Genomic DNA, 144,179 nt, shown 5'->3' with positions numbered 1-144,179 from the left:
GACGTGGTCAAAACTGGGGCACCAGAGTTCGTATGAAAGTCAGACAAAGGGGCATTTCTAAGGGCTGCAATTCAAGTCTTACATTGACAACACATAGGATCTCTTCTCCCTGTAAACTAGAACTACATTTTGAATGTGTCCTTACAGATGCTATAAACTTGTTTCATGTCATTTCTACAGTATGCTGGCATTCTTCCCCTATTGTCTTTCTTTCATTGCAGAAACAACTTCTACAACCACAGACTTCCCTAAAACTCTAGGGGCAATAGACTCCAGTTAGTCCTATAATAATAGAGTTGGCATATATCGGAAAAATATAGTTAAGTAAGAATCTTAGTTGAAAACGAAGAGTTTTAAAGCACGTGTATCCTATCATCAAATATTTGAGACAACTAATGCAAAACGGTAGTTTTAAATTCCAATTTCACTAGGTAGCCTTTATTTGATCTACTAACTCTAGTCTTTTAGAGCTCTCCTCTTGATGAAATACAACCCTGAATGTTTTGGGCAAGTAAAAACATGAGGCATTATCACAAAACTTGCTGTGTTTGTACAAAAAGGATGTCTAAAGACTACAATTAAAAAGACTCCCTTTCCTCCTCCAGGAACCTTTTCTTTTATTCCTGGTGCCAAATAATTTTGCCGAGGGGAATGCCAAGGAAGCAACCACTGTTACATAAGTAGAGAATCCACATCTTGTCCAAGGAAGGGTACCCTCATGGAAGTAATGTGACCCAAGCTCTCTTAGATATATAAAATCCCAATGGGAAGTCACTTTCTTCTTCCACATCCAACTCCTTATCCTTTCCCACACAACTGCATCTTTGCCAGAGATCTGGAGACATCAGCTTGATGAAGGCAACCAAATCACTTCCCAGTAGCTATCAGGAACCACCCCTCACCCTAGGGCAGGGTTCATTGTCCTTTTTTCTAAGCATAGAATAGGTAAATATTAAGAGAAGGCAACTAGGGTCCTTAAATTCCCTACTGGTGCTGTCTCCAAATACCTGCCACTTGGTTGACAGTGAGGCTGTTTAGTTACTCAAGTTAGCATGCCACTTGATGCAATCTATTTAAAACTTTATTAGGAGCTTAGATCTTTTCACTCCCCTATAATTTAGAAGGCAGAACAGAGAGGCAGATTGTTCTTAAAACAATGCAACTCTGAGCTCCTGCAATGTTGACAAACCAACTTCCCTTGTATGGAATAAAGTAACTCATTTGACGTATGCAAGCAATCTGCAACCCCAGATTAATGAGTGAGAGTCATATAGCCTGTGCTTAGTTCCAGACCTTTCAGAACCGGTAGAGGAAGAAACAGAAAAGGCAGGCAGGAGAGTCAGGTCCGCTTCCAGGTTTTCTGTCCTGCTAGCCGTGCTGGAGTGGCCTTTTGTCTAACTCCGTTACCATCTTAGAACTGTGAGGCCCTTTGCTATGACGTGCTGAGGCTTGGCTAGATTGCTGTAAAAGATCTCTTTTGAAAGCAGAAGTCTACGGCATTTTACATTAGCTTTTGGTTTCCCTTGGGATGCCCGTGTTTTGTTCAATTCTTCCAGCTAAGCTGCTGCCTGAGCAGTAGTCATAAATCACAGGGCTCACTGACTCGCTAACAACTCTTTTAGAAATCTTTATGCAACAAACCAGTCTAAGAAGTATCAACGGCTCCAGCCATAAGAGGCCTCTGGGAAGAAAGGTAGAAATGCATAATTCTTAAAAATACAAAAAGAAACAACAAAAGGCCCTGGGGTATAAGAGAGAAAGGAGAGAAGGGGGCACTTTATCAAAATGAACTGTGCAACGAATGAACAGGAGAAAATGTAGAGAAATGTCATGGCAGGACAAGGTGAGATTGAGGTGCTACCATGCTGAGCCAGGTAAAGACGTGATGGGGCAGGAGAGGGCAGGAGGATCTCAGCACCAGGCACAAGCAGACTGAGGTGGCAGCAGGGAAGCTTAGTCCACACCTTTCGCAAGCAGGGGCTATGAGCTTCCCTCAACATTTTTTGAGGAATAAATAAAGCACAGATTCTCATATACAACTGCTTTCTATCCACAGATTATTGAGCTATATGACAGACAAGAAATAGAGAGGTAAGGTAATGAGTGGGGTAGAATAATTGGGTAGTGGTTCCTATGATGGGATGGGAAAAATTAGCCATCTGGAAGTGAGGATGCAGAGGAAATTGTGGGGAAGGAGAGCAGTGATGTGTGTTGATCCTTCCTGGGAAGAGTGAGAAACAGCAATGATGCAAGGATTCTCAGCAGAGCTGGGGAGAACTCGGGCTGTTGACTGCATGAGCGATGGAGCTTTCTCTCTCTCTCTCTCTCTCTCTCTCTCTCTCTCTCTCTCTCTCTCTCTCTCTCTCTCTCTCTCTCCATTGACAGAAACAAAGAATATACAACTTGACTGACAGTTGGACTTAGATGTCATTGATTAACCCCACCCCTACCCCTCCAAACACATATTAGTCATTGAATAAGTAGCCACTTCCTCAAATTCTATGGAGGCACAGGCTTATTCTGAGCTTCAGTAATAGTTGGCAATATAACAAGGAGATTCTTCTTGATACAATGCAAGCATGACCACATGACCTGGTCATAAAAATGACAGCTTACACTTCCTTCCACTATTACTATCAGCCAGTAAAAATATTTATTATTTTCCTGAGCATAAACATGAGTCTTCTCATCAGATCAAGAGGAAAGGAAATAGATTAAAGTTTAAATTCTGCCAATTTTATGATTTAGACATCCTTTGTAAAAAGAAAAGCATTCTTTGATCTAATATGGCCTTTCTAATTATAGGTGACTTTGACTCTTGAATATGTACAACCCTGGGAGCTAAGGATGCTGGGTATTCAACAATGTATTCCATAAGAGAACTTGAACTCAGACAGGCTGTGGTCTACCCTAACCCTCACAGTGGGCAGTGCTGAAGTTTATGAAGCCTAGCTCCCTTTCAGTGTAGTTCCTCTGATAACAATATGTCCAAAGATCTTTTGTAGATATCTCATAACATATGAGAATAATCAAAACTGTTTTATGAAAATACAGTCTAGGAATAGATTGTGAAATTTGTAATTGAACTGGTCACATATCAAGAATATCTGTTTTGTATAAATTCAGATGATTACACACAAGGTACATTTGCCCCTCCTTTCATGGCCAGTAAGGACAGCTGTTGATACTATAGTTGTCTTAAGACTGTAATAGTGTTTATAGCGTCATCATTCTGCCATATATTGCTTCATTTATTATAGTCTCATCCCATTTTGTTCCTGTTGAATGCAGGAAGAATATACTATTCCTCATTCTGGGTGTATATAATAGAATAATGTATATGAATTTTCAGTACATTTTTCTCCAAATGTAACCATCTCAAAAACACAAAACATTACCATATTTAAGAAAGTAGTCATTGCATGTACTGAAATTAAGGTGGTTTGCATAATAATTGACTTTCCCTTAAAATTGTTTCTAGATGTGTCTTAAAGCACTTAATAGGATCTGTTTGTGTCTGGTGAGGCTAGAGGCCAGGGCTTCCCACATGCTGGACAAAGCCAGGCTGCACTTCCTCAGTATACGATATATGGTGAGGAGAAATCATGCAATGCCTGCAGTCTATACCATTTGTATTATTGTGAACATGCTTTTAAAAAGATACTCATGTGATTTTAAATGAGCTTGTTGCATCTTTTTCAGGGGGGGGAATGGGAGGGATGAATGAATTTCTACACACTCCAGATAGAGCACCAGTAACAGACTGAAAAGAAAATCATCCCTGCCAAGATTAGTTTAATGAGTCAGTGAGTTCACTGGGAATCCTTTCATGAACATGGCCGAGGAGTTACTTAAGGAACATGGGTGAATAGACAGTCGCACTGCGTAAAAGCCCACCCCTACATAAGGAGCAGTCTTGAAAGGCACACTACTGGAACTCTGCCCAGCTTTCAGGCAGCTCCACTGAGGGGGTTTCCTTGCTCCAGAAACTGGTTTCTATTTATATGACACTGGGCAGGAATATTGTAAATCTATACTATGAGATTCCAGAGTCTTAGGAATCTCCCATCTCCTTCCAAGAAGATATTTACATTTGTAGTCATTTTTTTTCCAGTAAGTATATAAAGCAACGCATTTCACTATAGTATTTTTCATGTACCCAGTGTTCTTATTCTCTTTCTTTTCCTCCTCTCCTGTTCCTCCATTCTCTTGTCCCTTGGTTCTCTTCTTCCTGGTTACTTTTCCCCAGTAGCTCTCTTCTGCTTTGTGTCATTTTGGAGGAAGTAGCTACACCGTGACATGTATGCCATAGTGAGGGAAGAGCAGGGAGAGGCAGGAAAATCCTTTAAAAAGGTTTGCAAAGGTGTCAGACTGAGCAAAACAAAGGCTGATCCATATCAGTGTCAGGAAAGGGTTTTGTCTGGTGGATGCAGAGTCTGAGTCAGTTCCACTGGCTCAGACAATCCGACCACTCACAGACATATGCTTGCACTGGTCCCTTAGCCATGACAGAGAGCTGTCTAGAGGAAACAGGAACTCCATGGGACCTAGCTCAGGTGACCACTCAACGGTGCTCAACCTAGTATATAATCTCAGACATGCAACTTTATAGAGTATTATGATCATGGTATTGCTCACTACCTGAAAAAAAACAACCACTTCTTTAAAATATTTTGCATATGAATATCATTAATCACTCTCGGTTTCATTGGCCACGATACTGAAGTAAGCAAAGAATACATTTAGTGTAGGTTTAAAAAGCAAATTTGTTATTCATTAGAAGTTAAATGTCTCTTTTTTGATTATACACAGATTCATAAAGACAAATCTCTATAAAATGTACTTTTAGAGCAGTAAATATCTTGCGTATATCTTCTCTTGAAATTCAGGCATTACATGAGAAATTATATTGGCAAGTCACATTGACATCTCTGTAGTAATAGAACCAATCAAGTGACTCTCAAAGGGAAGATTTCTTGATACCTGGGTACAGTGATTACTCTTTCCTGCAGTGTTTATTAAGAGCTTCACAGATGAATCTTAAAAGCAATAGCTTCTGTTTATTAAGATTTCTACTCCTTTCAACACCACGGAGAAACTTCTGAGTCCTAATCAAAGAGAGTTTTCTTGTCTCTTAATTAAAGAAACCAAGTCTTAAATGATACTGAGCAGTTCAGAAATCTCTTTGCAAAAAAATAATAGTTATATGAATTTAGAATGCAGTTATTAGAAGCTGAGGTTGTTTTTGGTGAATGAAAGAGCACAAACACAACCATAATGACAGGAGGAACTGAGCTTGTGTGTGCATTCTGCCATGTTAAGATAAGTACCCTCAGAGGAGTCATATTAACTGCACAATATTCAGCTTCCTTATTTAGGAAATAAAGAATGTCTTATATGACTTCTTTATATTGTTTCTAAGAGAGCCAATTGAGCTATGATATAAAAAACAGAGGGACTCTGAGTATCTATGAGATCACATACACACACAAAAAATGAGAAATTGAGATTGCAAAATAAATTATTCATAGAGCTTATTCTTGGTATGCTAGAATTCCTTATTCAAAGGAGTTGAATATCCTCTGAAAACTTCTCTGTATTGTCTTCAAGTAAAAATATGTAGAATTATTCCATGTCCATAATTAACTTGTAGGAGAGCTGTCTACCCTCTTTTTCATTTACCTGTTCAACAAATGTTAATTGAACACCTTCCAGGCATCATTTTAGACTTCATACATTTAATAGTGCATAAGAGTGGATCAATTATATAAAGTCTCTATCCTCTGAGCTTTACACTTCACCTAAATCTCAGCATGTGCCATTCCATGTACTCTCCAGGATGGAGAGTATGTAGTCAAGATTTGTGTCTGTGTAGTTTCCTTTAGCACCGATATGTGAGACAGAGAAAGGGTAAAGCAGGTTTGGGAGAGGGAGAAGTTAAACTAAAACTGTGCATCAGCAGAGCCTCAGCAAACCCCAAAGGTAATTCAGGAGCTGGGCAACCTTTCCACTTACCATGTGAAGTGGGGTGAGGAGTCCCCTACCCTGGAGCAGATTCCAGTGGAGTAGTGTTTATGAGCTGTGAGCTAAAGGCAGGCAGCACCCCATACAGCTCAGGGCATGAAGGTCTAGATCTCAAAGTTGTTATGAGTGGTGTCCCCTGTCTTCTAGGATAACACATAGATATCCACTGTTTCTTTTTCAGATGCAAGGAAGAACAACAAAACAGAGCAAGGCATTGTGACACTTTTGGGAAACATGGATACTTTCATGAAAGAAAGTTTATCTTGAGAAAACCCCCCAAACGAATGAGGAAGTGAAGCATACAGAAGGAAAGAGAAACTTTCCTGGAGGCAGGAAAGTTTAAGAGACATGAATGGAGCAAAGACATACCAGAAGGGAGGCCAGAGATCTGATGGGTCACGGAAGTAGTCTTTTTAGAGCCACACATTTCTAATATTTTCTGAATTCTTCTTGTGCCCGGTCCCTGTTGGGCGAGAAACCAGTAAGGAGGAATGAATAAATGCCTGTACTCTGCAACAGTTTATATTCTAACAAGGGTAGAAGATGAATCAATAAATAGTAGACACAAACACACACACAATAAATAAATGAATAAGTAAATAGTAAACACCCAAGTAAAGAATTATTTTAATAGTAACTAGCACTAAAAGAAGGGCCACACGATAGAAATTGAGTGGAGTGAGCAGCTAATTTTAGAATGAACAATCAGAGAAGTCTTTCCAAAGGACTGGTAAATGGGCAGAGTCTGTCTAGTGATGCCTTAGTATGCACAAAGCACTGAGATCCACCTCTTAACCCTGAGCAGGTTGGCATATGCCTGTCAACTCAGCATTCAGAAGATGGAGGCAAGATCAGAAGATGGAGGTGGTCCTCAGCTTTGTAGTAATTTTGAGGCCAGTCTGTGGTACATGAGCCTCCCAATTTCAAAACAGGAAAGGTAAAGGTATAACCTTGACAGTGAAATTGACATCAGAATATACACGGAAGTTACTGAAAAATGGATAAAGTATGTTTTTCTTATGTATAATCACACTCCTCTCAATCTATTTAACAGCATGTGACTTTGGGGGACATATGACCAGAGACTATTAACTGTAATTGTGCTATTCCAGTTATCTGAGTATAAGATGCTATCTATCCGACTCTTGAAGTAAGCTGAATCACCAAATCTGTGCATTCATTTTACAGGGATTAAATCAGAGCCTTAGACCATCCCAGCTCATTATATCACTTGGTCAATGCAAGGCCAATGAATGTCCAGAGAAGAAGATAGATGAAATGGGCCTAATTAAGCTACATTTTGTCAATTTTTCATTAGTTTACTTAATTAGAGCTTGGTGAATGAGACTAGGGCAATCTCCTATGTGAGCCAATTAACTCTACACAGTTCTAAAGACACTGAAGAATTGTGTAGTTCCAACTAGACTTTCAATGCAATTCGCCTCAAAATATTCTCTTTAATGATAGATCATGTACATACACAATGTTGTACATAAAGGATACTAAGATAATTAATATACAGCTTGAGTTTGCAAGAATATTACAAGAAAATTGGAGGAGAAGAAAAATTAAAACACTGGCTCATTCTGGAAAGTTTTGTAGAAATGCAGTAGCTAGTCATCAATTATTAAACGTTGCCTTTGAAGACAAGGAGGGTAAGGCGAGTGAATTTAAGGCAATCCATCAATAATACTGAATCCTATGTTTTTAGAGTATGCTGCTGATCAGTCTTGATGGTAGGTGCAAAATATCATATTTATTAGTGTATTTCTGTGTTGCTTTGTACAGATGTTTCCTCCATCCTAAATCATATACCAAAGTTATAGCACCCGGTATCTTTAGAATGTTGAGTTTTTGGAGGAAGTGTGTTTGTGAACTGCAAAAGAAAACATTAAGGTGGCCAGTAGTCCATCATGACTGACAAAATGCAAACAGTACAGATTTTTGGGGAAAGTATCTACTACAGAGAGAATGCCATGAAAACAAAACAAAACAAAAACAAAAACAAAAACAAAAATCCACTTGCCTACATACCCAGGAGACATGCCAAGAATAAGTCATTTTCTCATATCTTGGAAGGAACTAAATCTGCCAACCTTTTGCTCTTGGTGTTCTCCAGTTTTTAAGAACTTGAGGCTATGTCCCTGATCTTCAGGATGCCTAGTTTGTGGGACCATGTTACAGGAGCCATAGCAAAGCAACACACTTAGTCTAAATGTGCTTCCAGATAACATCTTCTGGCACAAATGGTTACTAGCTAATGCCATGGTTGGTTTATGCTCGTGTAGTTATCAAGCTCACATGGAAATGAGAGGTTCAAAGATTTTCATTTTAAGGAAGGCTGGAGTTGACAACCTTAACAAATTAATGTTAAATGTGTATGTTAAAAAAGGGAGCTTACACTAGTCAATCTCAGACGTATTGAAACAACTGAAATGTAGAAAAAGCTTGAAGGGACTACAAGTGAAGAAAGGCTATGTATTGTTCTGACCTGAGATGGCCCTGCTTCTTGGATCTCTAGGTAGTCCTTATTGTCATTATTTTTCAACACTCTTGCCAAGACTATAGTCAACTATCCACACTTAGTTATATGTTTGTCTCTTTTCAACAGTTCCTTAGTTCTTATTAGGTGAACCTGCCCTATTGATTAGAAATCGGATAAAAAAAAGTCTAGAAGGTGCTATGTAAAATAATATGAATTAATATTTACAATTGCCTGATGAATTAACATAAAACATGGCTATTTTCTTTCTTAACATACTGTCTTTTTATCATATTGTCTTTTTAGCTTATTGTCTTTATAACATAGATTTGAAGTATAGAAGATAACTATTTTTTTGTTTTGTTTTGTTTTTCGAGACAGGGTTTCTCTGTGTAGCCTTGGCCATCCTGGGCTCACTTTGTAGACCAGGCTGGCCTCGAACTCACAACGATCCGCCTGCCTCTGCCTCCCGAGTGCTGGGATTAAAGGCGTGTGCCACCATGCCCGGCTGAAGATAACTATTTGCTGGTCTTCTTTTCTTGGTAGGAATATATCAACTATCAGGATGGACCTGACAGTTTGGCTTTTGACTAAGTAGGTTATTATGACCTTAGCACTGCCCTAAAATTAATGTGTTGTATCTGTTCACACTTCAAGCTTGAATTGTGTGATAGAATGAATCTTGTGTGTCTGTGTATTTTGCCTTCATGTGTATGTGTGTATCACATACATGCAGTGCCTTGGATGCCAGAAGAGGACATCAGATCCCTTGGGATGGTTGTGAGCCACCTTATGGCTATTGAGGATCAAATCCTAGTCCTATTTAAGAGATTTCAGTATTTTTTTTTAACCAGTGAGACATATTTCTAGTCCCAATGGAATAAATTCTTGACCTAAAAACACTCACTAACCTGTAGGTAAAAGAAAAGTATCCATATTGGGAAAAGAACACTAGTTTTTACCCTTTAATGCAGATAAGCTGAAACACTAATTAACAGAGTAAAGTCTGTTTAGATATCTTGTGTCCTAGGGTACACACTCTTTAACAACTATGGCGGGACAAAACCAGAATCTATAGCTCGTGTCTTGATCTTGATTAGACTGGACTCCCAACCTGCACCTGCTGTGCCCTCCATGTTTGTCCTGTTGATCTTGTGTTATACTCTGTCTTCCTGTTCATTGCTCCTCCTTTGCAATGCTTGTTCTGTAGGCAGCCTCAGCCTTGCCCACGGCTTCAATTACCACCTAGGAGCAAATGACTCACAAGGTTATATATCTAGCTTAGACCTTTATTTTGAATTCCAGATCTGTATTTTCAACTGTCTCCGTCTTAGCCCTTCTTGTTTGTCTTAGAGTCTCTTTCCCATTCAATGCATTCAACGCGATGCCTCCTCCCGAGTGCTTTGTTCCCTCACAGTGTTTCTGGTTTTTGTGAGGGGCAACAACATTGTAGGATATCATCTTTAGAATCTCTTTGACCAATCATATCTGGTCTTCACAGATTTCATAAAACACTCTCCATTACTTCTGTTGGAATCGCCATCTAGTTTTCACCTTCACACCCACAGGCAGAGTAGTCCCAATTTATTATCTGACTTTTGCTTTAGCCATGTTCATGTCTCCTCTCTGTGTCAAAAACACAGTGTTTGAAATATACTTTATTACAGTCCTTCATGAGTCCCCACTGCTTTCATCGACTGTCTTCATTCATTCCTGCTTGATGCCCCGTTTCATGATGATTGTGAGTCTCTTATATTTTTGGTTGTGAGCCTAGCCTTTAATGGCTGAGCCATCTCTCCAGCCCACCGTGAGTCTCTTTACTTCACTTGCATTGCTTTTTCTATTACTTGTGCTCTTTCTGACCACAGACCATTTGATTGGCCATTCACCTTTTTCTAACAAACCTCTTCTTTTAATGTTCACTTGATTAATTTATACTCATTGTTTAATGTTTACTCAAACTTCATTCCTCCAGTAAACCCAGACTTGAATTTGAAGGCAGATTTAAGTACCCCTATTTTATAATTTCACTGCAAGCTGACTTTTATTCCATTCTGCTACCATGGTTATAGTTTTCCAATAAAATTACTTAGTGCTTATTTAGTATTATAATTTATTCTACTTAATATTTTATTTTAGGTATCTTCTCTATGATAAGGAATATTGTGGTTGCGTAATAAATTTTTGCCATATCAAGGAAAGAAGAACTGACAAGTATTCATGTTCTCTTAATGTAAAATTACGATAGCTCTGCCTGGGGGAGATAGGTCAATGAGTAATAAGTTTGCCATATTTGTTTGAGTACACAGAATCGATGAGCACATATGTGTTGTATTACAGTACTTAATGGAGAGATAAGAGGCAGAAACAAGGCAATTCTCAAAAGTTCAAGGGCCAGCTAGACTGGTGTATGCAGTGGCAAACACCAAGGAGTATCTCAGACAAGAAAGAATGTGAGGACCACTAACCATGTTTGTCTCTTTATCTTCATACATACAATATGAAAAGCACATATGTTCACATTTGTACATAAATCTGAGCATGCACACAATGCTCATAACATCACAGATGCAAACATACACAAATGATAACTGTGATTACAGCATAAATATGATGGCAAACGGCTAGCACACCTAAAAGTTAATTTTAGAGTAAGAGATAACTTAGACCTTGATCTGCACGTCAAAGTAAGAGTTTTGGATACTGGCTATAACATTCATCATATTTTAAACCATCATCATATAAAGAAATGGAAAATATTAGGTAAGAATTAAGAGTATAAATCATCACCATTGTCCTGAGATATGATCTACATCCAAGTTGGTTCAGAGTTTCTTAGCACTATCTTGGTGCATGCTTGCTGCCAGCTAAGAAACTTTCCCTTTCCCTTTCCTCTATCAGAAATATTTTTCCACCATAACTTTCCATTGCTCATTCATTATATCATTTAATTCTGCAACACCTTCAGATTCTGAGTATCATGTTTCCTGATTATCTTTTTACATCAGAAGAATATACTGTGTAAAAAACAATTTCCAGCACAAACAAAAGTTTTGTCCCTTCCTCTGGCTACATATCTATGGTAGTGAGCAGAAATCACCTAGTGATCTACAGTTCGACTGCTGGCATCCCAAACGTTATTGTAAAATTAGAAGAAAGGCACCTAGAATGTTCTCAAACTGGTAATGAAATACTTAGTACTGTATTGTACCGTACAGTAATGAAATACATCAGTACTACTCATGGCTCAGAAACAGACCTAATCATATGATCCTATCCCATTGCACCAATGAGTGAACTATGAATATTTGACGAACAGCATAATACATCATCTTTACTGATTTCTTCGTTTGCCTGTGAGTTTTATGTTAGTTGGTATGATTTGGTTAGTTTCTATCTTATTCCATACTTGTGTGTCTAGCATATATGCCATGCATGGCATAGAAGAGGCACTAAATAAACACACTTTGCCAAGTAATGAATTAATAACTCATGGTGGTGAACTTGACCTCACCTTCTGCTGTGTGATCTCAGTTTGTATGTTAAGTCAGTGCTATTGCTGGTCTGCAAAGGCAGGCCATAAGGAAGGATGGCATTGGCCAAGGCAAAGTCAGCAGGCAGAGAGACCTGGAAAAGGCAGCTTGAAGAGTTTACAGAAGCTGCATGCCATATGCATCATCAGGTCAAAGATAACCCAGCACTGTGGCTCCTATGGCTCTTATGGGGTTTAGCAAAGCTCAGATGAGGGAACTCAGTCATGTACAAAGACCTAATTCATACCAAATGCTTTAAGCAAAATCTATTTCTTTCTCAGTTTACAATTGGAAAAATCACACCCTACACCTTTTTAAAAATTAATTTATTCATATTACATCTCAATTGTTAGCCCATCCCTTGTATCCTCCCATTTCTCCCTCCCTCCCACTTCCCCCCTTACTCCCCTCCCCTATGTCTGTGACTGAGGGGGCCCTCCTCCCCCTGTATATGCTCATAGGGTATGGAGTCTCTTCTTGGTGGCCTGTTATCCTTCCTCTGAGTGCCACCAGGCCTCCCCATCAAGGGGACTTGGTCAGAAATGGGGCCCCAGAGTTTGTATAAAAAATCAGACCTCACTCACCACTCAAAGGTGGAGAATGTCCTGTCCATCAGTCTTTAAAAGCGGCTGAATCCACCCCCTGGCCTTAGCCACCCTGGGTGTCCTCTCTCCAAGGTACTGACTCAAAACTTGAAATAATATCTGCACTGTCCCTAGTGCTGAATGTTTAGTGGCAATAAACCACTTTCCCAAAGTTCTTTTCACCTCTTCCTCTCCCAGAACAGTTATTGTCATCTCTATGGTTGGCTGGGACATCTGAGAGTAATACCTGGCACAGCCATGCTCCCAGTAAGGTAAGACATCTACCCGGAAACCAGGATGAAAGTTTTTAATATCAATAAATCCCCATTTCTATGGGGAGTCTAAACTTTACAAGTTTATAATCTTTTTAAAAATATTTATTTATCTTCTCATTTTGGAAGCTGTTAACATGTGCTTCCTGTATATCCAGGTAATTAATTTTATTCCTTCTCAAGTCTCTGATGGAGTTGAAGACCAGATAGCTTAGCTTTACAATTAAGCTTAGTTATTTAGGGGTTAACATGTTTTTAGATCTAGATAGATGTTTTAAGTTGATAATGACAAGATATGATAGAAATTGGTTTATATTCAGAAGTTTAGACTCACCAAGATAGGAAAGATATTTTCTTCAAGGCTACCAAATACATGTAGCCAAAACACTATGAATGTAACATTAATATGTAATTCCTGTTTGCTTTGTGTTTCTTCTTTCTGTAGGTAGTTTATTGCATAAAATATAAATAAATATACATGTAAAACATATTTAATAAATTTTTTAAAATTTTTTGAATTATAGTTAGAAGATTGCTTACATAAACTGCTTGAGTGATATGATTCAAGTAATTTCTTTTCTTTCTTGTTTTCTCTTTTCCAATAACATTTGTATATATTATATCTGTTATTATGAACATAATATATATTCATAATGTTAAAAAATAAAAATTTATTATAGAGAAAATAAATTTATTTATTATTATGCAAACAGTGCTGAAAAGGGCATCAGATCACATTATAGATGGTTGTGAGCCACCATGTGGTTGCTGGGAATTGAACTCATGACCTCTGGAAGAGCAGCCAGTGCTCTTAACCGCTGAGCCATCTCTCCAGCCCCCACAAGTTTATAACCTAAAACTCATAATCAATGAGTAAGAAATGACCCTCATTGGGATAAATTCAATTTTGCAAAACTAACTATTATTATTATTTTTTCTGCAGGCCCTGAGAGAGCGTTTAATTTCTTATATTCCCAGCTAGAAGAGTTATGTGCTGCTCTCGGCTGACAGCCTTTTCTGCACTGTCAATGTCCTGTCTTCTTGTCTCACGTCACTCAAACTCTGACATTAGGCTGATCACCCAATTTTAATGACCCCTTTGATTGCCTTGAGCTCATACAAATAATTTGTCTGCTTTAAAGTTAACTGTTTAAAAACATTTATTTGTCATATAACTTTTTTGGGTGTCCTCATGATAACATTATCATAGGTTCCAGGGATTAAACGTGTAGAGGCCTTTGAGGGGACACCATTTTGCCTACCAGAATTAGTAAATGGAATCATTTCAGAAAATAAAACAATGATAAGTCTGAAAACAAGAACATAATGGACAGTTTCTGCCTTTAAAATATGCATTTATGCTTCTCTCAGCCAAGGAATGTAACAAAATATCTCAGTTATCTGAAATTTCTTATAATACAAAGATGGCCACATTGTCTTTTGGAGATAAGGAAAATGAAACATGGGTGAATTAAAGTGGTTTATCCAAGGGCATGTCCTATGGAAGATTTCAAATTGTGATTCGGGTCATTTTCTGTTTTACATACCTAGGGCACTTTGTTTTGGAAAACAAGTAGAGAATATTAATAAGTGGCTAAACTTCCTTAATTCATAAAGGCTAAAATCACAAGTCTGAACCACTGACATAAGTTGAAAGTATAGGATATGTATTGTGTGTGTGTCTGTGTGTGTGTGTGTGTGCGCGCGCGAGCGCGCACCCGCAAAGGTAGCATTACTATAAATATGGTATTTGAGGAATACTCCAGTGTTCTATGTGACCTAGTTACAAGAAACTGGCATCCCTGGGTGTGGCCGGGTCCATACTTTTGTAACAAGAGAAGACTATGTATAAAATTGAGCCTTTCTGTGAGATGCTGAAGTTCACCATTTAAAGCTCACCTCACTTCCAAGATATGTACACATAATAGGCATGTTTGGTGCGCCACGATCGTCAGTGTTGAGGTAAAACATAAGCATTTGTGATGGGCATTAGATTAGGAGGTGAGTGGTGACTACCCCTAAATAAACTCTCTTCTAATCTACGCTGCTTGGAAGTGTATTGTGATGAATTATCTATGTCAGGGAACCATTTGCCTTTACACCTAACTGAAAGCTAAACAAATATTCTTCACATTTATACACAGTCACATAGAAGGTCTTAATCTACGCTGTCTCCCTGGTAGTGCCATGCTTTGTAAAGCAGACATGGAGGATGCTATTTATATCTTTAATGAATCACTTAGATTAATTTTTATGGTTCACCATGGATCCCTTTGGAGAGAAACTGGGCACAGTGGTTTAGGGTATTAGATTCTGACCCTTATCCTCAGTGACTAACCTGCCAGGCATTTCAATTCTCTCCTCCACCCTGTCACAACACACCCAGACTATTTTGAGTACATTCTTTCCCTCTGTGGCATCAGGTTTCTAAAGAAGTAGAAGTGCCACTACACAGGGGAGAAAGTGAGCAAAGGGAAAGACATAGGCACATTTTCACAACTATTTTGCTTTCAGTACCTACTTTTCCTAAGAGCTAAATGCGGTGGGCTTACGAGGTGCATTTGAGCAGATTAGAATTTTCAGTTATGAGAGCTATGTGGTAGTTTCAGAGTCTTAACAAAGGAGCACAAAACAGCAATGGCTCATTGTCTTTCCCTGACAGCTCTTATTTTCTTTGCTTGTACCTTCTGTGGGTGTACTTTAAGGTTGACACAGAGGATGTATCTCCGTGGTCTTTTATGGATCAGCAACAAAAGCTCCACTGGTGTACCTACTAAGGTGTCCTTTCCACAGTTTTTTCCCCAAACACACTATATGCCATCTGTCTTTCTGTCTGTCTGCCTGCCCGTCTGTCTGTCTATCATCTATCTTTGTCTTTGAGCATGTATGTCTTTCTCTTCTATTCTCTTTCTTTCTGACGAAATGATACAATAATTTAAATTCTTTTCTATTTTATCATTTCTGTTCATCTTTTAATTCAATGATTTTCTTATCATTCATAAGTTACATTTATAAGGTCCAGCTTATAAGCAAAATATCAATTATAAATTCTATTAGGAATAAAGAATAAAATAAGAAATTTTGTTGACTCTCACATTTGAAACAGACCCATGTCCTAGTAAACAGAAAATGTAACAACATGAGATTTAAAAAATATTTGTGAGTAATCTAGGGTCAGAGAAGTGATTAAATAGTTAAAAGCACTTGCTGCCCTTCTAAAAGATCTAGGTTCAGTTTCAAGCACCCATAAGATATAACTATTTGTAACTCCAGTTCCAGAAGATCTGATGACCTCTTCTGGCCTTAGGCTACAACTCATGTGCATGGTGCACAGACATACATGGAGGCAAACACCAACACTCATAAATTAAGATGAGTAAACCATTGAAAACTTATAAAACATTTATGTTTTCATATATAGTAATTTATAGGCCCAAATGTTAAACTCAGTAACCAGTACCACTTTTAGCCTAGTCCAAATTTTAGAAGTCTCCCATAGAGTCATCATATTTTCTACTGGGATTTTGAAAATATTTCCTACCTGAAAATTGTCACATTGTAAGCAACTACATCACACACACAGAGTTGAAGCTCAATAAACAGACAAAACTGGATTGGCCGTTGGAGAAAGAGCCCTTTGTGCTTACAGCCTGGGTGTAGTGACTATGCCTGAAATTAAAGCACAATTGGGGTCAAGAGTCTGCTCAGTAATAACTTAAGAAGGGACAATCTAATTGTCAACAACAACCACAAGGTCAGAACTTATGGATGACATTGTCTGGTGACTGTATATTACCTCCTAGAATTGAGAAAACAGTTGAGTAATTGGGCATGAGCCCTGGGAAACATTTTCAAATTAAGTGATGAGAAAGAAAAACTGCATTCCTCCTATGAATACATAGATTATAGTGTCTTAGTTTATGCTTTTTTGTGTCATCTGGGTTTAGCCATTGTTCCAGTTTTTAAAAAGTAATAGGTCCCATCGTTGATAGTTTTAGGACCCATGGACAAAAAAAAAATTGTTGACGTACTTTCTGTGACAAGAGCCAAGATAGTCCTGAGCTTCAGAGTAAAATTTCATTCTTAGTCACTGATGGTTGGTCAAGAATAAGGGATGCTTAGAATTCATAGTTTATACAAAAGCTATTGAGATCATAAAAGTAAAGAAAGGCACAATATTTGTGGCATGACTTGGAATATAGTATCTATTTTCTGCCTGAGTAGAATTTCTCTGTCTCCAGCTACATAGTTCTTGATAGTCTAATAATGGATATTATTTTTAATTAGGAAGTAATCTGAATAGAAACAGTGAGAATTTGAAAAGGAAAATTGCAGTTCAGCCCTAAAAGCAAGCATACTTCTTACATTTTAGTAGCCTTCTTTCCTTATTTCCTCTGACAATGTCGAGCAGACACTGATGTGGCACAGAATAGTGTCCCCAGCACCACTGTCCTTAGAACCTGAGTGGCTGATCTACCACTTTCATCTTAAATTTCTAGTCCTTCTCCATTTTCATTTTCTCATGCATGACTGATGGTCAACTCTGGGACCAAATGCGTAGAAACAATATTGATATTCTCAGGGTTAATTAGGCAAAGTGAAAGTATAGACCAGATTTCAAGATGGACTTCCAGCTTTTTAGTTATTGTGTGAGAGAGGACTCCAGTTCTTCGTTATCTTGTCCCCATCATTGCTGCCATTATGTAATTAGAATAAATTATAACAGCCATACCCAAGTGTCCTTTCCTCAAGAAATTACAGAAGTTCTCATGTGCCAGAAATACTCATTACTAAATAAGTAGTCAGCTTATTACTTCTAAAACACAAAAATTTAAAGATTAAGAAACAAGAGTCATATAGAGGACCAAACATACATCCTAAAGCATAGCACCTGGGTAGAGGACACAGAAGTGCCTATCCTATCCTTGACTTCCTTGGTAAGAAACTGGAAATACAGATGTAGCTGATGGGCAGCTCAGGCTTCATGTGGGTCCCCTAGTAAAGGGAGCTGAGGCTGGGGGTTGGAGGCTGTCTCTGATGTAGACTCTGTTGCCTGCTTTTTGATCCCTCCCTCTGGGGGGCTGTGTCACCAGGCCACTTGATGACTTGCAGTGAGTGGGTTTGAGGGGAGAGGGAGGGAGGATAGGCAGGAGAAGAGGAGGGAGAGGGATATGATTGGGATGTAAAGTGAGTAAATAAGCAAAGTTTTTAAGAAGATACTGGAGTACCATAGTACTCAATGAATGGTGTTTTACTTGTCTTTTCTGACTGCTTTTAAATATGGGCCCCGAGATGTTGCTTCATGACCACTGACAATGTCTCTAAATTTTGCCACATCTCTCCTATAGCACTGTTGACTAATTTGAATATTTAAATGTTCTTTCAACATCCATAAGATCACACTTATCCCGAGCTTCCATAGTGTGTGTGTGTGTGTGTGTGTGTGTGTGTGTGTGTGTGTGTGCGTGTTATGTGTGCTAAATGTTATCCCTAGAATCAGCTACCTGAAGTACAAGTGACATGGTCTCTTTCTGAAACCTCTCTATATAACTTCAAATAGTTTATCTATGGTTCCTACATTTCTTTCATTTCTCTTCAGTTAGATCTAAAAGCTCTTGGTGGTTTCATATCATTGATACGTAAGAAATCATTGAATGTTATTCAATATCTTGTTGCACTAATGTCAATACCTTAAATCCAGGTTGTGGCAAGCTTCTGAGAAGCTCTTCTTCCCAGAGATTCCATCTGATTGACATTCTCAGACCAGCTCTTCGTACTTCGTAGCACTCACTGTTGAAGCAAAGCATAGCAATGGCAGCTTGTTTAGATAAAACTTGGTCAGTGAGAAATATTTTCCACCAAGCCATAGACATTGTGTATCCCATATCTGGCATCAATAACACAAGAGCGCATGGTGTCTGCTATGAAGTTCTCATGGTAGCTCTTGAGTGGTGATCATTGAAGACATTCAATGATGATAAATGCATGTTTCTTCAGCATCCTTTTAAAGTTAACTCTTCTCCTAAGGCAGTGTTTATCATGAAGGAAATTAGTAGAGATAGAGCACATCCATTCTTCTAGGGTAGCCTCACTCCCTGCTCTAGAAATTTATAAAAGCTGCGCTTGAAACCTCTTATGCATGAGGTCCTTAAGCTACAGATTCAGTCACGTTGTGGGTTAAATGAGAAAGAAAGCACATGTTCAGCCTGTATCCTTTTGGTGAAATAAGGCAGGGGATGCTTTAGTGATTGTCTCCTTAGGCACGCTACTTGGAGAAAGAGTGTTTCTAGAGTGAAAAGATCTTCATGCAGTTGTATTACTGGTCACACTCATTTGAGCCTAACTTTGCAAAATGTTATTTTCTGCATGATAGCTATCTCAGTCACTCTGGAGACTGGAGGGGAAATTCAGTTGCGTGAAGAAGACTTGGAGGGCTGCTATGGTTCAGAAATATGCGTCCTTCTCATAGGGTACCATCTCATGCTTTCTTCTGATGACCCATGGCTAGCTTCGAAAACGTGTCTGCTATACGAGCTGAGCTGAGAAAATACATGAACTCCCAAGAGGAAGAGATTAGTTCCCTGGAAATTCTCCAGAAAGCAGGGCTCCTTATAGGCTAAGTTGGTGTTAAGTATTCTTGAAAGGCTCTTTTTTGTTCAGTTACTGATTCAAGTCACCAGGGGACCTTGTGCATAACACAAGAGCAGGAATCTTCCCTTTGAACTCGATAGAATCTTAGCTTCACCTGAAATTCCAGCATCCAATTTAGACTTTAGGAAGAGAAATTTAAATTGTCAAAAACTGTGTGTGGAAATGGATGCATCTAGAGCTTCTAACCCCCTGATTTACAGTTTTTCTTTCTTTCTTTCAACAATTATTTTATTAAATATTTTTACATGTACATTTATCTTATTACACATATATACAATAAACTATCTACAGCAAGAAGAACCACAAAACAATCAGGAATTATATAAGTGTTACAGTCATAGTGTTTTGGCTATTTGTATTTGGCAGCCTTGAAGAAAACATCTTTCCTATCTTGGTGAGTCTAAAATTCTGAATGTAAATCAATATCTATCATATTCCATCATTATCAACTTAGAACATCTATCTAGACCCAAAAACACCTTAACCCCTAAACAACTAAACTTAATTATAAAACTGAACTATCTGGTCTTCAACCCCGTCAGAGACTTGAGAAGGAATAAAATTAATTACCTGCATATGCAGGGAGTTCAGGTTAGCAGCTTCCCAAATGAGAGATGACAGAGATAGTCTGCTGCCTGAACAGTTACCCAAAATTCTCTATAATGTTGGAGCATCATCATTGTCAGCCTACCTCTCTAAGTGGGTCTTCAGCTTTGCCTTCTGATGGGGAGGATTCATCCAGACTAAATGCTCTTCTGAGCACCTGTCTGTTTCCATCTGTGTATTTTAACACTGACTTATTAGCAGTTGCTTAACATTTTGCAGCCGGGTACCCCTCCTCCCCCACTATTTCCTTCCTCTTAATATTCCCACTTTGCAACAGAGCTCTGTGTTTTAAATATTTTAGACTCAGCAGCAGTAAACGTTTTCAGGCTTTTGGATAACACTATCAAGGCTAAGACAGGATGAGTTTAAAACATCTGTGATGCCAAACTTCAAGGAAAAGGAAAAAAAAAATAACAGAGCATTGTTTGTCAGACCGGCACTAAACATTGTCACTCAGTATCAGTCCCATTTGTATATGAAAACTTCTGTCGCACGGTATGCAAAAGGATGAGAAAAGGACATCATCTTTTCTAGCTGAAGAATAGAAGCTTTTAAATTACTCTCTGGGAGGCCTTGCAGGGAAAATAAGTAACTCTAAGCAGAATGCCATGTCTATTGTGGGACTGTTATTAAGATTTTTAAACAACAGAGTTACTGCAAAGCCCATTTCAAGCACTGGCCATCACTGGAAGACCCATTCTGAACCCGAGAATGTAAAAATTCAAAACGAACCATGGAAAAGGAAAAATTCCTTAGGTGTACATCAGGGAAATCAGGATGTTTTTTCTGCATCTCGCTGCTAAGCCCAATGGCCCCCTGTTCACCTCTTGGAATAGCTTTATGAGTGAGAGATTGAAGGCAACAAGATCTATCTGCTCTGGTTTATTTTCCTCCCAGAAGCCAAGTCTTCCCTTGTAAGTTTTTAGGTCATCGAATACAGAAAAAGTGGGAGGGGGTCAGACAGTATGGCTGCCATATACCTAGTGGGAAGCCACCAGAGTTCAACTCTTCATCTACTTACAAAGAGAGGGTGCTGATTTGTGCAACAAATGAGTGAATTACTCTTGCCCTGAAATCAACTTGGTGCAGTAAAAGGACTAAGACCCAATCAGACCTCTTCTTCTGTTACTGGTGACCTTATTTATAGTCACATTCAAAAGTGAACTTTGTCAAAGATTCAAAGTCATACCCTCCAGGCACTGGTGCTCTTCATCGCATGCCTAAAACTGCCGTTATAAGGAGGTAGGTAATGAAGTTTGGCTTCACAAGTGGAAATTACTAATTTATTAGAGTGCTTTGAGGTGGAAAATAGTCATGCAGATAAAGGAAAACCCACAGATGCATTCTACAAAGTCTTTAAAAAGCACTTTTGAAAATGTTCCACACCAAGAGTTACTAATAAATGCAAACGCTATATTCCTGGGGTGAAGGAACACTCTTTTATCTCAGAAAGTGAACTTGCTTAAGAGATGAAAATAAAATGCTCAGAAAACACATGATCATTTCCTGTACAGAAGGAAGCTGGAAGGAGGAAAGAATAAGGCTCCCTGGGGCCAGTGTGATGATGGGTTATGTTTAACATGCGCCTTGCATCACTCTGGTGGATAGCATCGTTGCTTCTGCTGACAATGCTCCTGATAGACACTTTCAAGGAGGTCACAAGCATGACCCAGGAATCAGAATCCTTAAAGCGTAGCTGACACCTCACAGCCACAGCTAACTTGTTATTTGCCAAAAGATCTGCTGAGACCTTTGCAGCGATTAGTTCTACTGTTCTATTTAACAAATCTAAAAGATATCACTGAACCCATTTTATTGACCAAAAAACTGACAACTAGAGTAGTTAACTAATTTCTCCACATCACACACTGAGTGGCAGAGATACAAATATGCATAAAAAAGTAATGACTTAAGACAAGAGAATGGGCGTCCTCGAGGTTTGTTTACTGAGAGTGCTATTTCTGTTTGCAGCTCCTCACACAAGCCCGAAATGAGTGTGAGCCTTTGCTTGCTATTTATTTCCCTTTTTTGGAATAGGTAGACCCTTTTAGGAAAAAAGCATTTGTAATGGGAAACAAAAACAGATGCAGAGTAGAGATGAAGATATGACTGGGCTTTCTTCCTTGTTGCTGGCCAGGAATTTAGTATTCTTTTTTTTTTTTCCGTGTGGTGTGTGTGTGTGTGTGTGTGTGTGTGTGTGTGTGTGTGTGGTGTGTGCGCAAACATACACACATGTGCATCCAAAATAAAAAACTGAGGCACATTATGACAGCATGCATTTCTAAAGGCTTTTAAGATATAATAGCAAATGGAATGATTGTGAACTTATTTTTAAGAGAAAATAATTTTTTAAAAATCAGAAAATTACTACCAGAAACCCAGTTCTAGGGTAGGCTGAGGGCAACAGTGTACAGAAGTGCCTTCCTCAAACAATGCTCCTGATGGAATGCCTGTGTGGACATTGAAGGCAGAGACAGACATTGCCATCCTTTATACTAGGATAGCTTTAATCAAGCAAAGTTGAATTTGTGTCAATCCTGCTTAGAGACAGCTATAGGCTTTTCATTTGTCAATGAATTTATATTGGTGTATAATCTATCATCTTGATGGCCAACCTTTGTGCAATAGCTTTTATGTGGGTGTCTCATCTCAAGGATGAGAAACTTAGTAAGTAAAGGAACAGTAGCTTTATTATGCTGTGTGCTCTCTAGCACCCAGCAAAGGGCAGGGTGACAAGAATTGGGCATAATAAATAGCAATTTCTCTGCCTCTGTGATCAAAAAGGAGCTATGCCCCATTCTTTGTTATTTAGTTTAAGATTTCGACTATTTTTTCTTTAATTGTATTTGGAAATGAAAGCTACATCATTTTTATGCCATCATATACAATATACCTTATCAAAAGTAAGTGTTGTCCTCAAGCACACTTTAGAACAATCACAACATAATATTATCGAGCAGGGTCCATACTTTAAAATAATGGGTAAAATTTTGGGAAGGAGCTTTTTATTAAAATAAATAATATTAAGAGTAGTCCACACTCCGAACACAGGGAAGTTCACATCTTTCCCCCCATAGACGTCTAAATCCTCCCCCCTCCCCAAAGCATCACTCTCTGCATATTACTATTTCCCACTAATTGATGGAAAACACAGGCATTGGCGCATTGGCCAATGTGTGGTTTTTTTTTTTTTTTTTAAGCAAAGACAGATAAATAAAAATTTGGTTTTTCCTAACCTAATATATTAGTCAACATCAAAGAAATAATCTGAACACTTCACCATGACTATATATTTAGCACAAAGTATACTGCATTCATTCTAACATTTTCCCCACCTGGAAACACAGGGCTTAAGTGTCCTCAGCAATCAACAAACCTTCTTCCCAATGTGCCCTGTCAGCTTTGTAGCAACTCGGCACTTGCTGGCATGAGACTTATGGGTGGTGGTGGTGGTGGTGGTGGTGGTGATTGCAAAGGTTGTGGTGTAGAAACTGCAGATGGAGAGCTGGGCTCTGGGGATGGACATGGAGAGATGCAGAAAGGAGCTGGAAGAGAAAGCTGTCATATTTGCACGGAAGAACCGCCAAATCAGAGCGCAGAGAAGATTTCATTGGAGGAGCCCCTTCAATGGCAACTAATCCTGTCAGATCGAAAGAAAATTGTAAATGCTCTCTCCTGAAACTGTCCGCCCATTGCAGCTAATCGAACTCAAACGCACAAATAGAGACACCACTCTTGCTCGCCTGCTACACACAGCGGGTGAGGGCGCGGAGACCCGTTCCTGGGAGCAGGCACGCGGGGGCACAGACACACAGACACACACACACATACACACACACTCGCACACACGCACACGCCAGCCTGCGGGCTTGGCCAGAGCCCTGAAGTCGCAGATCCCACTAGGAAATCGCCTGAGGCTCTGGGAGAAGTGGTGGAGCGCCGCTCCCAGACACTAATTACTACTTCCCCGGCCCAGGCGCAAGGGTGAAGAAATGAAGCCCGCCCAGCTCTTCGCCATATCCAGGTCTCCTTTCTATTTCGGTGTCCACAGTCATCTCCCTGAAAGCCAGGTTTGAAAGTCTTCTTTGCCTGTCTTTTGGGGGTATGATTTTCAGGGTGGCGGGCAGAGTCAATTTAACTCCAGTCTGAACAGCTTAGCCAAGTGAGAGCCTCGCTAGCCTTCTCAGAGCCGTGGGGTCCGCAGTCTCCCACCCCCCAACACCCGCCGCCCCACCCGTCTAAGTGCAAGTGCGGCAGCGACAACTAATCTTTCCCTTTTCTCTCGCAAGATCCAGGGGGAAGGCCAGCGGGCGGCCAGCTGAGGACTCTAAGCTGTATAGCTCGCGCCGGAGCGGGTTCAACCTGAGCCCGCCAAAGGCTCCGCGCTCCGGCCAGACTCCACCAGATCACCCACCCGGGCGACTGTGCCAGCGACAGGTAAAGACACTGCTATACCTCCTTGTTCTCCGAGATTGTCCACGCCAAGGACCCTTGTACCTTGCAGCTCCTCCCAATCGCCCAACCTTGGCCGCAGAGAGTCTGGGTTTGGAGGAATTATTTGGTGGTCCCTGACACGTGCAGGTTTTCCAATGGAAACTTTAGCATCTGGGGCTTGCAGAAGGGGACACGTACCTTGGCGGGTCTGAAAGGGGGGTGCTTCACAGCTGGGGCAGGGGAACCATTGGGGTCGCTAAGTCCAGGGGAATGTGATCAAAGCAGCCTGTGAGCGGCGCTACCCAGCAAGGCTCTGTCTTTGAGCTTGACATCCCCTCCACTGTCACGGACCCTCCTCTTCATCTCCCCCTACCCCGACTCCAGAAGCTGCTATGGGAAAGGCAAGTAGAGCTCCGTGCCCTAGGGTCTGAGCACAAGGCTTTAGGGTGGAGGCCTCCTTTGCCCCCACTTCACGCTGTCCTCTGAGTCTGCCTTAGGAGAGAGCCTTCCTGTGCGGGAGACAGGTTTGGTGCTGAGGTCCCCGGACCTTGGGCAAGGGCCGGAGTGGGGATGGAGGTGGGAGAAAATGGTTCAGGAAGGTTCCCAGGAAGAAAGAGAAGGGAGCCCTCTGGAAGCCTATTTTCCTCCACCGGCTGCGCGGGAGGTTGATTGTCCACTGTGGCTGAGGAAAGAGGTTCCAGCCCAGAGGTGGTGAGGTCTCAGATGCTGCTGGAGCTTGCTTGGCCTCCCAACTCATGGTGGGTATTGGACCACACACTGCAGGTCATAGATAGGGGATAGATATGCCGCAAATGACCTTTATTACTGGTACCTGCGGAGCTAGGCAATCGCCACTAACTTGTGGCTCTCGGAGCCTGCGAGGTGCGATCCAAACCCGGTTGCAGATACAAAACACAGAATTTCCACCTGTGCGCTCCACCCTTCCGAGTCTCTGGAATGCCACACGCCTAGCAGGCAGCTAAGCTTGCTTTGCAGAGTGCTCTAGGGGGTAAGAATTTGCCCAAATTATTGACAAACTATGGGGTACACTCTCCCTCTGTCCTTCTCCGACATATATGTCTCCCTGTGGTTCTTCAGTGCATGCAAGGTTCTTCTGAGGCACAAAATAGTCCAAGGGAGGGTCGACTGGTCTTTCAGTCCTTTTCTGTGATGCAGACTCAGGAGCTTGTGTGCAAATACCCGCGGAGAGAGGCACTCGCTGCCAAGAGGCGGGAGGAGGGCAGAGAGATGGAACTAAATGCTTAAGGCAAGTGGAATTGCCCGCTGACACATCACCCAAGCTGCCCTCTCATGTCCTTGTGTTACTTCACAGTCCCTGCGGGTCTGTTCCTGCAACCCCACTGCTCCAAAGCTTCCCACGGCGAGAAGCCCCTTGCTCCTGTGTGCCAGGTCCAGGAGGAATCTCCCAAGCTGGCCTTACATTCCTCTCTACTCCTTTTCTTTTCTTTTTGTCTAGTTTTGCTCTTCTTGCTCCTTCTTTTGCGCTGGGTGGCAGTGGGTATAATATGGAAATCTTTATGATGTTCAGTCCCTCTAGCACAAGCAGTCAGAAACACAAACCCACATTCCAAAGCTCTATCATACAGGCATTAGCGCTCCAGTGCCCAGCCACCTTTAGGCATTCTCCCAGCATCTACAGCCTTGGCTATCTTAGGGATTTGAAGTAGGAGGGTGGTGGTGAGGACGTGCAGGGGCAGTTCAGAGAGGCGAACACTCCTGAGGTGCAGTGGGAGGCGATTTTCCTGTCTCAACACTGTGTATCTTGTCCTAAGCACAACTTGTAGCAGCTTTTTCCCAACCTGCACAGAGTAGTCCGAAGGTTGAGTGCCAGAGTGAGCCTGGATTCAGAAGGCTCCGCTCAGAGAATCAGTTGAGCTCATAAACTCCATGTTAACCAACTCTGGACTGTGGAGCAAAGGCTTTCCCATGTTTCCTGAAGGCAATCAGATGCATACGTATAAGCTGTCTTGATAAGCATAGGGTGGGTATTTTCTTTTCATTGCTAAGCAATAACAGAGATTGTGATACACTTACATAGAAATCTCTCATAATCAGGTGTTCCTGGGTCATCTCAAGAATGTTGCGAAAACTGTAATTACTGTAGAGATAAACCAGTTGTTTTAGCCAACGCACAGTTTCCTGCCGAGAACTGTATTGGGCTGCAATTGAGAAAGGGCATTTTGAGACTGTGGCCAAAGGTTTGAAGAACTTTGTGCCAACAGTGTTATAGCTTTTCCCGAGGAAAGTGACTAAGGAAGACACGTTAAAGCCACAGCAGCTCTGATTGTCACCCTGTTGTTAATAATGTGTTGAAGTTTTGGCAATATAATTGAAAACAACTTCTCATGCAGACTTTGTGAGTTGAAATAATATTGGCAAATAAGTTTAAAAAATACGAAATAGACCCCTGAAAGGCTGGAAATCTCTCCTCAGGTTTGTCAATTGTTTGAAGGTCCTGTGAATACGGTGGAGTGGACGTAGAAGAAAGTTGAACCGTAAGACCTGAAAGTTAGAATAGGCTGCCTAACAGATGTTTTGTCATCCTGTAAAGGGAGGAATGATGTGTGCTTATGTAAGTGTGCCTGAGGGTGCCTGGAGGGGAACTGGAGGGAGAAAATAGTTGGACTGCAATATCCTTATCATAGTTCAAGTGCGAGGGAACCCAGAAAACATGTTTGACATTCTCAACTTACTTCAGAGACAACCATGGAAGAGAGAAGAGATTAGCAGTTAAAACATATGTGAAGGCCTTCTTGCAATGAGCTCCCATGGGGCAGCCGTGGTGTGTGTGTGTGTGTGTGTGTGTGTGTGTGTGTGTGTGTGTGTGTGTGTGTGTGTGTGTGTGTGTGAACTGCTGTCTTTAAAAACAAAAAATGACAAATTGCTCTAAAAGTGACATCCCTTTCTTTGTCCAGTCTGTTGCCCCCATTCCCAAGCCAGGCTTGGTGACATACTTAGAGGACAATTTCCCAACTCCAGTCTATAACATCCCACTCCCAAGACCAAGGGTAGTGGGAGGTCTTGAGCATCTTGAGAGATTGCTACTCTGATGGCTGGCAAGGAGGGAATTGAACATGTGAGTGTCTAGTGGTCAATGTAGACTAAGCTGGATGATGAGAAAGCATGTGTCTTCAAGACTTACAGCAATGGAAAAAGTGGAAGGAGGTGGATGATGGTGATGATGATGATGATGATGATGGTGATGATGATAATAGGAGGAAGGGGAAGGGGAGAGGAGGAGAAAGAGGAGGAGAAGGATAATTAAGAGCAGAATGCAGGAAAAGAAAACAGGAAATGGAGAAAAGAAAACTCTAAGGGTAGGATTCTGTGGAAATAGCCTTAATAGAGCATTGGTTCAGCCTCAACTATTGATGCTGGTCTTGATATGTCACTATACAGAACAATGTTCCTAAGTATCTTCCCGTGTAACTACCCAGGGACCCTTTTTCATCTCAGCTTAAAATTTGTTCCTTTTACTGGATATGACAGAGACTGACAAACAACATGTCAGTGGTTCCCTAGAAGGACTGTTTTTCTTCGTAAGAATTATATTTGCACTAGGACATTGCTTTTGATGTCCACGCTGTGTTCCCACCAGGACTCCTATGTATTGAACCCTGTTGAAATCTTCACTGTGGCTATTAACAGCTGCCCAGTATCCTTATCATCTGTGCTCTGCTTCCTTTGGTTCCCTGAGCAAATACTCCAACCTGTTTCATTAGGGAGAAGTCAGCAATACAAGTGTACTATCTGTATATCCCGGGCTCTGGTTTGTCTTGTGGTGTAATGATATGTGCATGTGTACATGCATACTCCTCTGTCTGTGTGTATGTGTTTGAGTCGGGTTGGGGGGCAGATCATGGGAAGCAGGTCATCTTTCCTTGGGCACTTTCAAACTTTTTGCTAAATCCCTGATACTTTTCCTAAGCAGCTTACATGCGCCATTATTATCTGTCTTGCTACAAATCCTTAACGATTCTAAATACTGTCAAGCACATCCCAGGAACTTAATAAATCTTTGCTGAATGAGTAAATATATGAGTCCAATTTCTCATTACAACAACATAGGAGGGAGATGTGATTGTCTTGATCTTACAGGAAAAAAAGCCTACAGTCACAGAGACCCAGTGACCCCAAATCACATAGCTTGTATACTGTGGACCTAAGATGCAAACACAGCCTGTCGGACTCCTGAGGCTTCACTCTGGGCTAATTGATCATGTACAGAGGCATATCCTACATTTTGCCTGTTCTCTCTGTCCATTTAATTCAGCTCTGCCTTTTCTGATTAGAATCCCTATGACCCAGCAAAGAAGAATCAGTGCCAACTAGATTTTTAGTTGGCACAACATGCTTACTCTGCTTAGTTAGTTATTATCCTGGGTGGAGGAAATCAAAGGCATTAGGATTACCAGGCATTTTGCCAGGGAGCACATCTACCTCTCAGCTGGAAGGCAAGGGAACAAAGTAGAGGTTTGATGTCTTCCAGTTGAACCCATGATAAGTAGATAAATAGAATTCCCCAACGTGCATCATCTGTGTGCTTCGTGAGAAAGTTCACAAGCCAAAGCCCATTCTAGCTGTCTCTTCATTGTATTACCATGGTGATTGAGTTGCTCTCTGTTTTGTTGGTTTGCTTGTTTTCATTCTAACATTCAGGTTCTGAGTTTTGGTGGCTTCTTTTAGTTTTAATGCAACTTTGTGGTTGACCTCTGCTTTGTAAGGCACATGTGACTTTGTGACCTGCTATCAGCTAAAGTGGAGGAGGAAAAGTTACAGCTTCTATGCTATCTATTCTTGTCTTCATCTCATTTTCTACTTTCTTCTCACATGCTCAAGTTCCTTTTATACTATGACCTAAATCTACAATCATCTTAGATGCTGCTGTTACCATGGTAATGTTTCATGGTAGATAAGGGTATACTATAAGAATCAGTTTCTGTCATTAGTAGTGGGATTCTTTCCCCCTCAACCTTCTCCCTCTAGCCAAGCTTACTACGCCTAATGATGCCCTCTGGTGTTCAAAGGTAGAAAGTGCACTGGTTTGGTTATGAGGAGCTAGCTCATCCTTGTTTAAAGCTTAGAAGACACTTTGATTCTAATTTGAAAATAAAATTAAGTAAGGTAAAGGTGAATTCAAATAGCTTGAACAACTACATTATAAGAAAATTTTCTATCCCTAAATATTTTAAGTGCTGTTTACTGTGCGGAGATATAGAAAGTTCTATATTCCTATATAAGTAGTTAGACCTATATACCTTCTATGTTTAATATGGTTGTGAAATGTCCTTACAGGAGTCAGAGGGCTTGCACTGAGGTGCTTCCAGGAGAAGGGCCTAGAATATTCTCTATGATTTGGTTTGGGGACCTTAACAAAATGAAGTCTTTGTTCTTCAGAATTGAAGAGTTTCTTGCTGGAAATGGCTAGCCATCTTACTGTTTGCCTACATTAATGAGCACACTTTTATTAATCACTCATGACTCAGCAAACTGACATGAGAGTGATATGCCAAGCACACACACATTTTCTTCCTTTCTCACTCCAATTTCTACAGCGTCTTCTACTTTTGCGGCAAGGCAGACAGACCAATGCTTTCTCTGGGGCTTCTCTGAAAGGTCTCCCCAAGTGTCCAATCGCAGAGGGTTTTCAGACCTTTATCATAATGTTTCGAACCGGCCCACCACTCCTCATTCTCTCTGTACTACCCCTCCCTCTCGCACTGCCAGAGTACCCTTTCTACAGTGCAAACCAGAGCATATCATTCTCCGGTGTTTTTCATGTGGTTGGGATGAGCCCTCCCATCAGTGATACAGTGAGGCTGTCCATTACTGATAAAAGCTCTCTCCCCAGCTGCATCTTTACTCACCACTTCTTCATTTTTCGTCTGCAAAGATAGAACTCACAGTTGCCTAGTACCTTGACCCAGTGAGAGGAAAGGCTAAACAAATATTAACTAATGTGCTCTCTCTCATAATTTTCTACCTCCTCTCCTTTTCTTCCCTTCCGTTTATATCATTTCTCAGTGGTGTTGTTATTATTACAATGAACAGTGACAAGTAACCAAATTTTATTTATAATTGGAATCAATATAATAATCATAGGACACTGTTGGTGTTTAAGAGTCATGGTGATGTGTTTTAGGGGGGGGGGGAAATCATTATTTTAAAGCATTCCATGGGTCTCAATAAATTGTTTTTCTGGATATTAGACTAAAGTATTTGAAAAGTGAAAGCACTTGTTAATTGTAGCTGGCTTAATCTAACGCTGATCACAAAATAACAATTAGAACTTAAAATTTCAAATTAAGGAAAATAGAAGAATAATGGATGTATTGTTTTAATGATAAAAGCACACATTTACAATGTATTGGTAATAAGATTTGGTTTGTATACTCAATCTTAAGCAAAACGCTGAGAAGAGATGAGATATGGTTTTTAAAATAGCTAACTGACTTTCTAACAAAATTTTTGCATAGATGTTTATAACTCCATAAATATTCATAGTCCCTTTCTATTTTATTGTATAAAAATCTTCCTAGGCTACACACTAGCTTAGGTTCAGATGCCTAGTGCATGGAACAATGAAACAGTAAAGCTGAACATCTGTATTTCAAGATAAATGAAAATGAATAATTGAAGTGTGGTAGGGGGTGGTGTTCCGAAGTGCTCTGTTTTCATTTGGCTCAGGAAGGCAGGGCATCTGTTTTGGAGACTAAGAATCCATTTGCCCTTGGGTGGTGACCTCTAGGCACACAGGAACACAGGTTTTTGACAGTTGGCGTGCATAGCCAGTGCTTTGAGTGACAGGATTCCGAGACCTGGCTAAATCACTACTACCTTCTGAGGCTCTTTCAAGAGAGAGTAATTTATAGGCTGAAAACCTAGAATATTCTGTTCTTCTTAAAGAGATTATGAGTCAGCAAGAAAACTCCCGGGCATCTAGACTTTTAGCAGGTAGCTGATATGATCCCAAGGTGGGAAATAATGGAGCACGTGGTAAGTGATAGCAAAGGGTGCTGTAGAACTTACTAGACATTGATGAGGAAAACCAGACAGGATGATCAGCCCTGAAGTGCTTCTACAGACCTTTATCATGAAAGCTCTGTCTCCCCGTGTAGACTGGCAAGATCCAGACAGTGATTAGTATGGCCCAAAACCTTTTGATTTCCTGGGCAGATTCCAGTGTGAGCAATGAATAGCACTCCAGAAGAGCCATGGGTAGAGGTGTCTACATACAGCTTGTTTCCACGAAGCCCATCTACGTCACTATATTACATCCTTCTAGTTAGCCTGGGCTGGGAAGGACTGAGTACTTGGTTTCCTTTTTATGTCTTAATCCAGTTTCTTCACCTTCTGTGATTCCTCATTTTCTTTCTCACTGATGTCTGCCCAGACCACAACAACATTTTGATTCCAAAGCACCCCTGTGTAGGCTTTGACCTTTTCCAAACCTACTTTATTGGATATTCTGTAATGCTTATACCTCCCTTCCAACCCACCTAGCCTAGATAGGAGAGAAAAGAGGTTAATGGGAACCGGAGAAGTAGACCTTTTTGGACTCAGTTCCTGGGAGCAATTCCCCAGGCATAGTTGGTAGGATTTCAGCATACCAGCAACTCAACCAGTTGCTGCTGGAACTTGAGGCAGCAGCCAGAACCCTGAGCCCCAAAGCGTTCTCTGGAGTGGTCTCTCTAGGAGCTTCTCAAAGTGGAGCGATGGACAGCCAAACAATACCAAGACCCAAAAAGCCCTGCCCCCTCCCTCCTCTTTTGTGTGTGTGTGTGTGTGTGTGTGTGTGTGTGTGTGTGTGTGTGTGTGTGTGTGTATATATATATATATATATATATACATACATACATACATACATACATACATTTACATACACACACACACACACACACACACACACACACACACATATCGTCTCTGAGTCTGTACTAAGATGTGTTTCAGCTGGCAAAAGCCAAGCCCCAGCATGAGGTGGTTCATCTTCTAGTCAATAAACATCAACCGGTCTCTCACAAGTCTGTTCCCCATTCCACACTTGGGATCAAAACAAAACAAAAACATGTTTATATCCACTACACCCCTGTGCTGTATGGTGCCCTGTCTGTCTGCGTTTACACTGGGAAGCAAATGCACAGGCACCTGTTCCTCTTCCTCTTCCTTTTCCCAGGGAGGATTCAGTAAGAGCGATGGAATTGTCTTTGGTTCTGAAAGGGTAGGTTTAGTTATAGTTGCTGTAAATGTTCACACATTATGAAGATCCCAAGAGACAGACTTATTTAGTAAGCAGGAGGAACAGGGATGCTCTGATAGTCATCCCTGATGCTATTGATCGCTCTTAGTCAACAAGATGATTCCTCTGTTTTAATAAAGCAGATATGACTTTTCTTATCAAACCAATAAACTAGAGGGAGATGGGCCTTTTGTTTCTTGACTAGTTAACTACTCAAGGCTTCTGCACTAGGGGTGAGTTAGGTATCTGAAGAATGACCTGAAGACTAGTTTTTCTACATTTCATAAATGCTAAGTACAGAACAATCTGATCGGTAGTGATAATCCAGTCCATTGTACATACAAATGTGCGTTGTTGAACTAGATGCTGGCTTCTATACCATCCTTGAAGTTGGCTTGCAGGCAAGAGGTTTCTGCTCAACTCACAGGAAATCCGCAGAATTTCCCTCTCATTTCCTACTTGAATTCTTTGGACTCCCACATTTCGCCCCATTTTAGGGAGAAGAAAGGAAGTGGCCATAAGGCCAAAGTATAGTTTCCAGATAGATCCTTTGTTTTCTTGCTTTGTCCTCAAAATTACTTTCCCCTAAAATGTTATCAAGGAAGTGGGCAGCTATATATTTATATGTAGACCTAGGTAGCATAAATCTCTTTTCCTTTGTACTGAGGAGGGATACAGTGGTTGACAAAGGCTTAAATCTTGTCTTTGACAAGTAGATAAGTCCCAGTCTGGTTTTATTTTTAAATGACTATGATAGGATGTTTTCTGTGACTAAACACTCATATATTTGTGGAAATTTCTGACTTGGAAGTAAGATACTTCTCTGTGGCAATAGTGATCACCCCGTCACACACACAGCAAAGCAAAAACAAAGCACAAAGTGAGAGTTTCTGTGCTATGTTTCTATGCAACTTTATAACTTTTATCAATTATTTCAGTACATTGTTTCTATGTGGTATGCTCTTCTTACATTTTCTCTATAAGCTTAAGAGAAATTGGGTTTTATTTAATTTTTGACACTGAATAACTTGGTCTAAGTCTGCATCTGAGGCTATTTGCATCAGGACCACAACATCTAAGATGAAACATCAATTCTGAAGCCTTGCTTGCTTTGCTTTGCTGTACAACAGACACATTTTAAAGAGGGCTTCCCATTGAGAATTTGGCACTTGGAGTTTGACAAAAACAAGAACCAATAGAAAAGGAAAAGCAATACGGAGGTAAGCCTCACTTGTAATCATAGTTCAGAATATTAACTTGTGGAAAAGACAGAGTTCTCGTGAGAAGGATGAGTCTGAGGTGTTGGCCAGCAGCCTGGAGGTGGTCAATTTGTCCACTTCATATCTGGAAGCCATGGAGCATGAAAAGTCCCTCGGGAGCTTCTTTGAGGCATAGAGGTGGCAGGAATTTCAGCAAAGGCTTCTGGGTATAGAATTCCCTGGGCATGAAATCCTTCACAAATATTTATCAAAGGTGTATGGCATGTCTTTTGATTAGGAAAAATCAAGAAGTGTGATGGCACTGTTCTTTAGTCTCTGTCTATTTTATACAGCACCTCCCATAGTCTTTCTTATAAAGCAAATGCTCTTAGTGAATGTTGACTTCTGCATTGCAAATACACAAATAAAAGGCCAAAGGACCTAATTGTTGGAGTAAAACACCAGTAGACTAATTCTCTTCCTGTTTATGTGTCCATTGTCAATTCTTAACTGTTTATACACCGAAAGACTCCTGGGAACCATTACTGCCTATTGGCGAATGTTAATACCAGGTAATTTTTGCTTCAATTAATTGAAATTTCACACTCTTGTGTTTCCATATAAGTCAATATTTTTACATACTGACACCTTTAATCAAGGATTATCTTTCACAAGGGACTGGCAACAAGGGCCCTAATTAATTAAAGTGATAATTGTTCTTCTCTCTCTTGCAGTTTGAGTTACATAACACATTCTGCAGGAAATTCACAACCTCAGCATTCCTCTCTAGATGCTCCCATTTACAGGAAGATCCCTCAGCTTCTATCTCTGCAAGGGTTTCCACCATTTTTAATTAATATTTTTTTTTTAGCAGTAAAGGAGGTCATATTTGTTCCTGAGTGAGTTTTCTTATTTTAACAAATAAATGCCATCTTTTAATTATTGAAGTCTCTAGATTAAGTCCCAGGGCTTGTTTCCATAAAAGAGTAAAAAGCTGTCAGATACCTCTCCTTTGATGTCCATTAGCTTGGCTTATTTACTTTCTTCATCACAATGGATATGCCCACAGTCTCTCAGATCTGTCTCCTGCTCCCCAACCCCCGGCTAGTAAATTGCTTGTGCATCAATGGGTGAGGGGTGAGAGGGTGTCAGGCTTGGTGTGGTACCATTTCAGTAGACATTGGATCTAGATTGTACTTGGTAATTGGCAGCCCTGCTGTCCTAGACCTTAGCAAATGTTGCTCTTCCATCTTTGTGTTGGCATTTCTTAGTATCTGGGATCCTCTTTCAGAAATAACTGGTAGTTACTCCATATCCATGATGCAATTTCCCTACATCCTCAGATTCCACATAATCACTGTACCATATACTGATTAGATTTTCTAAAGGTGATAGGATCCAATTTGCTTCTTTTAATTAAATTATTTTGATTTATTTCTTTCACCTGCAAAAAACACTTCATTACATTTATGAATTACTATTTATCCCAAACCCAAGTTCTCTTACTTTATATTTATAATGTAACTGAAATGAGACCGAATATCCACAGGTCAGCCATCTAAGACTCAAATTAATTTTCTCCCTTTACAATGTATGATTTTTCTTGCTACCTTATGTTTTCAAACCGGACTTTTTGTTTGGAACAATTTGAATTCACAAAACTAGAGTGAAAGATATGGAGCATTTTCAAGGATTGCCGTCCCTCTACACTCGAGGGCTCTTCACAAGGCAAACATCCCCTAGGGCGTGACCGTGTCATCATCTGATCTTGTCGTGTGCCTCAGACTTCCTTCCTGGTATGGTGTACTATGTGCACTTGAACATGCAGGTAATGATGTACATGCACCGAGATGATAGGATAAAGTATGCGTCTATTCCTACGGAAGTCTCCTATGTCCCACCTACTGACCTAACTCCCTTCCTCGCTGCTGTCCATCACATCTCTGCTCTTCCTTCTGTCTTCAGTTTTACTTTCCTAGGTCCTTGTATCAGTGGGATGATTTAATAGTCTCCTTTTGCCTAGCAGGAGGCATTGACCTTGCACTATTTTTCACCATTAGGCAGTCATTTCCTTTCGGATCAGAATAATACTGTGTTGTGCCAGTTTACTCTGGAATTTAAAACTTTTCCCCCTTCCCTTCAATAATTTGTAAGCTATACATTATACAAATAGTCTCCTCTCAACACATATTATTTTTTTCTCTTACCTCAGATTTTTCTCTAACCTTTCCTTTCTATACTCTTAAAGTCTGTAACTTTCTAATAATAACCAGTGATCTCGTGCTCTAATTTTTAAAAATTCTTTCTGTGTTAGTCTTTCTGTAAGTAGCTTACCCCTATCACAGTGCTTACATAAGAATAGGGCACTGATACTCATCATTATGTAGATTTTGTTAACTATTTCTCCCCTATACGATATATTTTAATAATTCAGACAAAAATTATTTGCCCAGTTATTGGTGACTCTTCTGCTCCCTGGTGTCTAGCTAAAGAGTGGTGAGGCAAGGACTCACATAGCTGTATCTTTTCCAGTTCTCTTTATCAGCTGATTTCCCAAGACTCGGCAGTCATGGTAATGCCACAGTTCAGTAAAAAGGCTAAACACTTCAACGAGAGTTTCAATTATGAAAGACATATGACCCCGGGATGAAAGGCCACTAATCTGCACTTGTCTTACTAGTATCCCCGTTTGTTGTTCAGCAGTAACAGGAGTCCTGAGGGGTCATTTAGCATTTCTCAGGACTGCGCCCTTTTCTTTATTCTCAGTCCACAGGCAGATTGACGCAGCTTGTTATCTTCATGCAGCCGTTCTGGTTATTAGACATGGGATTTTTCACTAGATAACTAATGTTAGCCACTAACTTTAACTTGACTTTTAGCACCTCACTGGGTCCTACCCTTATCTTCCTTGAATATATATTCAAATCCATGATGATAGTAAAATTCCTATAGATAAAGTCTGTTTTCATTAGAAGAAACCCACTGCATAAGGAAATGAGTAATATTTTTCTTTCTTTTGAAAATGACTTTATTTTTCCTTCTTTTCAGCACTGAATCGGCTATCTATTTCTAATCTTAGCACAAAGAATAACTCAATAAATATCATCTAATGATGATTTTTGTATCTTAGTCAGCCAGAAGTTCCAAGTCTCCTACTACCCCAGCATACTTCGGTTGCTTCTATAACATTAAAATAATTATCTTCTGAAATAGTATAAGATTCTCTGTAAAAATTTCCCTTTGGGAAACTGTATTCCCTTAGGATACATTTTCCCACACTGAAAACCAACACTCCATTCGAACTTTAGCAAACATGTTCCTCAGCAGCCCTTGTATGTATACAAGAGCATTTTTTGTTTAAGTTTAATCTATTCTATCTCAAGCAAAAGAACTTGCAACAGGACAAAAGTTCTCAGTGTCTAATCCTGCATTGGATGATCACATGTGTTTGAAAGAGCACACATTTCTCCCCAGTACTAGGGATGACAGAAGAAAACATCAGTTTTGATCCTGAAACTATGTTCTCTGCTGGGTAATGATAAAGTTGGAGCATTCATTTGTTTGTGCTTCTATTCACTCATTTAATAAATACCTGCTCAACATGTATTTTGTTTATAAAACTGGACTTATTTCATAGCTCTCTGATGCAACCTCTACTCGGTCATATATCCATAGGAGAAGAAAAATTAATTATCTTAAACCCCAACTTCCACTCTCTGTGGTCGGGAAACCTTGCTATGATCGTCCATAGCTGTGGAAGGACTGAACAACATGACGGGGGCCTTCAACACAGCTTTCTTTGACTTATGATCTAAGTATGATTCAGACAGACTAAATTGGTGCTTAAATATACCAATTTTATATGTTTTTGTTCAAACTTTACTTTTAGCTCCATCCACATACAGTCAGGAGATCAGTGGACTGCCCATTAGGATGCTCTCTGGTACCTCCATTTCACAGGTAAACCTGTTATGACGACGGAACGGTTGTGGGTTTAAAACATGTGTTCACAGTATTGGGGTCAGGTTTGGAGTCTGGACATCCTGGCATCCCACCCATAATCAATGTTGTCATCATTCTAAATGCCTCTTGGGATATACCCTAAGAAAGCTCTGGTTCCATAAAAAACCCTTGTTTTATTTCCTTATTTGTGCAGATCTTAGTAGTACTTTTCTAATTATTGTCCCTCTCTCCCTGAGGGCTTAGCAAGGCATCCCATGATTTAACAGTGCTCTTTTTATGGGCAATACATGAGGTTACCAGTGATTTTAAAGTTTTAATGGCAGGTAAGACAGATGCCAGTCCATCAGAGCCTATGTTGGCTGATACATTGTTGACTGCAGTGCTACTGAATATCAACCTTGGGTTAACGAGTTATTCTAATCTTTTTTTTAAAAAAGGATTTATTTATTTATTATATATACAGTATTCTGCTTGCATGTACACCAAAAGAGGACACCAACTCTCATTATAGATAGTTGTTAGGCACCACATGGTTACTGGGAATTGAACTCAGGATCTTTGTAAGAGCAGCTGAGCCATCTCTCCATCCCAAGGTTATTCTAATCTTGATAGCAGCTACTTTCCAATTTTTAGACATGTTGGGGACATTATTCATATTTTTATTCTTGACATTCCTGTCAATAACTAAGAATATTATTAAGTGTTTGAAGTATACATTTTCGCTTGCTCATAATGCTTTGTGTCAGTTCATGTTTATACCAAGGAACAAACGTAACCCTTTAACATTATATAATAAAAAGTAATTGAAGATGAGTTAGACATTGTATTGGTGTTTGTTCCCTAAAAATATGTAACAACTTCAAAAGGTAGGTGACAGCATGATAAGTGAACGTTTTTTGATTTGTTTTTATTTTTTTGGTACAGGGTTTCTCTGTGTAGCCTTGGCTGTCCTGGAATTTGCTCTGTAGACAAGGTTGGCCTCGAACTCAGAGATCTACCTGCCCCTGCCTCATTATTGATAAGACTAAAGGAATGTGTAGTCAGCCATTAAAGGCTAGGCTCACAATCAAAAAGGTAAATGAACTTACTTACTTACTTACTTAATTATTTACTTTCTTTCTTTCTTCCTTCTTTTCTTCCTTTCTTTCTTTTTGTTTTTTCAAGACAGGGTTCCTTTGTGTAGCCTTGGCTATTCTGGACTCCCTCTGTAGACCACGCTAGTCTTCAGTGCACAGAGATCCGCCTACCTCTGCCTCCCTGAGTGCTGGGATTACAGGCCATGTGCCACCATCCCCAGCTGGTAAATGAACTTTTTAATGAAACCATTTCAAATTCCACTTTTTTTTTCTTTTGCTTTCTTATTTCATAAGGTCATTGGGAGACTCTGTTCTCATATCTATTGCAAAAATTGTCCATCCAGAATCTTTAGAGTAAACAAGGGACAAAGTAGGAAGCCACATTTTGATGTCATCTCTCCTAATTATGTCAATGGATTTTCCTTTCAAATGCCATTACTTCACCCTGAAGCCCTAATACCTGGACTTTTCATAAATCGTTTTTAGATGACAAACCAACCAAGCTTTTATTATTTTGGGTTTTTTTTTGTAGTCTTTTTTTTTAATAGGGGAAGGAGAGAAAAGACATAATTGGTGGTGAGTTGTGGAGCTGGTGTTGTCTGAGACACTGAATGTCTCATGGACTTGAGAAATTCAAAGGGAGGTGCCAGAACGCAGTAGTCTCAGACCACTGTCACTCTCACTGGGAACGTGATGTGCTCCTGGAGAATGCTGGGAAGGAAGGCACTTGCAAAGCTATTTTAAGAGGTGTTCGGAACAGTCAGAGGACAGGGAAATATAGGAGAACATGCCAGAAGCCTAGTTTGTAAATACTGTATTCTCTTCAGGGGTTACTCGGTGGCAAAATCAAAGAGGATGTCTTGCCAAGGAATGGAGCTGCTTATCTCTGCCTGACGAAAATTCCACTCCAAACAGAGTGTGCAAATTAAAATTGAAATGTTTCACTGAATGACAGGAAGTCTGCTTTTGTTCACTTGCTTTGTGTCCTTTTTATATGACTTCTCCCAACTTAAAGGCTGGTGCCATTAGCTGATACCAGGACCTAAACCAGGTAATACTTTGTTTTTAGAGAAGCCGTATTGGAAGATCCTGAAAGCCATTTTGCCTCCACGTCTATAAGAAAACAGTTCATTCATCTTCATATGGGCCCAGAGGGAAAGGGATTTGGACAAGGACGAATGTTTTTTCTTGTCAAGTGTTGCCTCCATGGCAATGGATCAGAGAAGTAAGGCTCCAGACTTCTCTGAATTCTTGGTAGTGAAAACCTCAAGGCTTCTAGAAATTGGGACAGGCTGCTTGCAAGTAGGTCTTAGAAGCTCCCTTCTACTCCACCTCTACCTCAAAAATAGCCTAAATCTCTGAGGCAGCAAATGTATCCACACACAAAGAGAACACTCTCCACACCCCATCCACCCATACCCTGAAAAAAATACCCACCTTCAAGTCAGTTTTACTTTTTTTTTTTTTTTTTTGATCCCATGTTTGAAGGTTCTCTTTTTTGACTCCTTCCAGCTTTCACCCATCTAGTACCCAGATGACAGATGCAGGTGCAATGTGAGGGATAGCTATTCTTACACTAGAAATACTGGTGACTCATTTGCTCTTCAACATATACTGCTCAAAAATTATGTGCCTCTAGATTCTCGGCTAGACATCTAGCATGTATAGAAGATCCATTATAATTCCAATCCTTGTAGTCTGTCATAGGAGGTAAGGTAAGAAAAGAGAAAGCACCAAATACAGGTGCTATACTGAAGGCTTTCGGATTCCCGAAGCCACAAGGGGGACGGAGTGCTGAAGTCACCTGAGCTTGGTTTGATGAAAGCTCTAAAGGGCCAATAGGGCTTCGGTGGATTGAACGGGGGAAATAAGAACCTCTCAAAGAATGTAGAGCCTGTGTCAAATAATGAAAACAGAACAACATGTCAAGTCCTGCACATACATGGAAAGGAAGGTAGAGGATACATCTTAGGCCAGATTGTGAAGAGTCAGCCAGCCATTCCAAAGCTCAGCTTATTCATTACCACATGCAAAATGTATCACCAGTAGCAAGCATTTTCTGCTGGTCACATCTCTCCCCTATTCTGCTTTATTTGAAAGTCACCTAGTAGGATCAAAGAAGAGTGGATGGGGACCGTTGTGGAGGAGGTTAGATTAGTCAAATGGCATCTTCTAGCTTATACCCACTACAGTGTCCTGTGCTCGGGATGAGTGGCGTCATGTAATTATGAAATAGCAGTTCTCTATTCTTCTTGAATTTCCCCCCTTCACACCCTCAAATAACCTAGGCTTCAGATAGAACAGGAAGACTATTCCATTGTGTATCTTAGAGCACGTCACTGAAGGAAACAGAAAACTATCTCATTGCTTTCGTTTTGTCTCTGTTGTCTCATGGATGCTTTTCACCTTATAACAATTTCTTATTAGATAAAACATGATGAGGGAAACACAATAAGCCTAAATCGTGTTGCCCTAAAGAATGAATTTTGTATCTTTTCTTTCTCTCAACTGTGAATTGGGTAGTACAGGTTGGGTGATATAACAAGTCTACCATTTTCTTTTGTGCTAGATACATTCTCTTTAAATATTCTATTTATGGGTTAATTATGACTTAAATGCATTTCCTAAAAGAACCCTTTATAATCTGAAATGGATTAATATATTAGCCATCTTGGTTTGCCTTTGCTTATTTCTAAGGGTGTTAATAACAAATTGATGATATAAAATTACTAATGTAGGGTTATTTGTCCTATTTGGGATGACTTGCCTAAGTATGTATTTAACTCCTATTCTATCATGTTTTCCTCTAGAAGTTGCACTGTGTCATTGCCAGAAATGACTTGAGCTAGTTCATCTCCAGTAAATCACCTTCCTGAGTTATGGAGAAGTAAATTAGTAATGATGAGTTTGAAATTTTATCTTGACTCATCTAAACCTCATGAAGGATAAAGCTTTATTGGTAATCTGAAGTTCTCCTAGACGAAGGCTTATAATAATTATTTTACTTCTCCTGAGAAAACTAAATGTCCAATTGAAAAAAGAGACCAAGTTTCTACTGTCTGATCTTTGTAAAGTCATTCTCCTTCTGAGGGTACTTGGAACTTTTGCTATCACTTATTAGTACTAATACAATTATTATAATTATTATTATTGTTGTTGATTATTTTATTTGGAAACATCTTAAGTTTAAATTTTCATCTGCATGAGCCAATTTAGAGAAGACACATTCTCTGTCTAGACGATGTCCTTCTTTCATGAAGTAGCACCAGCTTGCATATATTTGGGAAGGTGAAGGTGAGGGGGGGGTTACCCATATTATTTTAATTAAACTTCACGGTTGTACAACAAATTTTTCTTATCAGCCATAAGATGATTTCTCAGGAACTTCAAGTAGGGTTGACTCAGCTCAAGGCCATTCTTGTTTTCTTCTTGGTCCTGGATCTACTGTGTTTAGCCAAAGGTCTCTAGTAAGAAGCCCAAGAAAGGTTGTCTCGGGGTAGGTAGGAGCTCAGGTCTCTTCTTCTGCATGTCTACAGAAAACACACATTTCATTCCCATCTCTGCACGGTGTAAAGGCAGCAACTCCAGCCTTCCAGATTAACTATTCAGTCTTCCTGATGTGGACCAGTTGATAGTTGATATGAGGTGTTAGAAGCTATGGGGATTTGGTAAGAAATATTTTAAGCCAGGGGTTACTTACTTTAGTAGAATTAATATTTTTTAAGTTACACTAAAACTCAGCCTCAACCATCTAAGGACAAAATTTCTGGGGTAGGACATATATTTTATGAAATGAGGTATTACTGTTTCCTCCTCAGACTTTGACAAGACCTGTGTTTCAGTTTTTCTTTCTTTAACGTAAGATATGACCTGTTTTGTTTTATGTTCCTCTCTTGTTAATAAAATGATTCAGAAACTTCCAAATAAATATTAACAAATAATATCAATTAGAAGTAATTATGCTTAGTACTTACTTAGCAAATATTCTTTATTTTGCTACCGTCCAGGGCCCAACTCCAGGCAATGGTGCCCTCCCCATTCCTGCTAGCTCTTACCATATCAGTTAAGAGAGTCAAAACATCTCCCTGAGACATGTCAATGGGCCAACTTGATCTAGCCAATTCCCCATTGAGACTCTCTTCATAGGTAAGTCAGGGTGTGTCAAGTTGATGATGAGAATTGGCCATCACAGGAGGTTATTCATGATCAGAAACATCATCAACACTGTGATGCTGTGCTCATGGAGTGCCCTGAAATGCAACCAGTGTTTACAATGACATAGATTCAGACAAAGCCTCTTGCTATGTCCATCTGGTTGATTTGGCTATTTTGGCTACTACAGGAATATGTTTTCTTGCACACTTAAAATTATTCACGTATGGGATTTATTTCTTATTCCATTTAGAGCTAGAGAAATTTTACAAAAGCAACATTGGGACTGTTCATCATAGATGCCTGGAACATAAGTTAGCTAGGAGTCTTCCATGTAGAATAAAATCTGTGCAGAAGATGTGACCATATATGGCTGGTCCACGTTGTGTTCTATCCTGCAATTACTTTTCCTGTGAATATTGTTTTAAGTTATTACTAAATTATCAAAGGAATATCTTTAAGACTGAGACAATATGTTTTTAAATTTTAATAGTGTTAAAAGATGTCTAAAATCTAATTGTATTTACGTATTTACTTATGTCTTAGACTGATGTGGAAGGAGAAAACTGAAATGTACTCTAAGGAGAGGAGTGGGCACATGTTATGAGAAACATAATGTGACCTTGACACACTTTTTTGGTGTGTGTGTGTGTGTGTGTGTGTGTGTGTGTGTGTGTGTGTGTAAAAATGACTGATATATTGAGCATATTTTCTTTGGAGAAAAGTATTTGAAGAGGGAGTATTTTGTGGCTATTGGCTAGCTTTCAAATTAAGTACTTTTCCTTTGCAGAATCCCCAAAGAATGTCAGTACTCACAAGAAAGCCACCATGTTCTGCAATAGTGAGAACTTGTGACTCAGAGGCAGCAAGAGCATGAATAGAAACAGTCTGTTTACCAGGGGTATTCTAGGGAGAAGCCCCAGAAGACTGCCTCCACCCCAGGGCCAAAAAACTGTGAGCTATGCTTGAGTGAATAATAAGGCGGACTTCTGGATAGAAGAGGATGCAGGCTGGCTCCTTAGGCTTTACTCAGGGCTGATGGTTCTATGCAGAGGCACACTTTGTAAGAATTAAACACTCCTTTGTCAAGTACATATAAACTACACACACATACATACACACAAACTTACACACACACACACACACACACACACACGCACCCATGCATCCCTATTCTGTCTTTGTCTTTCTTGTCTTGGGAATTGGCACTGCCATCTACTAAGTAGCTGTGTTAAGTAACTTAGCACTTATTTCTTTTAGGATTATCTTTTCATTTTAGGATAGTTTTAGAGATACAGTAAAGACTGGACGGCTTTCGTCCTGTGAATACTTGGTTGTGCTGCATTGAGCACTAAATAACCATCATTGAAACATAAGAAACTGAAGGCTTGCTTCATTAGACTCAGAGTTGTTTTTCAAAGTTCTTTTTTTGGATTAGGAATCCTATACAGGTACCAAAACAAATGTAGTTGTCATTACTTTCTCCTGGATACTGCAGTAGTTTTTTTATGACAGACATTTTGGATGACATTGACAGCTTTGAGTTTTACTGGCCAGATATTTCACAGCAAGCCTTTCAGCCTTGGTTGGTCTGCTAGTTTTGCTGTGGTTATAGTTAGTCTGTGGCTATAGGAGGAAAGACACAGGAGAGTGATATCCATGCGGGTCATTACGAGTGATGTTGGACTGATCACGGCTTGTATGCTGTGACTCATATGGGGCTCTTCTCTGCCTTGTATTATCACATCCTGTCCCATGGCCCTCTGAAAACAACAGTGAGCTTCTCACATCCCATGCTGGCCATCTTGAGTTGCTGCTGTTTCAGTGTGTGATTTCAGCCACACTTATTCGCTTTAAACTTTCTTGGACATGATACACCTTTCCTGCTGTCTTCTGCTTTGAGGTTTTCTTAGTGTATGTCTTGTATTCTTTTTCATGCGGAGCATTGGTTCTCAACCTTGCTAATGCTTCAACTCTTGAATACAGTTCTTCATGCTATGGTGACGCCCTCCCCAACCATAAATTATTTTTGTGCTGCTTCATAACTGTAATTTTACTATTGCTATGAGTCTTAATGTAAGTAGCCATGTTTCCCAATGGTCTTAGGTGATCCCCGTGAAAGGGTCACGACCCATAGATTGAGAACTGCTGATGTGGAGCACTCCACAGTGAAAGCACTCCTATTGCTAAGCTGGATTATCTGCCACTTGTCAAATGCCTTTGTGTGAATCTAAGTAAAATGGGCCTGGCTTAGTCAACAGACTAGCATGTAGTAGGAAGGGATTCATGAGTCCCCACCCCAATTTGAGCAGCTATGGACACTTGACTGCTTTAGGGGGAGGGAGTTGGTTTTGTTTAAGGGTGTGGCTCTTGTTAGGCTGGGCACTCCAGTGGATGGCACCATACCCAGTAGCATATGGGCATCACAAGTTGGGGTTGATGATTTACTTTGTAATATAAAGTAAAGATCAAGTGCAGTTGGGTGGTGATAGTGAAGGGTAGATCTGGGAGAAGTCAAGAGCTGAATATGGCCAAAACACATTGTATAAAAATCTTCAAAAAGGGTAATGAAAAATTAGTTTTTAATGGGATTGGCTTGTGTCTTGGCACTTTGCTTCCTTCCTAGAACTTTTTCCAGTCTGTAATCTGATTTTCAGCTTTTTTTTTTTTTTTTTTAACCAGGAAGAAAGTAGGAATAACAGCTGATTTAAAAATGAGAACTGGTATCTCGCACGTGGTAGATAGTAATATTAGTTGAAGGAATGAGTCAATAGAAGAAAAACAAGAATTTAAAATGAAAGCTGAGGAAAAGGCATGTACTTTGGGTATTTCTGGTGATAATTTATGTGTATTCACCTTTTGCCTAAATCACTGACATTTATTTATTTATTTATTTATTTGTTTAATGTCATTTATCTTCTTTGCTTTGTTTGAAACTTGAATTGAGGCTATATGTTAAAAAAATAAAAGTAAGGTTAATTTTCTTTAATAAGCATAATAAGAATAAGTGTATAATAAAATTAATATATATGTAACATGTGATATATATACATGAATATATATGGACACATGTATGTATTCATTATATATGTGTGTGTATCCTGTCAACTCTCTCTCTCTCTCTCTCTCTCTCTCTCTCTCTCTCTCTACCTTTGGTCAAAGTCCCTCAAACATGGAAAGCATTCATGTTGTGTAAAACTTATTTATTTTGTCCCTGGTAAATAACAACTTAGATTCCAAGGTTGAGGGCAGGGAGAGAAAGGAGTACATATTTGAGGACAGCTAAGGATATGATGACAAAGGTAGCTTGTAAAGGCACTCTTCCTATTTTTCTTACAGGGGACAAAGATGTATTCCCCTTTGTTTTCTTTCCTATAAAACACAAAAGTCCATCTCTTCTGCTATTCTGGCTTATTGAGGTTTTCATTCCATTCTGATTATAGTCTGGAATCTATTCATCCCCCATGATCTCTCTTCTTTTCTAGTATATCAGTAGTGGTGCCAAGCAGTGTTGTTTGTTGGGCTGCTCCTTTTTAGATTTAGAGGAAGACTGGAAGCCCTACAGAGCCTTAACTGAAATGCAAGAAGCAAGAATTATCTTTTCACTAGGTCCCAGCGTATCTGAAGGAATCAGTCAATAGTCTATTGTTTTTCTCTATTACAATAACCTTATCTTCTCATTGGTAGATCATAATGGTGTTGACTTGAGATAATGCATCATCTCTTCCTACCCTACATAGGATGTATACTTGGTTTTGATCCTGGTCAACTTCTCCCTATTGACTTGTTTTCTGAAACAGTTGTCACTTTGCCAGTATAAGGAGAACTTTCTGAACACAGAGTATCTGCACGTTTGTTTGTTTGTTTCTTTCTCAAAACAGAATATTGCTATATAGCCCATACTGGCTGTGAATTTTTAATACAGCCTTAATTGGCCACAATGCCATGATTCTTCTGCCTGAGCCTCCCGAATCCAGGATTATAGGCATCTATCATGCCTGGCTTTGTGAAACATAGTGCTTCTGTTACATAGTCTGTGCTTCCTATAGCCAAGGGCTCCAGTAGTGTAATGAATGCAGAGTAGTTTTATAGGTGAAACAAGCAAGAAGTGTAACCATTTGCACAATAGCAAAATTGCCACCAAAGATAGCAAGAGAAGACTTATTCAAAGAGACAACATATCCACATGGGCGTCTGTGTTCTCATCTGAACAGTAGAGAGCTAAGCAGAGATTGTTTGAAAGACATGTGATATATCCATCGGAGGCAGTAAAAACTCACTTTGGTACTCTATTACAGAGAAAAGGTTGAGCCCACAAGCAACACAAGGTATTGGCTGTGAAGGTTAGAACAAGTGCTATTCTCATGGCTTGCGATGACTCTAGAATAAGATCTTAATGAATTTCTCCAATGTATCTACAAAGAACAGTTTTCTTACTCTTGAGGTTTTCTAGGAAGAATGCAATGCTGTCCTTGCTGTGATTGTTCACCGAAATGTAAGCATGTTCTAAGCAAAGAGAAATAAAGTCCTATTGCTGTCAAGGACCATCTTACATCGTGTGTGTGTGTGTGTGTGTGTGTGTGTGTGTGTGTGTGTTTGTGTGTGTTTGTGTGTGTGTGTGTGTGTCCCCACATGTGTAATAATATTTGCTGGTGAAAAGTGAAAGTTCACAAGAATATCCTAAGGGTCATATACCTTAAGAGAACCACAAAGGAGTAAAACTGATGTTATTCCAAAATTAAGGAGGTTATCGGATTACACCAGAGGATGATGGATTAGGGGGCATGGCAGTGACATGGCTGCACATGTTACAATGATAAATTATCTAGAGTTTCAAATAAAATCTTAGCAAGATTGAGTTTGAGTTAGTGAAATATAACTAAGAGGCTAATTAAGATAAAAATATGACTGGGTTGTGATTATGCAAAATGACCCTGATTTATGTGTGCTACATAATTTGGAAAGTAGACAGACAAAAAATAGAGGTACAGATAAGGAACTGTATATATGCTGCGGTCGTTTAGCTTAGGGTTTTTGTGGGACTCCTGACAGTGGGAGTTGGGGTATTTCTGACTCTTCAGCTTGCTATTGGAGCCCTTTTCCTTTACTGTGATACCTTTCCTAGCCTTGATATGAGAGTTTGTGTCTGGGCTTATTGCATTTTGTTATGCCTTTTTTGGTTGCTGGGATGCCTGATCTTTTCTGAAGGGAAACGGAGGAGCAATAGGTCTCGTGGAGAGAGGAGGTGGGGGAAGTGACAGATTGGAGGGAGCGGTGGCTGTAGTTTGAATGCTTTCTGAGGGAAGAATAAGAGAGAAAGGGAGAAAGAAAGGAGGCAAGAAGAAAGAAAGAAAGAAAGAAAGAAGGTAAGGAAGGAAAGAAAGAAGGAAGGAAGGAAGGAAGGAAATACTGTTCTACAGGCTGATGGCTTGCAAACTATGTTAATTTCGGTGCATGTGATAAGGAGGCATCAAAGTAGAGAAATAATGGAGAGAAGAGTGGACTGGCCTGCATGATTGAATGTGCTGGTGCCTAGTGGTGGTAGATTGGTCCCAATGAGCAGTTAGGTTTCCAGAGTAAGCAATTGGACACATAGAGGTTCTGAAGGTTGTATATGAAGATTAATTAGTTCAGCTCTGAATAGGTAACTTTGAGAATACTAATGTGCATCTAAGAGGAAAATTACAGTTAAGTTTTATATATTTCCATATCTACTAACGATGAGCCTAGGTAACCAAACCTTCATATGCTAAAGAAGTCTTAATATTTGAATATAACTACAATCTCACTACATACTTTAAATCATTTCTAGATCATTTGTAACACATATCACAATGTAAATAATGTGAAAATACTCTTCATAATGCATTATTCAGTGACTGATGACAAAAACAAATATCTGTTCATATTCAGTGTAGTTGTTGTTTTTTTTTTTTAAAACATACTAACTGAAGTTGGTAAAATTGTATAGAGAACCAAACTGTCCATTAATGGAAAACTGTGAGTTATACTCAAATATGCACAATTTATTTTCAAAGCATGCTTATTCTCAATCGCTCTCAAGCTGGATCCTTTTAGGAAGTGCAATTGCCAGGTATGAGCAAACAAAAGCGGATTTGTAATAAATGAGCTCCTAACGTGGAGAGCAATATTAGCTCTTTTTTCTTAATTGAAAGCAGTTTATCTTTTGTTTGTTTCCCTGCTTCTCGCCTTCTGCCTTTGCCTTTTGAGTACTGCAGGCACAATTCAAAGTATAATTAAACAGTATAATGGTGGGTTGTTCCATTATTGGAACCGTTTTTTAGCATGCATTTAAAGGAAGTAAACCAGGCATGGCCTCCGCCTCCACGGAGAGAGCTGATGTGCATACGCATGTGTCTTCCCAGCCCTGTCTGTGTTAACTTCACTCATGTGCTTCCTCATGTTTGCTCCTTCTTTTAGGTCTCCTAGTATAGTCTTATAGGGGTTTCACATGCCTTAAAATAAGAATGCTTGTAAAATTAACTTTCAAATGTCAATACTTGGTGTTTATGTCTATCTCTGTAGTGACACACCATGGCTAGCTTATATAAAGGTGTGTTTCTCTAAATACCTTGGTACAACTATTGATGTCCTCAAGGACAGGGTAGCAGAAGTAACGATCCTCAGCCATCTGACCAGGGTGATTTGATACTTTAGCTGAAAAACTGAAAGTCAAATTAATAGAAATAGAGCTATCTTACTTAAAATTATCATCAAAGATTATAAAATGGTTTTCTTGAGGTTTGTGTGTTTCTTATAGGATGGCAGCTTGAAAGGGGTTTTTTATAAAAGCTGGGTACCTTACAGAGAGACAGAAGTGAGGCACAGGAGAAATTCTAATAAAAGATTTCAAAATCACTAGCTTCATAATAATCTTGCCAAATACAGAAATCTTCACATGCTTGTTGTTGAACAAGCATGATGTTATGATATTGAAGGTCTAACTCATGCCACTTTGAATCAGAATACATGTCATTCATCCAAAAGCAAGAAACTAATGGGGCGTTAATACAGTTTGAGCTGCATTTCATTAATCACTGTAGAAACAGTTCATCAACACGTAGATAATATCACCTGTGTTCCTACTGAGGGTTTTTTGTTGTTGTTTTTCATTGTAAAACACAGGATGCTCTGTCAGTTGTTTTCCAGAGCGCTTTTGTTTGACTCAAAGCCTATTTTTAAAGAGAGCAGGCTGTTTTCTTTAGACTTAATATTTGGGAGTAAAGATAGAAAACATTATGGACTAGGCAATGAGTATTAGATGTGGGTGCATTTTGTAGCTGAAAAAAGCTTGTGTTCATGCAACTATCTCTGGCAAATTCTTGCAGCAAAATAAATACTGAAAAAATTATCTGATGAAGAATTATCTTCTCTAACCAGGAGTGCTCAGTTTGAATTATTGCCATTATTTTTCAATTTAGTTTCCCAGGAGTCTTTGAAGACTGTTGAAATAAACAAAAACAAGCACTGACTCCGACCAAGTACCCCTGCGTCCATATGAGTTAACAGAACAGCCCTTGCACCAATGGCAAAGGAAGGGTCATTTCAGTAGGACTTCCTCCACTCCCTGACTCAGAAGCAAACAGTGGTCCAGCATAGGCAATGGAGATGGTGCAGAAGCAAACAAGGACCCTTGAACAATTACTAGTACAACCTGTGTCTTACGACTGTCCCACAATAAGCCACAAGGAAAAACAAGGCTGGACTGAGGTTTAGTAAGTGATCATGAGCAAGATGTCCTGAAAAGCAACAAAACAGGAGTGACTTTTTTTTGAGGCAGCAACATCCGAGTGACTTTTATTTCTCACCTCTACGTTAGCTTTCCTAGAAGGAAGATCATTTGGGAAGTGTTAGGAGCCAAGTCAGGAAGAGCGAATATAAAACAGGAAAAGGATGGCAGCTTGAAAGGGGTTTTGTATAAAAGCTGGGTACCTTACAGAGAGACAGAGGTGAGACACAGGAGAAATTCTAATAAAAGATTTCAAAATCACTAGCTTCATAATAATCTTGCCAAATACAGAAATAATTATTATTTGAAAGAATCTACTCCGACACTGATAAATTCCTTGAGCATTTCTAGTTTTCAATAGGGGTAGAAACAGCAGCAACCCTCCTAGATTTGTGTAAAAGTCACTCAACTATGAGCAGCAGCAACTGCTATACAGTGTCATCAGGAACCTGTGAATGACCTGAGAGATACTGTTGTAAAGGTCTGTGGAGAATGTCAACATCAGACCATCTAACCACACAACATTTTATTTTGTATTGTTTGATGTTGTTGTTTTATTATCCTGGGGATCAACCCCATGGCCTCATGTATGCAAAACAAACAAACAAACAAACAAAACAAAACAACAACAAAAAAAACCCACTTTTTTCATTACAGCTATGTGCATTTAAACATCAAGCACAGGAGGAATATGAGTAATAAACATAATCCATTCTAGGCCTTACTAACTCAAAGCATGTACTTTTTCTCCCAAGCCTTAGTCTAGCCAACAGAGTTTGGCTGTATTTTGAGAAAACTCAAATGCAGAGCACTGGAGAAGCCACTGTACCCTTCTCTGTGTAGTAAAGGAACATAGTTGAAGGAGACAGAGGAAGACCTCCATGAGTCACCAAACACACCGCCTGGTAGCACTAGTTGAAAACACAAGAATCGAGTTGCTTAGATTTGGGGCGGTATTTAGGACAACCTAAAATGTAAATAGTCATGAAGTCCTTAGGAGACAATCCAACCACAAGTCCATGTCAGCTTTTCACTTGAATGCTAGCTAGTAAGACAGCCCCACACAATTGTTTAGGCATAAATAACAGCAATCAGATGAGAAGACACTGAAATTTGAAATTTCACCTCAACTTGGAACTATGTGTGAGCGTTTAATATATTTGTTACATAGCAGCTAGAGAGAATAAAATTTGATACTCTCCAGGTTTTTATAACTTGCAAATGTTTAATGATTCCCTTGATCATTTTTCTTTATTAAAGCAAAAATGTGCAAGCCAGGGTTATTATTCTGGAATATTGAAAATGTACATAGAAGCTTAGGCAGCCTTCTAGAAATCGAGCCTGATGATAAAAGAAACAAATAGTGGCAACTGTTTGGGGCATGATAGGTGAGGGTTGCAGATTCTTCAAGGACCGCTGTTGAAGAGGACCAGCCCACACTTTATGGGAGCCTGGCTGATTTGCAAAGTTCATTGTTCGACACCATGGATCTCCAGGTGGGTCACATTTAGAGATACACCAACCTGGAGGACTCCATGCTGTTGAGCTGTTCACAAGCAGCGGAACTTCTAACGCCATTTTCCAGGAAGTAAATGGGAGCCTTCCATAGTGTTACATGAGTCTCCCTCATCAAGAAGCCCCACTCTTCACCTTACAGAAATGAAGACAGATGTCACATTTTTGCATCAAAATCTACGTTATGTGGGGCGGGGGATTGGTTAGCCTGTCGTCGCAAAATACTCTATAAGACACAAATAAATGTACAATGGTAGTCTTTTCAAAAGCAAATTAAAACTGAAAAAAGTATAATTCAAATCTCAAGTGTGAATTTCAATTACATCTAAAAATCAATTTTAGTAATGGATGAGTTTGATACCTGAAGAAACTTTCTTTCTGAAACTTAAAGTTGTTGAATAGCTGAAGATAACATAGCAGGGTGTTAGTCTCTATTAATGAAAAATTAGATTTTGTTTCATAATGAATGTGTATTATTTTTGTATTTCAACATATTTTAGAATGCTTTTTCCGGATGCTTTATAATACAGCAGTTCCCTCTTCTCTGTGGCAAACAGAATACAAAGCCAAGATAACACCAAACACTATTTATTATCCTACTTATAAATACCAATGACAAAGTCCAATCTATAAATTAGCTATCTATCGTCATTGATTCACAACAAAGACAAATAATAAAATAAGTATACCATTGTGCCAGACAAGAATTAAAAAGAAAAAAAGCTTACTTAAAATTTGCAAGTTATTTCTGGCGTTTTCCATTTAATGTTTTCAGAGTATGGTTGTCTGCAAAGACATGCAAGCTTTGAGAAGGGAGCTGAGTGAAGAAGGGAAATTCTGTAATGTTCAGTTGCGTTGAAGAGCTTATGCTGATGCAGTTTCATGGGAGCTCACTTTTCTCTCAGCACAGCATGGCAGTGGGCGGGGTTTAAGGTAGGTGCTGTATGTGATATTAAGCAATTGACTTTTATGAAATGTTTTACTTTTACTGTATTCAGATTTATCCTGTCTGTGTCTTTGTTGGAATTCGATAGTGTCATATTGAGAAAATACTGTAGCTGCCATTGTTACTATGTTACTTTTAATAAACTGTTGAACTCCATTTGTGGCTACTTCACATAAGCTTCATAGACAAATTAAGTTAAAGGGCTTTTTTTTTTTTTTAAATTACAATTTGACTATTGTTAGTTCATACTTATGTAAAAGTCTTATTGGGTATATGAAATTAATCACTGTCTCCCCCATCCTTTATATTCAGAGAATTTATGTAAAATGAAAACTGCATTAAATATGTCAATGGTTCTTCATGTAAGTATTTTTGTAAACAAGCAGCAACTGTTGCCTATAAAAATTTAAATATTATGCTGAGAAGATGCTTAGTTGTTAAAGTTCTTGCTTTACAAACATGAGAACCCACGTTAGGGTCCTCAGGCCCCACACGGCAGCCAGGTAAATGCAGTGAGTCCTCTGGGATTTCAGACTCACAAGGCAGACACAGAGATTTCTGGAGCAAATCGGCCGGTGAAACAAGTCTTGTCCCCAAGCTGTTGGTTCCAGAGACCCAACCACAAAGAATATGGCTGAAGAACAGTCAAAAAGGATTGTGATAGCACATCCACACACTCACATGAGCTCACGTCTCTGTATATATACAAGGCCTACATGCATGAAAAAGAAAAATGTAGAGTAGTATTTCATAACTATGTGAAAATTTATATTTTATACATATTTTGGGAAGTTATAGATTTTTGTGTTGAGTATGTGATGAAAACACAATTTTATTAGAAAATTATTGTTGACTCTGTTTCTTAGCAATTAAACTTTATTATACAACCCAACTAGCTTATACAAGAAGGAAAAAGGTTAAAGGGACAAAAGAGTGAACCTTCCAGTAGCCGTTCCACGGGACGGGTCCTTAGGTGTCTCTCTGGCCCATGTGCTGGTCCAGCTGGTCCGCTGCTCTGCACGCTCTCTCCGTGCTCTCCCACCCAGCTCACTTTGTTGTTCTCTCTTCCCCAACTCCCTGAGCCACGTGGGAAGGACCCTCTCCTTCTCCCAGTGAGGGTCAATTAGAAAGACAATAGTCCAGGTGGGGTTCCTAGGCCTGCTTCCTGAATTCCAGCCCCAGGATGGCTCCACTCAGTCTGTCACAAGGTATTCATGAGGTGCCCCAAGGGTAAAGCCCGCCAAGACTGCTCTCACCTGTGACAAGGCTTATTCTTTCCCACAAATTATAGGTGTGGATTATTCTAGTTATCTCCCAAATTGACTACTCCACTCCCCCTTAGTTTAATTGTTTATTGACAAGTTTCAGCGTCATTTTGTGAATTTCAACTTTTGTAATCATTTTGCTTTTGTTATAAAATTATAAAAATGCATTACTTATTAATTTCTTTTTATAATTCCTTAGATATTTTGATTTTTCTCCTAAAGGTAACTTCTTCAGGCAGTGACCTCTCTCTCCCTCCCTCTCTCTCCCTCTCTCCTTCTCTGGTTTCCTCCCTCCCTCTCGCCCCCCCCCTTCTGTCCTTCCTTCTCCTGGCTGTCCTTTCCCTTTTGTTTGTTTTCAGCACTTCTTACATGGCATTTCCAACATTAGAGCAATGGTTTAGTTTTTTGTAGTCTCTGGTCTTATTTAAGAGACAGAGCATTTATTAAACCACGTGGTTGCAGTGAAACAGACGGTATTCAGAAGACTTCACCTCACTACAGTTCATCACTTACAATTTATAGTGAAATATTTATTTATAGCTATTTGTGAAATCAATGAGTTAATAGCTTTGTAATTGAGTAGTATAGTACCTACAAAGTCAAATATTCAAAAGAAGTAAGAATGTTTTCATAAATTATAGTAGGGTTTTTATTTTGGCAACTTAGTTAAATTTTAAAATCGGAAGTTTTGGTATTTTATTACTTTGAATATTATTTTAAAGTTTTTCTTATACATATGCATACATTGTTAATTTTCATGCATTTTTACAGAGAACATGGCTTTAAATATATTTCTATTGGAAATTTCTCAAATTTTCAGTACATGTATTACTGAAAATTGCTTTCTTTGTTGGTGGGGACAAAGTTTTGTGCATACAGATAAACACATTTGTAAATGCAGACAAATTTGCATATATTTGTTTCATTCCTAAATCATTATACTATTCATTTCTTTTTCCATTTGCCTTGTGAAATCCTTCTGATTTCTAGTTGCATTCTCCTTTCTAACACTTACTATATTTGGACCAAAATATTATCAAATAGATTATATCTTTTAAAATATGTTTTAAATTTTGCACATCATTAATTATTACTATTGCTCTTGGTCCCACCTAACCCATAATACTAATTTATCCCACAATGATCTCATTGTCTTTAGGTTTCTCTTTTAACTTATCTGATTGATGTGTGAAATACTTTAAGAACTTTTTAAAAAAATTTTTTTAATTTATTCTTGTTACATCTCAATGGTTATCCCATCCCTTGTATCCTCCCATTCTTCCCTCCCCCCCCCCAATTTTCCCATTATTCCCCTCCCCTATGACTGTTCCTGAGGGGGATTACCTCCCCTTGTATATGCTCATAGGGTATCAAGTCTCTTCTTGGTGCCACCAGGTCTCTCCCTCCAGGGGACATGGTCAAATATGAGGCACCAGAGTATGTGAGAAAGTCATATCCCACTCTCCACTCAACTGTGGAGAATGTTCTGACCATTGGCTAGATCTGGGTAGGGGTTTAAAGTTTACCACCTGTATTGTCCTTGGCTGGTGCCTTAGTTTGAGAGGGACCCCTGGGCCCAAATCTTATACAGTATATTTTTATTGTATTCTTTCCCCTATTTTTAATTTCCTGCCTTTTCTCTTCCTCCCCCACTATTTGGTTATTTCTCATTTCATGTTGTATATCTCTTATGATCCATTTCTTCTCCAGTATCTTCTGCCTCTCTTTCTCAAATTCTGGGGAGTACTTATCATTTAAATATTTAGTTCCTAATTGTACAACCAAGACCTCTATTACATCATTTTTAATTTTCTGACAGTTATGAAAGCTATCCTTGCATAAGATATTTTTTAATTTAGCTTTTATTTCAACCTAGTCTCATATAATATAATACAGTAATTTAGTCAATTTTTTGCTGCTAAATCTTTCATTTTGTTATTCATGTGTGTGCACACTTTCTTTAATTAGAGTATTTCCAGCTTGTTGCACTGTAGGAGAACACCACTTACTGCTCTTTGTTTCAATAGTTCTGTGATTACAAGCCTTTATGTGAAGGGATCTATTTCCAAGTTCTTTCATTCTGATTCAGCTTCTTGAAAATGATTTTAATACTTAGCTTTATTGAACTCGTTATGTCTTAAGCCAATGCACATTTTTTGTCTATCTCGCTTTCATATAAGACTATGTTAGGTGACTATAAAATCCTAATCCTGTTTCTTCTACCTTCTTGGCTATAAATATTCCTTAGGTAACAGATGAATGTGGATTTGGAAACATTAGCTGTTTGATTGTCTAACATGCTTCATCCTGAGAGAGCAGAAGAAACCATCATTCGACCTAAAGGTGTTCATTGAAACTGTCCTTGGCTTTTCCCTCGGACTGATGCTGGGGGTGCTGAGCAGCACAAGTTTGAGGTGCTCCAGTGCGTTCACTCGGTGTTTTCCTTTATTCATCTCACCTAATGCTGTAGTTTTATATCTAGGAAAAAACTAATTTTTAACACGAAACTAAAAGCGCCCCACTTTGCCTCTCCCAGAAGTTTCATCTCTTCTGAATTTAAAAGTATTGCCAGGACCTATGAAAAGGGATACAGACCTCCCCAGTCTCTGACCCTGTTCTGGGTCACCATATATCTTGCTCATTTTTTTTTTCTCTGTCATCTCTGTTCTTTCTTTTTGTAGTGTTTCTCCATCCCTTCCTCGGAAGTATTTATCTGATATCTTTGGCGATGTAAGCAAGGCTTTACCAAGGGTCATTTGAGTTCCTATTAGGTTACTAGCTGGGACATGGTGAAACAGCACTGTAGACCTAAAGAATAATAAAAATGCAATCGTATTACATGTGTACGTCATTTACATTTTACTGTTTGACTTACGCCTAAAAGCAACGATTTGAGATGACACTTTAAGTCATCCACCTTTCAGGAGACATGTGCACTGAGTCTCGACTAACCTCTAAAACAGCCGCTTAGGAGGAGTGTGTAGAGAGCGTGGTTTGAAGGTGTGGGGTCATCAGAGTAGGCAGCCATAGCAAAGAGCTGCTCAGATCTGGAAGTGGACAAGGGAGAAGTTGGTGCTTCCCCGTCTTTTGTATGTACACAAACCGTTTGATCAAAACACAAAGATGCTAATATCTAAACTGCTGTCCAGTCTCTTGCATATAGCGGTGCTACTTACTAAGTGCTGAGCAGTTATTAATTACCTGTGATTTTGATTTGCATAGTAAATTAGCAATGTTCTATTGTGTACCTGACCTTCCTGCTTCCATTTCATCTGAGTGTTTGAGTGGAGTCCATACAATTATTACTATAATGAGATAAATTCTTTGATGGGCTTTTAAATGTTCCTTCAGAACTTGAAGGTTCTGATATGAAAGCATCAGACGCTCTGCTGCCTTTGTCACTACACCTGTCACCATTGTAAGATGTGAAGACCCTGAGTCTCTTTTCATCACAGGGATTCTCAGAAAAAAGCCTCCCATGTTTACTAACATAGGGCATGAAAAGAAACATGATCTGAGGTGTGCAGGCACGTGCAGCTCTTCACATACAGCTCAGACAGCCATTGCCCTCAGATTTATTAGTGTTACATTTCTGTGCGACTAACTTGTTTTATTTTTTGATGATGAGTTTAACTAACTCCTGACCACACCATTCTTAGGCTCAGGTGGGTTAGTCAAAACTAAGGTGTGTGTGTGTGTGTGTGTGTGTGTGTGTGTGTGTGTGTGTGTGTGCGCGCGCGCACACACACGTGAGCGTGCTCATGCATGAGTGTATACATATACAAGAGAGAATGGTGGGGAATGAAATTTGACTGCAAATTAAATCATTCGTATGTCACTCAATTTTCATTCAAAAAGATGTGTTTTAAATTAAATCATGACTTCATGATTTAGTTGTCACAATATTCTAATTCTGTTCCTGCACCGTAGAATAGATTTTGTGTGGTTTCTGTTATTCTAGTGAAATCTTTATCTATTTCTAGTCATTTACATTCCAATAGCCTTTATTTATGAGAAGAAAGAAAAACCAGAGTCTTACAATGAAGTGATCCTAAGTTATACATTGTAAACTGTTTTATCTCAGTCAACTAAGAACTGGATTTTAGTAATGGGTAAATATTGATATTCCATCCCTTCATTCATATATATATATATATATATATATATATGTCTATTAATGATTATACATAATAAATGTGATATAGTAATGTGCAATATTAGTAACTGATAACATCTTACACATACACTAAAACCCACATCACACACACATACACATACAAACACACATATTTCATATATACATATATATAGAGATAGATATAACAATAATGTATCACTTGCTGAATATTTAGGACTAGTCTAAGTATTCTCTAGGTTTATCACTCTATAAATAAATGTCATTATTGTTCTTTATTCATAATTGAAGGAACAGGATTGGAAAGTGTAGCATGTAGTTTGCTCAAAGACATACAACTATTTCCCTTTGGTACTAGGACTCAGCCATGTTCTTCAGCTCAGTGCCGAATGGACTCTAATCTATGTAAATCCTCAGGTAATATCTTTCTCTACACACAAGTTTAAATGGAGAAACAAGTGGGAGAAAGAGTTGTGTTTGGTTGCAAAAGTACAGCAGGTAGTTGTAACTTAATGGTAACTAAATACCCTTGCTTAGTAAATTGTCCCCTTTTCAAAGCCCTTATGATTCAACATTTTTCCTTCTTAGATACCATTTGTGGTTGGCTCTTCTTTAGACTTTGCTTCATACAATGTAGTCTTATCAATGTAGATTAGAAAATTTTCTGTGAGCTCTGATTAGAAGAGGCTCCATAAAATGGTCAAGAAGTAAACAACAAAAATTTTCCATGTTTTAAAATGTATTATAACTACTTTAACATAGTTACCTTTATGAGCAATATCTTCCAAAACATAGAGACAATTGGCTAATGGTGGTTTCTCATTTTTTGTCATAGAAATATCATTGAATGTACAATTTTGTCTTTGCAATAAAAATTTGACTAAAATAGAGGTCTCCATATAGTGGAGGAGGAGGTCCCCCTCAGTCTTAGACCTAGGGGAAAGGAATAGGGTGAAAGCAGGAGGGAGAGAGGGATGGGAGGATACAAGTGATGGGATAACAGTTAAGTTGTAATCTGAATAAAGTAATAAAATTAAAATTAAAATTAAATAAAACACAGGTTTCAACTTCTAAATATTCCTCAGGTAATATTTTTCTTCTTTTTTTTTATTATTAATTTATTCATATTACATCTCAGTTGTTAGCCCATCCCTTGTATCCTCCCATTCCGCCCTCCCTCTCATTTTCCCCTTACTCCCCTCCCCTATGACTGTGACTGAGGGGGACCTCCTCCCCCTGTATATGCTCAGAGGGTATCGAGTCTCTTCTTGGTGACCTATTATCCTTCCTCTGAGTGCCACCAGGCGTCCCCATCCAAGGGACATGGTCAAATATGGGGCACCAGAGTTTGTGTGAAAGTCACATCTCCTTCTCCATTTAACGGTGGAGAATGTCCTGTCCGTTGGCTAGTCTGGGTAGTGGTTCGAAGTTTACTGCTTATATTTTCCTTGGCGGGTACCATAGTTTGAGGAGGACCCCAGGGCCCAGACCCGCCTATAATTTTCCAGGACCCTCTGGATCCTTCTATTTCCTCATTCTCCCAGGCTTCTCACACCTAAAGTCTCCATAGGATGCCCTCCCCTCTGACCCACTTTCCTGGTAGGTAAAGTTTTTCATGGGGACATACCCCTTGGACTAGTGTCTCGATATAAGTGAGTATATACCATTTAACTCTTTTTGCTTCTCCTCAGGCAGTATGTTTTTATAAGAAGAAGAATGGTTTAACACTGTAAAAATTCAAAGTTAGTTAAAAATTAAGACTAAAAGTTTCTAACTTCTTCTTTTCTTTAAGCAAGCTACATTTGCTTAAGCATTTATTTTTCAACATTAGGAGATGGAGTTTAATTTTTGTCTGCTCTTTAAACAGAGTTGATTCACCAGATATTGAGTACCTATCACAGTTATTTTAGATTCCTCGTTGTGGTCCCATTAATTTTGACAAGTTCCCCAAGTGGTTTATTTACAATAATATTTGGAGGATAAAACTATGTGAATGGGCCCATTGGTAAATTAGAAATATCAATATTTTATTTTTTTTTTCTAAATGAAAGTCTAAGTACATCATTTTTCCTTTACATTCCTACCTCAACAACCCATGTAATATTCTCCCCTTTGCTTTCTCACAAATTCATGGCTCCTTTTTCTTTAGTTGTTGTTTCATATATATTATTAAATATACAGATATAGCCTGCTTAGTCCCTCCCCCTCCTCTGTCTCTCTCTGTCTCTGTCTGTCTGTCTCTCTCTCTGTGTCTCTCTCTCTCTCTCTTCTCTCTCTCCCTTCCCCCCCCCGCCTCTCTCTTTCTCTCTCTCTGTGTAATTTCAGAGCAAACCCTTTGGTATTGGATTACCAATTATGAGGTACTTCCTTGAGAAAACTATTTCTCCCACTCTCAGCATTTCCTCCTTTCTTACCTGCATATAACAATTAGTTTAGGAATGGGACTCCATGAGAATTCCGCACATGATGTTAGCATGTCTATCAGTGTTGTCATTGTCCACATCTTGTTTATTTAGCCATGTCATTGAGATTTCATATGTAGCTTTCCTGTCATTTCTAGGAGACGAAATCTCACGACAGACTTCTTGTTCCGGTTCTTACAATCTTTTGACCCAGAATTTCTGATTTTGTACAGCTTATTTGATAGTATTGATTTTGCTACACCATGAAAATTTAATATGAAATGATAACTAAAATTTACAGTAAAGCATCATTACTACTACTAAGCTGTTACTTAATTTTTAATAAATATAATGCTAATTAACAAAATTAAAACATCAGTATGTTTCAGCATCACCATCTTGAAAAGGGGTGGTAATGTCACCTGTCTTGGAGGGCTGCACAATGAAATAATCTTGGTAGTTTATGATAAGACTTGTAATATGTCACAATAAATGTTGCTGTGTTAGTATAGAGCTATTTAGTTCCTATATAGATGAGAAATGATGGAGAAAAAACAAGAATTCTAGTGTAAATAGGTTTTAAATCTGCTACACAAAAAATAAATTCATAAGTCGTGTATTTTTGTTCATCTGGTTCAATCTGGTTCAAATATCTGGTTCAATGAGTGGTAAATATCTACCTAAATGTATCTAGATGTAAAGCAGATTAGTCTCTGAATTTTTATGATAAATGTGTTAGAACATTCACTTTGTGGCTGGCATTTTTTAATTGAAAATTTCAGGATAAAACATATTATAGATTAACCTATTTATTATTCAAGGTAGGGCAATCCTAGATTTCTATGGGAAGACGTTATTCAAGGGAACACATTTTCAGAAGCAAAAGCTCTTTGCAGACCTTGCAAAAGCAAGCTCTATGTCTGGGAGTCTTGAAAACACATATCTATGGTTATGGAGATGTCTTCTTACCAGATCCCCTGGGCATATGCAGCTGAACTCTCCTTCCCTCCAAAGATTTGGGGATCTACAAGGTCACTTGACTGAACACCTCATTGTCCCATGGTGCTCAGCTTTGTAACATCTCATTGTCACACAATGCTGTGAAGTGGATGTTGTCTTTCAGGACAACAAAGTTGAAGTATAGGGAAAGAATAAATATGTAGGTATCAGAGCCTAAGAATCTGACTTTCATGCCTTTCCTTTTCCATTACAATGGAACAATGGAATGTTTTTCTGTTTCCATGAAGGAAATGGGCCTGACTGCCCCACACATCATGATTCTTTCCCAAAGATCATTTCCAAATGCAGAATTATACTGGTTGGCACTGGTAATTCACTGTGCTACTGCTGGCCACTCACCAAATATCTCTTTCACACTCTGAATGAAATGTCTGTGCTTATTTTGAAAGATCGACAAACATGTCAGGTGAAATCCAACTTTACCTCCTTTCCTTGCCTCCTAACTCAATCTCCTGCTTGGCATCAGGATTCCAAAAATATACGGGCAATTGCTTACCTTTACTTCCTTTTATTTCATGTCATTATTGTTCCAAGTGTTAGTTTCTTTTCTTGGTTCATGCAATGTTTCTCAATTGATTATGCAATCACTGAAGTGGCAAACTTGAGACTTGCCCACTTTCCAGTTGATTGCAAAGATTCATAAAATAGCATCTGAGGAAAGAGAATATCTGCAAGAAAAACAATTAAGGTTTTCGTTCGCTATTGTATATTATAGGGACAGACACTTCAGCCTGCTAATTTCAGAAAGGAAAACCTAGGCTCCTGATGGGTTATCATCCCACAGGTATTCACATCACGTGCCACCTAAAACATGTCACTCCTCTTACTTTGGAGAAATGTACAGTAGAATAGTGCTCTGCTCCCGGAGAAGTCCATGGAGAGAGTAAGAAAGAGCCCCTTTAAGATAAAAACAATGCGGTAGTTATATAAGAGAAAAAAATATATATTTCACAGTACAACTTAAAGCTTGTTCATATAGTGAATAGTTGAGAGCACAATGGGCATTTTAAGGCATGACTTCTTCATTTACAAAATAGAAATGCTGATCGAAAGTAAACTTGGTGAAGGGGAAAAGAGAAGATCATGGAAATTACATACAAATGTGTGTAGTATGCTAATGAAAAGGACTTTGATGACAAGTCAGGCTTTGGGTGATTGTACTTTTAAGTAGGGTATTGGTTGCTTCTCAAAACTGTTGATTTCTTTGGGCACAGAAAGAGTTGTGATCAACACTCTCAGAGGACCTGAGGGAAATATTAGTAATCTCACCAGGAACCCCGCGTGTGTAGACTTTGACTTCCAGACGTTTAGGGATTTCTAAAAGTATTAATTCATGGGCAATCTTCTTCTGCCATGCCGACGTCTTTCTTGGGAAAAAAAATGTACTTTTGAAGACCAGCTATGTGTTTAGCAGAAGAGAGTACCGCTGTGGCCAGGCTCATTGTGGAAGCTTGAAGGAAGAAATGGTAAAGTTAACTAATTTGCTTAAAGTCATGAAGTGCAGTCATGAGCCATCAATCTCAGGTTGAAGGAAATTAATGAACTAAAACTGTGCGTTAATGCTATCAGATCAACTTACTGAATAATTCATTAAGTGAAGTCTAGTCAATTTTCAGTGCTAAAGCAATAATGAGAGGCTAATTTGCCTCCCTTGGACTGAATGATTGGTATGAGGTGATCCATAATTTGATCATACTGATCTCATGTTATAATATATACATATTATTCAGGACTGAAACATATTTTTATTTATTGGGAAACTGAGGCATCGCACAAGCTCTAACCTGGAATATTCTCTAAGCCTACATATGTCAATTAGCTGCGGCTCCTGCTCAGGTGACTAACACAAGGGATGATATTTTAGTGGAAATAAGCAAAAGTCTCACGAATTCTGGGAGGAAGGCAGAGAGGGAAACAGACACCATCGTCTTACTGGCAGGCATTCTGTTCTGTCCATGTTACCCTATTTCTCAGTGATCCTGGCCTACTGTGACAGAAAACCAGAGAATGTGGTTAAAAAAAAAATCAAGAGATGAAAGCAAGTAATTCAATCTCACATCTTTTACTTTCCTCTGCCCTCCCCCTTCCTTCTTTCCTTTTTACAGATAGTGTAAATTGATTTTGAGAGAATCCTAATTAGAAATAGGAGCCCTCCAATTTAGGCTTTCCCTCTCACTCTCTGTGTCTCTGTCTCTGTCTCTCTCTCTCTCTCTGCATAATGTTTGACTGTGGATCTCTACAGCTGCTCCCATCTGCTTCTGGAGGAAGCCTCTCTGATAAAGATTGGACAATACACTGATCTATGACTATAGCAGAATATTACTAGGAATCCCTTCATTGGCTTCTTTTCTTGCCACTCATGTTTAGTTGTACCTTAGATCTCTGGGCTATACAGTCTCCAGTTCCTGGCCACCCAGGCAGTGTAGGTCATGGGTTCCTCCTCATATTGTAAGCTCTATCCCTCTGTTCGGCTGATTTGATGATTACCTGGTTGTTTTCTCATCCTCATATGGTTTTCCTCCTCTCTCCTCTCCTTCTTTAAGTGCCAGATCATTTCCTCTGTTCATCATTAGTCATTATATTTGTACTCAGCTTATCCTCTCCTTTGATCTAATGTAAGGAAATCACGCATAAAGAAGCAATACTACCCACCTTTGTTCCTCATCAGTTTACAACAGTACGGAAACATGTCTTTGGCCACGGAAAATAGAGAATGGTTCCTGAGGGTCCCAAGGTCATAAAAGTGTCCTGAAATTTAACTTTTCATGCTCCTTGCAGCCCCCCCCCTTTTTTTTTCTGCATTAGGGCTAAAGCTAAACCACTAGAGCTGAAGACTCCTCTTTGTCAGTCAAACAAGGAACAGGGCAGACAACTACCACAGTCACGAATCAGTATGGGGATGTTTCCCTAAAACTTAAGACCATCTCAGGAAAAAATATAATTTAGGCTTAAATTAATCAATTAATTAAATTATTTAAATAATTGATGTGCAGTGAGTGGGAGAATGTGACTGTCTGTTTGTGGTGGTATATGTGAGCACATTTACTTGTCCAGACATATGGAGAGGTCAGAAGTTAATGTTGGGATGTCTTGCTCAGCTGTTTCTCCACTCTTTCTTTGAGACAGGGTCTCTCACTGAACCTGAAGCTCACCATTTAGGATACTCTGCATGGACAAAGGAGTTAAGAATAGTCTTGTGTATTCCCCACAGTTCTGGGACTCCAGGTGTGTCCTGTCAAGTCTGGCTATTTAATGGATACTGAGGGTCCAAAATCAGATCCTCATGTCTGTGCAGCAAGTACATACTGAGTCATCTTCTTGGCCAATTTGGTGTGTGTGTGTGTGTGTGTGTGTGTGTGTGTGTGTGTGTGTGTGTGTAAATCTCCATTAAGAACATTTCTCCATTTACAATAACTGGTGACCAATGCAATAGGGCTTCCAAAGTTGGGGGTAAATGGTGTCCAATCTTAAAAATGTAGGCAGGGCCAGCTAGCATACATACAACTCTGCATGACCTGCAGCACACATGCTCTTTATCAATATTCAGATGGTTTATTTGTCTCTTGCTCAGCATTCCTGCATTGATTAGTTTCTCAATAACTGGACCTTACAATACCTCCTACTTGCTGTCAGGATAGTACTGAAGTTCCCCGGGATGGATGGAGACTGGGTCAGTCAGCTATTACCACTGTCACATGCTTTCAAACTTACTTTTATGTATTTTCTTTTCCCTTTTGTCTTTTCCCTTTCTATGTCACGTTCTTATCATTTCTCACTGACAACCCACTATATGTCCTTTCATTTAAGCTAATGATGCCTTCAACTCCAGGCTCATTCCTCTTGTAGGTGTCAGTGAACTGAGGGTTACAGTATAGTGGCTGAAGAGTCACCCACACATGTTTCATATGGCTCATGTCTTGGCTAAAATTGAAAACATAGTGCGTTCCTTGTCACTGTGATGAGTGGAGCTCACCTGACCTTGCTGTATCTCTGTCCTGACCACATGTGCAATTCTCTGTGGCATTTAGAAACTGTCTTCAAACAGCTATTCTGTTGTTCTGTTGTGTTCTTCTCTGTCACATGCTTTCAATCCCCAAGCTAGATTCGCATGCTAACTATTTTGGGAAATGCGGTTATACCTACTTTAAATCAATCACATTGTAGGTTCCTACCATTATTCCTTTAAGTTGACACTAGAGTATTCTGTGTCGACTCTGCGTAGTCTGTACTCTCCCTCCCCTGATGCTCAGCACTTCCTCTTTAAAGTCTTAAACAACTCAGTAATGTCCCAAGTTCCCACCACTACTCATCACTTCTAGCTCCTGTCAGCAGCACATTTTCCATCCCAAGGGGGAAGAGTGGTCAGCTCTTCACCCGGGTATCCCTCTACTGCTCAATTTTAACTAACGCCTCTCTTTCTTCTGGGTACCACACTCTACACAAAGTCCTTAAACGGAAGCTGTCTTAGATCCTCCAGACAACTCCACATAACCTGCAATATGTGTGTGATAAACTTGAGGACTCGGTGGGTTGGTTTTGCCATTTTTATCCCCACAGGCTCTGTATCAATCTTCAGATAGTTTATTTGTCAAGTGCTCATGTTTTAGAATCCTGCACCTTCTCCCCAGAAGATGCCTCTCAGTTTTAACCATGGTGTGAAGCCCCTGGTGTCTCACCTGTCAACCTCTATGGCATGCTGCTTCTTCCACTGACTTCCATGCCTGCCTTCCTTCCCATATTGTCCCAGTCTTATTTCTCTCTTTTTCCAATTACCTGCATCCTTCCGTGGTGTATGGACCTTCACTGCCACCGCCACTGCATTCTTCATTCACTTAGCAGCTTCTTTCATCTTCACTTCCTTCTATCCCTGATAGACATGCTAGCACTCAACAATCCATTCTCTTCCTCACCTCAGATCAGTTTCCCAACGCCTTCTAGTGACTTTAAGGAAACACCTTTGCCTAGGTCAAGTAAGTGGTGCTGGAGAAATGCCTCACCCACACAAAGTCATTGTCTCCAGTCGCAAGTGGCCCTGAGAGATCTTCCTTAGTCAGCACTGTCATTTCTTCTCTTCCAAAGCTCACTTGCTGAAGCAGCAACCTTGTCCCGAACCATGTCACCACCTACGCTCTGCTTCCTTCATGTAGCAGAAACCCTGTCAAGTTTACGTCACTAACATTTCTCAAATCCCTCTGCATTTGCACATTTACTGCTTCAGTTGAATCACATACCTCGTTTCTCTAGATGTCTCTCTCTTCACACCACACCACACGCAGAGAAACACACACACACACACACACACACACACACACACACACACACACACACCAGCTTGTTTCCCTAGTCCTATTCACTTCTACCTATTATAGCATGGTATCTTGGAAGTGAAAATCTGTGTACCAGCTAAAGATGTTCCTTTTGTACTTCTGAGGGGAAAAAAGCCAAATTTTTATATAACACCCTTCTGACACAGATCATTACCCCAGTTCCTGTCTTTTCATACTCTGGACATCTGCACACTCTATCCATCCACACCTTCATATTCTCTGCCTCGTACGAACTCTACCCACACCTCCTTCTGGCTTTCATCTGCATCTCGGCTCTGTTGATCTCCCCCAACAAGCCTGGATAAGTACATTTGATTTTGCAATGGTTGAATTTGATGGGATTCCCCTGGGAAGCAACTCTTGACTCCTTCCTCACAAACTGGGAGCAATTACAAAGTTTCACTGACACTCTGATCTCATTACCCAGGTTTCTGCATGTTAAACTGTTGTTGGTTTTGTTCTGTGAGCCTGATACAAGACTTGCATTTATTAGAGATAAATAATCTTTACAAAATGCTGAAAGACAGTGACTCCCCTTATACACTTTGAGTCCTTTAAGCATCGATGGATTTACCTGTTGAATAGGGGTTTGTTGTCATTGAATGAGCTATTATATGCAACTTCCTGGCAAATGATCAACAAACTCTTAAAAGAATATTATTGCAATGCACTTTGATGGATGTAGTAAAGCAGAAAGTTCTAGATCATTATTGCAAATGTGATGGTAATTTTTTAAAATGAAGTTTCCTGAAGTGACAATATCAATGTGGTTGTCAGATATAAAGTCAAAAGTAGATATACCATTGCTTCTTATAAATGCAAGAATCACAGATGACCAAGCAAAAAGAATGATAACATATACATTTTCCTTCAATGGACACTACAATGTAAGATCTCTAAGCCAGATTTTGAGTTCTTGTGACTAAAAATTATGAAGTACAATTACACAATGGAATACTACTGAGCTATTAAAAACAAGCAGATCTTCAAATGTGTAGGCAAATGGATGGAACTGGAAAAGATCATCCTGAGTGTGGTAATCCAGACCCAGAAAAACACGCATGGTATATACTGATTTATAAGTGGATATTAGCCCAACATGGATATTCTCTGAGAGACTCTACCCAGCAGGGCATTGAGGCAGATACACAGACACACAGATGAAATCTTGGTGTAGTGCTGAGTAGTCTATGAAAGAGTGAAGTGATTGGAAGGATCTAGAGGGGTCAGGAGATCCATAGGTAGACCATCAAGGCTGCCAGATCTGGACCCGGGGCGGGGGTGACTTGCACAAACTGATGCACCAACCAAGGACAGTGCATGCAGAGAACCTAGACCCCCCCTTCAGATGTAGCTGACAGACAGCTTATTGTCCACATCACAGGATGGGGGTAGGGTGGGGAAGTCCCCTTGACAGCACACAGAGAAAGGGGATGCACACTATTCTTATGAGACCTGATAGGCTGTGGTTAAATGGTGGGGAAGGAGGGCCCATCCCTTGCCAGAGGTGTAGGGGAGGTGAATAGGGCAGAAGGAGGAGGGAGGGTAGGAATGGAAAGACACCAGTGAGAGGATAACAATTAGGATGTAATATGAATAAATTATAATAAATAATTTTTTAAATAGCACGGCATGCAACTGTCTACACTCCTTCAGGGATGTGTCTCTCCTCTGACTTTGTACAGATTAATGAGACAGCTCAAATGTAAAACAGTGTTGTTCATCAAGTAACTGATAAGTTACTGAAAACTAACTAGTGGTTTAGCTTAGAGATGAGTGAATTCTCAGTCCTGGTCCTGGGTATGGAGCTAACATGGAAGGACGGACACCATGACAGGGAGCGTGAAGCTGCCAAGCAGAATGTGCACACCTGGGTTTCAATTAGCATGTGCATACATCCTGAATCCCAGTTAAATTTTATTACTTCTTAAATTTACATTTTATTTTTTTACAATAAAAAATAGATTGTATATTGGAAGAAACTGCACTGCTTAATTTTCATCTCCTGAAAATGAGCACATGACAGGGGACTTTCTATCTGTACCCCTGAATACAAGGTTCCTAGGAAAAAACTGTGTGTGTGTGCGTGCATGCTTGTGCAGGCACGAAAGTGTGCATGTGTCTCTGTGTTGCATATGTTACTTCTAAGATCCTATGAAATTCCATCACATTGGCACTTTAGTATGAGATTTACAACTTACTTTAGCATGAAGATTAGGTTTGCAATTGCTCCACAGTTCGTGATCAATTATCATAAAGTCATAGATTATTCACATAGGGTATGCCAAACATGCATTTGTTACCACTTCCAAGATAACATGTCAGTTGCAGTCTCTTCTGCCATCTCTGACCAGCAGGCTCTCACCTTGTGCCAAACATATACCCAAATAGCTTCACCACTACCCACTCTCTGCCACAAACAAAAGTAACTGTTATGGACTCTTGATAGTGAACTTAATTTTGATTGTCGCATGCTCATCTATTGGGAACCACCAATGTGGCTCAGAAGACAAAGGCACATGCCAAGGCCAATGACCCAAATTCAATCGTCAGGACCCATACAGGAAAAGAAGAGAATGGTCTTCCTCAAGTTGTCCTCTGATCTCTATAGGCATTCCAAGACATGGACACTCTTGTCACCATCTCAGACAGTTGAATCAGGTATGGGCCTCTCCTTTTCTCCCTCATCACCTAGGTTTTATCAACACCATGCTGTCGTGGAGACAGAGGCACAGAAAAGTTGTATAATGGATGCAGCCGTGTAGAACAATTACCCGGAGAATAAGAGTTCTATGTCTCAGCCAGTATAGCAAGTGATGACTCATAATTTCTTCAAAATTAGGAGAAAACATAAAAGCAAAAAACAAATTTATAATAGGTGGATATTAAAAAAAATGTAGATGTTAACCTAGGGGTCCTCATGATCCTCTGGTATCTCCTGTGAATGGTAGGGTTCTACTCAGCATATCAGGGAGCCCATTGGTGACATCACTTGTATCCGCAAATGTGTTCAAGGCTTCTTATTTAGGATGGCTTTAGATTTCCTTGCAGTCCCTTTCGTCTCTGACTCCCTGTCACTAGGGTCTTCATTATTTACACACTGGGCTTGTCTTGACTTTAAACCTCTGGGTACTTTACCACAGAAGTACTCATCTTCTGTTTACCTACAGCAGAGAGTGTCGGCCACCATTTAATTCTAGTTTTTGGCTTTGATCTGGTTCCCCTGATACTAGTTATAACCTAACTCATACAACATTATTTAACTCAGGGTTTTGAGTACTTATAATGTGGCTGGAGGAAATAGATCACTGCATTTCAAGCACAGAAAGTCATTCATATGTCAATGCTAGTATGGGGAGTAAAAGATCAAGGCCTGACCCCATTTTAAAAACCATGCATCCCATCCCATCATTGTTCTAGCTTCAGAGCCTGGATTTGGCATGTTTGAGTTCTTTTATCCAGATATTACAGTAAATGATGAAATAAATGCTTTCATCATTCTATGTCTCATAATGGAGGCAGTGGGGTTCAAATTCCTTACAACAGTCATAGCATACAACACTGTTTAGGAGGAGGCGATAGAAATGAGTTATATGAAGGAAATTACATGTTTGTGGAAGAGGCATGAGCCCAGGGACTCTGTAGAATCTGCCTGCATTCCTCTGCACACTATAGATTGTGCTGTGCTGTGAGCATCCAGGAAGAAGACAGTCATATTGCTTGCAAAGCCTCCTCACGGTGCTCCTGCCACAGCTGTCAGATGGGGGAGACTTAATTGACGAAATTCTATTTATACCCAGGGATAAACTTAGAAAACCAAGCTATGCTGTCAAAATTCACACATTCAGTGGATCCCCTTCTTGAAGTCTCTACAATTCACATTTTGTGTTTGCCTTTGAAGTTACCAATAACTTGGAACATAGTGAAATGTGCCAGATTGAGGGCAGCTTATGATGTCACACAATCTGCATTAAAATTCTATGCAGAAATCTGGTCTTATGTTTATCTACTAACTTTATCGACAAAGGAAGTTAGTGGTCTCTACCATTCAGTGTTATCATGGAGTAATTAGGTTGTACCAGATAAAACACTTTACCTGTCATCTACATGCATGGTTAGTCCTCTATAAATTTTATTGCTATTTTTATTTCATCATTATTAAATTACCTCCAGTTCTGAGGGGGGGAAAGTGGCGTGTGGAACTGAAAATTCTGTCAATCCCTGGATTACATGACCAAGGTGAATAAAACTACGTGGTCAACTAGTGACGTAGTTATGACAAACAGTGAGACTTTGCTGGGTGTCTGTTTCCTTGTGTGTAAAACTGAACATAGGTGTGATTAAATGGTTTTCACTGCTATATTTTTTTAACACTAGAAGTCATCATCAATACTATCAGCTAATGAGTCCTCACAAAATACAGCTACAAAAAAGATACACACACACACACACACACACACACACACACCCTTCATGTGTCCTTAAAGAAGTACTTTGAGAATACTCATATCAAATTTACAAGCCAAAGTACACAAATTATCTCCTAAATTACTTTATAAAGGAAGGGTTGTGTTTTGAATTTCTAGAATCGTATGTGTGTGACAATTCTTCAGTTGTGTAAAGAGAAAATCATTATGTCAAAACCATGACATAAACTGCATGAGAGTATGAAATTCCCCCTACAGCAGTGACTCAGGATCACCACCACTAAAGATCAGGCTCATGAAATGGACTCTGCAAGCACAGTTAGTAAATACCCTGATAATCAATAAAGTTTGTGATTCCTGCATTTTCTGGTCTTCTGAAATGGAAACCTGTGTGTGTGTGTGTGTGTGTGTGTGTGTGTGTGTGTGTGTGTGTGTGTGTGTGTGTGTTTCAAGACAGGGTTTCTCTGTGTAGAGCTGGCTATCTTGGAACTCCCTTTCTAGGCCCAGCTGGCCTCGAACTCACAGAAATCCACCTCTTCCTCCAGAGTGCTGGGACTACAGGTGTGCCCCACAACAACCAGTCAGTTTATATATATATATATATATATATATATATATATATATATATATATATATATATATATATATATATATATATATATAATCTCAGGTCCTTTCAGACAGCCAAAATCGTTTCTTGCATTTTGATATTATAGATGAACTATCACTCAAATAGTGTGGATCAGAAACACAAATCCGTAAAACCGAGAAAACACAAGCAAGAGAAAGAAGCAGAAGTAAATTCTATAATGGTTGAATTCTGGGTCAAATCTAGACTTTCTGCCTATGTGAACTTACACAGATTATTTATCTTCTGTGAACCTCATGGCTTCCATGAGCAGGTTGAGATACACAACACTGTATTTACTGGATTGTAAAGTGGATGAAATAGTGAAGGTTTCTAGTATAGAGGCTGGCAAGTAGTGGATGCTTAGTAATTTGTAGTGACTCTTTTCTGAGTGTTGAGGGGGAGTTTGTTCACCATGTTGATCCTAGAACATGGTCACATGCTTCGTAACTTTTCAAAACGGCAGAGGGAACAATAGTTTTAATATTCACCCACTTTGCTTGTATTCATTGCAAATAATGGGACTGATTTTGTTAGCTATTCCAGCTGCTATTTTTTTTTCTAAGTGAGATTATTTAGTAAATATTCTTTGGAGAAGAATTCACTCATGATTTCAACACTGCTGCTGCAGCCTTGCCGTTCTTGAGAGCCTTCTATGTTGGAACAAGTCCATGATTTTGAATCTGAAATCTTGTTTGAATACTAACTGAACCACTTACTGGCTTCTGTTTCAGGGGTAAAGCATTTAACCTTTGAGAATATGTAGATTGAGATGGAAATAGAAATAAAACCATCACTGGACCAAAAGATGAAATAGTAAGGCATTCATAAATGCAATTTGAAGGGGCAGAGCACTGTGAATATGGATGTTGGTCATCGCTGTTGACCCAGAACCACAAGTAAACGGCTTCGCTGCCTCTTGGGTACTGCTGTGGGCCTGAAATGTGAGACGTGAAGGACGTCTCCGTATCCTCGCTCCCACTGACCTGTTCTTTTAAACAGCCCCAAATTTGCTAATTGGATTACTTGAATATCTTCATTTCTGACTGAATTAAATTTGTTATCATTTTTTTATTTCCTTCACATTCCAAACTATTTTTTTTATTTATTTTTATTTTTATTATTAATTTATTCTTGTTACATCTCAATGTTTATCCCATCCCTTGTGTCCTCCCATTCTTCCCTCCCTCCCATTTCCCCCTTATTCCCCTCCCCTATGACTGTTCCTGAGGGGGATTACCTCCCCCTGTATATGCTCATAGGGTATCAAGTCTCTTCTCTGTAACCTGCTGTCCTTCCTCTGAGTGCCACCAGGTCTCCCCCTCCAGGGGACATGGTCAAATGTGAGGCACCAGAGGACGTGAGAAAGTCATATCCCACTCTCCACTCAACTGTGGAGAATGTTCTGACCATTAAACTATTTTTTAAAATAGAGTGAGGGAAATAAATGTATTTTGTTATTTAACTTGAGTGCACAGATCCGTTGATCAGGAAAGAAAAGTGGGCATCCTACCTCAGAGCACCTGAAGGCTTTCTGACAACCTTTGGGAGCTGGAGGAGTTGGAGACTACACTCACTACCTCCCCACCCTCCCATGAGCTACAGCATGGCCTCCTGCAGAAGTTTCAGGACCAGGGAGGAAGAGGCACTCCTTTTTCACAGCTCGCCCTCTTTCTGGTAGCACTGTTTCTTAGCTTCTTGCCTCTGAGACCTACTCTTCCCAGATCACAGCTGCCAATCAGCAGATGTCAGAATGGCACAGAGGAGCTGAAGGGAGCGCAAATGACACCCTGTGAGTTAAATGAACTCGGAAATACCAGTCCCACAGAGAACAGGCTCAAAAATGCAAACAGTTGTGGAAAGGAGCCATGAGGCAGACAGGAAGAATGGAGGGTCTGCCATTTTATTTCCAGGTAACAGAAAAGAAAAAGTCTGCCTGTTTATCAGGGAAGAAGGATTCTCAAAACTTACCACTCACAGTTAACAAAAATAAACCATTAAACATCAAATCCTTAATAATGTTTCAAAAATAAGGAAGAACCTACAAAAAGGAATAAAAGAAAATGTACAAATTAGAGAGGTTGATAGCAACTCTTAGTCACTACATTAAACATGAATGAACTGAATGTTCCTTCAACGACAGAGAGTGTCAGATGGCATCTAAAAAATAAGCTAATATGTGCATGTGTTAAAATTTGCAGTAAATACAGGAAGTTTTATAACAGAGAAAGGGGATCAGTGTTGCATGAAAGCTGAGGTGGTGTGCAACCTATTTACTGTTCATTCTGTTCCGATTATGGATTTTAGAAAAATATTACCCATAATTTGCCTAAAACTGTCCTAAACTATATGCTTAATAATTTGCATGATGCACTTATAATATTAAGTACATAGAATGACTTCTACTTTTCAGTATATACCATGACTGGAAACCTTACCTTTCTAATTTTGATTACACTTTTTAAAAAATATATTTTATTAATTTATTCATATTACATCTCAATTGTTATCCCATCCCTTGTACATACACTTTTTAAGTAACTTATGCCACTGGATGACTGCAGGTGAGGAGAAAGGAAAGTAAGTACTTTTTTGTTTGAACTGATAATTTTTTAAAACACATTTTTGTTAACTATTATTTTTGTACTTTTGTTACTAAGGAAATTGAAGGTTCTTTGGGGAGGGGTCCTCAGCCTCTTTGTTAAAATAATTTAAAAATATTCAGAAAAATGCTCAAGGACAGTTTTATGAGGCTTTTCAGAGGAAAACTACAATCCAGGCCAGCTAACCACGCCAGCAATTGCCAGCAGGAAGGAGATGGAGATAAAGTCCCGCCTTGTAAGTTAATCATGGAGGTCAGAGAAATAGCAAGAAATATCAGAGTACCAAGGCGAACACACTTAAGAGTACTGATCCCCAGATCTAAACTAGGGCATTTAGTTTCAACCTCTGTGTCCCAGGACAAAAGAAGAAAGCCTACCGAAAGCCCGTGATTAGAAACAAAAATAGGGACAACATATGAAGGAGGGAAAAGCAACCCCAAGAATGAAAGTGAGGTGGTGAGCCAAGGAGAGAGCTTAAAGAGCATCTAGCTACATGGTGAAGTGTCCTCTGTGGAATCTCATTTGTATTTCGGGGTTTTCCCCCTGTGAATAGTATGTTACAAAGGTTAGAACAGGCTTCCAAGGATTCCTCTGAAAACTGCTTGGGTTTCAGTTCAGTTCCTCTCTACCAAACTACTAATACTTGAAAACATTACATTAAGTTACATTAAGGCCCCGAAAGAGATTTGATTGAAAGGGAGTATTATGCAATCGGTAACTAAAATTCTAGAAAGTTTGTTTCTCTCTATCATCTTTAACTTTAGGACTATGAATGTATAATTTTCTTATGGTGTTTAATAAGAAAACAAATTCTGCAGTTGTGGTGTTGCCAAGCTGCCATATGGGCATCATCGGTATAGGGCCTTAGGACTTCCTTATGCTTCAATGTGGTGTGGAATCCAGTTAGCAGTACAGGTGCTTGGATCCCAGGCTCTCTGAGTCATAATGTCACACTATCCTAGGCTGATTTGTTTGCACGTTAAAACTTGAGAAACTCTTCTCTGGGAGATTTTTATTTTAGCTAATATATAAATTCTTTCGTTAAAGCCATAAGTGCCTTTTCGCAGCACAATTATTAATAATTAATAAAAATTAAATATTCTGAGCGATCTTTATTTTATATTTCCTTTTTTTTATGGGATTTTTTGAATCATACACTAAATGTGGAAGTTCAAGTTCCCTAAATCCAAATATTCTCACCCACTACGTGAGAATATTTTGAATTAGGCAATAGTTTCTTAAATAAGATGTATATATAAATAATTTTTAAACATTAAATACACTTGCCTAGCCCCTATCTCCAGTAGTTAAGAGCTGGCCAGGCACTGACCACTCAGCTCACACTACTGGTCCACCTAGATGCTAGGGCTGTCAGGTAAAAGTTCTCTGATGCTGGAGCCCTTGTCCACACTGGACAGATTCCCTGCATCCTGATGTTGCCAGATAAGAATTCATAGATCATTTTTACTCAAACCAAGTAACTTCAGATCCTCGATGCAGAACAGAAACACAAAAATTCAAACCAATAATTCCATAAAACCTGACCCAATGAGAATGACCTCAATTATCTTCCAGGCAAATCATTTACAAAACTGCTTATAACTCTAATCAAACAATTTGGTAATGTTGAAAACAAAGAGAGAAATGAAGTAGAAATATCAATGCAAGGTATGAAAATATAACTCAGTGAAGAGATAGAATCACAGAAGAAATAGCAAATTAGAATTATACTCGAAGTGAAAATTCAATAAGCTAAATATAAATCTCAAAGGCAAACTTCACCAATAGAATAAATCATGGGAAAAATAGAGTATGAGGCAAAGCAGCAGAAATATATCACTCAGTAAGAGTCAATTATTAATTTACATAAATCTATGAATGGAACACAGGAAAACATTTAGATACCATGTAAAGACCTAAGGTTCAGATTATAGAAACTTAGAAAATATTTTTTCAGTGATAACACAGAAGGAAATTTTCTATACATATAGAGAGGTGCCTATTTATGTATAACAGTCCTACAGAATTTGACAGGACCAGAAAATAATCTGCCCATGAATATATAATATTTAAAATATTAAAATCCTATGCGGATGGCCATGATTCACACTGCTGCCACTTGTTACAGGCAAGTAATGGTGTCAATGGCTGCAGACCCATGATTGAGAAGAGGGACATTGAAGGGTTCTGCATCAACCTCTCCTTATCCCCAAAGAAAAGGAAAGTCTAGATGGGAAGCCATTGAGGAGAGTCTTTAAAAACTGTGCTAAAGATGCTGAAGTGTAGCTCCTCGAAGTTGATGGCTTCTCGTAGAGGGGGATAGGAAGGAAGCTGGCCACTGGGAGTCTAACCGTGCTCTAATGAGCATATGAGCAACACGAATTGTAGCTGGAGCACTGGGGGAGGGTACAAGTGTGAGAGAGTAGACCTGGAAGAAATGCAAAGAGAGTCTGATTGGGTTACGTAGTGTGAAATTCCCATGTGATTGATAAAAAAAAAATTAGGTTAGAAAAAGAAAATATATTAAAAGCTAAAAGAGAGACAGAGCAGATGTCGATTAATTATAAAGGCAAGCCTATCAGAGTAACAATTGATTGTGCAACAGAAAAACTTAAAGCCAGAAGCACCTGGAAAAGTATTCTTCACAGTATTATACCCCTTATAAATTTCTACTAAAATTGAAGGAGTAGTGAAAACTTTCATGATGAAAACAGATTAAAAGAGTATGTGGTCCTTTATGCCAGCTCTATAGAGAATGCCGGGAGGAATAACTTTAGTCTAAAGAATATATATTTTCCTGAAATTATTCTGTAAAATAAAGAGGAAAGAAACACTTCCACATTATTTTTAGGAAGCCATTAATACTCTAATATCAAAGCCAATAAAAGAACAACCAAAACCTCAGGAAAGTATAGGCCAAACTGTCTAGTGAACATAGATGTGAGAATTATCAATGCCATATTTGCTAACCAAATTCAAGAACATATCAAAAACACTATCACCCACCACCAAATTGGCTTTATGCCAGAGATTGAAGATAGTTCCACATATATAATCAAATAATAAATGTAATCCACCCCATAAATAAACTCAAGGATAGAACTGTTGATCATCTCAGTAGATGCAGAAAAAGCCTTTCTCAAAATCCAGGATTTATTCATGAGAAATACTCTAAATCATAGGGCTGCTGGGGATACATCTCAGCATAATAAAGGCAATATTTAGAAAGCCAACATCTTGCTGAATTGAGAAAGCTCAAAGCATTTCTACAAAAGTTGTACATAAGACACGATATCCACTCTCCTACTCCTAGTCAGCATAGTACTTGAGTCTCATCTAAAGTAACAAAACAGCTGAGATAAATTAGCACAAATATGCAAAGAAGACAATGTATCTGCATTTTCAGATATCATTTTATATCCGAGTTTGCAGATATGATTCTATACACAAAAAATCCTAAGGGCTCCACCAGAAAACTCCCATAGCTGAAGAACACGTTCAGCAAAGTGGTAGGATACAAAATTAATACACAAATATCTGTGCCTTTCCTACATGTCAACTATAAACATGGAGGGGAAACAACCTCAGTCTAAATACATAAGAAATAAAATGTATAATAAAAAATCTAACCAAGAAAATGAAATATTTGTACAATGAAAGCTTTAAGACACTGAAGAAAGAAATTGAAAAAGATGTCAACAGAAAAAAACATAATGATCCCCAATGCTCATGAACTGGAAGGATTAATACTGTGAAAATAATCATCTTACCAAAAACAGTCTATGGAGTAAAGGCAATCCCCATCAACACTCAAATCCAAATTATCACAGAAATTAAAAGTATCATCTCAAAATTAATTTGGAAATGTGAAAGTCCCAGGCTATAAAAGATTATCCTGAACAACAAAAATATGTTGGAAGTATCATATTCTTCATTTCCAGTAATACCCTAAAGCTATAATAATAAAAACAGCATGGTATCACCATAGATAGATTGATCAAGTAGCAAAAATTGAAGATAAAAATCCCGCAATCCTACATCTAAGTGATTTTTGACAGATGGTAAAAATACACATTGGAGGTAATCCCCCTCAGGAACAGTCATAGGGGAGGGGAATAATGGGAAAATGGGAGGGAGGGAAGAATGGGAGGATACAAGGGATGGGATAAACATTGAGATGTAACAAGAATAAATTAATTAAAAAATTTTAAAAAATGCACATTGGAGAAAACGCAGAGAGATGATGGTTGGTCAAATAAGATAGCCAAGTGCAAAAGAATAAAGCAAGCTCTTGAAAAAAAATTTATTCTTTGCTCATATCCCGACTGAAGCCCTCCTTTCCCACGTTCCTCCCAGATTTCCCCGACTCCTCTCTTTCCCAGATCCAGTGCTCTTCTGTTTCCTTTCAGAAAAATGCAGGCCTCCCAGCGATATCAATCACACAGGATGCAATGAGACTAGGTACAAACGTTTATATCAAGGGTAGGCCAGACAATCCAGGAGGATGAAAAGAGTCCCAAGAGCCAGTGAAAGAATGAGAAACACCCGCTACTCTCACTGCTAGCAGTTCCACAAATACTTCAAGCTAAATAACAGCAAAGTATATTCAGAGGGCCTACCTAGCTCAGACCCATGCAGGCTCCTTGATTTCTGCTTTAGTCGCTGTAAGCCCCTGTGAGCCCTGCTTAGTTGACTCTTTGGAGACTGTCCTCCTGGTGTCCTTGACCCCTCTGGTTCCTACAATCTTTCTCCCCCCTCTTCTGAAGGGTTCCCCAAGCTGATGACAATTGAGCTAGGCCCAGATTGAAGAACAGAGCAGAGTGTCATTAGGAATCACTTCATTGAGTTTTTGTTTGTGTTGTTTTGTTTTGCTTTATTGTATTTTGTTGCCTGTCATGTTCTTCCCTGTACAAAACTTAATTCTAAATGGGTCAAAGACCTTGACATAAAACCTGATTCTCTGAATCTGATAGTGAAAAACAAAGGGACTGTTCCTCAACTTCCATGCACAGGAAAGGACTTTCTATAGAACACCGTGGTAGTGTCATCATTAAGCTGTCAAGAGGACATTATTTGATATATTATCAACAAGCAAGAAATGAGTAGAAAAACTAGTGAGCATGAATATAGATAGCTATGAAACTGTGAGAGATGATAACAAAGACATAAGTATCTTTTCACTTACCAGATTTCACTCAAAAGTTAAGGAGACCATGTTTAAAAGGTTTCTCCCTTAGCTGCCCTTTACATCCTATATAATTCTAACTAAAATCTCCTGTCTGACTCTGAGCCATATCTTGGGTGACCAAAAGCAAACCAAACCAAACCAAAAGCCAACCAATCAGCCAACAAAAGCAAAACAAAACAAAAACAGAGACAGACAGAACAAGGATTAGGGTAGGTATACTATAACTTCCTGGGGACTTGCATGTACATATGTATGTTGTACATACACACATATATGCAGCAAGACTCGTGGTTTTGGTCAGGAAGACAGAAGAAGGGCTTGCTTGTGCAATGTTAAGGATAAAAGTGACTTGACTCCAGCTGCAAAGCACCAGGTTTATCTCAAACTAAAACCAATGATAATCAGGCATATTCCTGAGGACCGATGCTGTCAGCAGCTGGTCATTAAGTTCCACACACTACTCCAGTGATTTCACTTATTTATAGTATGCTAGAAAATTATGTGGGGAAATTGCCCAGGCTTCCTCCAGGCCAGTCAATTGTTAGACTTTAAAATGGTTACTGCCAGGTCAGGCTGGATCCGTATGGCCTCTAATAGGAGTTTTTATGTAACTCAAAGCAAGTTCTAATGTTTTGCGGAAGACGAACAGGCCACAGAAAGGCCAAGGAAACTAGAATTTTCTTTTCCATTAGAAATTAAGATAACCATCAAGATTTAACCAGTCAGGCATTGTTATTTTGTGAAGGAATGGACAAATTGGTGAAATTCATAATTTAGAAACAGTTTTGTGCTTACCATGAGAACTGTTTTTGTGTAAACAGCGAGGAGTGTGAATTCTAAAAGAAGACGGATAAGGACTATGCAAGGTGGAAGAATTGGGATGAGGAAACCGTGCTCTGTTGGGAAGCAGATTTGACCTGCATTTTATTAACTAGCAGATATTATTGAAAATCTACTGGTGAGACTTAAATAAGCACAACGAGAACACTTTCAACAACTGATACAGAAACATACAGATTTCCTTGAGCTCTGAAGTCTCCCAGGAATCAGGTCTTGGGAGGTTGTTTCAGACCACACCTGACTTTCTTTATACTAAGAAAGGCCCAGCCTGCACTATTTGCTCCAGTGACCACACTCTGCAATTCTAGCTAATCATGCTGAAGGCAAAGAGATGGATTCAACTTTATTACCCCTATTATTACCTTTATTATAAAGGAAACTGAGAGACTTCACATAACTGCTTCTCTGCTCTGAGACGATAAAAACTCCATGCCGACTGTTAAGGGCATCAGTCTACTTTATCTTTACAGAAACACCAGCTCCCTAGGAAACCCAGCCTTTCTGATAAGGCAGGTTGAACTTATCCCCAAGTCAGAGCCTCTCCCATCTCCCTGCAGTGACATTTACAGTAAAGATACACACATAGAGCTTATTTCGGTTGTCACTCGCTTGCCCATGCTACCACCTGTCCTCTTATTTGAGAAAGTGGTGCTTGATTTAAGTGTATTTGATCTTTCACACAGACAACTCATATGGACTTACGTTTAATAGTCACATCTATGTTTGCACAAGCTGAAGGTTTTCTGTGACTTTAGCCATATCCTACAACAGGACTGCCTAACATTCCAAGAAGAGATGTATTTTTCCAATATCGTGATCTCTCTTAACAAGTAGATGCTTAGCTATGACCACTATTAGAAGTCAAAAATGGTGATTTTGCTTTTTTAAAAAAACTTCAGATTAAAACAAGTATCTCTTCATGTTGGGATAAGGTGTGCAAAAGGATTATTATGGAATGTCTCCAAGTTTCTGAATCTTCACACTTAGGAAGAAAAACAAACACCGCAAAGTCATAACATTGTGTTTAGCAGCTGAATGTAAGAGGAGACTGATAGCTAGCTGCTCACCAGACTAGTAGATGACTTTAGAAATTACTTAACATGAACAATTCAATCTATCAAGCAGGTAGGAGCATATTCGTATAACATGTGAATGTGGGTATGCAGATATTTATGGCTGTGCTCTATACAAGAATTCGGTAGGTGGGTGCTCAAGTAGTTTAGATCATAGTTAAAAGTATAATTTTCATTCTGTGCTTTAGCTGTCGTGTTTGGTGTTTTGTTTTCTCTATTTTTTCTCTCTGACTTTGCTACAAATATTTTGGAACTACCCATTAGTCAGAAGCAAAATGAAGGATAATTTTTCAACATTTTAACATAGGTTATAAGGGTGTGGATAACATTTTCCTCAATATTAGACCTTCTGCCTTTGCTTGTTTTATCACTAAATAGAAGCTCTGGAGTACAGTGTGTCTGTTTGTAGCTGCACACTTTGGGTTGCTACTCTTTTATAATCAACTCGGCTTCAAATGGATCAAGGTCACACATGCTTTCAAGCCTTAAGATAAGTCATTTCTATCAACCACTCAACATGAACAGAGTTTCTTATAAGCACTGTGATTTAAGCCAGGAGTGCACTGTGTCGTGTTGCATCCTGAATACTAATCCACTTGGCATCTTAGCTACTTTTCTATTGTTTGATAAGACACCATGGACATGGCAACTTATAAAATAAATGTTTATGTGGGGCTTACAGTTTCAGAGTGCTAGAGTCCTTGCCATCATGGGGTGGGATGGGGCATGGTAGCAGGTGCTAGCAAGTACATGGGCAGGTATGGTGCCAGAGCACTTGCTAAGAGGTTACATCTTGAGGCACAGCCAGGAGGCAGACGAAAAGCACAGTAGGAATGGCTCAAGTCCTTTGAGATCTCAAAGCCTCCCTCCTAGTGATACATCTCCTCCAAAAAGGCCACACACATCCTAATCCTTGCAAACCGTCTACCAACTGGGTCTAAGCACTTAGATATGTAAGCCTATAGAGCCATCCACATTGGGTTTTCCCATCTCTAGATATGATGAGACAGAATTTGACTAAAATAAAAATAATTAGCTCTTGGTAATTTTTCTTTCTTTCCTTTTTGCTGACTCACACTGGCTCCAACTGAATGACCTTAGTTTTCAGTGGCTGCATGAACTTTGGTAACTCAGTGACTTATGCATCAAGTTAAAGGTAGGCATACTAACTTTCGAGTAAGAGAGAATCCCTACTGCTGTAATATTTTTCTCTCTTCAGTCTTATGTGTGAAGAAACCAAATTGAATATAAGAGTGAGTTTGACCTCTAGGTATTCTAATATACAGATTCATTTTACAAATTCAAAAATATTAGTGTCTTTTGTTAGCTTTCTCTTGCATATATGTTCATAATAATGGTATTAGAGTAAATTTACCATTTAGTTGGCTGTGTTATTTAATAAGCTAAAAATTAGAGAAGAGGCAGTGACTATGATTACATTGGAATTCAGCTCCCAGGAAGGCTGTAAGGAGTATGAATTTATATTATGTCATTGTCAAAAAACAACTGCTTGCCACATCAATTGGTGTTAAACACAGCATCTGGTTCAGTATAATTAGGTTTTCAAGTAAGTTGATGAGAAAGCAAGCTTCATGCACTTACCCAAATGGCGAAGTGTAAAGAATTTTCTTTTTGATTGACATAAATATATGCAATAGGCTTGAAAATTTGACAATCAGATCTTGAGCGATTTCCATGCTTTGGACATCAAACACGATGGCTGATCTCACACAGGAAGGGAGTGAGGGAGCTGGAATCTTCTCTTGTCACCCAGTGCATGTGACATAACTTGCTCATAATAGGAGAGTGTGTCCTGAGAATTTGTTCCAGATATAAAACAGACTCTAGATATCTGGCTTTCAATAGAAGTGAATTAAAAGGGTCACTAAACCTACCAGGGCTGTGGATGCCCCTGTATCAGTGGGCTCCATTCGTGCACACATCAGGGCATCTCTGGAGATTGGAATGGGAAAATTAGATAGAAGAGGATTAGGTGACCTTCCCTTCATCTCTTCCTTTTGTCAGGCTCCACACACTCCTCTGACTCCACACTAGAGCTGCCTATTACATTGAAGGCACTGATGACGCAGTTAGCATTAAACACTTCCTGTTCTATCAGGATAATTAGAGCTGATCACTTTCTGATTTTTGCTTAGGAAACTGTCTACTTTTCCAATTGGGTTTAGAACTCCTCTGCTAATTTAGGTTCCCACTTGGCCATCACAGCCACCAACCTGCTTGTCCCCATGAGTCAGCCGCATGGAAGGAAACTGCCAGTGGGGTCCTGTTGGAAGGCAAGGCAAATCTGTGGATGCTTTTCCTCTAAGAGAGGTTTTGCTTGGCTGTAGAAAGAATTGTTAGATTGTGTCTCCGTTTGTGGAGCCATGCAAGTGTGGGGCCAATTAACTTGCAGTGTCCTTCCCAGCTTTAGTGAGCTTAATACCAGTAACTCAGTATTGACTTAAACCTGCCTGACTCAAGTTCTATACCTAGTGATGAGTGCATTTGAGGAGAACATCTCCAGCTTCATTAACCATGTGTTTACTGAAGCAAGAAGCTATAGAAGGCGAATGAAGAAAGAACACACACACACACAGGGAGAGAGAGAGACAGAGACAGAGACAGAGACGGAAGGCTTGTCATATTAGGATGCTGTATAGATGTTATTAATTTTTTTCCTCCAAACAGGGTTAGGAGACTGAAAGAGCAAGTGAATAATTTTAGTGACTAATCTGACTCTAAAAAAGTAATTAAAATAAGAATAGCAGATCTTACCGTGTATGTTTCCAAACAAAGAAAAAAAGAGCTTCATGGAAATTAAATAACTAAGAAAGGACAGTTGGTCCTGGTGGCACACGCTTTCAATCCCAGCACTTTGGAGGCAAAGGCAGGTGGATCACTGTGAGTTCAAGGTCAGCCTGGTCTACAAAGTGATTTTAGGACAACCAAGGCTACATAGAGAAACTATGTCTTGGAAAACCAAAAAAAGAAAAGAAAGAAGGAAAGAAAGGAAAAATAAAGAAAGAAAGGAAGGAAGGAAGGAAGGAAGGAAGGAAGAAAGAAAGAAAGAAAAATGCCATATCACTGGTGCAGTGGGAGGAATAAAGTGCAAATTTTAGGCTGTTTTAAGTGAGATGACTTAATTGATAGAGTATTCGCAATACAAACCCCAATACCTAAGTTGCATTTCACATGTGGGTGAGAGGCTTTTTTTTACTCCATAAAATTGTTTTCTGACTTCCACATGTGCACTGTGTTATGCAAACACACACGCACGCATACAAACGCACACACACACGCATGCACATGCGCACACACATGCACATATATAGACAGAAACAGAGAGAGAGACAGAGACAGAGAGTAAATAAAATTTTAAATCATCATTAGATAAGATTTCACAGGAAAAAGACTGCTTGTAATAAAACTTAAATATTGTAAAATAGAACATACACTATACAAAGGAATTTACAGCCAGTTTAAAAATCATCTCTATGTAATCATTGATGGTGTATCAGTGCTGGTCTTGGGGCACATTTCTAACTCTGATTTATTTCATCCCTGGCTTAATGACTCAAATGAAACATACAAGATAATACTAAAAATATAGATAATAAAAGCTGGGTAGATAGCACTGTGAAATTAGAAATGTAGGCAGCATCAGCAGGTTTAAATAATAAGCCAAAATAACTAAGTGATAATAAGTACAATATGGTACATGGTTTGGAAAAAAAAAAAAAAGAAACCAAGTAGAAACAAGACATAAAGTTTATACTACAGAGCTGAATAGATGTAGCCTGCTGCACTGACCTTTGGCTGGAGACTAGGAGGGGGGACGCATGCAGATCCTCTCCTACTGATACCCTGACCAGTAAGAAGACATAGGGTGAGGGTGAGGGCTGAACTGCACTCCTTAACTCCCAGTGGAGACCCAGTGTGAGAGCTGAAGAACGGAAGGTCCCAGTTAAGGGATCAGACTGGGACCAGGCTGAAACTCCTAATGGCCATAGTGCTCAGAACAAATAATAATGGAATGCTGGGCCCTAAGAGGACAAATGTATCACTTCCTCCAAAACTTAAGAATCATTACAGAAGAAGAAGTGGAAAGAGTGTAAGAGGCAGAAGACGGGAGAAGTGAAGCAAAACTTTGCCTTCTAGGTATGACACGGTAGCGCTGCACTCATGAACGCACTATAGCTGAGGATTTCTACACAAGACCAGTACAACACTGGGCCTATCAATATTCCATCGTGGGTGGAGGAGGAGCCCATGAGGTCTACCCCTCCCAGAAGTGCTATTGCTGCTATAGTTGCAATAGGGTGGAAGTATCAAGCTCACCAACGGTGTCACCACTGATAAGTTCTCTCCCACACATGCTCAGTCAAGAGATGAGAGTTACCAGTGTACGTGAGAAAGTCATATCCCACTCTCCACTCAACTGTGGAGAATGTTCTGACCATTGGCTAGATCTGGGTAGGGGTTTAAAGTTTACCACCTGTATTGTCCTTGGCTGGTGCCTTGGTTTAAGTGGGACCCCTGGGCCCAAATCTGCCTATCATAATGTTCTACTTGTAGGTTTCTAGGACCCTCTGGATCCTTCTACTTTACTATGCCTCACATTTGACCATGTCCACTGGAGGGGGAGACCTGGTGGCACTCAGAGAAAGGACAGCAGGTTACCAAGAAGAGACTTAATACCCTATGAGCATATACAGGGGAAGGAAATCCCCCTCAGGAACAGTCATAGGGGAGGGGAATAAGGGGAAAAATGGGAGGGAGGGAAGAATGGGAGGATACAAGGGATGGGATAGCCATTGAGATGTAACAAGAATAAATTAATAAAAAAAAAAAAAGAGAGATGCGAGTTAAACTCAATGGGCTACCCTCTTTTTGATATGAAAGTTGGAGAAAGACTTATTCAAAAGGAGAGAGACAGGCATGAGGGAAGAACATGTAGAGTTTACAAGACTAAAACTCATTCTACAAATGTAAAGAACGGCCAAACAGTTAAAAACAAAGTTCATATTAATGCTATTTACATTTAAAGCAGAACTAACACATCAAAGATGTAATTCTGATGATGATAACGCAAAGGCAGATATGTCATCACAGGTAGTGGCCTGATGAGAAAATGGTCAGTGTCCTCTCTGTAACAAATTTTTTTCCATGAAAGAAACCTTATCCAATGGCTCCTGTAGAATTAAAAGGCCTGCTTAAGCAGGACCTTTGTATTGTGTTCTCGTTGTATGAATTTGGGGGAAATTTTTTGATCATTACGTATTTTGTATCAAAGTGGAGTTAGCAGCAGCAGATGAGCCACAGAGTTGTTATGAGGTTTACAGTCCTTGCTGAATGCTGTAGATGCAGCCTGTGCCAAAGCCAGCTAGCCGCCGCAGTTGTCATGTGGTTATCACGGTTGGTGTTACCTAACCACAGACTGAGGAAAACACAACCAAGCTGGAATATTTCCAGCGGGGACGAATAGGGTGGAGCTAAACAAAGAAGCACCGCTGCTTATAGAACACACGCGGAATGTTACCTCATTCGATGGTCTCTATATTTCATCTGTTCAACTGGGCATCGGGCACCATTGCTTTGGTGCTGCACATAAAGAAACCAAATGAAAAAAAGAGCCCCTTATGTAATAGACTTCTACTTGTTTTCAAAACACCATTTCCCATGAAGAAGCACTTTTTAAGGGCCAGTTGACAGAAACCTAAAGTGTAATTAGGCAATCTCTGATGTTTCCTGCCCCTTGAAGGACTGTCAAGTATGCCTGGGCTCTGACCCTGCCCAGCTAATAACTCAGGTCTCTATAAAGTTCCCAGTACAGGGTGGATGCATCCCCTTATCTGCCCCGGGCCCGAGTTTATTGCATTAACCTCTTATCTGAACTTCTTACCACTAAGCTTTTCTTAGTCCCGTTCGTCCCGCATCCTGTGATGAGATTAATGTCCTGAAAGTACCACCACTGCTGCATCAGCTGCCAGCCTAAATCTTCTCAGTGTGCCCTCCGTCCTTTTCAGAATACATTCCAGATCCTTCAGACTTTCATGGTTTGGTGGCAGCCAACATCAGGGATCCTTCCTCATAGGATCAGAAGATACCTGGGACGTAGGTAGGTCGGCGTAATTGACCATTACCAAACAGTAAGCCTGGCTTGGAAAGAGCCCATAATTGAACAAAAACATCAGCAATCAGCAAAGGGGGAGTGAAAGGATGTCCTGGTGTCCTTGCCACTACCATAGACAAGGTGTCCCAATCAGAACCAGTGGCTGAAACAAGGCCAAGTGCACGGCCCTGGGTTACATGGTAGGCTGTTTGTTTCTCCCAACCCCAAGGTAGGCATATAATTTTACAATCTGCAATTAGTAGTTTTCCTTTAAGACGATAAATGTATCTGGACTGATTTACTGAAAACAAAACAAAAACAATACAAAACGTAATGACAGCATAGCCAAGGGCAGTGCTACTACTGTGAATATCGATCGATGTTGTATGGCTTGCCACAACTTTGGTCACACCCGTATTGTAAGCCCTGCAGGAGGTCGCCCCTCCATGGCAGGCAATGTATTTGCTCAATTTCTAGAACATGTTTGTGTCCATTGTTCAGAGGGACGAGGGACACTTCTGGGCATAGCCGTCTGACATTAACTCTTCAGCTAGATTGTGTCCAGCTGTGTACCCTTGGTATGGTGAGGTCCCTTCCACATGCCACAGTTCCCTAAGGTCTAACCATGACCCTTTCCAACTTACATCCTGACACTGAGGAGAGTTCATGGCAATAATTGTACAACCTTTTCAGGAAATGCTCGGCTTACATCCATATCTCATGAGAGGTGGGCTGTTGTTATTGGCAGTCATTTTGAAGTTCAGTGCAGCATTTTGCACATGAACTTTGAAGGATACATGCATTAAAAAAAACCCTACAGTATATAAAGTATGCTCTCTTTTTTCTCCCTATAACCCCAATGTCTCCCTGAAGATGCCCTATCTCTGCGGCAGATACAAGGCTCCATAAGAGGCTCCTATCCAAGTGTCTAACAGCAAGTCTTTCCCCAACTTCTGTTCTGTGAATGGATGTACAGTATCCTCAGGATTTGGGGTCTCAAAAGCTTCCTGAAGCCTATCCTTCTGTCCCTTGGGAAGTACACTCTTGGCCACTTGTTCTAGGGATCTTTGTTGATCCTATTATTAAAATGCAGTAGCAAACAGAGTGCCTCTGCAGGATTCAGTTTTAGCATGCCCATTCAGAAAGATGGAACATGCACATGTGCACGTGCACGTGCATGTGTGTGTGTGTGTGTGTGTGTGTGTGTGTGTGTGTGTGAGTGAGTGTGTGAAAGGGACCAAAGTCTGTTCTCACACTCAGAACTTGTCTTCTTTCTCTATGATGTCTGACACTTTCAGTTCTCCCTTTGTCCCTTTGTCCTTTTGTTTATCACATCACTCCGGGACAGTGGCTCACCTTCACTGCCAGGAAAGAATCACCCCAGGGCAGGCCATTTGCTCATCAGCCTCTGTGGAGCAGAGAAATAATTTTTCCTTTTCTTTCCCTTACCAAGTGTCTTTATCCCCTGCTTTCACCCCTGCTCTGCCAGGTTTTGAGGGTACTTGCTGGAGGTAACCTCAGACATTGAATCAGAGACCTTTAAAAAAATATATAGTTCTTTAATCTTTTTTCCATCCTTCAAGAGGTGTTGCTTTCTTTTGTACTTTCACCCCATCTTATAACCCCTGACTTTAGGAATCCTTGTCCCAGGCTGGGAGTTGTTTACAGGTCAGATTCTCACTCTCCTCACTGGAAGGGGACATGAGGTCACGAAGTCCTGATCACATGGAACCTGTCTCCATGGCGTATGACAGGCAGCTGTTTTGATATTTTCTTCGGTGCTTGCAATGTTGAAGAAACTCCCTATGCCGAGTGCAGCCCATCTCTGTGAGGGATTGCCCTCACGATCTGGGTCCTCTCCTGAAACTTGTCTCTTCGTGCTGTCTGTCTAGTCCTGAGGCTGTCTCTGGAGCCACCCTGGATGTAGTCATGATCTCACAGACATGCTACAACTTTGTGGGTCCTTTTCTGCTACAGCGCTAGATGTTCCTGGATTCCTGTTTAGTTTCTTTAATTTCTGGTTGACCCCATGCTTGCAACTATTTCCCCTCATAATTAAAAATAAAGAAACTAATAGAAACATATATTTGACTCACTTGAGTAGGATTTGGTTTCTTTTGCCAATATGACCTACAATCTTTACCTTATAAGAGGAATTCTACAATTATTTTAAATTTTACTGCCATAGTACAGTGCATTTTGATGAGGGTTTTCACAGTGGCCAGGCTAATATTTCATTGACCAAAGGTCTATTCTCAGGCTGGTTCTGTGTTTTACTTGATATTATCTTCTAAAAAAACATTCTAGAGCAGGAGTAGAAGAGATCCTCTAAAGAATTAAGGATAAAATGTAGGAAGACTTTCAAGGAAATGGACACAATATTCAGACAGACTATAAGCTTTATCATGTAAAACCTTAAGTGCTTTTTAAAATGCCTCAAAATAAGATAATGTGCATATTTGTAAGGACTAGCAGAGATACTAGATGGTAGAGAACATTCAAACTGTTTCATATGTTTATGAAATAGTAGAAGTTACCTGTACATAGGAGAAAAAGGGATATTTGGTCAAATATTCAGATATCGGTGTAAGGCAAAACTAGAAATAGTCCCCTAGCTGTCCTGCAGGTATAAGGACTCAGATGTGGGGAGGGCCGTTAATATAAGACCGGCTTGACCCTCAGAGTAGAGAGAAAAGAGTGCTAGGACAGGAGGGCTACGTTCCCCAGGCCACAGAGAGGCCTGAGAATTATACGCAGGTATCAAGGTCTGGCTACAAATAGCAGAAAGAGAAGCTCAAAATGGAAGATCCTGGGGTGTAAAAGGCCATCAGTGATGGGTGGTGGGTGGCTGGGTGGTCGAGGAACTCTCTGTAAGATAGACCTCAGGTACAGCAACAGCAAATGGGGGGCGGGGTTAAAGGAGGAAGGAAACAAAGCTTAATGTTGACCACCTTCCATGGCATATACCATGTGGGATAGCATGCAAATGACTTACATCCTCAATATGTCAGAACATTTTTCCTTATACTGTACAAAGAGTAATTCATTATGTCTTGCCAATCATTATTTGGTGCCCTTGGCTAGGCCCTTGGCTAAACAGTAAATGCTTCCAGTGGATTCTCAGTTGACACTCACAAAGGTAGATATGTTATTCTTTTATTAGCTACCAAAAAAGCCAGATTTTAAAAAAGCTGAAATAAAGATTCAAGCATACATTGCTTGTATTTCAAGATTCAACCCAGCTAAGTAAAAGATCAAAGAATATAAGCCCCATCCCATGAGACCATGCAGCTGTTCTTAATATTCACCCAAATAACTCCCAGTTATCCGCCTGGTTTTTCCTACCATGCCCAGATTGGGTTGCATGGGATGGAAAATAACAGCCAAAGTGTTGCGCATGAAAAAGAACTGGCCAGAGAACTTTAAGGTAGAGATTCTTTCCCCTTCTTCCACCCGACCTGTGCTCACACTAGTCAAATCCATTGCTTCTCCTTGGACTCATTTGTGTCAGCTGTCACGTGGAAGTACAATTGTCACAGCTGTTAACATATTAAATTATATGATGTATGTCAAAATTATGGGAATGTCTGAATGCAGGGCACATGGAGCAAAGAGGCTGAGAACCGTGACAGAGTCTGAAGTTGGAAGCAGTATCAAAATATAAGCTGATAAAATAGTAAGAACTTGATTTGGAAAGTATTTATGAGAAGATCAAGAATTAGCATGCAGAATAATAGCATGTGTAACAGTCTGGAAGACAGGCCTTCTTTTGATAATTTCTTTTTTTTTTCTTTTCGTTTTTTTAAATTTATTTATTAATTTATTCATATTACATCTAAATTGTTATCCCATCCTTTGTATTCTCCCATTCCTCCCTCTCTCCCACTTTCACCCTATTCCCCTCTCCTATGACTGTGACTGAGGGGGACCTCCTCCCCCTGTATATGATCATAGGGTATAGATTCTCTATTTGGTAGCCTGTTATCCTTCCTCTGAGTACCACCGGGCCTCCCCATCAAGGGGACGTGGTCAAATATGGGGTACCAGAGTTCATGTGAAAGTCAGTTCCCTACTGTTCACTCATCTGTAGAGAATGACCTGTCCCTTGGCTAGATCTGGGTAGGGGTTCAATGTTTACTGCACATATTGTCCTTGGTTGGTGCCATAGTTTGTGCAGAACCCCTGGGCCCAGATCTGCCCATCATAATATTCTTCTTGCAGGTTTCTAGGACCCTCTGGATCCTTCTATTTCCCCATTCTCCCATACTTCTCTCACCTAGAATCCCAAAAGGATGTCCTCACATCTCTCCCACTTTCCTGGTAGGTGAAGACTTTCATAGGACATGTCCCTTGGGCTAGTGTCTACTTATAAGTGAGTATATACCATTTGAGTCTTTCTGCTTCTGGGTTAACTCACTCATTATGATCATTTCTAGTTCAATCCATTTATCCACAAATTTCGGGAATTCCTTGTTTTTAATAACTGAGTATTATTCCATAGTGTAAATGTACCACAGTTTCTTTATCCATTCTTCTACTGAGGGACACTTAGGCTGTTTCTATGTTCTGGCTATTATGAATAAGGCTGCTAGAACATGGTTGAGCAAATTTTCTTGTTGTGTGCGGGAGCTTCTTCTGGGTATATTCCAAGGAGTGGAATAGCTGGGTCTTGAGAAAGCCCTATTCCCAGTTTTCTGAGATAGTGCCAGATAGATTTCCAAAGTGGCTGTACTACTTTGCATTCCCATCGGCAATGAAGGAGTGCTCCTCTTTCTCCACATCCTCACCAGCATGTAATCATACATTTTTGTTGGTCTAACTGTTGAATATCAGAATATACACTGCTGTTTTAAGCATAGGTTTATGTATGGAAGAATACATGTTTTTTTACTCATAGATTTCTTTGCAGGGGATGTTGAGATGGGGTTTCTCTGTGTAGCTTTGGCTGTCATAGACCTGATTTGTAGACCAGGCTGGCCTTGAACTCACAGAGATCCAGCTCCCTCTGCCTCCTAGAGTGCCAGGAATACAGGTGTGTACTGCCCTGCCCAGCCCTTCATAGATTTCTTGTGACTGAGAACATAGTAGATAAAATTGAAAACTAGTGTTTGGGTTGGTTTGTATTCACTGCCATTACAGTGTATGCGTTAGCCTGGTAACTATGTTCCATGTGATCTGTAGTATGCATACCACCACAAGAACGATGTGCTCTTCAGATGTCACTCAAATCTGAAGAAGCCTAATGCTCACTAAAAGCGTATATGACGACATGGATCTAGAATCAAACTCAGAGACATAGAAGGGTTTTTAGAGGAAGCGCTTTCCTCACAGAGGGTACGAAGGAATAAGGGAAGCCCTCTCTGACCTGGGATGGTAGCACCGTTAGACTAGAGGACTTTTGGTTGGCTACAGCCTGGAAGAACAGCATCCGGGAGAAATACGACAACCAGTGGAACATTTGTCCAGGGAGGTGAACCTTGGATTCTTTCCACTAAAGTTTCTCCTCAAATAAGATCCTCTGTCTTGCGTATGCAGATAGCTTTTGCTTATCTCTCCCAGTAATAGTGTCCATAAAACCATCACTGTCTCAGGAGACTGTGAAAAGACATGACCAACCTTATGTTCAAGGGCAGCATGCACTTCAGAAAACCTTGAAAATACTTGTTCTTGACTTTGTGGGGGGCATATTTTTTTTCAGATAGGGATCACAGTGAAACATCAAGAAAACTGGCAGACATTTGATGTAGGAAACACATATGTACCTTATTTCCTTATGTTCTCCCGTTTTCTTAGGATCTGGAAGTAGGGGCTGAACTAAAAGAATAAAAACAGTGTTACAGAGGGAGTGCGAACAAGAATCTGACAATTGCAATAGATAGATTTTTCTTCATTTTGACAACAAAGGTTATGTAGATATTCAGTAAAATGATTATTATAGATTGCTCTCTGAGTAATGACATGGTCTCCGTTGTGGGGAATTTGTTGTAGCTCTTACATCATCCTTGGTTTGGCCATCTGCCCAGAATGCCTCCTTAGTTTTGTCATGTACCTGTTGTCCTGGAAGAAATTCCTCCTGCCTGGAGTTTCTACTAAGGAATTCTGTTTGCTTTGAAATACCTATTTCCTCCATTGACATTATTATTATTATTTTTTATTATTATTTATTTTTGGGCACAAAGGCAAAGATTAAGGACCTGGAAGCTGAAGCTGAGAGGCCAGGTAGTTGAATGCAGCTAGGAGATGGTGCTTTCCACAGAGCCAAGAGAAATGACTAAGGTCACTTGGAGAAATGTCAACACATTACGAAGAGGAATGACTGGAGATTTCTGTCTTGAGATCCTCTATTAACGTACAGTGTGGGAGACAAGAGATGCCTGCGATAACACGGACATTTGAGAGATCAGTGCAACTTTGGGATGGCTAGTTCAAGTCTAGAAAGAGATGAGTGTGAAGAACTTGTCTTGCTCCTGGACCCAGGCCTTGTGGCTGGCTGCCTGGTCAGTAGTGGGCTAAGCTGGATCTACACTAGAGCATCTGGAGGGGTACACTGCACACTATGGATTATTCTATACAATGGCAAGGAGTAAGTGGCGCGAGATCACCTGTCAGAAAGGCAAAACACTGGGGTATTGAGTAAGACCGAGAAGGAAACATGAAACTACAGTCAATAGTTCCAATAGACTCTTCCTTCAGCTAAGACGCCACTACGTTGTTAAGGTAAATAGAGAGCTACTGTACTAAGCTGTAATCAGAGACATGATCAAAGGGCAACACTCCAAGGCAGTAATGATTGTGTGTGTGTGTGTGTGTGTGTGTGTGTGTGTGCAGTGTGTGTGTGTGCGCAGTGTGTGTGTGTGTGCAGTGTGTGTGTGTGTGTGCGCAGTGTGTGTGTGTGTGTGCAGTGTGTGTGTGTGTAGTGTGTGTGTGTGTGCAGTGTGTGTGTGTGTGCATGCAGTGTGTGTGTGTGCGCGCAGTGTGTGTGTGTGTGCGCGCAGTGTGTGTGTGTGTGCGCGGTGTGTGTGTGTGTGTGCGCAGTGTGTGTGTGTGTGTGCGCAGTGTGTGTGTGTGTGTGTGTGCGCGCAGTGTGTGTGTGTGTGTGTGTGTGTGTGTGTTTGTAGCGATTGTTTATGTACATGCATATAGGTACGGGTATAAGTGTACATGTACCACACATGTACATGTACAGGTCAGCAATCAATTTTAGGTATCTTCTTCTATCCCTTCTACATTTTGAAAGTCAAGTTCGCTCATTGAACCTATATTTTTCTGACTAACAAGAGGAGCTGGTTAGCTAGGGAACCCTCAGGAAACCACAATCCTCCCAGAGCTGGGAGTATAGGTGTCTTTACAATGTGCAACTCTTTGTGGGTGCTGGAGATCTGAACTTGGATCTTCATATTTGCACAGCAAGCACTTATCCACAGAGTCATCTCTGTAGCCCCCAAGCAAGGAGCAACTCTGCTTTATTAATAGGTCAATCTTGTGCAGTGAGGTGGGACCCTGAAAAGAACTGGGAGTGAGGACAGATGGAGCTACAAAATCTCAGGAAATGCTAGTTTTGAGCATTGGAGGAGTGGACAACCAATGGCTAGTGGAATCAGAAGTGCAGACAAATATTTCAAGATCCACATCAGTCTAAATTGGATGGAGGGCTGTGCAATTGATGAAATGGCAGTATTAACTGAAAAGACTGTTACTTGGCTCTTATTTGGCTAGAAATAGGAACAATAAGACAATAAAAGCAATAAGTAAAAAAATAAGCAATAGCAGTAAAATAATAAAAAATGAAATGGGTCCTCTCTCCTACTACAGACTGTCTTGTACAGAAAATGAGAGGCTGAGCTGTCTCCCACTGGTACAGAAAAAGTAAGGCAGTAGCCAGTCGAACTGTAGATGAAGGAGTGCAGGAGAGCTATTGAAGACAGCCAAGGAGGGGCAGAGAGGACCTTAGGCAAAGCGAGTACGTCTGTGGAGTGGTGACAGATGCCAAGAAGAGCAGCAAGACGGACTCATCCACGTAAAGTAATGACTTGAAGGACACTTATGCTTAGTCATGTAAAGACACAGGGAAGCATCCTTAGAAAGATGGTGCTTTTCTGTCTGTGGCTCATCAAAAAGGTCCAATTAGAGAAGAGAGGAAAGGAGTCAGAAACCAATATATTACAGTGTAGGTAATTGGTATCATTTATTCATCTGGACAACACCAGAATGTGTGCATAATTATCCTCATTTTTAAAGAGAAGAGAGACTGGGAGATGTGGAATTCTCCCATGCTTGTTTATGAAATGCTTAGTGCAGAAACCAATACCGCATGTGCCCATACTTTCTTGTCTTAAATCATTTTAAAATAATTGATACTGAGCTCTGAGTCACAACTGGTGGCTTAATTCATGAGTCAACAAAATCCTTAGTTCTTTAGCTATCTCAAAAAGAAAAAGAAAAAAGTAAGCAAAAATAAAGATTATCAACTTTAAGCTGGGTATGGAGGTAAATGCCTGCAAATTCATACTCTGGAGGTAAAGACAGGAAGAGCAGGAATCAAAGGTAGCTTTGCCTACAGCCAGTCTGGACTATAAGAGACACTTTTTCAAAACAAACAAACAAACAAATAAACAAAAACCCCACAAAACAAGTTAAAAATAAGCAATTTCAGCATATAATATTTTTCTAATACTACTTCACTTTTTGAATGATCAAGTGGAGCCAGTGAGATTACTCAGTGCTTAAAGCCCTTGTCTGCTTCTAGATTTCCAGAAACCATATTAAGAGCAGATAGAGCAGAGTGTGTATAGTCCTCGTGTTTCAACAGTGAAATAGGAAGCAGAAGCAGAAGATCTCCCACGCTTGCAGGACGGCTATCCTGCTGCACACAGTGGTGATCTACAAGAGACCTTATCTCAAACACATGGAAGGCAGGGTCCAACGTCGAAAGCTATCCTCTGACCTTGACCCTCTTACGCCTGTCTGTACACACCTATTGTGAGTGAGCATACACACACATGCAAATACACACACACACACACACACACACACACACACACGCACACACGGGAAAATCAAGTGGCATATTTGTATAAAACCAAATAGACATCAATACTTAAAATTCCAGGGCATCTGTTACCTCCTCTGTGAGTATTTATTATTACACCCTTGCGTCTCTATAGATTTGGGGGCTTACACGCACTCATTTCTCTGCCAGCTTCAATGTGAAGACTTTCTGTTATATACAAATGCCTATCTTATGAGCCGTTGAATCTAGAAAGACGCATTTGCCTGCATAAGGTAAGCCATTTTCTACAAAGGGAAACATCGTGGCCATGTCTATGGGACGGATCATCCTTGTGCCTGTTCCTCTCCTAACTTCCTGTTGTGACATTCCTTTGCTGCTGTGTGTGTGGTGCAACTGAAGGCTTCCAACCTTCCTTTGAGTTTGTCTGATGGCTAATGAGGCTGAGCCTCTCTGCTGATTGGCTGGTCATAAACGTGTCCATTCCTGTGAACTATCTGTTCATGTTTTTTCTGCACTCACATGCATATTTTGACCAGGGGTGACAGAGTGCTCTTCTCCCTCAGGACCACCTCCCTTCATTCTACAAATGTCGCACTGGCACCAAAGGGACAAAGTAATGACAACATCACCTGGGAACGAAGAGGAGAAACTGACCTAGGTATATGTGCATCTGGCCATCTGGTCAATACACAGGGTGTGTGATCATCTTTCTCCCACAATCCCTAATCCTCAAACAGAGGTGGGTGAAGCCATTTGCACAGGACCATGTAAAGCTCCCAGACAGAATGGATCATGTTAGTTCACTTTCATTTTTCGGGGAGAAATGAAGCAAATTGGACTGAGTACAATAATTGCAAGACAACCCTGTCCACCGTGATGTGATGTGGAAAGGATATATTCGTAAAGTAAGAAACAGCCCAGAGAACACAGTGTGGGGAAAGAGAAGGTGGGTGTAGGTTTGATTTGAAGCCTTGTGTAAGGTACATGATACACAGAAGGAGAATGACACTTGGAAGCCAGAATAATTAAATTTGACCTGCTAGAGTGGCTGGCTGCCTATTCAGCTGGGGGGAGGTTTTATTATTGAAGAGCGCTCTGCCTTAGTTTTGTGGTATTTATAACACATGTATTTGTTTTCCCCCTTCCTCTAATTGCATGTGAGGAAAGTGACAAGGGGGGAGGGGAGGGATAGAGAGGCCGGGAGGGGATGACCTGCCGTTTCCCAGTGCTTCCCTCAAACAGTCTTGGCATTGGGGATGAAAGAAATGTCCCACATAGAAGTTGTGGGTGGACATGTGTATTTCTCCTCCTTTTCTCCTCCAGTCCCCAGCCCCCCTCACTCATAGCCTAAACAGGAACACTTGGCTACGTGAGGGGATTTTAGTTTAGTCTCTTGATGCCCCTGTTCCCCCCTGGGATCTGTAGGTGTGCTCCTCCTTTGAGCTCCCAGCCTCTGAGGATCCGCCACACATCTTCCCTTCTTGTGCTTTCATCCTTATCCTTTGCAGTTTGCCTTGTAATACATGGGCACTGACCGGAAGTCATGGGTGTTGAGTGTGACTGGGGCAGAGTGCACAACGTGTTCTGTGAGAAGAACTCTGGGGCGTCAGTCTGACTGCGAGAAAGGAGCAGAATAAATTAGTGTCTTATGGGGATTTGAAATGAGAAAATGGCAAATCCATCAAGGACACCCCCAATTGTGGCTGTCCAATATTCGACACAGGACAAATAGATTTTTTTTGTTGTTTCTAGTATGACAATATAAAACAAACATGTAATTGTGCCACGCAAAACAATATGCTAAAGATAATAGTTTAATTTCTCTCCTATGATTTTCATGTTTTCTCATTCCTTATTCTACTGTCACTTGTATATTTACTCTGATAATTGACAAACTTAACTAAGATCTCCTAATACATCCCTTACTCTCCAAGAGGGATGGAGGACTTGGAACACTGTTCAGTTTGCTTCCTCCTTCAGCTGTTGAGCTCTGGTCCTCCGATGTCTAAGTTGCTAGTCTGCATACATTATGGCCACAGTTCAGTTGTAGAAAACTGCCTCTCAGAAATCATTTAACAGATTTCAGAGCAGTTACATTTTTGTTTGTTTGTTTGTTTCATTTCAGTATAATTGTCCTGTGACTGTCCTGACAATGAGATCCATTCTCCTCGTTTCCATCCTTCTTACCATCTTTGTGGTACTGCCAAACAGACCTCCCAGACATCCCAGTAGTTCTTTACAACAACCTACCAAAACATACCCAAAAGAGTATAGATAGCTTTTATGGCAAATTTGTTTCCTGTGATTGCTTCCCAAGGTTGTGAATATCTTAGCTGTGCAGGAAGTTTTGTTTGTTTTTCCTGTCATTGGACCAATGTTTAGTAAAATCTTGCATCACTTAGTTATAGTGTGTATAAAATCACAGGTAATGGCTGAAGCAGACATGGCACACAAAAGTTTAAACTCTGCTCCAGAGAATGTGTCTTCTGCCTAAATTACCAGAAGTAATCAAGATTTTTAAGATAGACAAACAAAGTCAGAGAGACAGCATGGTGCTGCCAAGGATGCTGTAGTGAACGTTGGCTCATTTCTATTCAGGTGTTCTTCTTGGGGTAAGTACATCAAAAAGACAGACTAAGGTAAAGGCTAGAAATTTGTTTCAAGTGAAGAATGACTCAAAGCAGTGGATGCCTTTTCCCAGCTCCATGTTTCTTTGGCTGTGCCACTCTAATGCTGACAGGGGAGCCTGTGTCAGAACTGAGCTGATTAACTGCATAACAAACAACAAATCAAGCTAGAAGAGTGACTTTTCCCCCAAATACAGCTTCTAGGGCTCAGTTGTTTTTATCAGTCAGGTTAGTAGGTTTTTTGTTTTTTGTTTGTTTTTGAAGCAGTACAGACCATGAGCTGGCACTTTAATAAGCTACCAGAGCAATATGATGCAAGGGTAACAATTTCTTTATTAGATGGAGAGAGATGTCACTAGTAAAACCTTGGTGACCTACTTTCTAGGCAGATAAAACTGGTACATACGTTTAGCATGATGTGAAGTCCCTTTTGCAAATGTCTTTTTGCACGTGTCATGTTTAGGGTCAAATGATGTAGTTGATTCCATAATGACATCAGTTTCCTCCTCCATGTTACATGTCTTTCTGCATGGTCCCCTTGAATTTCCATTATCTGGCCCTATTGATGCAGTTTCTTGTTTTGACTCTTGCCTGTTTCCTGTTCATTTTTGGTAGTTTCCTCATCAGAATTTCTCTCTGTGTTTTGTTTCTATGAGCAATGAGCTCATGGAGTCACAGACATGGAAGAAGACTAAACTACAGGGGAAAGGTAAACATCAGCAGAAAAGAAAGCTGTTTGGGGTCTACTTCTCTCTCACTTTTCTGATGTGCCTGGTCTTCATGTGTGTAGACAGGGTAGACTGTGCTGAGTCTTCCTTCCTTTCAGCAGATCCATTAAAGTCAACCCATAAGATGCACCAGATGATGGCCAGTGGAATAGAGGATGCTTAGATCGGGGAGAACTCGTTGCATCTTCGGCTAAATCACTGAGCTATACTATAGCTCATAATAGCTATAATGAGATATGGATGGCTACAGATCCATCATCCAATGCTGCCAGAGAGCTCAGCGCCCTTCCACAACTTTTCTGTTTAACGAAGGGTAGTAATGCCCTCTGCTAAGCAGTACCCTGGGCACTACAGCTTGCTTGCTGGACCATCACATGCCATTCTTAGAGAGCTGTGCAGTAGGTTGTATAGGAAATTAGTTCGGCACAAAGGATGAAAGTGCAAGGATAAAAATAAAGTTTAGAAGTTGAATATTCACAAGGTAGAATGGGTGGTGTCTGGGAATCATGGAGAATGCTGGAAGGATGCCCTCAGGGCCTTAGTTTCTGCTGCCCTTACTTAGCACTTCACACTGCCTCCTTTGCCCATATGTATTTTTTCCATTCAAGAGTATACAATAGTTAATTGATAGTCCTGGAAAAAGAGACAATTTATATTGGGTAAAACTATAAATGAATGTTTTGTAACATTCTGGAATGTACGATAAGTGGTGGTGTATTTGAATCTTCACAGCACCAAGTTTTATAAATTCTATAAATGTACTATGCATTTATTCCATAGAAAAAAAGGGTTTAGCTAGACTCTCATTTCACTAATAGCTTTCTCACTGGCTGCTTCACTTGTTTTCCCCACCTTTCTGGCACATTAACTTAAATAGAACAGGTCTTGATCTCAAGGATAATTTTCATTTAGATGGATGTTAATTATTTGCACAGGTAGAGAGACCCCAGGATGAGCTATTTTCACAGTTTCTCCTCTTGCTCAGCTGATCTCCATTTCCATCTGACTACTGAAGACTATTATTAAGTATCCATATTTTCTTCAACATCTTTTGAGGAAAAAAAAACTCAGCTTCCCTGTTAACTTCTTATGGATGGAATTCTAAATATGATATCCTGATGGTTTCCTTCATGAGTCACGATATTTTGTGCCTCTGTCGTGTTGATACATTAATAAGTTCAGGTTTTGTAAAACATGCTGGTGTAAGTGATAATAATGTGATGAAAATAGTATTTTAATTATTCCATTGAGGTTTCAACTTGACATTTCTTTGCTGCTTAGGAGCATTTCTGGCCTAAGTCTCCTACTCTTGATCTGGCTATTTATGATTATCCTTGCTGGGGACAAAACTCCAATACAAGAGTAAACTAGAAGATGTCCTATTTTTATGTCCCACTCAGTATGCTACTCATCAAAATCTACCCATGAATTGGGTGTGACACAAATCCACAGACAGCAGAATACACATCATAGTCCACCGTGGGTGGTTACAACAGAATACCACTGGGTGTGACATTTATAATCCACAGACATTAGTTTCTCCGAGTCTGGGGTCTGAGAAGCCTACCGTCAAGATGCTACTGTTTGATGTTGACATTCTTCTTTTATCATCACCTGGAAGGAGGTGAAAGGGGGAAAAGAGAACTCACTTCATCTTGCTGTTGCAGCACCAGGAGGAGAATTTACAGTGTTGAACAAGTAAGGAGGATGGTTCCATGAAAGTGAAGAATGTATTTCAACTCTGAGGAGTAGCATAGACTTATAAGCTGTGGCTTTTATGTGAGAAGAAAGAGAACAAATTAACCTGTATCCTCTTGGTTTGAATTCTTTGGTTTTCTTTGCTTTCTGCTTTACATACTCATTCTTTTCTCTCTGAGCTATTTGTAAGATGAACTTTAATATAAATGTACCATTTAAGGAGAAATGCCAACTCTTAGTCATCTAGAAAAAAAAAAACTTCACTCTGACCTAAGATTAAAGCATACAAGAAAGCCCAGATTGGAAATAGATCTGGTTTCTGAATCTTCCATTACCAATATATAAAAAAGAATGTCCGTGGGCTTGTTGGGAACAAAGGGAGATGGGAAGTCCCCCCCATAGCATTCATTTTCCCAATCCCTCATTCCCAGAGGGTTTAAAAATTACTTGTATCCTCATTTTCCTATTATCATCACAATGTTGCCTTTTACTGTTAAAGAAATGGCAATTGTAAATGCACTCACCCCAACCCAAATCCCTTCACCTATGGCTCCATTGTTATTTCCTAAGAGGATTTCTTTAAAATGTGAACTAAAGTAAGAGATCAATAAAGCCTGAAAACAGAAAATGGAGCCCTTTGAAAGTTTTTTTCTTTTTATTGTTATCATCTTACTCAGATTTACCAGAAAGTATAGTTGAGGAGCTGAGTGATGCCCTCCCTTCCCACTGACCCCTCAGTAGTCACTGCAGAAGTACCACTTGGACCCTACAGTTAAAGCAATATGGGGATGGCTCTGGTGCCTACTGTTCAAGGAAGCTGGGAGGTTGCCCTCTTCCAAGTCTTCGCAGCACCCAAGGAGGATGAGGATGCTGTGGTCTGTGTTGACACCAAGTGTGGCTGCTTATGTAGACAGAGGATGAGCATGGCACTTCACTTTGGGTACGGTAGGCAGTCAAGTAGGGTGGGGCTCACCCAGGGAAGGAGAATGCAGGTGACAGTGGCACGTCTGAGTCCTGCCAGCATACCTTTACACACAGCCCGCTTCTGTGAACACAAAAGGCAATTGTACTGTTTGGTTACTATTGTGCTTTTTTCCAAAAATAGCTCTAGTAACTTGGGGACCCAAGGCTCAGGAGGCAGTTTTTGGCAGGTTGCTGACTTAATGATTCAATGCTCCCACAAATGAACTGAAAGCATTCAACAAACTGATAATCAAGTAAGTCAGAGAAACAAGATAGGTATATCTGCTTGCTGGGCAGTGGTGTCTTTAACACTGTGAAAATATTGGATTTGTTGACTCTTCCTCAGAGGCATCTGAGAAATGAGTTAAGATCCATAACAAATGAAGAACCACCAGGGAAAGTCATATGTATGTGACAAAGTCACAAGACAGATGCCAGGACCACATAGCTCTGTATAGTGGTAAGGCGTAGGAAGTCTGTGCATCTTTTGTTCACTTAGCAGTGTTATTTATTTTTTGTTTTCTCATATTGAACACAGTAGACGTGCTATATAACTTAAGAAAATTAATAAAATATTATGACATCTCTGTATGTTTGTTTATATGAATAAAATATCTTCCAGTCTGGAACCACATCATATTGAACTAATACCACCAATTACTTGAACAGCTCATCAGTTCAAAAAGTTCCATCCAATTCACTAAGAAAATAAACCTAAAAATTGACATGCTTTAGACCTATTTAATACAAAAAGTGAATTTTACCAATTGATCATCTAATTTGGATAAGTAATAATTACTTACTGTGGCTGTTTTGAAACAACCTACACTAGTGTCATTTACTTTTTTTTTTCTTCTATTTTTGCGGTAGAATATGGGAAATTTTCATGAGCAGTGCATTTATGTCCTGCTGTGAATGAGTCAGCTGGGAGGTAAATGAAGAGGATCCCATCTTGGATGAGGTCAGAGAAGAAATCCCGTGATGGACTAGTCATGGTATCAGACATGACCGCTCCATCTGTCTCAGCATCAGGGAGGAAAAAGTCCCTGTGCTTTCATCCTGGAGGCTCTGTAAATGCACAGATAAGGAGAAAGGAATGTTGTTCTTTCATTTGTTTCCAATGTCTCACTGGAAGGAAAAGAATCAAAATCTACTGAGGCAGAAATACGGAAGCCATGGGGATGGGAAGAGACTCCACATTGTTCAATGCCCTTCTAGTGTAGACAAGAAGTAAACAGCCTGCAGCTCTCAACACACTGCCACCTTGTCAGTGGACATTGGTGGTGTTACTCGTTAGCTTTAGCTGTATGCTTCTAAGCAGAGTCTCTCAGGGATGCTCGGTGGATCCTTTACCTTTCATAAACAACTGGAAGGGTAGCTGAGAGGTGAACCTTGTATTGTGCCCTGGAGACCTGAACATGCTCTTGGAAAGACTCTGGTATATGAATACTAATAGCCCACCTATCTGTGCCTGTCCTCCCTTCACCTCCCGCCCTCAGCACCCTGTTGTCTTCTCTTAGATGCATACCGGGAACTCTCTCAAGTTTCTTTCATCTCTTGATAGTCTCCTTTTACCTTCTTCCCTTTTGCTTCCCTGACTTCTTTTCCTGACTTTTTAAAAAAACTAATATAAATGCATGGCATTCTTCTGTCAAAAGCAGAAAGACCTTGCCAATTCATCCACAAAAATTAATACAATTATATAAATAAGTGTGCATTTACTGCTGCTGTGTTGATTTCAACATAAAATAAGTCCCAATGCATACATTGTAAAGGGGCCATGCTCTTCTGCCCAGGACAAACAAAAGGGATCGCAAGTGGAGAATAGTGAAAAGTATATTATTGACACTGGAGTTCACTTTCAAGCAAGTGATGCCAGATCGGTCCAGTCAGCAGGTCCATGCTGGTCACCAATGGGATGGAGAGGTTGGTTGGTGAGCAAGGTATCAGGAAAGCACCTCAGGGCAAGTGTGGAAGCTTCACTTACATGTGACAGCAGATTGGACACATCTTCCCATTCCACAGATTTCAGAAGTGGAGAATAAAGTGTACACTGAGAAAGCTAAGGGTGAGGCGAGTTCCTAGCAGCTGTATGCAGCAGAGACATTGCCTAAGTCATTTGTGAGGCAGAAGCTGAGGACAAACAAGAATGCGAAGGCTGGAGGAGCACACACCCTGCTCTCTCCCTTCAAACCCAGTTCTATTAAGTGTGCTTACTATTTTTTTTCCTTCATATTCAAATGTCAAACTGAACCTTTGGTTTAATGGTGGTGGAGGAAACTGAATAAAGATACGTGATTTTCTTCTGAAAGAGTAGGAATTTCACTGACTTTCTTTCAGTGTGGAAGATAAAAAAAGAGAGAGAGAGAGAGAGAGAGAGAGAGAGAGAGAGAGAGAGAGAGAGAGATATCAATTTCAAAGACGTGTTTCACCTGCAAGAGAGTCAAGTGACATTGGGAATGGATGGCAGCCTCTCCGGTATGAGAGCTGGAGAGTGTCTGCTAAACACACTTGTGCAAAGCATTCCGTTTGCTACCGAAAGGCTTCTGTGACTCATGGCTTACTCAGACAAGACTAAGCCCTTGAAAGTCAACAAGTATTTTTAAGGACTTAAAATAGCATTGTTCTAGGAATTAACGGCAAGTATACTTCTTCTTTCAAAGAATCTAAGTACTGGCAGGTAAGTTGGAGACAGACGTTGCAGCGAGGGTTAGATGTAGTTATGATTAAGTGTGCCTACTGTGGTTCACATAAAAGAAAGAAGTTTATTAAATTTAATAGGACAGCTTTGGGGGAGCTTTATGGAAGAACAAAAAGGGGGACAGAATTGAGAGCAGGGCCAGAGAAGGGTGTCTTTTGTACTAAAACTTGGTCCTAGAGTTTAAGAGGCATAAAAACAAACAAACAAACAAAAAAACCAAAAAAAACAAAAAATGTAAGCGGAAGCTAAGAGGGGGAGGAAGCGTAGTACAGATGAAAATAATAAAAGGCGAACTTCTTCCTTTTATAGAGATCCTGGGGTTGCCGTGTTACCCTGTTTCCTTGCTGTTTACCATTGAGTAATACATTTGCTTTATCTCATAAATACAAAGCATGGCATGGAGCGATGAGGATACAAATGTTAAAAAAAAATGCTGTGCCTGCCCATGAGATGCCTCCAGCTCAGGGATAGAGGAAGAAGTGCAGCAGTGGTGACACTGAGGCAGAGAGTGGGTACCTGGGAAACAGTGCAGCAGTGGTAACACTGAGGCAGAGGGTGGATACCTGGGAAGCAGTGAAGCAGTGGTGATACTGAGGCAGAGGGTGGGTACCTGCACAGAGCACAGCTTCTAAAATCTTGAGGAGATGTCTGCGATTTTTCATACTTGAGAACTTCAAGCATGCATGCTATGTGTTTTTGATCAGCTGCAACTCTGCTCCCTTTCCTCCATCCCTGGCCATGCCCACTAACACTCTTCCCTTCCAACTTTAAGCTCCTTCTTAAAACAACTGAGTGGCTTTATGTTCCTTCTTAAACTGACTAAGTCTGCTCAATCAAGTTGTCAATCTGTGCATAGGACCAGCTCTGGAGTCTACCAAATGTCTCAGCCCTGAAACAAACTGATGTTAGTTCTCCAGAGAACGTGTGCAAGACCTGTAGCAGCCAAGAGCTTAGCCTCAGCTGGTGGAGGAGTCCATGAAAAGAGAAGACATTTTACTTATAAGAGCTAAGGTCACATGATTGCAGTTCTTTTGTTTTTAAGACTGATGGACAAAGAAAGGACCTCCTCAAAGCAATGGGGCACACTTACAGCCAGACAGAACTCATGGTCCAGACTTCAGTTGGTTCTGATCAGCTATGGTTTCTCTGTTGCTATTTGGAAGTGTGCTTTGGTTAAGCAGAGACCTTAGCCCTATTTTACATGAGCTGCTGGGAATCTCAAGCATCCTCTAGAGCAGTGTTTTGGTGAAAGACGTACCCTGTAAGGCTCTCCAATTGATGCAGGTGTCTTCCCAGAGATGAGTGGCCCTGGGGTGCATACACAGGCTTGCACTGACTTCTGCTAAAGCTTAAGTCTATTCAGACCCTCTAGTAGGTTCCAAATGCTGTGACAGAATCAATCTTTCCTCTCAGAGGCATTTATGTCTTCTCATTTCCTTTCCCACTGCACTATCTGGTTGAATCTATATGATGTTCAATCACTGATGAATTAGATTTTATTTGCAGAACAATCTTGTTTTGAAATTTTGTCTATTTCCTGCTGGGTTTTATATATATTCATGAGAGGCTCTGCTGAATAATTCTTCCCCAGGTACACCAGTAGACGAAAAGCAAATTCTAGGAGTAGGATGTTTTTTTATTAGAATATAATTTTCGAAAATTTTATTATTAGTTAATTGCACTTCCTTAAAAAATGAGTATATGTGTACATTCTGATGAATTTTTAAAAGGAAATTCAAAACTAACCTCCATACAAAATGTTTTTGCATACGGTGGTCATTTAATAGGACACGTTTGCTTCGGCTTGTCCTTATGCTTGCGGACTTAGCGCATGATGACGAATGAGTCAAAGGGCAGCCATTCCCTGACCGCAGGATGCCTGGGTCTGGAACCTTTATTCTATGGTCCTTTGTCAGGCATGGAAGCTTAAGAGCCCAGAGCCAAACAGTCCACAACTGCGTGCCTGCAAAATACCAGAAAGTAGGAAACTAGTAACACTGTTAAAATACTTCCTCATTCTGTGTCCAGTCTCCTAAAGGACAGTGCCAATGCATGCTTCCATTTCAGGCAGAAAAGAAGCCATGAAACCCTGGGAGAATGAACACTTCGTTTATACGCTGCTGCTGAGAGAGCTCTCCATCCAAGGCTGTGACCCACGCAGAGATGGGCCTGCTCTCTCTGCTTCCCATGATCCTCTCCGTTTCCTCGCCTCACTTTCTGACTGGTGGAAAAACCAACACTACCTCAAATCCGAAATACCATGGGTTAAGTAACTAAAGCTGTCAGCCGCCAAACTTAGCTTTCTTAATCTTCTGAATCATCGTAGCATATATTTTAACAAATGGTTTTCTAGGTAGAATAAAGCCTTGCGAGTACCGGGGACCTTGAGAAGGGCTCGTGATGGACATAATACCAGGAAAGCTAGTGTTAGTTACTGATATTAACACAAACCCTTAATAAAAAGACTGGGCTACCACAGAAAAAGCCTTTCATGTGCAAAGAGAGACCACATTTGGTGAAATAAACCATACTTAGAAACACATGTTCCATGTTTTCCCTCAAATACAGAATTTTGGGAGCAAACTGTTGACACAAAGCCAAAAGAAGAAACTTGTAACATCATGAAAGAGTAAGGGGCAGAGGAGCTGGGCAAAAGACGAAGTATATATGATCATTATGTATTCCATACAGTATGGAAATGTCACAGCGGATCCAGTACTTTGTACAATTAAAGCATGACAATTTAAAAGAATAATAGGGAAACAAGTGTCAAAACAAAACAAAAAAACCCAAACCCTTCATCTTCCATTTTACCAAAAGCCACGGAAAAGTGTGAGTGTGATGCCTCCCTTCGGCTTCTGCTGTGAAGGGAAGTGGGCCTGGGACGCTATCGCTTTGCCCTCACATTTTCCTATGATGGAAACTCTACCATAAACTAGAAAGGGAAGAAGAATATTTGATTCCCACAAAAGGAGACACGAGCACAGAAGACATGGTTTGAATCACTATCTCTGAAATGTTTGTCTTTGACAAAATAGGAAGGAAAAATTGAGCTTATTTTGTTTAAAAGCATTCAACTTCAGAAAGTATTCTGTTTGACATCGGCTCTGTTAGTGTTGTAGACTTTATGCCTTCTTATTCATGCTTTGCTTTTCGTGAGATTGCTACACCGGTGGACTTACTTTAGCAGCCATGCTTGTACCTAACGAAACGAACGGGTGCAGGGCATGCTACTTACCAAGTTTAACTTTTACTGCTTCATAAATTCCTACATCTTGAGTCATTAGAATTTTCCCTTTCCATTTTTGAAATTATTTCGAGTAAGAAGATAAACAGTGCATAAAATAGAAATGAGAATACAATTGCACAATATTACAGATCTCCTAGTCTTTCAGCCTCTTGAAAATTCAACTTTTTCCCAGAAAAACAAGTATTATAACTTAATTAAATCAGACACAATTCTGTAAAATCTTCTGAAGTTATCTTTTTTTCATGAAGAGTAGTATATATACTTAATTTGTAATGTATTTTGCTCATATAGAAAGATGGGTATATATATCAGTGTGTGTGTGTGTGTGTATGCCTACCAGAATATGGAAAATTATCTTTCCTTTTCAGTGTTTGTTTGTTTTTCAGTATTTCACTATGTAGCCCAGGCTGGACATGAACTCACTGTCTAGCCATTGCTAATCTCAAATCCACAGAATTTCTTTTGTGTCTCCATAACCAGTGCTGAAATTGCAGATACTTGCAATCATATTCAGCTGGGAGAAAAGATTTTAACTGTATTTTGAGTTGAACTTAAATCTAGATACCAAAATGATTTATTGATGTGCCTACAGCAGCAGTGTGAATATTTCTTGAAAAGTTTTTTAGGGTAAAATTTTGTAAAGGAAAAATGTTGCTTCAATATTTTATAAGATGAAAAAATTTGTTTGTTAGCTTGCATGCTGGCACTCTGGACATCAGGCTCAAGCTCCCTGTGTAGATCTCTGTTGTGGTCAGAAACATGTCGAGGGGTAGATGTGCAGTGACCAGGAAAGTTGAGGAATTCCTGAGGACGAATCGTTCAAAGCCTCCTTACACTCTCGGGACTGACAGACATCGTGGAAGAGCACTGTATATCCTGTTCTCCTGAGCCTAATGAACCCCCTTCTGTGTTCCAGGATCTGAGCAGAGCATAAAAGGCAGGAGAGGTTCCAGTAGGGGGCGCAGTCCTGATCCAACAAGCTGATCCACAGGGCATAAACTAATGACATCTGAAGATTCTGCACTGAGATGCAAGGCCTTTTATCTGTTAGCATTTCATTAGGGAGTTGACAACAAGTGGGGAATTTGCAGTTCGACACCAGGTCAACAGACTCAGAGATATGACTGGGATCCTAGTGGAGGCAAAAGTTTTTTAAAATCCTAATTAAGGAAGCAACAGAGTTCAGTTTCAAAACGATGCAAATTATTGATTTCTGGGTACATAAAAATGAACCTGGCTTAATTGGTTACATAGAGAAAAATTGAAAAAATTTTAAAGACAACGGCAGATATATTCTTCTGGACATAGATGAGGCTCTCCATCCTAAAGACTGGGATTGGGGTGACCTGTGGTGCTGCTCCATTTTTGTGTGTGTGTTTTAACATCTGTCCCATGCATTGCTGTTTGATCTGTCCTGTCTGCTGGACTTCACACTCACAGCTGAGCGGTGCTGTTCCTCCTGGTTACTCTGATGATTTTCCTGCAATGGTCCCTCTTTCACAGCCTTATCCATGCACATCCATCTCCTAAGCCTTGCTGTGGGGGCTGGAGATACAGCTGAGCAGTTCAGAGCACCATCTGCTCTTCCAGAGGACCTGAGTCTGAGACCCAGCTTTAACCTCCAGCTCTAGGGCACCTGACACTCTCTTCTGGTCTCTATGTGCACTGTGCGCTCTCTCTCTCTCTCTCTCTCTCTCTCTCTCTCTCTCTCTCTCTCTCTCTCTCTCTCTCTCTCTCACACACACACACACACACATTATATCAAATGAATTTGGTAAAGAGGAGGTATGGTCGTTAGGTTTAATGTCTTATCTTTAATGAACATCAGTTTAACTTAATCTGTGTGTGAGTGCGTGCGTGTGTGCGTGCGTGCATGTGTGTGTGTGTGTTTGTGTGTGTGTGCACGTGCCCCTGTGTGTGGAGGCCAAAGGCCAATGTCAGGAGTTGTTCTTCAGGATTTGCTCACCCACCATTATCTTTTATTTATTTATTTATTTTTGAGACAGTTTATCTCTCACTGGTCTGAAACTTTTAAAAGTCCTGTTTCCTCAACTCTTGCATACTTTCTTTGACATTATAGTTTGTTGTTTCTTGTTTGGAGTCATACAGGTCCTTTTTACAGTTTGGCCTGAGTCCTCTACATTGCCTCCAGCTCTTCTTTCCCTGCATGGTGTCCTGGTTTGTGGCTCATCCAGTTATGGCCCTGAGACTTCTTTGTCCCTAGTTCACAAAGCATCCTGCCTTGCAGTTTTCACATGATGCCAAAATCTCCCCATCAATTTCACCACTAGGATTAAGGCTCTGCTTGGCCATGTCTTTCCCCTACTCTTGCTTTCCTCGGTGCTCTCATCTGACCATTGGGTATGATAAGTGTGCCGTTATCCTTTTGGGATCCTAAGCTTTCTCTCAGGGTTCTGCTACCATCATGTGTTCTCCCGGCACATTACCCTGCTGTAACACTACTTCTCAGCTTATCTGCACCAGATCACTCTTTCAAAACCAGTTCTTACTGGCTGTGGGATGAGATTCAAAATTAAAAAGATTGGGAAGTATAAAAGGAAACCAAAAGAGGATTTCTCGCATGGTTCTGGAGGTCAGGAAGTCTAAGGTCAAGATTCTAGCAAATACCATTGGGGGTGAAGGTTTTATTCCTGGCTTTCAGAAGGCAGAGTCCTCCCCAAGTCCTCTTGTGCAAGAGAGAGCAAAAATAAACTGTTCCGATCTGTCTTAAGAAAAACACTAACTCATAGACATTAACATCCTTCCCTCATCATGCATTCATCCCAGACTAACGTCATGCAAATACCATCACCTAGGCTTATGGCTTCAACATATAAGTTTAGGGGAGACACAAATCTTCAGTCTTTAACAAACTTCCAAGCCTTGTTTTCAGCCCATTTCTTTGTGTTCGTGTGTGTGTGTGTGTGTGTGTGTGTGTGTGTGTGTGTGTGTGTGTATGTCTTCTTTGTCAATAAATCCTTACATCCCTACTTTGTTCTTGATGTCTCTGTTCATAATTCCCTTACTAGCCAAGTCTCTCTTGGATTTATTTAAATTTTACCAATTTCTATGATATTTCTATTTTTCCTTTAAACTGTTCAAATTGTATGTTTTCTGTAAGTGTTCACCTGCATACACAGAGTTGTATTGGCCCTGTTACTTCTTCAATTATACTGAGGTTCCCTTGGAATGCTAAGATCAAATATTGAACACTTTCACAGTCAACAAATATGGTCTTGGAAAATAATTGGTGGTTTGATTTCTCTTCAGATTTTCCTTTTCTCCAAAGCATTAAATGAGCATCTACTTTGTCCTAGTGGGTTAAATACAATTTTCCATTTCACAGTTTAATTTTTACCATCCGTATTCTCCCCAGTATCTATAGATCAAGGCCACTGCAGGAAATTTCTGTTCCCCTTCATCTTTGTATGTTTGAAGTTAGAATCTATCTCACTTTGTCTCATCATGGTCTACTTAAGAGTTATGGCTTGTTCCTAAACCCAATGTCAACATTTCCCATCATGCTTCAGTAAGAGCTAGAGTATATACAATGTCCTTTCAGCTTCCTCTAATTTCCAAACATGCAGGGGAAATAATAGGCAAAATTAGACAACAGTTAATTACTTCTTTTCCTCATCATCTTAGACTGCTGTCTGATAATAGTAAGCACTAAATGGACTGAATAAGGAATAGACCAATTTTCAAGCAAAGTGCTGAGACCTGCTAGCATAGAAACAGGAATCAATATGTGCAGACCTTAGACCTCTAACCATCTTGATAAAATTCTTTATTTCTAGAGGATGAAATTGAACCTCATGGATACTAAGAGGCTTGGCCTCAAATTAGGAGAGTAGCCAAACCCAGACTTGCGCTCAGCCCAACCCCACCCCATACATTCTAAATCCTTTATTTGTGGCTTGTAATTTAGAACCCACTGGCTCAGGAAGTTTAAGTGGGTAACTTAATGGCACATGGAAAGATTTTGGTGAAAATATAATAGAGCATAATAGCCATAAGATAACCCCTGAATAAAAATATGCTCAAGAAGACAATTTACTTTAAATGGAGAAAGGGTTAGGAAGAATTAAAAAAAAAAAAAGAAAGAAACAGAAGGGAAGAATGGAGAGAAGCAAGGAAGGAAGGAAAGAAGAAAGGAAGGAAGGAAGGATGGAAGGAAGGAAGGAAGGAGGGCAGTCATTCCTAGCTTTCTTTTATTATTTTAATGAAGATCTGCATTCAAAGTAAAAGACAGACCAGGAACATGTTCTATTCTTCATAGACTGCAAGATTTGTTCCTTTTTTTCTTTTTTCACTTTCTTTTTTCCCCTCATCCACACTTCTGCATCTGTATTCTTGTTGTCAGTCTCTGAAGGGCTATAGGGAGTCGGCAGGGGTAAAAAATCTCTGAACTCTCTGACAGTGGCTGAACCAAAATAACTCTCTGACAACTGCAGCTTTGTTTACGTGGCTGCAGAAAGGGCAGACTGCTTTGACAGACTTGTTACGCACTGATCTGATATTTGGACCATATGCATGCTGAGTCTTGGAGGAATGGCCAAAACAGACATTTGGGGGGTAACAGCCTGGCTCTGCTCCCCCTGGCCTTTCTGCTGAAGTTCAATAAAGGCCATTGTACAGACGCACATAAATGTACTTACAGACAAAAAGCCAGGCAAGGAATTCATTTTCTTTATGTGCGAGAGATCATTTGTTTCCTTAAAATCTCTTCGATGCCCACCTTGAGGGAAAGTTGCTGGCATCTGTGTTCACATTAATGCCGTCTCACATCTCTTCTCTCTTCTTTTGAATCTCTGCCTTGTTTTGTCCAAACTAGAGGATAACAGCACCTGTTACTTTATGCATCTTGTTTCCAGAAACAGCAGCCCATGGCGCTGCCATTATTTATTCTCCTGCTTCTGTCGGTGACACAATGGTCTACTCCTTGCCAAGAACTCTGCTTTTCCAAGCCAATGATTCCATTCCCTACAGCATTTTCTCAGCTTTAATTTCTTGTGAAACAGAAAAGAATGTGGTTGATTGCTCTGTCAGTTGGTACCTCAGTTTTGAATTAATTTGGCTGAATGCTAGGAAAAGTCCAGGATGAGTGAGATCTGAGTCACTGACAGAAGGGATGGTGTTGATCATGATATCGATAGTGTCACTGGTGAGTGTTCTGGGTACCACTGGCTGTCAACTGGATAGATCTTGAATTACCTGGTAGATGAGAGTCCCAGCACTTCTGAGAAGGGTATCTGGATTAGATGTCTATTGGGTATATGTTGTGGGACTATCCTGATTGGATTAGAGGAACTGGGAAGCCCTGCCCTAAATAAATGTCTTCAGCAGTGGTTCTGTGAGCTGAGATCTTGAGCTGAGCACATACATCCATGGCTCTTAGCATCTTGACCTTTCTTGTAGGCTGTAGGTCCTGTAGCCACAACTTCCCCATCATGATAAACCATAATCTCAAACTTTAGACCAGAATAACCATTGCTCCCTAAGGTTGCTTCTAATTTTTTTCATCAATAAGGAAAGATAGCAATACAGTAAGGCTAATGGTATCAGTGATGTGGTGACAGTAATGTTTGCCTTAACACCTGTCTTAAAATCTTCATTGATTTCTTATATTTGAGAGCCACACATAAATAAAAGATAGAGAGTAGGATAGCTTCATATGCTTATGTCGCCCAAGTAGTCACTGCATCTACCAGAAAGCGCTTTCTAGTATTTCCCAAAATTCTTGTTTATTTTTTCACTGAAAGGATTAGCATGGGCTTTCTCTATGGGTTGGTACATTTTAGGCCAGAGCTTGACCTATTCATTTATTCTGTAAACATCTATCACATGCCTTCCTTGGGAGATGCTGCTAAGTAGAGAAGATGAAATGCCTTCCTCAAACTCCAATAAATGTAAGGAAGCCTGTTTGGATGGGTCTGTAGAGCTCAAAATGAAAAGAGCAAGAATGAACAGCTTTTAGTAGAGCAAGACGAAGAAGACTTGGACAAAAAAGTTCATCTAGAAGCTTCCTAGGCAGAAGAAGCTCATCATAGAAGTCAGCTGGCCTGAGAGTATCTTCATTGCCCTAGAGAAGAACCCAATGGAGAGTGCAATGCAGGAGAGTACAACACTGACCTCAGAGAAGCCTGGACACTAAGCAAACCAGATCTTAAGGGTCATTCTTTGTATCATTTATTTCTCTTTCTTTAGTGGTTTTAACAGCAGAACGGCATGAGTAACTGCTAGAAATTCATTGAAAAGCCAAGAAAGAAGATGTATTAGTGATGGTAGTCTTTGAGAGTAGAATCAGCTGGAAAGGGATGGTGGTGAGGCAAAAGTGAGAATGAATACTCAGGGGAAAGGAGAGGGGACTTTGGGGATACTTTTTTTTTTAAACTACAGAATTAGTCAAATAATCTACAGGTTACTGACACATTGGACTAAGCAGTACAAGACAAGGGTTGTGCTTTAAAGACCCTAAGAGTGGGTAGCAACAGAAGACAGCATTTTCCTCAAGTGTAAGTGTGTAAGCTGAGCTGTCAGACAAATGCCAACAAGAGCACTCTAGCAAAGCATCTGCCCTGGGTGACTTAGAACTCACTTCCTTGTCTCCTGTTTGCATGTGTGGGTCACTCAGTTTATGTTTACAAGGATTAACCTTTCTTCCATTCTTCTCTCAAACAGTGGAGGGTGACTCATAGTGCAGCTGCCACCCACACACTCCCGCACACCTGAAATTTTATTTGTGGTTGAAGAAATTTGTAAACTCCCTGTCACAGACCTCAATACAGAAGGACAGAGTAAGAGGAAAGAAGAGAGAGCAGGGACTAATTGGTACGGAGTATCATGAGCCAGGCCAGGTGTCAGAAAGGAAGATTAATATTTGAGATTGGAAAAGTAATCGACAATAGAATAAAATAAAATGAATACAATAAAATCATAATGTACACATTCTCCAACACTTAGATGTAACCTTCCTCTGTCCCCCAAAAAAGTCTGTAACATCAAAAGACAGATCCTGCCATGTTAATAGGAGTGCTGTAATATTTCATGTGTTTTACCTCTTCCTATTGGCTTCATATTTATAGGTTTGCTTGTGTTTGAAACAAAGCCAATGATACTAGCGTTCATACTAGAAAAGCCAAATAATATAAATAAGGCAAGCAAAATAGAGTAGCACAGATTATCACCTTCCACAACCATACGGTGGACAGGGAAAGATGATTTGAGTACAGGTGAGGATAATAATGTTCTTGCTCTGATCTGAGGAAGAACATGTTAGGATATGTCTGTGTCAACACACATAAAGATTGCCTGGGATATAATGGCCATCTCTGTCCACTTTGGAAAACAGGCTATGACTAGAGAGTCATGAGAATAATCATTCTTGAAGGTACATCAGGGTGAGACGTTGAAGGTTGATGAGAAATTATCTTGTTAGAAAAAAGTGTGGAAGGGGCAATAAGTATATGTGAAATCTGCAGGTAAACAAGGTTAGTGGGCAGATGTATATTAATGACATCTCTAGGCTGAGTGTTATATTGGAGGTCAAGAAATGGTGGCTATCAGATTGCATATGATAGAAGATGTTTAGAAGCTTAATTTGCGAATACCTTAATAGAATTTCAAGAAAGGACTTCCAGTATTATTGCATTACAAATGAGAACATAGTAATGTCATTAATATTAATGGAATTAATGAAAAGCTAATAGTACTTATTGTGTGACAGACATTTAATAATTAATTCAATAATGATAATACAATGTAATTCAGGCAATATTTCCCCAGCACTATTTACCACATTTATAACCTGAGGAGCCAAATAGAGAAGAGACTTGGAAGGAGTAATGTAAGTAACACATAGTTCAACATGAGCCAGGTGCAGCTGGAGATTTCAGCCCCGGTATCATGTATGTCGTTTGTGTGGTGATATGAAGGGCAAAGAAAACTGAGAAATTAGAAGCCTATTCTGTACAGTAGAGTTGACAGAAGGGGTCCACTGGTGAGCCTGTGGATGTCTTGTAGGCCAAACATCCACGTATTTAAAGAGGAAGCTCTTATCCACTCACTTAGAGATGGAGCTCTCAACCAGGCCTGAGTCAGCTTGGTCCAGGGACAATGGGCCTGATCTTCTACTCATGATACTGGCTTGCCTTGAATCATTCCCAGAATTGCTTCTGAGGAAGCTCCATTTGTTCTCTATGTGAAATGGTGCAGTTGCCTCTCGGTGGTAATCCTTTAAATCCTTTCTGAACTGTGCGTGCTAGTGTTGGTTTTGACAAGGGAAAAAGGATGCAGCTCAGTGCCATGGTGGACATCCATTGAGCCCAGAATCCAAAGAAGATCTCTACTTGTCTTCCCTCTCAGACAATACATTTGGAGATCGACTATTGCAAAGATCTTTCTTACTTATATGACTGGGGATTTAATGTCCTTTACAAAGAATTCTAACATCTGATGGGTACCACGGAGTCATTCTCTCTGAGGTATGTTCCTCCCATTCGCCAGCCTCCTCTTCCTCTGAGGATAAGTAGACTTTGCTAATCATTGGAGCCTAACTAATACAATTCCAGCAGAGTGATAATGCTCTCTGTGCACGTCTCCTAATCCCTCTTCTCAAAGGAACACTACTGAATACGAGGTTGGTAGGAAAGTGTTTATGCACCACAGGGGCAGAGCAGAGCAACGGCTGAGCTGCTAATGACGAAAATTACAGGAGAAGACACTGTGTGCACAAACGTAAGGATACCAAAGAATGAATTTCCAGGAAAACATAATTATTTCAACTCACATGCCCAGGAAATTCCTTGATTCACTTAGCATAGCATTCCCAACTGTGCTTTATCCAGTGTGCGCCCTCTCTCTCTCTCTCTCTCTCTCTCTCTCTCTCTCTCTCTCTCTCTCTCTCTCTCTCTCTCTCCTCCCCCACACCTCTCATCCCATCTATCTGTAAAACTCTCTTGGCTATAAAGATGCTTATTTTCATTGGGAGTTTGTTATAAGTTATTATTGGTCTTATACGGAGAGAAAATGAGGTGGGACACAGAGATGTCTCTCTTTTCTTTTTTCTTTCATAGGTGTGGAGATATGGGTTGAAAACAAAGAAAGGGGATATAGAAATATATGGGGATGACAGAACAAAAAGTAGATTAGTGAATCTACTCCTCAACTTAAGGCCATAATTGTTACTCACAAATAAGGCTATTTTTAATTCATTTGTGTAGAATTTTGTATACTGATGCAAAATAAGTTTAATTTTGATACATTGCTATAGAATTCAAATTTAAAATTATTCTTCACTATATATATATATATATGTATATATATATATATATATATATATATGCATTTCCACTCTAATATAAGGCATTGTATCCATACAACTTAATTCTAATATAAGGTTTACTTCCAATACCTTGAAAGTGGCATTGCAGGTTGTTTAGGATAATTAAATAATACAAGCTAATTGTTAGTTGATCAAATCATGGTCATGTCAATTACTAGTCTATTTTTATTACATTTAGATTTTAATTCTTCTTTCTTTAGGAACTTTAGATAACAGTAATTCCAACAATTATATAAATTTCTAACTTTATCACATATTTGAAAACACATAGAAAATGTGCACAGATGTTACAGCTTAGGACAAGAAAAACATTATGCATTTAAATCCTACTTTCAAAAATAGATCCACAGGTATTTACCACCTTCCTTCAAATTGTGCGTGTGTGTGTGTCTGTGTGTGTGTGTCTCTGTGTGTTTATGTCTGTGTGTGTGTCTGTGTGTGCATGTGCGTGTCTGTGTGTGTGTGTCTGTGTGTGTGTGTCTCTGTGTGTTTATTTCTGTCTGTGTGTCTGTGTGTGTGTGTCTCTGTGTGTTTATGTCTGTGTGTGTGTCTGTGTGTGTGTCTCTGTGTGTTTATGTCTGTGTGTGTGTGTCTGTGTGTGTATCTGTGTGTGTGTTTCTGTGTGTGTGTCTGTGTATGTGTCTCTGTGTGTTTATGTCTGTGTGTGTGTCTCTGTGTGTGTGTCTCTGTGTGTTTATGTCTGTGTGTGTGTGTGTCTGTGTTTGTGTCTCTGTGTGTGTGTCTCTGTGTGTTTATGTCTGTGTGTGTGTCTGTGTGTGTGTCTCTGTGTGTGTGTCTGTGTGTGTGTGTCTCTGTGTGTGTGTGTGTGTGTGTGTTTGTGTGTGTGTGTGTGTGTGTGTAGTGATTGGTTGTCTTTATCATTGCAGGAATGTTCTTTGCTGTGCATCATTGTTGGGTTCTATTCTTCCTGACCCTGGTTTTGTCTCTTCAATATCATCTCATTCATACTTTTTCAGTTATCCAGTTAAGAGGCAAGTTTGTTCAGAGTTCTTCCTTGTTTATAAACCTCATCCAGTCCCATTCATTCCAGGGGATTCTAGAATGAAATACAAGTTTCTTAAACTGGGTAGTACTTCTTTGACTGCCAATCATTTTTACCTCTCTGTACCTAGAATCTCTCTGTACCAAGAAGACCTTGATAGTGCCTTCCATATAGCACAGTTTTAATTGTAATGACCTCTGGGTCACAATTATTTCTCTCATGGGATTGATCTTCAGTGTAACATTGAAAAGTCATCAAATACTCTATGTCATCTACATTTTCTCCTTTTTGCTTTAATGGTTCCATACTTCTACATGTCATGTTGGGTCTATAAATTATTTTGTGTTGACTGTTATGCAAAGTGTGGAGTCTATGTCCAGTTGTTGTGTTTCTGTTTGTTAAGTTTTTTTTTAATTCTTGGCCAAAGATCTGTTAATAATGGCATTTACGTGAGCCTGCTTCTGGGATCTGTACTGTATGTGCTTCAGTGATACATTGATCTTTACAGCAAATTGGGCAGAAGTTCCCTTATCCCATTTGTGCACATCACCACACACACTCAGGTTAACATTCTCAGCTACCATCTGGAGCTAACCAGAGGAATGTGGTTTTCAGGCAAATTACACAGAGCATCAGTCTTTTATCGTTTTCTTGCTGATAGAAATCTGATCCTATTTCTATCTGATAGAATCTTGTACATAATCAATTTTGATGATTCTGTGTAAGGAATATGAGCAAGCACCTGTGTCCTAGAATGAAACCATGTCACCATTTCCTGTTTCTTCATTAGAATCAGTGAGAAAATGTCACAACTGGCACTTCTTTCTAACTGCAGACCTTTTCCAGTTGTATATCTCAGAGACACATAGAATACTCTTTTCAGGCCTAGAAGAGGTGTGTGTTTTCTTTATCCCTGGAGAAGTAAAGCTTTGTCTTCATGAACCCCAGTATGTACACACTTAAGTTTCAGTTTCTAACTTGATCCTCAGGATATTTTTCTCCCAGTGACTGAAGTGCAGGTTCTGCCATTATGTAGATATATGCACATGTTGCATTTTCCTGTCTTGGTAATATGGTATTTATTTCTTCTGTATCGACCATTTCTTTGTTTGATTTTGGTTTTCGGTTTATTTGTTTGTTTGTTCAATATAAGGTTTCTCTGTGAAGCCTTAGCTGTCCTGGACTCGCTTTGTAGATCACACAGGCCTTGAACTCAACTGTGATTTGCCTTCCTCTGCCTCCCTGAGTACGGGAATTAAAGAGAACCCGCCCCATGAGAGAAAGGCAACCCCTGACATTATTAGCAATATTTTGCTATGCTTACAGACAGGAACCTTGCACAGCTGTCCTCTGAGAGGCTATACCCTGCAGCTGATCCCAAACATTGGGCAAAGAGGGGGGAGTCTTGTAGAAAAGTGGGGGCTGGATAGATGGACCTGGGTGTGACAGGAGCCCTACAAGAAGACCAACAGAACCAACTAACCAGGGCCCAGAGGGGCTTGCGGAGACTGAAGCACCAACCAAGGACCATGCATGGACTGGACCTAGGTCCTCTACACAGATGCAGCTGATATGCAGCTCAGGTTTCATGTAGGTCCCCTAGTAAGGGGAGTGGGAACTGTCTCTGACTTGGACTTGGTTTCTTGTTTTTTGATCACTACCTCATGGCAGGGCTGCCTCCCCAGGCCACAAGGAAAGAGTCCAGGTACAATTTGATGAGCTGGGGGAATAGGAGGCTTTTCTGAGGAATAAAGAAGCAAGGATTGGTGAGGAAGGATGGAGGGTGAGATTGGGAAGAGAGGAGGGAGGGACTATGATTGGGATGTAAAGTGAATGAATGAATGAATGAATAAATAAATAAAAATTTTAAGAAGGTTTGTGCCACCACACCCAGCTTATTCATACATTTTTATGTCAATTTTCCTTTTAATAATATACTTCAGGACCAAAAAAACTGCAAATATAGTAAAGGCTCAGAGTTGTTGAGTGAGTGATTTAATACAACTTATAGTTAGAATATTACTTAATTAAGAAGTCACAGGAACCCTTTGGAAAGGTAGATACATTAGGTTAAACTGCGCTATGATATTGTTATGATTTATTCATTTATTTTATTTTTATATTTTATTAATTTATTCATATTACATCTCAATTGTTAGCCCATCCCTTGTATTCTCCCATTCTTCCCTCCCTCCCACTTTCCCTCTATTCCCCTCCTCTATGTCTGTAACTGAGGGGGACCTCCTCCCCCTGTATATGCTCATAGGGTATCAAGTCTCTTCTTGGTAACCTGCTATCCTTCCTCTGAGTGCCACCAGGCCTCCCCATCAAGGGTAAGTGGTCAAAAATGGGGAACCAGAGTTCGCATGAAGGTCAGACCCCCCTTTCACTCAACAGTGGAGAATGTCCTGTCCATCGGCTAGATCTGGGTAGGGGTTCGAAGTTTACTGCCTATATTGTCCTTGGCTGGTGCCATAGTTTGAGCAGGACCCCTGGACCCAGATCCATGCTTCATAATGTTCTTCTTGTAGGTTTCTAGGACCCTCTGGATCTTTCTATTTTCCCATTCTCCCATGCTTCTCTCACCTAAAGTCCCAATAGGATGTCTTCCCCTCTGACCCTCCTTCCTCGTAAGTGAGGACTAGCATGTTGTTATTGTTGTCATGCTTTTTAATTTCAAACTTCTCTGAACATACATAAGCCTGTGCTCTTCCTGGCAGAAATGGTTCAGTGCTCATGTAGATTTGATGGAACACAGTTCCTGTGACTAGCAAGGATGCCTTAGCGTTTGCTCTTAAGGCTTCCCCTGATTGGATGAGGCCCAGATGCATGATTAAGAGAAATCTCATTTACTTAAATCCAAGGGAGCTTGGATGATAACTGCATCCAGGGGAACGTGTTTCCAGCATTAGCAAGGGTCATACTTGGTTAAACTCCTGAGTGCTGTGGTTTTGCCAGGTGGACTCATGAGGTTAGGCGTGGTTGTCAACAGTCGTGATAGAAAGGAATGAATTTAAAATGCCGTCAGTTGCCACGCAGTTTTTACCTAGAGAAGTGACCAGTAACTATCTTTACAGAGAGTAAGAAAGAATAAACCAGGGGGCACACAGGCACAGGATGTGCCTCTTTGGGTGAGAACATTGTCACAAACTCAGGACCAGAAGTACTGCTAAGGCACCCCTAGACTCCAGATCTGAGACCCATTCCTTAGTATTTGGCACAAAGCAAGTTTCTCAATTTGTCTTGTTTCATACAAAACGAGGAAAATAATGCAGCCCCCATCATCACATCTGCTCTTTCTAGAGACTCAAAAATGCTATTCTTCCCGGCCTTAGCTTGTTTAGGGCCCTGGAGGGGTGTGGGGCAGCTCGGGCACAAATCCCTTAAATGATAGAGTGTGATTTTGAACTTACATCATCAATCAAGAAAAGCTGCAAAGTCACCAGCTCTGGGACTTATTTTTAGAATTCTAACAAGGAGGACTCAGTCCTAAACTGAAGAAGAAACTAAGAAGGGGGCACTGCACTGTCCGCACCGTACTTATTAATGCAAGGAAGAAAACACTCATGAATCCAATTCCAGTGCAGTTGCTCACGTACACAAGCGTGTGGGCAAATTGTATTTGCATGTGTGTACCAGGCTTCCACTGATGTGATTAAAGGTGATTTAGTAGCCAGGGACCCTTGCAATACCATATCAATACAGAAGATTAATTGCTAAAGGTGAAATCTAGACCTTGTGATTGCTGCATGCTACATCCAGCTCTCTGAATGTCCCTGCTCCCTTGATCTGACCAATAGTCCCTGACCTCACATCACAAAATGACGAACCTTAGAAAGAACCAGGAGATGTACTGAGGCGAAAATAAAGCTGTCATTTCTTTTATAGTCAGTGTCAGAACTCAGACATCAGTGGTGGTTTGATTTGGCTATGTGTTTTGTAACCCTGCTTACTGATATTCAGTAGCTAGTCCATACAGAGGGATTTTTTGTTTGTTTGTTTCTTTTGCATTGAAATATAATCACTGATATGTTTTTGCTCTAGTTGGGGTTTTCCTGTCGGTGGGCTCTACTGTATCAGACACATTTATCATTTTGTAAGGACTTATTTATTTGGTTATTCAAGCTTTAAATCATGAATCCCTTATTGCCTCTCTCGTCTGTCTGTCTGTCTGTCTGTCTGTCTCTCTCTCTCTCTCTCTCTCTCTCTCTCTCTCTCTCTCTCTCTCTGTGTGTGTGTGTGTGTGTGTGTGTGTGTGTGTGTGTGTTGAGTGGATATTATGTGAATGTAATACAAGTCTGGGTCCTCATGCCACTGAGTGTGGTAGTCTGAGAACAAACTATGTTCTTTTCTTCCACCTTGTTTTGAGACAGGCTATCTTTGATGTAACCTCTGCATAGATGCTAGGACAGCTGCCTGCATCCGTCAAGTGATGCTCATGTTTCTGCCTCCCATCTCTCCATGGGACACCAAGATTCCAGATGTGTGGTACATTGCCCACCTTTTACACATGCTGCAGGGATTTGAACTCAAGTTTGCATATTGGGTGATGACCTTCCCACTTAGGCCCCCTCCCATCTCCTTTTCACTGCTTTCTAACAAAAAAATCACACATTTAGGATTTTTTTTTAACCAAATGATGGTTAAAATCATTAGGTTATTTTGCTGGTAATATATTATTAAATAAAATGTATTGGATTTTCAAATTCAGAAGTATCATAAAGTAGTTATGAGATAAAGATTTAGGTATCAACAGGATTAGACCTTTTATGATCTCTGTTGAATATAGATTGATTCATTTTTAATAAAGGAGAGGCACACAGATTTATGGTTTGTGTGATTTATATTACAAAACTTTTAGTTTGTTGTAGAATAAATTTGTAAGAGAACGTCTACAGAGGTATTGTACCAGTCTTTTTTACTAGATGTAACATAGATATATTTTACTTAATATATTACTTACTTACGAAAGCGGCCATATATAAAACAGTAGCTTTCATTTGTTAATATGTTCTAAATCTTCAATGTAGATGTAAAATTGCTAATTTTATCTTATTTTATTATCTTGTTTTTATTATTATTAATATAGCCTCTGTAGTTTCTATGAATATGTACATATGCACACACAGCTCACAGTGTAACTAAAACTAAGCAAGGGCAGTCTCAACAAGACAAAAACAAACATAAAAATATAGATGCACAGCAGATCAGTAAAAATTTAGACACAGACATGTGCATATATAATTATATAGACATATTTATGTAAATATATATATATATATATATATATATATATATATATATATATATCACAAAACACCAGAGAGAAGCATTGCATAAGTGGAGAATATTTCTTACCACAATTGGGCAAAGCTATAATGATTACCAACTAAAATAAAACAGTCCAATAGAAATTCATAAGGATAAATATTTAGAAAACATTGTATTAAAGTAACATGAAAATGTAATAAAGATAATACAGATACCATCAGTAAATAAAGAGTGTGAGTAGAATCTTAAACATGTTTTAATAATACAATAGGAAAAATAGTGTTAACTGATACACAGATAGATACACAACGCAAAAGACTATGATGGAAAGTCCAGGTAGGTACAAAGATACAGAAATACTTAGTGGGTGACAGAAAAGGCTTTTAAACTTGGGAGAAAACTGTAAATTAGTCAATAAATGCTTTAAGGGCATACTGTAAACTACGTGGAAAATCCCTTTTGGAGATCTCATGCTTTATTCTACTATAGTCAATGTAAGGAAGTTCTGAGTATAAAGTATACCAAATAGCTAAAGGCAATTATCATTAAATAGTGACTATTTGGGCAAATGAAAGTCTTTTTGAAGATACAGTAAAGTTATATGAAAACATATATGATATATGCTCCAAAGAATCATGGTCAAAAACAAAAGGCAAATTATGATAATTGAAATGTCAAACATGTAGAATATTTTATTATATGATCTGCAAAATAGTTTGATATAATGGTTCTATTTTTTGTTTTCCAGCTGATGACTAAAAATATCGCAGTTCTCAAAGATTCTGAGTTTTTCTTTTCCTTTTGACTAGTTTCTCTAATGTTATAATCTGAAAAGCAGACAAAGGAATTTACAATCATTGTTAGTGGCCAAAAGCAAAGAGTTTGTAAGCAAATAAAAGTCCTATTATCCATAAAGAGTTTACCTTCTATTTTATTGTATTTTTTTAGTTGTGACTAAATTCAGGTAAACTTTGGCACTGGGTTCTGCTCTATAACAGAAAACATATGCACAGGTGAGTTTGTTCTCATCTGTTCTTTGCGATTTTTTTGGGATTTCAGACTTCCATGGGGATCGTCGAAATAGCCTTCCCTGTGCTTTGCAAATGCCCCATTTCTTCCACACATTCTCTCCAGGAGACTTCTCTTCACTCCACTCTCTACTTGTAAAGCTGCTCCAGCCATGATTAGCCTGAGTCTGGAATAGAGGATGTAATTCATTGGATGACTATTTTGAGCCTGTCCACTAAATAAGTTCAGAATGAAGTCATTGGTGCAGAGGTGTCAGTTAATTGCAGAGGCAGACAGCAGAGAGAGCAGACTGAGTAAGAGAACACCCTTACCCCAAGGACAAGTCTTTGCTGTGACATTCCAGAGGATACACAAATGAGCTTGCCAACTAAATTGCCTTCCTTCTCAAATATATGTTCGCCTTCTCCTGTGCTGAAGCCACTTTTTAATGAGTTTGGTAGGTAAATACACAGCACAGTTGGGAGAATTAGTTTCTGCTTGTACGTTTTCAATATTGAGAGTGAAATGAAGATGCAGATAGCAATTTGAATCTCATTTTCAAGCCTGCATGGATGAAGGGTCACAGAAGGAAGCTGAGAGGTGCCAGGGTATTGGGTGGGTGGTAGGCACCCAGACAAAGAAAACTAACTGGCACAGAGAAAGGGCCCTCTTCAGGGAGGCCACCAAAACCCAAATGACTTAGATTCAAGAGGGAGGGAGCCGTTTTCTCATTGTAGGCACTCAGAGTACAGGTGAATGCTATTTGGGAAAATTCAGATCTCAGGAAAACGTGAGAAATGTCACTCTGACCCCTCAGCCGACACCAAGTAGAGCCTAGAATTAAGTCAAAGTGCAACCTAAGAATTTTAAGAGCATAACGGTGCGCAGGAATCAGAAGTCCTTACTGCTATGGAGAATAGAAATCAAAAGCAGGAGAAGAAACAGCATCTCCGACCTGAGGGTGCAGGCAGTCTACCATCGCAGACACCTGTGCTTTTCTTGAATTTTTAAACCAACCCTACTGTTTCAAAACAAATAGAACTGTGTGAGAAATGGAAAGGCAGTGTAGGTGGACAGTGTGTCTACTGTCACTCTTCTTGAATTCTTGAGGGAGACACCATCTTGCATAACTACGCGTTTTATTTTTATTTTGAAACAGTTTTAAAATAAAAGCCTCTCCTGCATCAGTGTCCCCAGAATCTTAAATTAGAAGAATAAAACATGTTTACACACAAGACCCAGCTATCAGTTAAGACAGACAAGTGACTGCTTCATACACAATGGAAGGCAGCAGGGAGGTACTCTGAATTCTATTCTGCCGCTTTTACCCAGCAGCAACAAGCCCTGAAGTTAAAGAAAAATCCTCAGGTCAATGCCCTGGTCATCTAAGACTGTGTCTTAGTTTACACCATTTGTTTATTTAACCCAGTTGTTACATTGGCCTCTGAACATCATTGATTACCTAGAGTCTCCCCCTTTGTGTGTTTATTTCCTTTTCATTGTGTAGCCTACATGTGAAAATTATTCCTCATCCTTAATAACATTGCTTAGGATCTATCATCCTACAGGAATGTATTGATGGTCAAACAGAAGGCATCCATTGGTCTTATGTAGGGTAAGCAACTAATAGAAATGTACACTGATAACCCAATGCATGTGTTGCTGTAATTCAACAAGAAGACATCCATTTATGGGTAATGTGAATAAACAGAAAGCAGTCACTAGCCAAGTAGACACTTTCCCAGAGATGGGTAATAAATGAGATTATCTGAATATGAGAGGTCTTGACTTCGTGAAATTTTTTATTAAATGGAATGAAGAGACCCGAGCTATGAAATTTACCAGAGTTTAAGAAAATCAATAATAAACCATCTACACGAGAGGAAATTATGGAAACATCTCAAACAGACCTACCACACAGTCGCAATGTTAAAAACTGAGAAATAATTGTCTTCATATCTGTAACCCTGACACAGCTACAGCCAGTTTCTAAGCGTTGAGTCTGAAGGTTTGGGCGTGGACTGAAGTTTGAATCCCCTGTAGCCTTCAGCTTTTCTTGGAATCTGTAACATGCTAATGACTTTAAGCAATAAGAAGACCTACCATAAAAGAATATCAGAAAGTTATGACGTTTGAGTGGGTCCAGGTACCTTGACTACAATTTGAGGTCGTAGAAGTGTCACCACAGATTTTCATCCAAGTCAGAGCTGGTTGGGCTAGAGAAGCAATGAAGATACATTGCTAAGAGTTAAAGTTCATGTAAGACCCTGCTAGTGAGATAGTTTTTGTTACTAGTTTTGTTAGTGGCACATCCTGTTACTGCATCTGATTTTCAATAGCTTCGCCTACCGTAGAGAGGGAGCCTAAAGTCGCTTGGCTTTAATTTTCTGCCTACTTCATGTTCCGCATCCTAATAGCAGCCTCAGGAGTTTCTCACACTCCCTATTCCTTAACATGTAAGCCCCATGGCATCCATTCTTTTTTTAAAAAAAATATGTTATTGATTTATTCATATTACATCTCAATTGTTATCCCATCCCTTGTATCCTCCCATTCCTCCCTCCCTCCCATTTCCCCCTTACTCCCCTCCCCTATGACTGTTCCTGAGGGGGAACTCCTCCCCTGTATATGCTCATAGGGTATCAAGTCTCTTCTTGGTAGCCTGTTATCTTTCCTCTGAGTGCCACCAGGCCTCCCCATCCAGGGGACGTGGTCAAATATGGGGGTCCCAGAGTTCATGTGAAAGTCAGACCTGGGCCCAGGGGTCCTGCTCAAACTATGGCACCAGCCAAGGACAATACATGCAGTAAACTTTGAACCCCTACACAGATCTAGCCAATGGACAGGATGTTCTCCACAACTGAATGGATAATGGCATCCATTCTTATCCTGGTCTCTTCTCTTCTACTGGGAGGTTAATCCCAGGGACCCTCCTCCCCATGTCCCTGGCTACCTGCAAATTCCATTCTTTTTGGCTCCTGTAAGCTCTGGTCCAACCAGTCTTAAAAACCAGTGTTATCAGCTCTCTACAATTCCACTCCAGATCTTCATATTTTTCATAATCTCTCTTTATGTTTTAGAAAGCACCTAAACCAATTTTTTTTTAGAATTTTATTTAATACATTTACCTACTCTATTAATTTTTACTGTTTCCACGCTCTTACACAAGCTAGGAAAATAGTGTAACACCGATCTACAACCCCATCCCTAAATTAAAGATTTAAAAAGATTTCCCTTAACGTACTTCAGATTTTTTTTCTTGCTGTTTTGCTTTAAGCTTGAAAACAAAACAGGAGTATTTCTGGTCACCTTAATTTTTTAAATCTATTTTAATTCCACATACTATAATCTAGATAATCAGAGGCATCTTTGATGATAACTTTTCTTCTCAGCCTTATATATCTGTACTTTACTGAGAGCAATTCATAATTTTCAAATTCATTTAACTGCAGCATATGAAAATATTGCTTGGGGTTCTATAAATCCATTGAGTCTTATGATGTAACTGCTGCAGAGTTTGTCAGAAGCTATGTGCAGTTCATAGAAAGAATCAAAGAGCCAGCTACCTCAATGACTCTCAATTCTTTATTTCCATGCATGCTTTGGGAATTTTAGGATGTGCTGAAAATTGTGACAACCATTGTGGCCGAGCTCACTGTCCCTGCCCCACACTGTGCCTGTTTGGGGTATTTCTATAATCTAGCAAGCTACTTCTCCGTTTAGATAGAGGCCACTCACTGTGACTTACTAGTTTAGATCTTGTTTAAAGAGGTCAGCCTACTGTGCATTTTTTTTTATTTAACTAATAATACCTAAAAGAATAAAAGGAAAAATATTCAGTAAAGCAGGTCAAATGATCAACTTTCAGCTTTACAACGAGCTTTGAAAGCAACCAAACAAGGAAAAAGCCAGAGGCAAGCTGCTCACAAGTTATGTCCTTAACTGCAGACACAGAGCTAGCATAAAGAACAGGAGCTAAGATAAGGTCTACCCATGTGAAAGACCAAGACACCCCAAATTTCAATAAAAAATGAGGGAAGAACTCCTTTGCTTCCCAAACCAAGCTGAAGATCCCTCAGAAGGAAAAAATCAGTCTTCTTAGTGGCTATGGTCACTGCTAGGTTTACCCAGCTCTGCCGTGTGTGTGTGTGTGTGTGTGTGTGTGTGTGTGTGTGTGTGTGTGTGTGTGTTCCATACATCCCTTGTATATACGGATGGCATTAAAATAATCTAGTAGTTTATAAATAAATGACTAGATAAAAACAAAGAAAAGAAAAATAGGAAGGGAGGAAAGAAGGAAGGAAGGAAGATATGTAGAGTGAGACTGGAAGGAGATAGAAGAACAGTGTGTGTGTGTGTGTGTGTGTGTGTGTGTGTGTGTGTGTCTGTGTGTGTGTGAGATCATATTTCATTGTATAAACCTATGCAATTCTCAATAGGATAAAAAAGAGGTGATCCACTATTGAATTATCCTGAGAGCATTTTGTGCGACTGTTCCCATTTGACTGGGCATCCACGATTCATACGAGAAGACAGACTGAGTTTCAAATGGGTGCTGTCTTTGGCACAGTACGACTGTTGATGTGGATTCTTAGTCTAAAATGGCTGTCAGTGCTGGGTCCCTGCTCTCACTACTGCAACCCAGCTGCAATCCAGCTACAGTTTCTGGGTTCTAGGGCCGTGAGGCTCTGTCCCTAGTCCTTGGAATATTTCCATGTAGTGTTTTTAAAGCATTATGTCTTAAACAAAGTTAATTTTCTTACAATGACAGTGAAAGAACAACATGGCAGCAGAGAGTGGCTTTAAACAGTCAGTGGCATTTCATACATGCTGTATAAACTAAAGATATGGCAGACAATGAATGGACATTGAAAACAAAGACTTGGATGAAGAAATTGCAATTGTCTACAGAAATATAAGAAAAAGAATTCCTAAGGTTGCCCTACCCCCTCCAAAACCACTGTCATTTGGGTCGATATTATTTATTTCCTTTGATACAAGTTGTTCTATTTCAATTAGTAACAGTGCTATATGAAATGTTTTTTTAAAAAGCTGTTTCATCAAAAATGGCACCTAAAATGATATACTGACTGGGATTTCTGAGTTAATTCGTGCATATTCATAAATCATGCTCTGGGCTTCAAATTTGACACAGAATGAAGTTTTTAATATTTTTTTATTTTGTAGTTGATAACTGCTGGGACAGGAAAAACAATTATTCATTGGCAAGGTGACCAAAGAAACCTTTTAGTATTTATTGGGTTGAATCTAAATCTGCAAAGGGCCACATTTTTTCTTATTCCATTAGAAAGAATAACTTCTCTAGAAAACACTGTTTTGAGCTAAAATATGTTTATGGTCATCAAATAATCCTTTTTGACCTACATGTATTATTTTAAAGCTGTTCACTGTCATGGCCACCAGACCTCTTGATTAAGAAGATAATAGTAAAAAAAAAAAAAGTTAAAAAAAATAAAAAAGAAGATATTAGTTACTAATTTTCATATTTTTAGATTAATGATACTAACATAGGAACTTGGACACTTGGCATGAGAATGGTACTTAATAATCCTACATTGAATGGAAGCAAATGAGAGAGTAAGAAATGTAGTTCACTCGTGAAAAACAGAACAAAATATTTGAATTGATTTTCTCTGTTTGGGGAGAAATACAGAATGCAAGCTTGATTCCTTTACGTTGCTTCCTTCTGTTGTGTTGTACTTCTTTGTTAGGACCACTTGCTAAATTGTCATCAACCTCGTCATAGTTACTACTTCATAAGCACCTGCAAGGAGCCTTCTGCATTTCGTTCCTGTGAAAAACCATGAATGATACATTTTATTTTCTATATCTATCACACCAAGTAGATTGGAGAAGGAATTCAACAGATCACACATGCAACAAAGAAAAGAGATAAAGCAGCAGAACCTAAAAAAATAAATAAATAAAAAAAAATAAAAAATAAAAAGCCTACCGCATCCACAAACACATCACAGCCATCTATAAATAGAAGTCCCAGGAAGAAGAGTCATGTCACCCTTACAAAGTGAGAAGCCAGCTTTTTGCTGGCACCTCCCATAGCTAAGTAACCAGGACCTTTGCTGTTGTTGCCCTCAAAAGGAAAGGTACACTAGACCCATGACGTCCTTCATGTTTGAACATTACTTAGAGACGGCCAGCCGTATGCCCTGAAAATTCCCTTTCTGCAGCACGTTGTCATGTTGTACTGATCCTTCCTGGGAGAGATTCCTGTCCTATATCCTTAATAATAACAGAAAAATTGCCTTGCTTTCCTCTCATAAGAGTTACTTCCTACTCAGAGAATACTCGAAGTGTGAGCGTATATATGTATCTCCATATACACAGTACTCGGTGAAGATATAGGGGCAAAATCTTCTAGTTTATTTCCTACCATCTCGAGATGTGCCACAGATTTAGTAACTGCAAACATACACGCTAATATTTTTAAGGTCTAGCTATGCCTACTCTCATCTCATCTCAGTAAACTATTCACACTAAATCTACTCTGCCTGGTAATACAATGACGCAGGTAACGCCTTCCTTTCTACCAGTTTCCAGCATTTGTTCCCACCCTTTTTTCCATGTACATTTTGGAAGATCTTTCCTTGTCATGCATTGTTTGTGAGTGGAAATTGTACTCCCATGCCTATATGTGAATTGCTCAAAATATATTTTTGTTTTGTTTTGTTTTTGAGGGACAGTGTCTTCACTCTATAACTCCAGATGGCCTATAACTCTGTATGTTGGTGAGGCTGGTCTTAAAAACACAGAGATCTGCCTGCCTTTGCCTTCTATATGGTGGAATTAGAGGCATGTACAATTATTCTTTTCATAAGCATCTCAAATTTTAGCAACAATTTACTTCATGGCATGTGGAGAGGAAGGCAAATAAACTGTGCTTGGCCTACTTCCAAACTCAGATGCTACAGTGCAGGAAGACAAGTGTCATTTCTGTCATATGTTTCGGACTTACAGGTTTCAAGAAAGACATGGTGTCCAAAAGTCTTTGGAGAGAATGGAGATAAAAGTCTAGACGTTGAGCTCAGTGGTAGGCCACTTGCTCAGGATGCACAGGAGCCTGGCTTCAATGCTCAGTACTGCAAACATAAGCTAAACAAAGCCAGCAGAGTCTGGAGGCAAACGGGGCCAGGGGCACTTAACATATTTAAATGATTTTTTAACTAAGGTGAAAGGAAAGGGGAGGGCATCAGAGAAGACAGAAATGGAGCATTATGGGATGTCATATCATATCACACATATCTAATGATGCCGTAGTTCTCCCAATGCGATAAACAAGAAATGTTTTTATTGCAAGCAGTTGGGAGAGTCGACTGCTCTGGTTTCGGACATAAGCTTCATTCTCTCTGGCCAACTTGCTTTCTATTGGGACTCTAAGTTAGTGCTTTAGAAACACAAGTCTTTGCTGACTCAATGTAGCTTTTTATGGTCCCCCCTTCTCTGAATCGCCATTAGATCATTTAGTACAAACTTTAATCTTCTCAATGCTCTGGGGCTTCTAGTTTTAGTGAGATAACACTGTGGTCATTTCGCCAAGTTCCTGAAATAGCCTGCAATCAGGCTCTGGGGAAACAATCATTTCATGTTTGGATTGGAAATAATAAAAATACTTGCTGCCCATTACTTTGTATACTTCATTACTATTTTATTTTTATAGCCCTATTGACTCTGATATGAATCATCAGGCTATGAGGCAGGTGTCATTTGTGTCATTGAAAAGTGGGAAGATTCAAAATTTGGATCTTTTGGAGGTGAATTCATTTCTCTGGGCTCCACATGGTAGGAGTAATCTCTCTTCTAGAGATTTCAGGCAGAAGAATGTTGGTGCTTAGTCGCCGTACACTGCTGTGTTTCAAATGATAATATCTATTAAAACAATGTCTATAAAACAAAAACCACTCGTTTGTACTTTCCATAGAAATGTGCATTTTTGTGGAAACAGCAATGTGCTACCTTGATGAGTGAGGCTTCCTTTCTCTTTATAAGCCTTATACCCTGAGACAGACTTATAATAAATACATTCCTAAGTAAATTGAGTGTCTTACTCTCTGCCCAGTTATTGCAATTTGTGCTGCCGGAACTTTTCATTATACTCAGAGGAAATTTGACTTGTGTGTGACTCATTTACTGTGTGCCCACCTTCTGATACCATTATCCTCATCCCAGTTGGCAGGGTCTGTGTTTCAAGGGCAACATAAAAATCTTCACATTACTCATAAATAGAATTTCCCTCTTGTCTCCCAAGGTGTGTGTCCTCAACCTACAACCCAAAGCTGCACATTGACACGTGCTCTATCTTGACTCCCAGTCGAAGGCAGATATACCCAGGAAAATTCTCCTTAAAGGGGCAAGCTATTTGGATTTGCTCAGTACCTCCAGAACAGCAGCTTTCATTCCAGAATTTTCTATCAGGCTTATAACAAGCCTCAATTCCTCTGTAAATTTGATTCACGTTTTTTTAATTCAAAGCAATGAATTAACTAATTTAGCGTTATTAAGCCAGCAGCCTGCCAACTTGCGGGAGAGGGAAACACCATGAAAAAGAAAATTTAAAAAGCCAGCTACACAGTTTCAGCTTCTTAAGACTGAGAGAAAGACACTGATACAGCTGTGAAAACACAGGCAACTTCCCAGAGCTCTTTGGCCACTGGTCAGTTTCCTCCTCCTCTTCCTCGGGGGCATAACAACCTTTAGACACAGGGCTGCCTCTGGTTGTATGTTTGATTAAGGTTATGTATTTCATGCTGTAGATTTAGGCCCACGCATTTTACTATAAAGGAGTTGCACTTTTCTTGGAAAGGAGAAAAAATGTAAACCCATGGCCCTCATCTGTCTCAGAGCTCTGTTGAATTCAGTGAAGAACAGGATGGAAGCCGAGGTAGTTACTCACCTGAGATGTGCTTTTAAAAACTCAAAAGCCTGAGCATCTTCTGGTTTCGTTGTGCTTACATGTGTCCAAAGCCCTTTTCCTCTTTGGCAGGAGGAGGAATACTGTGAGAATAACAGCTCCAATGTGACCTGCATGAAATAGGAAAGCTAGGATCCTAGTAAAATCACAGCTACCACTCTTTCCCTGGTAGTCATGATATCATCCTAGGGTACGTGGTGTTTACACTGTGTGTTTTGAGGAAGGGAAAAGATAGTGTGGCTGACATGGGCTGGAAGCTTATCCCAGAATCACTAAGAATAGAATTGCATTTGACAGGCAGCCAAGGCAGCCAGCGTGTTTACCCTGCAGTAAGCTGGTGCACAGTTCTGAGGTTTTTCACATCGAAAGAGTTCATGAATTCTGTGTGTAACGACGTGGGGATCAGAATGCTGTTTCAGCTACTTTCACTCACTCTCCTGTCACTTGCTTGCAAAGTACATCTCAAAGGTGCAGCTTGAAAACGCAGTATGTTTTCGGCATGGCCTTTTCTTTTATTTCAAAATTTTACATAACGCATATCTAGCAAAGTCTGCCGTTTGTGCTACAGTTTCTTAAATGAGACTCATTCATATCTTCAAGAATATTTTTGACACATTTTGTTTTAAATAACATGCCAAGTCAGTGTGGGTAAATGAGCGTGTGGTTCTTCTTTTGTGTTTCTGAACCTTCACTTCCTTAAGTTCAAAGTCCTAGAGCAGTGGCCTAACACCACTAAATTGTACTTCCCTGAGAAAAAAGCCATCCTACAAACTCTGGGGAGCTGCTAGGAGAAGGAGTTGGGAATCATAGTGAGAGGTAGTGAGAAGATGGGGAGCAAAGGGAGAGGAGATGAGCAGACACTATTTAAGGAAGATGTCCCAGGGAACCTGCTATATTCATTTTGCTCCAGTCTGCTCAGTCTTCCTCTGAGATTCTTAGCCTTGGCACTCGGCCCCACCCACATCCATCCCGCATTGTAGGTAGCTGGTGAGCTTTATCAGCGGCCCATGTTCCTCCTAGATTAGAAATCCCTTGTGGAAGAAAACATGCCCTATTTTCTTTGGGTTCGCTTTCATTCTTTATTTCCACTCCTCGCAGCCTGTGATGCCATGTGAGGACCTGCTCAATCCAGTGCTCCAGAGGATCTTTTGAACAGAAAGAAGCAGGCCCTTCACTCCTGCCCGAGGCCATTCCTACAGCACATGCTGCTGCACTGAACAGGATGCTGGAGTTAGTGAGGGAGGAGGGTACCCACACTGACTCACAATGTCTTGGCTCAATGAAAAATCAGATGGAAGGGGAAATAAATGGAAATGCATTCCACGTCTGTGCAATCCTGTCTCAGCTCCCAGGAAGGTGGAATATTAACACAGCCAGTTCTAAAGGACAGATTCTTCATGACGGGACTCTTAAGTAGTAAAAGCTAACAACATAGAAGATACAAACAAACCATGTCACCCTTGATTGTAGCAATATCAAACTGGGTAAAACAGAATGTTTGTCAGAGAACAGGGGCTTTGCTCCCTAATACATCGTGGAATAATTGTCTCCTCAGCTCTCTTTGGCTTTTTTGTTTGTTTGTTTGTTTGTTTAATTTGGTATTTAACAGTGTCGGCGGGAGAAAGTATACCTAATATCAGTATCAATGCTCATCACTAATTAATGGGACTACATGAGTATTGCAAAGACCTAAAGCAGATTATGGATTATCTATCAGAGTCCATGTCAGGAAGTAAAAATTATATTTTTATTATCATTTATCAGATTAGTATACAGCATATTTGTTGATAAATACTACAAAGCAAAAAAATGAATACAATTCATTTGAATTTTAAGCAATAATAAGAATACTGCATCTTGTTTTTAAGCAGGAAATTGTTTTTCATATTATAACCTGCTTAATCACTTTGTGGGTGGAACCTGGTCTCCATGACATCCTGGTCCTTTCTGTACTGGCTTATCAAATCCAGCTTATATTTTTCATGTTTTCTACAAAAGTATTTGGTGTTGAAAGTCCTGTGTATACTATAGTATTCTTAGGACAAACTTTTCAGCATCTCAGAATATGCTATGGTATTTATCCCTCTTATATTCTAAATCGTCATCTCCTACCCTGCTCTCATATCCATGACCTCTTCTGTAACTATTAGTTTCTCTCTTCCCCCACTGCCCATCAACCCCTTTTCTGTCTCCTGAGTTGATTTAGTGTTGCTTGTATGTACCTGTGTTTAGGGATAAATACTTGGGACTGAATAATCTATCAGGGCCTCAGAAAACTTATTCTCCCTGCATAAGCAGGACACAGATTAAGGTTTCCTGGCTTTCTTTTCATTCTTTGAAAACACTTCCTAGTGCCCAGTCTCCATGCCAAGGTGGGACATTGTAGAAATAATGAGATAACAGGTGTCAAGTAGACCTGAATATACATTGGGTGCTACCTCTACAAGTCTTCGACCATTGTCAACTTTACAAATAGAAAATCAAGTATAACATGGCTTAGGGTAATAAGAATTATATGAAACTGCATGTAAAAATGTGCAATACAATACTTAGACTGTTCACACACTGATCAGTTCATGTAGCTCATCCCACCCTGGGCACAGTTTTGAAAGTGCGTCTACACATACCTATGGTGTTCTGCTCCACCCAGGCACAAGTCCCATCTGTATTAGCTAATTATCTACTCCTGTCTAGTACATGTCATAATTTTAATGCTTTCTATTGGTATCAATGTTTAGAATTGTGGTGCCACTGAGTGAATGCTATTGTGAGAGGACATTTTTAATTCATTTGGTGAAATACTGGCTCTGTGTGTGTGTGTGCGTGCGTGTGTGTGTGTGTGTATGTGTGTGTGTGTGTACACATATATCTGTGTATGCCTGTGCATTTGTGTGCCTGTGTGTGTATATGTGTGTATGTGCACATATTTGTGCTTATTTGTGTGTGTGCATTTATATGTGTGTGTGCATGTGCCTGTGTATGTGTGCCTGTGTGTGTACAAATGTCTGTGTATGCATGTGTGTGCACATGTACATTTGTGTGCCTGTATGTGTTCCTTTGTGATGGACGTCTAGGTCTTTCATGTGCTAAGCAGACACTCTAGCACTTAGGTACTTCTCTCTCTCTCTCTCTCTCTCTCTCTCTCTCTCTCTCTCTCTCTCTCTCTCTCTCTCTCTCTCTCTCTCTCTCTCTCTCTCTCTCTCACACACACACACACACACACACACACACACATTTTGAGTGATATAGTCTTGTAATAATTGATTTTGGAAAAATGTTTAGAACCATGCATGCCACATTTTTTATGTGTCAAGCTCCACTTACTAATTCCAAACTTTAACATCAACACCTCCCCTCAATGGCACACTAGTTGTCTATACATGATGTTCACACTCTTGTACAGACCCAACTTGGCATCTGGATACCAGGGTTACACTTGCAGGTCATTGGTGTTTGCACATGGTTTCAGGGAATGAGAGTACTTTTTAGATACATGATGATTATTAATTTGTAATAGAGTCTGAACAAAGTGCTACTGGTTGAATTTTACTCTTTGATCCTTTGATCAATATATGCCATAAAAACAGCAGCTACCCAAAGACTTGCTCTGGAGAGTAATTGTGTTCAAACATGCTAATTGTCCTTTAGATGATGTTCTCAATGCCGTTGTTGTTGACAATTTGCAATAACTGATACTGAGAACTTATTACTTTTACCACCCTAGTCTACCCCATACCTTCCCACTCATCCATAGCTCAAGCACACATTGACACATTCTTTTCTATTAACTACTATGAAAGGTTAAGAGAGGTGATCAATTTACATCTGCCTGGCAGATTTAAATATTAATGGCACATGTTTCATGCTTAGCCTTTGATAGACTAGCACACAGGGACATAATACCACTTTAATCCTTGCTACACCTCTAAAAGAGAAAAGAACTTGAGAAAAAGAGAAAATATGTTTCATTTAATTTTAATAGCAAACTCAGAATTACAGAGCTGATTTTTAAAATGATACAAGTACCAAAATTTTATGAAGAAGAAACAGAACCATGCAGGTTCCTTTTTGCTGTGCATACAAAGAAACTGGGTGAAGGAAAGTTTTCTTCTCATGCATCCAAAATATACCCAGGACCTTGTTATAAACTAAGTTGTAGAATACCACATTACACATTTACCATACGAATATGAGTGCTTTGGGGGCCATCCCTATTGTGAGCATTTTCTTCACATGTGAAATAACCTTACTCTTCATTGACATCGGAAATTTGGATAAAAAATGTAGTAAGAGGCTGAGGAAAACCAACTGCCCTCTCTTACAAAAGAGCAACAGCCCTGCACAATGTGTGCATTTTGTTGGAAGAAAGGATGTCCCTGCTTTAAAAAACTTGTGCTTGCTTCTAAATGGCCTGTTTTCCATTTTCACGCCGGTATTGTCACAGGCTAGTAAGGTATCTCTGAAAATTCCCTAGTGGCAGTAGTGACTGTAGTTCATATCCCATGGAGTTTTCAGTGTTCAACATGGAGAAGGGGCCTGGGTTCACTATACAATCTGTTTTAACTAGCAGCCTCTGCAGATAGGACATCACTATGATGCTCCTCGGTAGTTTCTCATAAAGGGCAAGCCTTCAAAGCAGAAGCGAGGCAGAGGGAGATGATCTAAACAAGGTTTGAAGTAGGGTGCTGATTTTAGTTATAAGTTATTTGCTCACTGTCCTAGTAATAAAGAAATCCCTTAAGTTCTTTTATTAGATCAGCTTTCCTCTTTCCTCAAGAGAGATTATATAATCTATTGCAGAGACTTTTTTTTATAGCCCTTTATACTCACTGAGAAAACATGCATCTGAGAAGGCTGAACTTATTTTTTATTGAAAAGCGATTCATAAGACTTGCAAAGAAGAAAAGGCAAGAAAAGAATTGTAGCATGCCTATCATGAACTTGAAAATGATTCTGTATCACTTTCTGCAACTTTCTGGACCATAGCTCCCTCTTCAGCAAAAGGAAAGGTTTGTCAAAGAATAGTAAAGCAATAGCTTTAATAGTGACTTGAAACAAAGAAAACACCTGGAAAATTGGTACAGTTGTGTCAATAGTAAGTGATGATTCTTTTATAAGGTGTGGAATTTTAAAAATTCTAGTGCTAAATGAAGATGGATTACAATTGTAAAACAAAATTGAGAAAAACAAATTTACTTTGGTTGTGTGCATTGGCTAGTATAATGTCCTTTTTATCATTAACATCGTCAATATTAATAAGGAGCAGGCTCAACCTGCCATGAAGAACGGTGTTACTGACTATAAAAGTTACACATTCAGTTTTATGGTCTGTTCTAATATTTTGACTCTTACTGGTTTATTAATTTTTTAAATTTCAAATCCAGAAGTTTCTGGTTGTTTTGAAAGGTTTTCCCGTATATTTGGTTCAGTTAGGTCAACTTATAAGGATTTGGTGATATAAACAAACAGGCAGATAGACAGATACATACGCATATCTGTATATGAAGGCACTCATTGTATGATTGGATCATATATTCATTGTCAAGCATTTTTTTAAAAACCTCAATCTCCCATCCACACTCTTTGCCTCTTGGTTGGGTCAAATGGAGTATGGTGTATATTCAAGATACAGAAGAATGACTGGGAAGCTTTTCAAAAGGAAGCAATCCAATATGCTTGGAAACAAGGTTTATATTGAATTTGTTAACTCCATTCTATTTCCCTGCAGGTTTCAATGTTTATTTGGCTGTTTGATTGCTGAACACAAGATGAATAACTCAACGAACTCCTCTAACAATGGTTTGGCTATTACCAGTCCTTACAAGACATTTGAAGTGGTATTTATTGTCCTTGTGGCTGGATCCCTCAGTCTGGTGACCATCATTGGGAACATCTTGGTCATGGTTTCTATTAAAGTCAACCGCCACCTTCAGACTGTCAACAATTACTTTTTGTTCAGCCTGGCCTGTGCTGACCTCATCATAGGCGTTTTCTCCATGAACTTGTATACCCTTTACACTGTGATTGGCTACTGGCCTTTGGGACCTGTAGTATGTGACCTTTGGCTAGCCTTGGACTATGTTGTCAGCAATGCCTCCGTTATGAATCTGCTCATCATCAGCTTTGATAGGTACTTCTGTGTCACAAAGCCTCTGACCTACCCAGTTAAGAGGACCACAAAAATGGCAGGCATGATGATTGCGGCTGCCTGGGTCCTTTCCTTCATCCTCTGGGCTCCAGCCATTCTCTTCTGGCAGTTCATCGTTGGCGTGAGAACTGTGGAGGATGGGGAATGTTACATTCAGTTCTTTTCCAATGCTGCCGTCACCTTTGGCACTGCCATTGCAGCCTTCTACCTGCCTGTCATCATCATGACTGTGCTGTATTGGCATATATCCCGGGCAAGCAAGAGTAGGATAAAGAAGGAAAAGAAGGAGCCCGTGGCCAACCGAGACCCAGTGTCTCCGAGTCTGGTGCAAGGAAGAATTGTAAAGCCGAACAACAACAACATGTCCGGGGGTGATAGTGGCCTGGAGCAAAACAAAATCCAGAATGGCAAGGCTCCTCGGGACGGCGTGACTGAAAACTGCGTTCAGGGGGAAGAGAAGGAAAGCTCCAATGACTCCACCTCTGTCAGCGCTGTCGCCTCCAATATGAGAGATGATGAAATCACCCAGGATGAAAACACAGTTTCCACTTCCCTGGGCCATTCCAAAGACGATAACTCTAAGCAAACATGCATCAAAATTGTCACCAAGACCCAAAAGGGGGACGCGTGCACCCCAACAAGCACCACTGTAGAACTAGTTGGGTCGTCAGGTCAGGATGGGGATGAAAAGCAGAACATTGTAGCTCGCAAGATTGTGAAGATGACCAAGCAGCCTGCTAAAAAGAAGCCTCCTCCTTCCCGGGAAAAGAAGGTGACCAGGACAATCTTGGCTATTCTGTTGGCTTTCATCATCACCTGGGCACCATACAATGTCATGGTGCTCATCAATACCTTCTGTGCACCCTGCATCCCCAATACCGTGTGGACAATTGGCTACTGGCTTTGTTACATCAATAGCACCATCAACCCTGCCTGCTACGCGCTTTGTAATGCCACCTTCAAAAAGACTTTTAAACACCTCCTTATGTGTCATTACAAGAACATAGGCGCTACAAGGTAAAAGACCTTTTCAAAAGAAGTAAGGCGATCGAGTGGGGACTGGGGAAAAGAAAAAGAAGGAGAAAGCTGTCAGTGTTTATAGTGATCTGCCGTTGCACTTTACAATCTTACTACAAACGTGCAATTAAGAAGCTCTAGAGTGACACTCTCACTGTGCCCGTGCTCCAGTTTTAAAAATAAGTAAACGTCACCTAGTACACTCTGTCAGTTTAAGAGCACAGAGACAATGAAAAAGACACGATGAAACTGTGGATCTAAGAAACAATCTACACTGTCTCCTGCTCTCTTGAAGAAGGGCTTCTGAATCTACCATTTTTGTCTCTGCACAAGTAACCTTATCTGTTGTTTCCTTCTGTTGTTCCCATGTGTCCTGATGAGAAAGAAATGCCACATTACATACTAACACAGAGACCTAAACATAACAAAGCAGACACTATACAACGAGAGACATGAAGAAGGAAAATCCAATAGGATGTAGAGATGATCAACAGAGCATGGAGTATATTCCCGGCTACTCTGTGCTCCAACTTGAGGGATTTCGATGTACTCATGGCTTATTTCTTCTCTCTTCCCCTTTCTCATCATGAAAATCAAGAAAGCAAAAGACAAAACCCCTACTAGGTCACACTATTTTTTCTACTATTTTTGTAGTTTCTGGTTTTATATTGTATATGGATAGTATCTACAGGACTTCTCTTACGTCTGGCCAGAGTCATCCCTGAGAATGGGCCCTCTGCCACTTCCCACTGTGTGGCTGCAGTGATGGTGTACAAACCTGTAAGGATTTTGCTCACTTGGGTTCCTTTTGGGGGAATGTTTTCACCCATCTTATTTTTCTTCTCAACTAACCTATTTTAAGAAAATAGTCTGCGTAAGACACAAACATGCTCGGGAAACCAAAGCCGTTTAAAATTAAATTTTAATCACGGTAGAAAATGGTCAGTCTGGTTGGAGAAAGTTCCCAGAGGCCAGATGAACTTTGAGATGAGAAGACAGAAGGTCAGAAGGACAGTCTGTTTGAACTCGAACCTGCCTGACCCATGTGCAAAATGTTAAAGTGTGCACAACATGAACTCTTGACTTTGTCAGCAGGAATAGGATGTTGCTTCACTCACTTGGAATCTCAATTAGTCTACTGTGTCAGCCCCAAGAGGAAAAGACCTTATATTCAATATGTGTTAACAGATGATATTCAAATTATACTCAAATGAGGTTTTCTATAATCATACTAAGACACAGGGGCGGGGGAAAGGGCCATGGAGAAGCATTTACTAATACTACCTGTGCCATGTTGTTCAAATTGTGTTCAAATCTCTGTAAGATTATATTGCTTCAAAATTCTATAATCAGGAGAGTTATATTAATCTTTGTGGCTTAAATATAGTGTCTAACCAAACAGAGGCAAAATATGCCCACACAATCTGATGGGAGAACATATGTGGTTCTTGCCATGCCATTTTTCACTGTCTAACCACAAATAGCTATCACAGAAATTATTATTGAAGAGTAACGTTAAACAGGTCATATCTGTGTAGCAAATCCATACTTGATACTCCAAATAAATACAGAATTATATCAGTCCACACTTAACTACTTATTTTTGTCTTTATAGAATTTCTTCCATTGTATGTTATGGTATTTCAACTCAATTTTTTAAGTTTGGGTCTAGTGGATAGAAATTAAAGTTATAAATTCCTTTTCAAAGTTCAGATTTTCACTGATGAGCTTTGATCCCTTCTCAGCCTGTCCATGAGTATGACGTGGCAACTTCATCAGTATGAAGTCTCAAGACTTAACACGTATTTTGTCTGACTTTGCATGTCAGTAGCATCTCAGCAAGTGGGAGACAAGGGATATGAAAACAGCAACAAACAATACTGTAAGCTAATAAGAAGCAAAGTCCTTATTAATTTATCTTTATGAACATAACTTCTTGTTTGAGTAATTTCAGTTGTTTTTGAACATCAGAATCTCCAATGTGTAAAACGTAACATT

General features: G+C 39.8%; 1 protein-coding gene across 4 annotated transcripts; it reads left to right on the top strand.

Moving 5' to 3' along the window:
• The first annotated feature begins 23,774 nt into the window (after nucleotides 1-23,774).
• Nucleotides 23,775-142,700, top strand: Chrm2 (cholinergic receptor muscarinic 2). Of its 4 annotated transcripts, none has more exons than XM_051151733.1 (3): nucleotides 23,775-23,911; nucleotides 24,442-24,589; nucleotides 140,745-142,700. In XM_051151733.1, exon 3 carries the CDS (start codon nucleotides 140,785-140,787, stop codon nucleotides 142,183-142,185), a length of 1,401 nt encoding a protein of 466 aa, XP_051007690.1. In that variant the 5' UTR covers nucleotides 23,775-23,911; nucleotides 24,442-24,589; nucleotides 140,745-140,784; the 3' UTR covers nucleotides 142,186-142,700. The 4 variants fall into 4 exon arrangements, with proteins under 4 accessions (XP_051007690.1, XP_051007689.1, XP_051007688.1 ...); XM_051151732.1 differs by lacking the exon at nucleotides 23,775-23,911 and adding an exon at nucleotides 24,069-24,222; XM_051151731.1 differs by lacking the exons at nucleotides 23,775-23,911; nucleotides 24,442-24,589 and adding an exon at nucleotides 25,175-25,344.
• Nucleotides 142,701-144,179: the final 1,479 nt, after the last annotated feature.

Source organism: Acomys russatus, chromosome 10, assembly GCF_903995435.1.
Source record: "Acomys russatus chromosome 10, mAcoRus1.1, whole genome shotgun sequence".
NCBI lineage: Eukaryota > Metazoa > Chordata > Mammalia > Rodentia > Muridae > Acomys > Acomys russatus.
This window is presented reverse-complemented; position numbering and strand designations above follow the sequence as displayed.

Coding starts and splice junctions, on each gene's coding strand:
- Chrm2 (XM_051151731.1), top strand. CDS start 25,310: ATGCTGCTGGAGCTTGCTTGGCCTCCCAACTCATG. Junction 25,345..140,744: donor GCTTGGCCTCCCAACTCATG/GTGGGTATTGGA, acceptor ATTTCCCTGCAG/GTTTCAATGTTTATTTGGCT.